Source organism: Apodemus sylvaticus, chromosome 19 (genome assembly GCF_947179515.1).
Source record: "Apodemus sylvaticus chromosome 19, mApoSyl1.1, whole genome shotgun sequence".
In the NCBI taxonomy this organism is placed as follows: Eukaryota; Metazoa; Chordata; class Mammalia; order Rodentia; family Muridae; genus Apodemus; species Apodemus sylvaticus.
In genome coordinates this window covers 36,614,050-36,758,228 of record NC_067490.1, presented here as the reverse complement: position 1 = coordinate 36,758,228, position 144,179 = coordinate 36,614,050, and the positions used below count along the sequence as shown (strand labels likewise).

The window sequence follows — 144,179 nt, the reverse complement described above, 5'->3', positions numbered from 1 at the left end:
GGTGGGGTTGCAAATTGGTACAACCACTCTGGAAATCAGTCTGGCAGTTCCCCAGAAAAGTGGGCACTTCACTTCCAGAAGATCCTGCTATACCACTCCTGGGCATATACCCAGAGGATTCCCCACCATGTAATAAGGATACATGCTCTACTATGTTCATAGCAGCCCTTTTCATAATTGCCAGATGCTGGAAAGAACCCAGGTATCCCTCAGCAGAAGAGTGGATGCAAAAAAATGTGGTATATCTACACAATGGAGTACTATTCAGCCATTAGAAACAATGAATTCATGAAATTTTTAGGCAAATGGATGAAGCTAGAGAACATCATACTAAATGAGGTAACTCAGACTCAAAAGGTGAATCATCATGGTATGCACTCACTAATAAATGGATATTAACCTAGAAAACTGAAATACCAAAAACATAATCCACACATCAAATGAGGTACAAGAACAAAGGAGGAGTGGCCCCTTGTTCTGGAAAGACTCAGTGAAGCAGTATTCGGCAAAACCAGCATGGGGAAGTGGGAAGGGGTGGGTGGGAGGACAGGGGGAGAGAAGGGGGCTTACGGGACTTTCGGGGAGTGGGGGGCTAGAAAAGGGGAATCATTTGAAATGTAGATTAAAAAGATATATCGAATAAAAAAATATTAAAAAAAAAAACCAAAAACCTGCCTCCGTGACAGCTTCTAAGAAAGCTGACTCCAATTGGTCCAGTGTTTCAGAATGTTCCAATCGGGATTTCATTTAAACCGGAAAGTTTCTGAAAATGCAGAGACTGCACAGCAAATTCTATGGCAAGCTGTCTTAAGACTGACAATATCTCACTTTTTAAGTGCCCCCCCCCCTAAATGATATCCCAAATTATCTGGAAGCTATTCAGAAAGCCATGTCTCCTATCTCAAAGTTTGGGATGGATGTTTTGGATCATTCAGTGGATGTGGTGGTTTGTATATGTTCGTTCCAGGGAGTTGCACTATTATAAGGTGTGGCCTTGTTGGAGGAAGTGTGTCACTGTGGGGATGGGCTCGGAGATCTTCCTCCTAGATGCCTGAGCATGCCCAGTCTGTTCCTGGCTTCCTTCAGATGAAGATGTAGAACTCTCAGCTCCTCCTGCACCATGCCTGTCTGGATGCTGCCATGCTTCTGCCTTGATGACAATGGACTGAACTTCTGAACCTATAACCCAGTCCCAATTAAGTGTTGTCACTTATAAGACTTGCCTTGGTCATGTTGTCTGTTCACAGCAGTAAAACTATAACTAAGACAGAAGTTGGTACCCAGGGACTGGGGCATTGCTGTGATAGGCCTGACCATGATTTTGTTTGGAAGAATGTGGATTTGGGGACTTTGGATTTGGAAAGGCATGCAATGCTTTAAGTGGGGCTTCATGGGTCAGCCTAGTAGGAATATGGAAGACAGTGGTGCTGAGGGTCATTTGAACTGTTTAGGCTTGCAGGCCCAAGAGGTTTCAGTGGAAAAGAACTTTAATATGTGGCTGAGAGACTGTTTTTGTGATGTTTTGGTGAAGAACACGGCTGCTTTTGCCATTGTCTGAAGAGACTGCCTAAGGCTAAGGTAAAGAAATGTCCATGAATTGCATCCACAAAGGAAGTCTCAAAAAATCCCAACAGAGACTCTGTTAAGTCTCCGGTTAAGTTTGATGAAGAGCATTTTGTACAAACATAGAAAGCTGAGAAAGGAAAAGTACAAAATAAATAGAGTATTAAAGAGCAGCCAGGATGTGAAATGGAGCTGAATTCAAGGATATTAAATTGAATTACAGGAGGGCTAAACTTGGAGCAAAATTCCACCCTAATTTGGTTCTAGGTACAATCCTTTCAAAGATAAGCAGATCTCTGAGTTCAAGGACAGCCTAAAACAGAACAAATTAGGTGAAGAAAAACCTAAATCCAGGCTTGGTAGATCACAACTTTAACCCAGTGGTTAGGAGACAGGCATGCAGATCTCTGAGTTCAAAATCAGTCTATGAGCAAGATCCCAAACAGCCAAGCTTAGGCAGTGAAGGAGTTGGAAAAAAGGAAGCTAGTGATAATGTAATAGAACAAGGGGGTCAGTGTTCCAACACCTGCAAGCAGCAGAACTCAGCAGCTTTGGCCATGTGTCTGGCTTTATATTCAAGATGAGAAGATTACGGGGACAATTGATGCTGGTTAGCTGGAGCTAAGAAATTAGTGGTGATTAAGAAGAGACCAGCATCACTTAGGAGAAATCTTCTGGAAGTATTTTCTGAGAGCACAAAGAAGCCGTATTCCAGAGATAGCCAAGGTTGTATCTCATGCTTGCATATTACTTGGTAATATGTAAGAATCATTCAGGTGGTACTGGTTTGGAAGGCATGAAGACATCATGAAGAACAACTGAGGCTTGGGGACTGTGAGAGACCATGGAGGGCCATTGGTAAAAGTGTAGTCTCAGTTGTATTTTACAGCCCAGGACAGAAGGGGGTCATGCAAAGGAGTTGAGACTTGGTACCATGAAGAGAATCTATGAGAGGCTTTGGTGAAACCTAGTTGCAATGGAAGATCCCAGCATATTGGAGATGCCAGTACCATGGGATGACCACCAAGAACAAGAGTGGCAGTAGAGTGGATCAACCTGAACTTAGAGTGTTACAGCGGGCAGAGCTAGAGAAGTGACACCAGCTCTTTGGAGATGCACAGAAGATCATGTATGGATCTCAGACACTGGAAAAAGAAGCTGAGAAACTGAAGTTGCCCGAAGACCCCAAGATATTAAAGATGCCAGAGACACAGGGTGCCTGCCAAGAAAAGCTGCAAACAGGGAGTGGAACAAATCCAGGAGAAAGAACTTTGATGCAGTCAACAAAGATTAAAAAGAGTTTGAAGATCTGAAATCTGCTTTGTCATCAGACATGAAGATGCAGAGTTTGGAGATAGCACAGCTGGTTTCCTGTCCTGCTTTGGGGATTACAGTTAAGTGACTAGATGAACCTCTAAGAGACCTTGAACTTTAGACTTTTAACACTGTTGAGACTGCTATAGACTTCGGGAACTTTTGAAGTTGGACTAAATGTATTTTGTATTATGCTATGTTTAGGTTTGGCCCCTATAGACTCATGTTTGAACAAGCCTTTGGGGGCCAAATTGTGGAATGTGATGGCTTGTATATGATCATCTCAGGGAGTGGCACTATTAGAAGGCGTGGCCTTGTTGGAGGAAGTGAGTCATTGTGGGGATGGGCTCGGAGATCTTCCTCCTAGATGCCTGAGCATGCCCAGTCTGTTCCTGCCTTCCTTCAGATGAAGATGTAGAACTCTCCGCTCCTCTTGCACCATGCCTGCCTGGACTCTGTCATGTTTCTGTCTTGATGACAATGGACTGAACCTCTGAGGCTGTAAGTCATCCTCGATTAAATGTTATCATTTATAGGACTTGCCTTGGTCATGGTGTCTGTTCATAGAATCAAAACCCTAACAAAGTCAGCGGATGAGGGATATTTGTTATCATTTCAGGAGTGGTAGTTACAAGTTTGGGAAGGGAAGAAACAAAATAAGGGGCTTTGTTGTATTCCATAGCTGCTTGCAGCTACTATGAACTGGGTTGCTGGAACAGAAGCTGAGGGATAGATAGGGAAAAGGAAAAAGAACGAGGCCAGGATGATAGTTTACCAATCAAGGCACCAACCTTAATTGAGGTCAGACCTTTTAACAGTTTGGGAAAATCCCTCCCTCCCCCAGACTCCGGGCTGAGTTTCAAGAAAGTCTTCTGGTGGTCCTTGGCTCTACAGCTCAGGCAGCTGGGTGTGTCACCTGTTTAATTCAGGAATTCATAGACCTGGGGGAACAATGAACTTAACCTTTACTCTGAGCTTCTTCACCCTAGGTGGATCAGGATCAATCCATGCTTAACCTAGGCTGGGAGAAATTCACCTTGACCAATGTCAACTACACTCTTAGCACTCCACTCTAACATAAAAATTCCTGCTGTAACCTACTTCCCTATTATGCCCTAATGTCAGATTCCTGCCCAAAGCCAGGAATTGTACTTGGCCAATGTCAAGTTCCTACCATGTGGCATGACACCTCAACATGGCTCTCTACAGGGCTTGGATTCAGAGATTTCTTTTTCTCTTTCTTTTCCTCTATCATTCTTTCTCTTCTATCTAGGGGTGGTTTTGCTTTTCTGGATATCTGCTCTGGTTGTCATGTTTGTTTGGTTTTAGTTGTCTGTTTTACTTACTTTCATTATTTTAGTTTTCATCATAGCTTTCTTTCTTCCTTTTATTTCCCTTTTCTTGTTCCTCTTAGGTATCCTTTATACTTTGTTTCTCCAGTTTCTCCAAATGAAGTCTGGGAGCGAAGAGGAATCAGAAAATCTCAGATCTGATTCCAGCTTCTCTGACACAGAGAGTTTGTACTCTCAATACTTAGTTTTAAACACCATCAGCCATGGAGGCTGTGTCACAGTCAAGCTGGCCAAGCACCGCCTCACAGGCATTCCTGTGTCTGTTAAAATGATTGACAAGTGAAAACACAGGCACCTTCCTGTCACATCGGAGGTTAACATTATGACCATGCTCATTCACCCAAACATCATCTCCCTCCAACAAGTCATTGAGACTGAGAAATCTATATACCTCATTCTGGAGTTGACCAAGGGACAATTACTTTACCAATACATCCATCATGCTGGTCCCTTGCAGGAAGATGAAGCACAGGCAATATTCAAACAAATATTAAGTGACATGAGCTAATGTCATGACCATGAGATACTGTCATGTATCATTCATCGGGACCTGAAACCAGGCAATATCATGATAGACAGGAAAGTCGCAATGAAACTTATTGACATTGGGCTCAGCACCCTAGTGAATCTGGGGCAAAAGCTGAACTTTCACTGTGGAACTTTTCCATATGCTGCTCCTGAGATCCTCCTTGGGAGACTCTATGATGGCCCCAAGGTTGATCTGGAAGGGTATAGTTTCTCCTTCTTTGTTTTAAAAAGACAATTTTTAAGAGTGGGATGTGTATGCTTAACAATTCCTTGGCCCATTGGGTTATAAGGAATTCCAGTTTTATCTTTAATGCCAAATTCTTTACAAAATGAGATAAAGTTATTGCCAGTGTAGGCTGGACCATTGTCTGTCTTTATGACTTTGGGTAATTCCATTGTATTAAAAGCTTGTCAACAATGATCGATTACATTTTTAGAGGCTTCTCCTGAATGTAGAGAAGTGAAAAGAATTCCTGAATAAGTATCAATGTAAACATGTATGTATTTTAATCTTCCAAATTCTGCATAGTGAGTTACATCCATTTGCCAAATATGATTAGGTATAAGGTCTCGTGCATTAACCCCTAAATGAAGAACTGGCCATAATAAGGCAATTAGGGCATTGTTTTACAATCATTCTTGCTTGCTCCTTTGTGATTTTTATGACGGAGTCTTAATATATGGCTCAAAAGGTGGAACTTATTATGATCACGTCTAGCCATTTCAACAGTTTCTAAAACTAAAGCCTCTCTTATTAGAGCTCTGTCAATTCAATGATTGCCTTCAGCTAAAGCTCCAGGAAGACCAGAGTGAGCTCGTATATGACCAATATAAAAGGGATGTTTTTCTAGCAAGAATAATATTTTGCAATTGTGAAAACAAAGATCCTGCTGGCGTATTAAAATTAAATGTGCTACAGGTCTCTAATCGTGGTACAGAATCAACAATGTAAGCACTGTCTGTAAAGAGATTAAAGATACTATTTACAGATTGGAGGACACATAACTGATAACTGATAACTGATAACTAAGCAGAAAACCCAGAGGTCTCTATAACCACCTGTTGATTATTAATAAGATATCCAGCTCTTCCTTTGGAAGAACCATCTGTGAAAATTAAAAGAGCATTATGCAGTGGCTGTAAAGATGTCATATTAGGAAATACAACCTCATGCATATTTAAAACTTTATCAATTTATCTTGAGGATAATGGTTATCTATAGTTCCTTCAAATCCCATTTGAGCAAGCAACCAATCTGTGCTATGTTGTTTTACCCAAGCATCTTGATCTACGTTAGAAGGCTGAATAATATTATCTGGTTCTTTGCCAAAATAAGTTAGCACTTGCTTTCTTCCAAGCACAATTACCTGGGATACTGCCTCATAATATGTCAAGATATTATGCTATGGAGACACCCTCAAATGAATCCACATAAGAGGAGCCTTTTGCCATAATAAACCTGTAGGTGAATGAATCGTATTAAAAATTAGCAGATGTAAAGGTAAAGAATAATCTATATAGGTAACAAATTGGTTTTCAATAGCTTTCTCCACTTGCTGTAAGGCCAAAAGTCCTTCTGGAGTTAATAATCTAGGGAATGTAGGGTCAGCATCTCCCTTTAGAATATCAAATAAAGGTCATAATTCTCCTGTAGTAAGCTTTAAATATGGACAAAGCTAATTAATATCGCCCAACAAACTTTGAAAATCATTTAAAGTTTTTAGACTGTCCCTGCGAATAATTATCTTCTGGGAAAAAACAGCTTGATCTGTAAGTTTGAAACCCAGATAATTATATGGATCCTGGGTTTGTACTTTCTCTGGAGCTATTTGTAATCCTTTAGCATCTAAAACCTCTTGCAAATCTTTAAAACACAAATGCAAATTCTGAGGATTTTTCCCCCACAATCAAAATATCATCTGTGTAATGGACAAGGTAAATATATGGCCACTGCTGTCTTACAGGCTGAATGTCCTGTACCACAAACTTCTGACATAAAGCAGGATTGTTTGCTAGGCCCTGAGGAAGAACTATCCATTGGTATCTTTTCATGGGTTCCAAGAAGTTAATAGAAGGAACACTGAAAGCAAATCTTTTGCAATTCTCAGGATGCAATGGAATAGTAAAGAAACAATCTTTTAAATCTATAACTATTTTATAATATCCACGAGGAATAGCCACGGGAGATGGAAGAACAGTTTGTAAAGCTCCCATGGGTACCATGGTCTCAGTAACCTTTCTTAGGTCTTGTAGCAATCTCCATTTACCAGATTATTTTTCTTGATAACAAATATTGGGGTATTCCATGGAGATTGATATTCTCTTAAATGTCCTGCCTCTAGCTGCTCCTGTACTAGAGAAGAGGCAGCTTCTGTTTTTTCTTTAGATAAAGACCACTGATCAACTCACACAGGATTATCATTAAGCCATTGAGTTTTATTGGCATGGGATGCAGGCAAGATAGTGGTCATTACTGAAAATGCCCCAAACCTCTAGTGTTAGGATTAGGCTTGGGACATTCAAACCTTTTAATGCCTTGTCCTTCTTTCCCAAGCCCCTGACCAGGCAAAAACCCTTGCTCTAGCATTTGCCTCATTACAATCTCGTTAGGACTGCACATAATCACACCCATTTGGACAAAAGGTCTCTCCCCCAAAGGGTAGTAGGCAAATTTTGCATAACGTAAGGCTGTATTTGTCCTGAATTTCCCTCTTCAACATTCCAAGTTAGAAGTTTAGTGCTCTGCTTAGGGTTATTAGCTTACCTTGGAGATGGGTAAGTGTTTCTGTCAAAAGGTCAGCTGGACGGCCAGTCTTGTCCTTTAATAATTGTTACATCAGCTCCTGTATCTATTAATCCTTCAAAACTTTTTCCTTTAATTGTTAACTTAGGGTTAGAACTTTTATTAGTAATAGATTGAACCCAATAAACCCCAGAGGAGCTGAAGCCCTCCTGTCCTCTCTTATCCTTAACAAATTTGGAAGGCAGTGGATATAAGGGAACCAAGGCAAGTTGAGCAATTCTTTGGTTAGCAGGTACAGTTATAACACCATGAGGGGAAGCAGCCATAATTTTTATATCTCCCTCATAGTCATTGTCTATGACACCTGGATAAATCTGCAGCTCCTTTACAGTAGTACTACGTTGTCCTAGAGGCAATCCCCAAGTTCCTGCAGGCAAAGGTCCAAAGACTCCTGTAGGCAGAATCTGGACACCTCGTTTTGGAGTTAATACAACATGGGCGATACGTCACACATCCAGTCCTGCACTTCCTGGTGTTGCTCTGACAAGTTCAAAGATGGATATCCCTGGCCTGGCAGCAGTTGCATGGCCCCATAAACTGCTTGCTGTATGGTTGTCTCAGGGCTTGAGGCTGGCCCCTCTGCCCGTTTCCCGACACAGGTCAGCCCTGAATATCAGTCTTAGATTTGCAATCTCTAGCCCAGTGATTACCCTTCTTACATCTAGGACAGATTCCTAGGGTGCAATTTTATTGCCCACTTATAGCACCCCTGTTGCTAGGGCAATCACTTCTAAAATGACCTAGACTACCACATTTAAAACATTTTTGTTCCCTTTCTCTGGGAAAGTATTCCCTGTATGGTGGTTCCTTGCAAAGCTGTGGCCATGGCTAGACCCGATTATACGAGGGCCAATTTCAGAACAGAGGCAAATATAACCAGCTAAGTCTGTCTTCCCCCTGTGAGGTCTGATGGCCTCATGACAGGCTGCATTAGCATTCTCATAAGCCAACTGAATGACCAACAGATTTTCTGCCTGAGAATTTCCAAATATTCTGTTAGCTGTTTTCAATAATCTACCCACAAAATCCTGAAAAAGCTCATCAGGAGCCTGTCTAACGCATGTTAAGCTTTCACTAAGATCCCCCATCGATGGTAATAGATTGCATGCACGACAGGAAGTCATTGCCACCTTCTCATACTCTCCAATAGGAAACCCAATCTTATTAGTATTCCCCTCATATATACCTTCTCCCAGTAACATTTCAGTATTCCAATCTGGATGGACTGCCTGAGCATTTATAGTGGCAGTTCTTTTACTAACTTCATGCCACTCAGAAATCCAAAGCAGGAAATCTCCTGACAAAGTAGCCTTACATAGAGTTCTCCAATCCTGTAGAATTAAATTTGATTCCATCACAGTATCCAATAAAGCTTGCATAAAAGGAGCTGTAGGGCCATACTGCGCCACAGCTACCTTTAATTCTTTTATCACTTTGAATTCCAATGTCTGGTATTGTATAATCCTATTCTACTGGTCTCTGATCTCAAGGGCAGGGAAGGCTAATAGGTCTGACTTATCCTGTCCTTCCCAACAATCCTGACTTACAGCTCTTTCTAGCGGTGTTTGGTGTGTTTCAAGATCATTGTTCTCTCTAATATTTGATACCCTTTTTAGTTCCTGTAACTCATTAGTCAACTTCTTCAACTTAATCTCAAACTCCAATTTTTGTAATTGCATATCCCTCTGGATATCATCTCCTACTACCAAGGTCATAGGCAAAGCAGAAGGTGTGGTAGGAGGCCATTCTTCTCCATGAAATTCAGCCACTCACTTTTTTGGTTGAGCTTCCTTTTCTCTAATTAGCTCATCAGCACTATCTTTACATTTTTGTAATTTAGGGTTGAGAGGACCCTTTTTTGAGGAAGTCCTCTTTGGCAGGCCTTTTTCTTGAGATTCTTCAAGTTCTTCCTGCATGATATCTGATTCCTTCAGGGTTCCTTCTTCAATAACATCCTTTATAAGTTTCCAGAGGCAGAGGGTAATACTATCTGCATTGGTGGCCTTTAGCGAATTATCAATTCTTTCCCAGGTTCTCTCATTTAAAGTTCTTTTTTCTCGGAACCATGGGCAGCAAGAATCTATCCGATCTAAGAAATCTTCTAACCTTCGTTCTTCAAACCTGATCCCTTTCGCCTGAAGCAGCTCCTGGAGGCTGTGGACAAAGTCTTGCCTAGAATGTTCCTGTCCCATCTTCCACTATCTAACCTAAGTAGATACCGTACCGGGCCAATACTGTTCCACTTAGCTGTATTCTTTTGCACCCACAACAACTGTTTCAAAAACATGAAATTTTATACTAGTGCAAGTATTTAACGCTTATAGTTGTTTACCGTGCAGGATAACATCCTCTTTTCTGTTTTTCTGTGAAGCTTTGCCAAGATATCGTCACCTCAGGAAATCCTCCTGCATCAGGTCCGTCTGTGTCCGGGCACCAGTCTGTTGCTGCCTGCAACAACAAGTGAACCAGAGGCCTGAAAGAGAATCCTGGGGATAGATATATGGGGGGCCATGAACAAGAACTGAGTCAGGACGACCTTTGCTGATCATGACCAAACTTTAATAAATGTTAGTCAATATATAGCTTAAGAAGAACCCTTCCTCCCAGGCGTCTGGGTGAAGTTGGAGAGCTGGCTGGCTCCAATCTCAGCAGGTCACTTGCTAAGATCTGGAGTACTTCCATGCAGCTTCCAGGTGCTAGTGGCCTGTATTGTTCTCTAGAGAACAAAGGCTGTAGTAAGCCACCTTTTGTTCATCTCTGTTACAAGATGGCGCTGGCCACATGCAGCTCCCTGGTAGTAAATTACTTTAGTACATGCGCAGTGTGCTGTATGCCTTATCACACTTACATGCTAATGAAGAACTCACTTAGTTCACCAATGAGGAAATGGCTGGCTATCTCCCTTGGCAGACGGGGCTGAGTAGGCTATATAAGGTCAGGCTGGGAGAGAGCCCGGGGCTGCCAAAAGAAGAAATAAGCTTTATTCAAGGTTTCCTGAATAAACCATAAGGAGGAAGAAACTCCCTGGTGTTGTGTCCTCTTTGCAGGCGAGGGTGGACATGACAAAAGGTCATGAATATCACAGGCTGAGAGCAGGGGCTTGAAGCCAGGAATTTCAGAGGCTGAAAAGCCCAGATCAATGCTGGAGGGGGAAGGGACATATTTTCCTGCCTTAACTTCTATAAAATATCTCAATACATTCCAAGCTGTTCTCTTCTACATCTTTTGCCCTGCTTACTATTAGCTGGCATATCGTAAACTGTTCTACTATACTCTGGCCTAGAACCTGAGGTCTATTATGTATACTTTAGGTCCCTTGACTGCTTGGACAAGCTTTTTATGCCCTAAATGGGTCCATCTGTGCATTTGGCCTAGTAAATCTTTTGCTTACTTTCTGGGGAGCATAGATCTTCCTTCTAGTGTGAACCATTGTCCTTCCTTCTTTTCATAATAGTTGGTAGGGTAGCTAGCAATCTGGGTCCTTTTCTCTTCAGTATATTCTAAGTGAGGCCATCTCTTAGTCCAGTCCCATTTCCCAGTGGGTGTCTCTTGCAGGCCCATAACCAGGACAGGCTCCTGCATAGCCACTTCTGAAGTCACTTGATCTTCCTGGTTATTTCCCAGAGTCTCTTCCCTTCTGACATCCAGGGTAGTGAATAATATTCATAGTTGCCAGCTTTATTAGGGCATCTAAGAGGTCTAAGATTTCCTGTTTGTTTCCTCTAATGTGAACAGTCCTCTTGGCATATATCCCTGTGGGTGTTATGCTATGGCAAAGACATACGTGCTATCTGTGTGGATGTTAATTTACTTGCTGGTTCCAAGTTCCAAAGTCTTGGTGAGGGCAATTAGCTCCACTTCTGTGTTGACGTGCCAGGGGGTAGAGGTGCTGCCCAGATGACATTTGTGCCATCCACCATAGCAGCACTGATCATCTCTGACTTTCATGGAGAAAACTACTCTCATTTATAAACCAGGTAGCTTGGGCTTTTGGTAGGGGTCCGTTGGTGAGGTCTCCCCTTTTGGGACAGTTGTCTGTGGCCCTTTGGGCAAGAAGTGTATCTGGGCCCCCATTGTGGAGAGTATGTCTCACTCTAACAGGGTAGGGACAGTCTGGGATGACCCTAAATGAATGAGCTACCCATCCCATTCTTAGTTCCACTGTTTGTTGGGTAGTCCATGAACAAATTTTGGCACCAGTTGCTTCTTGGATGCAAGATCTTTTCTTGGACCATCAACTGGGAGGACTGAGTGTTGAGCACCTGTGCCCACCAAGAGTTGCGTGGGTTTCCCCTCCACTCTCAGAGTTACCCTGTGTTCAGGGAGGGGGTTCAAACCCCATCTCCCCTAATCACTGTCTTCACCCAGGGCTAACACCTTTGCCATTTGGAGCCACTTTTTCAAAGGTTGGGACTTCCTGCTCCTGGCTTCTGTTTGTTAGGGCACTCTCAGGCCCAGTGGCTCCTCTCCTTGCGGTATGTGCACTGGTCCTTTTCAAGGGGTTTTTGGTCTCTCTCTGGTTGGAGTCTCTCTTCTCTGCTTTTCCTAACTATTGTAGCCAGGACTCTCTGTAGATTCCTTCCCTGTCACCTTTTTTTCTTCCTTTTTCTCTGTTCCCTCTTCTTTATCTCCCTGTAATGGTAGACTTCTCAGCAACCTGCACTAAATTCCTCAGTGGCTTATTCCTCCTCTTTCTCTGTTCCTTCTCCTCCTCTGTCTCCCTGTCTCAGCAAACTGCACTAAATTCCTCAATGGCTTATCCTGTCTTTCTAGCCTCTGAAGCTTTTTCCTGATATCTCTATTAGCCTGTTCTATAAAAGTTGTCACAGATGCTTTATGCTATAATCATAGGGTGTATATTGGTGGAATGCCTCCATAAGCCACTCTAGAAAGGCTGCAGGCAACTCATCTGGTTCCTGCTTAATCTCATGTATCTTGGTCAAATTTGTGGGTCATCATGTGGCCTCCTTGAGACCTGCTAATAAAGTCTGGTGGTGGACCTTCAAGTTCCCTTTACCTTTTGCCGTATTCCAGTCCCAATCAGGTCTAGTCAGGGAAAGCTCACTGTCCATGACAGCCTGGTCAATCAGTGGTGCCCCTGTGTCTGAGGGGGCATTCTTTCTAGGTACTTACATTATAAATAAAGCAGTCTCAAAGAGATCAATTGTCCCCTTGGAAATTATGACCTTTGTTAGAGAGCCACAGTGGTATCAGAGGGAAGTGGGTCTCAGGTCTCTTCCTGATTCTCCCTGGTCCTATATGGGCTGAGGATCCTGGAACCATTATCAGCGCTGGCAGGGCCATGAGGTCAAGGGTAGGGAGATATAGATGGGGAGGGTCTTGGAGCAACAGGTGTGCTGTTGAATGGCCTTGGATTGACTTCTTCTCAGGTCTGGAACTCTCTTCTCATGCTTCCTTGTTGCTGCCAGCAGCCACATGTAAACCGGGTTACCCGTTGAGAGAATTTTGGGGTTATAGGGAAGAGGGGCGAAAAGAAAGTGCGGCTAAGTCAATGTTCACTGATCAAAGCCGTAAACTTTAATGGCACCAGACCTTTTAACAGTTTGGGCAAACCCTTCCCCCCCCCCCCCCCAGACTCCAGGCTGAGTTCCGGTGGAAGTTGTCTAGCTTCTCTTGGAGGTCCTCGTCTTGACTGCTCCGGCAGCTGGGTGGGTCACCTGCTTAATTCAGGAATTCCTAGACCTGGAGGAACAATGAACTTAACCTTTACTACGAGCGCTCCACCCTAGGTGGAGCAGGATCCTGGCTTTCTGGGAGAAGTTAACCTTGACCAAAGTCAAACTCTGACCAAGTGCAAGACTGCCCCAATATGGCTCTGTACATGTCCTCCCTTTTTTTATTAATTTGAACACGAGGAGGTAGAAAACAAGTGGATAAATATCCTTCATAAGAAGGCGGGCCTTAACCAGGAGGGGAAGCATTGACCGTAATTCCTCTTAAATATTGTATAACGTCTTTTTCAGAGGAGGGGTAATAGGCTCCCTTATTATTTTAAGGACAGCCTCTCGACGTTAACCCCTATGCAATTAGGTGTACTTCCTGGGGACTCAGAAGCAGAAATTCACCTCCCCATGCAGTGCTTTGCCTCGCACGTCTCGCTGGTACCCATGTTTGTTCATAAACAAACACACATAGATCTGAGTTCTATGTGGCTCCCTCTTTGGAGATCCACTTGTGTAAGTTTTGAAGCCAGGGGGGTCTGCAAGTGTCTTTAACAGACATGTAATCTCTCCATCCAGGTGAGCCTGGGTGGAGACAGCCAGTCTGCTTAACAGACAAGGTCAAGAGTTAAAGGTGGAATAGGATTAACTTGTCCCAGAAGTATCCAATTCAGTTGTAAATTAACAACTTTAAGGACCCAAAGCTTGGCCTCTGAGGTGGGAGAGGTAGCCTTGTGAATCAAGAAATAAGCTGTTACTTCTCAGGAAAAGTGGAGACTATATGTTAAATTAACACAGCTGGCTGAAGATTGTTAGCCATCTTCAAAATTGGAATCTTCAATATTGGAATTATTTCTAGACCAGTCTATGGTTAAGTCAGCTGAACACAATAAGGAGAAGAGTCATTTTAACTCTTCTTTAGATTAATTTTTCCTAAGCTAGCATAACAGTCTCCATGTTCTGTCCCACAAAGTCTAAAAGCTTGAAGCTAGGCAATTTATCTAACCTGGGACATTTAACAATTGAGGTAAGTCAAGAACATATACCCAATGTAGCTCTTATGTTACCATGGTCTGGGCATTCAGCAAGCACAGTCAGCATATCTTCTGCAGCATTCTGTGGAAAAAACATAGGGGACATGCCTTCTCCAATATTAAATCAGGATCATGGCATATGTTAATAAGTGAATTCCTTCATTTCACCTAGACATCAATATGTCTAATTACAAGATGTCATATACATTTAGCAATGAGTTTCTAAGCATCCAAATTTTAAAATTTTCTTAAAAACATGTAAGCATAATTTAAATTATATGCACAGGGACACAATTTCCCCTCTCTTCTTTCTTCCAAGAAGATATTGTTTTATTAATTTAAGTTGGAACACAAAGTATAAACCATAACATAGGCAATAACTATGTAATTATATAAAATAAACATAGCATTTTTAGTTGCTTTTTCTGTTAGAGCAGTTGCAACTAGACAGCCTAAAAATGAATCATTAGTCACATGCACATATTTTTTAATCTTCTAATTTAGAAATATGAATATCATTTATCTGTAATAACTAAGTACTCTAGGATTAACACCATTACGTGGTAGAGGTAGAAATTGAGGACATCAAGAACAAATCTTTACAATTTGATGTGCACAAAATATAAAATTATTTCAAATACCTAAAGGACAGTCATTTAGAGAACATATCCTTTGTTCTTAGAAATTTGAATCACATTTGTATAAACTGTAGAAATTAAGAATTAGCAGTATTAAAAATGGACCAATTTTAAGCAATTATAAACCATGAGCTATGTATATCTACTATTATTAAAAGCTTGACCTTTAACATCTTAAAAATAGCTGCTATAGCACCCAATTCAGGTATCTGTGTTGAAGCAGGGAGAAACTTAAAGGAATAAACATGTGATCTGATAGTACAAATTATCTTTTGGATAACAATTATTAATTTTGCCTAAAAATGCTTGCCATGTAATAGACCAACCATTAATAATAAATTTGATTGTTGCTTGAAGCAAGGAACAAACGTTTCCTACCTTGAAAACAGAGGTTTAAGACCTCCTGTGGCAAGCTTAAAATGAGGTAAATATAAGATAAAGCCAATTAATATATCCTAACAACCTTTGAAAGCCATTTACCTAAAAATTCTAAAAGTCCATAGGAGCAAGGGCCTGTAACAAACATTCTATGAACATTATACACTGAAAATTTTAAGATCTTAACTTCTAGTATTGAAACAGAGACAAAACACATTTTTTTTTTATCTGCCCTAGGATCCACCTTTAGTCCTTGGCAAGGACTAGATCTGAGCCTTTTAACTAAGACCAGACCCAAACCTACTAGGACGTTTTCAGGATTAAACAAAAGAAACCTGTAATTTCATGGTCAAAGGAACCTACTTGATATCAAATACATTTCTACAGAGATCTCCTTTTTAATCTTGGAGGGTTAAATTTTGCTCCTACCATTGTAGCCTATAAACTTGTGGAAAAGTGGCAATGGGCCTCTAAAACCCATAGCTGTATCACTCTCAAAATTATCTTAATTACAAAATGTTAAGAATTATGAGCCTGCAAACTGAAAACTGCAGCCAATGACACACTGATTTTTATTGTAACTCAATGTTTTCTTGCAATATTAGAGCACAATTGTAATTTTGGAAGCAAATCTCAATTTTAAACAATCTATTTTCTTTAAAATCAATGGCAAACACATATTTACAGCACAAGGTTTGTCTGCCAGTTCTTATGTTCAAGTGTATAACAGTGTAACTTATTAAAGAGACAATATTTTAAATCTTAATCTTCATTAAGTCCAATCTCCAGGCCAAGATTCACATGAAACACCATGCCAATTTAGGAGCGTCCCAAAGGCCTGTATTTCCTGGATTGCGTCATGCCACGTGTTGTTCAAAATGGCGACTACCCTAAACTACCAGTTTTAACCATCATGTCACGTGTTGTTTAAAAATGGCGACTACACTAAACTACCAGCTTTAACCTAACTTTTGTTAATAACATTATACCTTTTAAATCATGTCCAGTGACTTAAGCCAATACTCTATAGTCAAGACATGCAAAATATACCTTTAAATCCAATTATAAACAAGAACAAAGCATGAGTGGCGTTAGGCCACGTGTAGTTAAGATGGCTCTAACACTGAATCACCAGTTTTAAACTAACCTTTTCTTAATAACACTATACCTATTACATAATACCCAATTAATTTATAACTCTTAAGTCAAGAAATGTAAAGCCTTATACCATTAAAACCAATTAGAAACAAGTATAAAGCGACTACATGAATTTCACAAGCCAAACCAAAGTCTTCCCAAATCTTGAGGTTTCTGGGCTTTTAAGAGCGGCTTTTTCCCCAGCCATGCTTGCCTCTTGGGTGAGTGAGCTACGCTGCTGCGGCGCGCCTTTAAATCAATCTCCACACAAACTGTGGCTGGCTCAAGAGGTTGCCAGCAGATGAAATCCTTACCAATTTTTCTTTTTAACATGAAACAGTCATTCACACAAAGACACAGAGAGGACATAAACATACACATAGACAGTCGGTGCACCGGGACAAACACGGAAAGCTACACAGAAAGTTAAGTGCGCTTGTTAAGCAATTGTATCCATTTTCCTCTTTAAACAGCTCTTAGAAGCTGTGGACATATGCCTATTTTTAAAAACCCCTTTCTTTTCGCCGAAATCAGCTCTTACGAGCTTTGGGCAAATGCCTACCAAATTCCTTCCCCATATTTCCCTATCTTATCAACCCAAGCAGTCCCTGTGCCGGGTCCGCACAGTATGCTTGAAAAACCGTATCCTTCCTACACTCACAACAATAGACACGAATTCACTAGCGCTAGTTTTGACCTCTATGTTGCTTACCGTGCGGATACTACTTCTTACCACCTTTTCTGCGAAGCTTCGCTGGATAGGGCTACCTCAGGAAATTCTCTCGTACCAGGTCGCCCCACGTTCAGGCGCCAATTATGTTGCTGCCAGCAGCCACATGTAAACCGGGTTACCTGTTGAGAGAATTTTGGGGTTATAGGGAAGAGGGACGAAAAGAAAGTGCGGCTAAGTCAATGTTCACTGATCAAAGCCGTAAACTTTAATGGCGCCAGACCTTTTAACAGTTTGGGCAAACCCTTCCCCCCCAGACTCCAGGCTGAGTTCCGGTGGAAGTTGTCTAGCTTCTCTTGGAGGTCCTCGTCTTGACTGCTCCGGCAGCTGGGTGGGTCACCTGCTTAATTCAGGAATTCCTAGACCTGGAGGAACAATGAACTTAACCTTTACTACGAGCGCTCCACCCTAGGTGGAGCAGGATCCTGGCTTTCTGGGAGAAGTTAACCTTGACCAAAGTCAAACTCTGACCAAGTGCAAGACTGCCCCAATATGGCTCTGTACACTTCCTTCTTTCTGAAGGCCAAAACCTGTGAGGTGGGTCTTGGGAAAGAAAGGCTTTATCTATGAGGGGGGAGGTGGGTCCTCCACTAGATTCTTCTAGGTAACTATAGACTTTCTCTTCAACTGCTTTGATCATCTGCAAGTAAAAGGTCCTTATTTGTAGGTCATTTGGAGAAGCAGAGAGTAACTAACTTGCTTTTCACTTGGTCAAATGTCTAAACAATGTCATCAGTCTAAGTCCAAGAACACAGAACAGGATGAATAGCAACAAGCACAGAGAAAAACAATCACTCCATAGACAGCCTGACCCTGTTATGGACCAGCATCCAGGTCCAAGAACACAGAGAAAGACAATCAACATCCAGTTCACCCCTTGATGGGTCAAGTTACTGACACAAGGTGCCCCTGCCCATGCAGCAGCAACCAGATAACAGAATTGCTCAGCCAGCTCCAGCCATGCTGAAACAAACTAGGTGCTCCTGCCCATATGGCAGTACCCAAATAAACCAGGTTATTGCAAGACTTGGCTTCCACCGTTACTGTCTTGCCATTTTCAGAAGGAGCAGAGCCTTCCCAGCTCTCTCCCAGGGGCCTGAAGCATTCTTCTCTCATCTGCAGTCTTGACATTAAGCTACATCTACCTGCCTAACTCAACCACACCTGATACTGTAAGCTCTCCAAGCCTCCCAGATGCTTGCAAGCAAACCAAAAGTTCAGACAGTCTTACAGACTCAGACTTTGACAATCAGCGAGGTGGTGTTACCTGCTCAAGACCTCTGATTTACTACTCCAGCATGTCCCAACAAGAAGTCAGATTCTTGGCCATTGCACCAAATGTAAGATTCTACAGGACCTTAACTTACTGGAGACCTCTGAGTGAACAACATGGAGACAGGAATTGATGGAAAAAGCAAGAGGAATTTTATTTAATCTAGCATGCTGGGGTCACCCTACACATGGAGAGAGAATGACCAGTTCACTTTTTATAATACATAATCAAAAGCCATTTCACTATTTTTCTCCAATCCATTATTTTTTTCTGAAAAATCCTATGTAACTTTCACCATAAAGTACAATGCACACATAAAGTCACAGTTCAGTGACTGCAAAAAGCAATTTATACGTTAACTTTTAACTCTCAGAAAAACTTCCAAATCATAGGTCATCTGGGCATAAACTTGTGGTTATAACATTAACATGAAAACAGAAAGTTGCTAAACACGTCAAGGTAATGTTACTACTTTTTAACTTGCTTAACTTTGCAGAATCTCTTTATCAGCTTTTTTTGTTGTTGTTTTGTTTTGTTTTTTCAAGACAGGGTTTCTCTGTGTAACCCTGGCTGTCCTGGAACTCACTCTGTAGACCAGGTTGGCCTTGAACTCAGAAATCTGCCTGCCTCTGGCTTCCAAGTGCTGGGATTAAAGGTGTGCACCACCACTGCCCGGGCCTCAAACTCATTTCTACATGCAATATTAAGTCCTCTTGCAGATTCCCCCAGGGCTCCTTCATAATCCCAAATTCTATTTCTTAGAACTTTTACCCTAGTTTCCTTAGGCAGCCGATGCCAGAGCTTCAAATCAGTATGTTCCAATCTTTTCAGGAAGGCCAGATCATTAATCCAACATACCCCTCAGGGGTCTGAACTCATCTACCCATCCTTTTATGTTTTTATATTATACATATATCTCCAGTTTTCCCCAATAATGTTTCTAAATCAAACTTTGTGTTATTAGATATCCCACCCTGTGGGGGCTCTCAGCATTGCCCACTAATCCAGTAGACTCAGCTATTTCTTGCTGTCTTGTTCCTTGTTCTTTCAATGCACCCCCTCTCCTTAGTGATCCAGGCCCAGTGTTCCTTTTCCTTTGTTTCTTCAATTCTCTTATCTTTTAAAACTTCAGGTTTCTTAAGAACATTTCTTGCTTCAAATGTTTCTTGGTGCAACTTAATCATCATGATTTGGCTAAAATTTCTCAGAGAACAATTAAGATGGTCAGCTTCCTTATCCAGAAACCTGTGTCACAGTATGCCTGTGTTGACTGTTTTAATGGCTAGGGCCAAAGCACTTTGTTCCTAATATATATCAGAATTATTTCCTTCTCTAGTAATGCCCTCAATCCCTTTCCCAGATAATTTTACTAGTGTTGTATTTGAGGACATATAAGGTATATAAAAAGGTAAAACAGACAAACATACCAGGAAGATCAATGCCAACTCTATACTAGAAAGCCAGATACACATTATTCAAGTTGCTGGTCTCCCAAAGCCAAAACTGTGTCTTGCATGTGTGTTCAAAAACATGTCACACCTGACCCCCTCTCAGTAGAGACTTAATATGTCTGAGAAATAAATAAATTATGATGGCATGGTCTTGATGGTTCACTCTAATTCTAGAACATCAAGCAGTCTTTTACACCTTGTTTGGATATGTCTCTTTGGAACTTAATTGACTCCTCAAAGTTTGGGAAAATGATGTCTCTCCTTGTGCCTGTGTGCTTGACTAGAGAAATGTGCAACCATTTTTTTGTTTTGTTTTTTTGAGACAGGGGTTCTTTGTGTAGCCCTGGCTGCCCTGGAACTCACTCTATAGACCAGGTTGGCCTCGAACTCAGAAATTCACCTGACTCTGCTTTCCAAGTGCTGGGATTAAAGGTGTGCATCACAACTGCATGGCAATGTGCAACCTTCTCTTAAGGATGCATTTTAGCAACATATACCTAAGGGCAGTTTTTACAAAAAATTTTTATGGTGGGGTCACCACTATAGGAGGAACTGTATTAAGGAGTGACAGTATTAGGATGGTTGAATATGAGGAGGAGGGAGCTTTCTGTTTCCTGTCTCCAGCTAGGGACCATCCTCTGCCACAGAGCACCATATCCAGGTGGTGCAGGGAGATAGCTGATCTCCCAGGAGTGTGGAGAGGCCTGGGAACACAGGTACGACCACCCCTGCTGCTCAGAGGAACCTGTCCAGAACCCTCAGGCAGGAGCCCTACAGTTTCTGTCTGTGACTGGGGACCATCCTCTGCCACAGAATGTGATATCCAGGTGGTGTAGGGAGATATCTGACCTCCCAGTAGTGCTGAGAGGCCTGAGAGCATAGGTAGGACCACCCCTGCTGCTCAGAGGAACCACTCTGAAATCCTGAGGACACAAGAGCCCAGGATCAGCGTGGGGCAGGAGTCTTTGGCACCCAGAGCTGATCCTGGGTCACAGAGATACATACACAAATACCACCACAAGAGAGCTGGTCTTCTAGGAGTGCCTACATACCTGTATGCACAGGTAAGACCAGCACCTCTCTTCAAATTCTTGGCCCAAGAGGGACCTGCCCAGAGCCATCAGGACACAGAAACCAAGAATCAACTGGGGACAGGATCCTTCTGGTTTCTGTCTGTACACCTAAGCTGACCCTGTATCACAGCTCTTCACACCTACATTGCTCCAGAGAGAATGGGTCTTTCAGGAGTACAGATACACCAGCTTGCAGGACAGATAATTCACAGTCAGAGACAGAAAGACCAGCTAACACCAGAGATAACCAGATGGGAAAAGGCAAATGCAAGAATATTAACAACAGAAACCAAGGCAGCATGGCACCATCCAAATCCTGTTCTCCCACAACAGCAAGTCCTGGATGCCCCAACACACCGGAAAAGCAAGAACTGGATCTTGAGGAGGATCATCATCACATCTCATGATGCTGATAGAGGTCTTCAAGAAGGACAAAAATAACTCCCTTAAAGAAATACAGAAGAACATGGGTCAACATGTAGAAGCCGTTAAATAGGAAACACAAAAATCCTTTAAAGAGTTACAGGAAAACACAAACAAGTGAAGAAACTGCACAACACCATGCAGGATCTAAACATGGAAGTAGATACAATAAATAAATCACAAAGGGAGACAACTCTGGAGATAGAAGACCTTTGATAGAAATCAGGAGTCATAGATGCAAGCATCAACCCCAGAATACAAGAGATAGAAGTAAGAATGTCAGGTGCTGAAGATACCTTAGAAAACATTAACTCAATAGTCAAAGAAAATGCCAAAGGCAAAAATCTTGTAACCCCAAAAATTCAGGAAATCCAAAACATGCCACACCAACCCCAGTAGATTCTGTGTGACAAAAGTTCCAAAGGCTGAGGCATTTTAACTCCAAGGGGAGTAAGTCTCCTGGGAACTGCTATAGAACTCTCTAGCTAGAGGATAATTCTGAGCTGTAGTTCTCAAAGCGGTTTGTTTTACTCTCAATTTCCTCTTTTCCTCTTTTCACAAGATGATCCTAATAGCCCTGGCCAGATAATCCTTTCTTTGAAGTAGAATCACTGGCTGCAAACTCTTTTCTAGGGACTGCAACACTTTGCCTCATAGTCATTTACATAATTACAACCCGCCAACAACATGCAAATTTATATGGCTATGCGTATGTAGATGAGGGTGGCTCTGACACTGTGGTATGGAAAGCATTGATTAAGTCAAAAAGTTTTTACAAGTTAAAAGCTAAATGTTAGATAAGGATTACTCACAGAAACTCATTAAGACCCAGGGAGAATAAGCACCTTTAAATTATTTTTGAAGGTTTACTGTTAACTACAAGTGACTGTGTATTTCTGACCAAACAGAAAGATTGGTGTTATCTGTAAATTGATCCTCTAAATCTGTTACATGGAAAACATTATACCTGATTGATTTTGCATTTCCTTGTGCCAAATGGTTATAATAATTGTGCCTGCTTCACTGGATACATCTTTGAAATGGTAATACTAACTTTTCATGTATAAAAACCTTACTTGAGAGCCCCTAAATACATTCAGATTCAAGCTGCCTCTGTGGTTGTTTCTGTTTGTTACTCTCTGAACCTGTGCCTTTCCTGAAAACCAAAGCCCTTCCCTCGTCTGAATCAATGCCCCCTCCTCTGCTTGGGACAGTCCAAATGCCAGCCCAGACTACTATACAAAGCAAAACTCTCAATCAACATAGATGGAGAAACCAAGGTATTCCATGATAAAAAACAAATTTACACAATATCTTTCCACAAATCCATCCCTACAAAGGATAATAAATGGAAAACACCATCAAAAGGAGGGAAGCTACACCCTAGAAAAAGCAAGAAAGTAATCTTCTTTTAACAAACCCCAAAGAAGATAACCACACAAACAGAAAAATAACATCAAAAATAACAGGAAGCAAAATCACTATTCTTTAATATCTCTTGACCTCAATGGACTCAATTCCCCAATAAAAAGACATAGACTAACAGACTGGATATGTAAACAGGACACAGCATTTTGCTGCATACAGGAAACATACCTTAGTGTCAAAGACAAACACTACCTCAGAGTAAAAAGCTGGAAAACAATTTTCCAAAGAAATGGTCTGAGGAAACAAGCTGGAGTAGCCATTCTAATATCAGATAAAATCAATATTTTCAACCAAAAGTCATCAGAAAAGACATGGAAGGATACTTCATACACATCAAAAAACAAATCTACCAAGAAGAACTCTTGATTCTGAACATCTATCCTCCAAATGCAAGGGCACCCACAATCATAAAAGAAACTTTACTAAAGCTCAAAACACACATTGCACCTCACACAATAATTGTGGGTGACTTCAACACCACACTCTCATTAATGATCATGGAAACAGAAACTAAACAGAGATACAGTGAAAATAATAGAAGTTATGGACCAAATGGATTTAACAGATATTTATTGAACATTTCATCCTAAGACAAAAAAAATATACCTTCTTCTCAGCACCTCATGGTAATTTCTCTAATACTGACCACAATATTGGTCATAAGACAGACCTCAACAGATATAAGAAGATTGAAATAATCCCATGCCTCCTATCAGATTACTACAGATTAAGGGTGGTCTTCAATAGCAACAAAAACAACAGAAAGCCCACATACACATGAAAGTTGAACAATGGCCTACTCAATGACACCTTGGTTAAGAAAGAAATAAGGAAAGAAATCCAAGACGTTTTAGAATTTAATGAAAATGAAGGCACAACATATCCAAATTTATGGGACACAGTGTAAGCAGTGCTAAGAGGAAAACTCATAGCTCTGAGTGCCTCCAAAAAAAAAAGAAACTGGCAAAAGCATACACTAGTAGCTTATCAGCACACCTGAAAGCTCTAGAACAAAAAGAAGTTAATACACCCATGATGGCAGGCAATAATCAAATTAAGGGCTGACATCAACAAAGTAGAAACAAAGAATCAACAAAATACAAAGAATCAACAAAAGCAGGAGCTGGTTCTTTGAGAAAATCAACAAGATAGATAAACCGTTAGCCAGACTAACCAGGAGGCACAGAGACAGTATCTAAATTAACAAACTCAGAAATGAAAAGGGAGATATAATAACAGAAACTGAGGAAATTAAAAAAATCATCAGATCCTACTATAAAAGCACATACTCAATACAACTGGAAAATATGGATGAAATGGACAATTTTCTAGACAGTTACCAAATACCAAGGTTAAATCAGGATGACATAGACCATCTAAACTATTCCATAACCCCTAATAGAAGCAGTCATTGAAAGTCTCCCAACCAAAAAAAGCACAGGGCAATATGTTTTTAGCGCAGAATTCTATCAGACCTTCAAAGAAGATCGAACACCAATATTCTTCAAACTATTCCACAAAATAGAAACAGAAGGAACACTACACAACTTATCCCATGAAGCCACAATTATGCTGATATCAAAACCACACAAAGATCCAACAAAGAATGAGAACTTCACACTAATTTCCCTATGAATAGTGATGCAAAATTACTCAAGGAAATTCTTGCAACAAAATCCAAGAACATATCAAAATGATCATTCACCATGATCAAGTAGCATTCATTCCAGGGATGCAGGGATAGTTCAATATACAGAAATCCATCAATGTAATCCATTACATAAACAAACTCAAAGAAAAAAAATCACATGGTCATTTCATTAGATGCTGAGAAAAAAATTGACAAAATTCAGTATCCTTTCATGTTAACAGTCTTTGAAAGATCAGGAATTCAAGGCCCATGCTGAAACATAGTAAAAGCAATATATATCAAACCAGTAGCCAACATCCAACTAAATGGAGAGAAACTTGAATCAGTCCTGCTAAAATCAGGGACTAGACAAGGCTGCCCTCTCTGCCCATATCTTTTCAATAATAGTACTTGAAGTTATAGCTAGAGCAATTAGACAACATAAGGAGATCAAAGGGATACAAATTGGAAAGGAAGATGTCAAACTACCACTATTTGCAGATCACATGATAGTATACTTAAGCGACCCTAGAAACTCCACCAGAGAACTCCTACAGCTGTTAAACAACTTCAGCAAAGTATCTTGATAAAAAATTAACTCAAACAAATCAGTAGCCTTACTATACTCAAAGGATAAACAGGCTGAGAAAGAAATTAGGGCAATGACACCCTTCACAATAGTCACAAAATATATAAAGTATCTTGGTGTTATTTTAACCACACAAGTGAAAGATCTGTATGACAAGAAGTTCAAGCCTCTGAAGAAAGAAATCGAAGAAGACCTCAGAAGATGAAAAGATTTCCCGTTTCTCGTGGGTTGGAAGGATTAATATAGTAAAAATGGACATCTTGTCTAAAGCAGTCTACAGATTCAATGCAATCCTCATTAAAATTGCAACTCGATTCTTCATAGAGTTATAAAGTGCAATTCTCAAATTCATCTGGAATAACAAAAAACCCAGGACAGCTAAAACTATTCTCAACAATAAATGATCTTCTGGAGGAATCAGTATTCCGGACCTCAAGCAATACTACAGAGCAATAGTGATAAAAAATGCATGGTGTTGGTACAATGATCAACGGAATGGAATTTAAGACTGAGAAATGAACCCACACACCTATGGTCACTTGATCTGTGACAAAGGAACTAATACCACTCAGTGGAAAAAAGATAGCCTTTTCAAAAAATGGTGCTGGATCAACTGGAGGTTAGTGTGCAGAAGAATGCAAATTGGTTCAGTCTTACCTCCTTGTACAAAACTCATGTCCAAGAGGATCAAGGACCTCCACATTAAACCAGACACACTGACACTAGTAGTAGAAAAGAAAGTGGGGAAGAGCCTCAAGCAATGGGCACAGGGGAAATTTTCCAGAATAGAACACCAATAGCTTATGCTCTAAGATCAAGAATTGATAAATGGGACCTCATAAAAAGACAAAGCTTCTGTAAGGCAGAGGACACTGTCAACAGGACAAAACAGTAACCAACATATTAGGAAAAGATCTTTACCAACCCTACATCCGACAGAGGGCTAATATCCAATATACAAAGAACTTAAGAAGTTAGACTCCAGAGAACCAAATAACCCTATTATGAAATACAGAGCTGGGCAGTGGTGGCACATGCCTTTAATCCCAGCACTTGGGAGGCAGAGGCAGGTGGATTTCTGAGTTTGAGACCAGCCTGGTCTACAGTGTGAGTTCCAGGAAAGCCAGGGCTATACAGAGAAACCCTGTCTCACAAAAACAAAATAAAACAAAACAAAAAAGGGGTACAGAACTAAACAAAGAATTTTCAACTAAGGAGTATCAAATGCCTGAGAAGCACCTAAAGAAATGTTCAACATCCTTAGTCATCAGGGAAATGCAAATCAAAACAATCCTGAGATTTTACCTCATGCCAATCAGAAATGGCTCAGATCAAAAACTCAGGAGACAGCAAGTGGTGGTGAGGATGTGGAGAAAGAGGAATACTCCTCCACTGCTGATAGGATTGCAAGCTGGTATAACCACTCTGGAAATCAGTTTGGTGGTTCCTCAGAAAATTGGGCATAATACTACCAGAGGACCCTGCTATACAACTCCTGGGCAATGGAGTATATATGCCCAGAGCATTCTCCAGAATGTAATAAGGATACATGCTCCACTGTGTTCATAGCAGCCTTCTTTATAATAGCCAGAAGCTGGAAAGAACCCAGATGTCTCTCAACAAAGGAATGGATACAGAAAATGTGGTACATTCACAGAATAGAATACTACTCAGCTATTAAAATTCTTAGGCAAATGGATGGAACTAGAAAATATCATCCTGAGTGATGTAACCCAATCACAAAGAACACACATCATATGCACTCACTGGTAAGTGGATATTAGCTCAGAAGCTTGGAAAATCCAAGATAGAATTCACAGACCAAATGAAGCTCAAGAAGGAAGAACAAAGTATGGGTAATCTGGTCCTTCTTGGAACGGGGAACAACATAACCACAGGAGAAGATACAGAGACAAAGTATGGGAGCAGAGTCCAAGGAAAAGTCCATCTAGAGACTGCCCCATCTAGGGATCCATCTCATATACAGTTACAAAACCCAGACACTACTGTGGATGCCAAAAAGTGCTTGCTGATAGGAGCCTGATAGCTGTTACTTGGGAGGTTCTGCCAGTGCATGGCAAATATTTAGGCCAAATATAAAGGGTGACATTCTCAGCCAACCATTGAACTGAGCACAGGGTCCCCAATGGTGGAGCTAGAGAAAGGTCCCAATGAGCTGAACGAGTTTGCAGAGCCATAGGAAGGACCAGAACATGAACTACCCAGTATCCCCCAGAGCTCCCAGGGACTAAGCCACCAACCAAGAGTACACAAGGAGGGACACATGACTCCAGATGCATATGCAACACAGGATGGCCTTGTTGAACATCAAAGGGAGGAGAGGTCCTTGGCCCTATGAGAGCTAGATTCCCCAGTATAGGGGAATGCCAGGTCAGGGAAGCGGGTGTGTGTGGATTGGTAAGCAGAGGTAGGGGGGCATGGTTTAGGGAGCTTTTGGCAGGGGGAACCAGAAAGGGACACAACATTTGAAATGTAAATAAAACTAAATCTCAAAAATATAGAAATAAAAAATAAAAAAGGAAGGTTGAATGCCAATGAAATAGAGGGTTTTGAAAGCTGGATGAGGAAAAGCACAATTCATAGAAGGAAAAACCCATTGTAACTCATTTCTTTATGGCAATGAAAGCCATAAGAATCCAGAGAAATCTGCTTCAAATTCTCAACCTCCACAGATGCCAACACAGCTACTATTGTGTAACTTGGCAAAACTATAGTTGAACTATATAGTATGTATATATACTATATATAGTATATATAGTTGAACTATATAGTAGAACTATAGTTCTACCATACTTGAAGGAGAAATAAACACCATGGTATAAAGAGACTAAAAGTATTAACATTCATCAGACTAGTTTTACAGAGAATTAGATTTTACAGGGAAGCAATACTTTATATTGAGGAGAGGAATAATGATATTCAAGAGACTGTAGAACAAAAACTAATGTAGCTGTAACTACTGAATATCAAAGTAGGACTAAAAACACTAACAGTAACAACACTCGACACATACATTTCAGTAATAATTTTAAATATTAATGGCCTCAACTCTCTAATCTAAAGACATAGGTTAATTGAATGGATTCAGAAATGTCAGTAATATGTTTACTTCAATACTCTTGTTTTGTTTGTCTTTTTGTTTGTTATATATTGTCTCTAGATTTACATTTCTTTTTAAAGTCTCATTTGATTCTTGTTTCTGAAATTGACATTTCACAACTAACTTCATACATTTAATTGCTTTTAGTATTCAAAGGCACTACTTTTACATGTTACCTGATAAGTTTTAGACTAAGTCCTATGAGAAGAGTGAGAGTTGTCTAGTGTTTAGGTGGAATGTTCTTGAGATATCTGTTAAGTTCAATTGATCCCTGATGTCATTTATCTCTAATGCTTCTCTGTTCACATTCTGCCTGTATAATTTATTTGTGAGACTATCGGGACTTTCGGGGAGTGGGGGTCTAGAAAAGGGGAAATCATTTGAAACGTAAATAAAAATTATATCGAATAATAAGAAAAAAGAAAAAAAAGAAAAAAATACATCTGAAGACAGCTATAATTGTCTTACATTTATCTTATAAGTGTCTTATAATGGTTTACATAAAATAAATAAATAAATCTTTTAAAAATGTAAAAAAAAAAGAAATCATCTACTATTTCTGTGTTTGCATTAGCGGTAACTTTAAATCAGTAGCATTTTTCTCATGAGACTATGTGCACCTATGTTTGCCCATTCTATATTTATAATTGTAATGTCCTTTTGCTGGATTACTCCCTTAAGTAGTCACCTCTTTTTTATCTCTTTTGGCTTGATGTCTATTTTTGTCAGATAACAAAACATTCACTCCTACATGTTTCCCAGTTCCATTTGCTTGAAATATATTTTTACACTAAAGTGGTGCCTATCTTTAGTGGTGAATGTTTCTTGGATACATCAAAAAGTAGGGATCCTGTCTTCTGACCCATGGAGATAGTTTGTGTCTTTTTACTGGGGAGTTCAGTCTATTGATATTCAGAGTTGCTAGAGAAAGGTCTACATTTTGTTGTTTTTTAGTGTTTGATATTTTGCAGTTCTCATTTGCTTACTAAGTAGTATCTTCTACTTTTCTCTGTAGCTACTTGAATGTGTTTATCATTTAATTCAATTTGAAGTATTTCTATCAATGGAGTGTGAATCCATCCAGCATAGGCATAAAAAACACCCAATAAACAGGCACAGAAAATAAATGTCCAATATCATACAATGCTAAATATTCAGAAGAAGAAAGTATATTCAAAGCAGCAAGAAAGACCAACATGCATACAAAGGCAGGTTTACACAACCCTTTTGTTTTTGTTTTCTTTTCTTTTGTTTTTGTTTTTGTTTTTGTTTCCTCTTTATAGCCCTGTCTGTCCTGGAACTCACTCTAGACCAGGCTGACCTTGAACTCAGAAATCTGCCTGCCTCTGTCTCCCAAGTGCTGGGATTACAGGCATGCACCACCCCTGCCTGGCTGAACAGATGCCTTTTTTTAATGGAAACTTTAAAAGCCAGAGAAACATTGGATGAACAACATATTTCAAGCTTTGGAAGATCATAACTGCCTACTCAGTCACAAGGCATTTTCATGCAACTTCTGACCTCACAAGCTGAACTTCCTTTGTCATTGAAGAAGTGTGCAGCTGGCCAGAGGATCCTGGACCTCTCTTGCAATGTGTATAGAGAGAGCTTCATGAGTGTGTTAGATGTGGGCTGCTCTGCAACCTCTCATTTCCTCAGTGAGCACTGATGTGGGGAGGTTGCTCTTCTTTAATTAATTAGAAGAAGTCACATAGTGTTGAAGAATTGTGCTATGAGAGCAGAAGTTCACAAATATTTCTAATCTGACAAAGCTGGGTGTGGAACAGCAAAAAAGTGCATGGCGGGGGTGGATTCCTGATATCTCCATGCTATCCACCTGGGGTGAACACATATATCAGCTGCGGTGTGTTCTGGAGGTAGAAGTTATGAGGCTTCTAAGCTACTCAATTTGATTGAAGACAGAGCTGCATGAGTGTACAACAGGAACAGGGGGCCTCGAGATCCTTATGCTGTCTGGCCAATGTGGACACACACAATGATTGAAGGGTATATTGAAAACAGAAGTTCCCAAGACCTATAATCTGTCTGGTTTGGTAGGGAGCCATGGAATGGCATTGCATGGGAGAGGCAGAAGAGATCAACACTTCTCACTTGTCTGGCCAGGATCAGCAACATACACACACACACACCACACACACACACACACACACACACACACACACACACACACACACACACACACACTGTACACAGCAGTGGAATTGTATCCTAGTTAGTTTTAATTCTCAACTTGATAGCCTAGAGTCACCTGAGAAGGGACTATCAGTGGAGAGAGACTCCAGATCAGATTGGTCTGGAGGCATGCCTGAGGGAGATTGTCAGGATTCTTTTTATTGACATAGGAGGGCTCAGCCAAATTTGGATGCCACCATTCTGTGCACAGGTTGCCTGGGTTGTGTAAGTTGCAGGCAATACACCTATGCATATAAGATAAATAACAATGTAATAAAAATTATCCCAGTCATTTGTAACACTTGGAACTGTTGAAGATTTAGTTTTTTTCCATTTTGTATAAAGACTTTCTTTAACTTATTCAGAAAAATATCTAAATAGAATAAAGGACAGGTGTGAATAAAGAGGCAAAAGAAACTTGAATTTGGTCTTAAAATACTCTAATTGGCCACACCCATGGATATGCAATATTTAAGTATTCCACCGTAATTAGTTATTAGAGGCGAATGGCGCCTTAGCAGCTTAGATCACTTACTGCTTTTCCAGAGGACCTTGTGCGTATACCCAGAGGCTTGCAGTTCTCTATAGTTCTAGTTCTAGGGACCTGGATAATCTGCTCTTCTGACCCTGTGGTACCTAAACATATCTGGGATCAAATTTTTTATTTTGTGGGAACCTGAGAATCATTACCTAACAGCAATGCATATGAGAAAGAGAAGACTGAAAAATGGTCTAAGACATGAGTTCAGATGGTGGAACAGGTTTCAAACAAAAGCCTATTATTGTAGAAAACCAAAGGCAGGAAATGTCTAAATTTATGAAGAACAGGGTTGGAAGGGAATCACTAAGGACACTCCAAAGGTACTGAAAAATAAATGAACATATGGAATTATTTTATAAAACTATTAGAACTCTCATTGGTATGATCCATTTTTATCGTCTGTTTTATAATCTGTTTTCATAATGGTAGAAACAGATTAGGTGCAAACAAGAACATGGTGTCTTAGGGCTACTGTTGTTGTTGATGAAACACCATGACCACAGCAACTTGAGAAAGACAGGGTTTATTGGCTTACACTTCCTGTTCATCATCACTCACTGTTCATCACTGAAGGAAGTCAGGACAGAAACTCAAACAGGGCAGGAACCTGGAGGCAGGGGCTGATGCAGAGTCCATGGAGGAGTGGTTTTTTGTGGCTTGCTTCTTATGGCTTGATCAGCCTGCTTTCTTTCTTGTTTTTTTTTTTTTTTATTTCTTTTCTTTTCTTTTTTTTAAATTTATTGATATATTTATTTACATTTCAAATGATTTCCCCTTTTTTGGACCCCCACTCCACGAAAGTCCCATCAGTCCCCTTCCCTCCCCCTGTTTTCCCACCCAACCCTTCCCACTTCCCTGTTCTGATTTTGCTCTATACTGCTTCACTGAGTCTTTCCAGAACATTCCTCCATCCTTCTTGTACCTCATTTGATGTGTGGATTATGTTTTGGGTATTCCAGTTTTCTAGGTTAATATCCACTTATTAGTGAGTACATACCATGATTCACCTTTTGAGTCTGGGTTACCTCACTTAGTATGATGTTCTCTAGCTCCATCCATTTGCCTAAGAATTTCATGAATTCATTGTTTCTAATGGCTGAATAGTACTCTATTGTGTAGATATACCACATTTTTTGCATCCACTCTTCTGTTGAGGGATACCTGGGTTCTTTCCAGCATCTGGCAATTATAAATAGGGCTGCTATGAACATAGTGGAGCATGTATCCTTATTACATGGTGGGGAATCCTCTGGGTATATGCCCAGGAGTGGTATAGCAGGATCTTCTGGAAGTGAGGTGCCCAGTTTTTGGAGGAACCGCCAGACTGATTTCCAGAGTGCTTGTACCAATTTGCAACCCCACCAGCAGTGGAGGAGTGTTCCTCTTTCTCCACATCCTTGCCAACACCTGCTGTCTCCTGAATTTTTAATCTTAGCCATTCTGACTGGTGTAAGGTGAAATCTCAGGGTTGTTTTGATTTGCATTTCCCTAATGACTAATGAAGTTGAGCATTTTTAAGGTGTTTCTCTGCCATCTGAAGTTCTTCAGGTGAGAATTCTTTGTTTAACTCTGTACCCCATTTTTTAATAGGGTTGTTTAAACCGCACAAAGATCCAACAAAGAAAGAAAACTTCAGACCAATCTCCCTTATGAACATCGATGCAAAAATACTCAATGAAATTCTTGCCAACCGAATCCAAGAACACATCAAAACGATCATCCACTACGATCAAGTAGGCTTTATCCCAGGGATTCAGGGTTGGTTCAATATATGGAAATTCATCAACGCAATCCACTACATAAACAAACTCAAAGAAAAAAACCACATGGTCATTTCATTGGATGTTGAAAAAGCATTTGACAAAATTCAGCATCCTTTCATGCTTAAAGTCTTGGAAAGAAGAGGAATTCAAGGCCCATACCTAAACATCGTTAAAGCAATATACAGCAAACCAGTAGGCAGCATCAAACTAAATGGAGAGAAACTTGAAGCAATCCCACTAAAATCAGGGAGTAGACAGGGCTGCCCCCTTTCTCCTTATCTTTTCAATATTGTACTTGAGGTACTAGCTCGGGCAATTCAACAACATAAGGAGGTCAAAGAGATACAAATTGGAAAGGAAGAAGTCAAACTATCATTATTTGCAGATGACATGATAGTCTACCTAAGTGACCCAAAAAACTCCACTAGAGAACTCCTACAGCTGATAAACAACTTCAGCAAAGTAGCAGGTTATAAAATCAACTCAAGCAAATCAGTGGCCTTCCTATATTCAAAGGATAAGCAGGCTGAGAAAGAAATTAGGGAAATGAAACCCTTCACAATAGCCACAAACAGTATAAAGTACCTTGGGGTGACTCTTACCAAACATGTGAAAGATCTGTATGACAAGAACTTCAAGACTCTGAAGATGGAAATGGAAGAAGACCTCAAAAAATGGGAAAACCTCCCATGCTCATGGATCGGCAGGATCAATATAGTTAAAATGGCCATTTTTCCAAAAGCAATATACAGATTCAATGCAATACCCATCAAAATTCCAACTCAATTCTTCACAGAGTTAGAAAGAGCAATTCTCAAATTCATCTGGAACAACAAAAAACCCAGGATAGCTAAAACTATTCTCAGCAACAAAAGAAAGTCTGGGGGAATCAGTATCCCTGACCTCAAGCAATACTACAGAGCAATAGTGTTAAAAACTGCGTGGTATTGGTACAGTGACAGGCAGGCAGATCAATGGAACAGGATTGAAGATCCAGAAATGAACCCACACACCTATGGCCACTTGATCCTCGACAAAGGGGCTGAAAACATCCAATGGAAAAAAGCCTTTTCAACAAATGGTGCTGGTTCAACTGGAGGTCAGCATGCAGAAGAATTCGAATTGATCCATCCTTGTCTCCTTGTACTAAGTTCAAATCCAAATGGATCAAGGACCTCCACATAAAGCCAGACACTCTGAAGCTAATAGAAAAGAAACTGGGGAAGACCCTTGAGGACATCGGTATAGGGAGAAAGTTTCTGAACAGAACACCAATAGCGTATGCTCTAAGAGCAAGAATTGACAAATGGGACCTCATAAGGTTACAGAGTTTCTGTAAGGCAAAGGACACCATCAAGAGGTCAAATCGACAACCAACAAATTGGGAAAAGATCTTCACCAATCCTACATCAGATAGAGGGCTAATATTTAATATATATAAAGATCAGCCTGCTTTCTTATAGGACCCAGGACTACCAGCTCAGGAGTGGAATCACTCACAATGGACTGGTTCCTCCTCCACCAGTCACTAATTAAGGCAGTTTCTTACAGCCAGATCTTATGGGGGCATTTTCTCAATTGAGATTGCCTCCTTTCAAGTAACTCTAGTTTTGTCAAATTGACATAAAACTAGGCCGCACAACATATAAAAAATCATTGTTAGCCATAACCTTTCCTTTCCTGTTCTTTATCAAAGATCATACATTAGTATTAACATTACAATAGAAACATTCCAAGATTTAAAATTCCTTCCGTTCTAAAATAATTCAAGTGCTTAAAAATTCAGTTTCTTTAAAATCTTATAAAAGTAAACATCTCTGCCTAGGATCATAGGATCAGAGCCAGTCCCACAACACCCAGAGCAAGCTCCACTCCTAGGTGCTCTAACACACCCAGGACCATAGGATCAGAGACCTTGGGTATAAACTCAGCAGCCAGTTCCACAACACATAGAGCAAACTCCACTCCCAGGATCCAGCACTGATATGCCCAGGATCATAGGATCAGAAGTGAGGAGGATACAACATCTGCTCCAGTTCCCCTACACAGCTGCATTGAGCCTTTCCAGGACCAGGGGCTTCACCTCCATTTGATGTCCAACAAGGTTATTCTCTGCTGCCTTTGCATGTTGAGCCATGGGTAACACCAAGTGTACTCTCTGTATTTGTCATGCACTAGTGGAACTTCCCAGGTGACAACTATATCCAGCTCCAGTCAGCAAGTACTTGTGAACATCAATAATAGTGTCTGGGTTTTGTAACTGTATATCGGATGGATCGATGTTTAACTTCTTTTATGCTCCTAAAAACATCTGATAAGATTTTTCTTTACCAAGAAATTCTTACCCAACATATCATGTAGCTGTCTAGGGGCTTACATTCGAGCAGGGATCACCTGAAAGGAGAGCTGTAAATGAAAAGGGTTGGGAGTGGGGTGGGATGAGAGAAGCATGGTGCCAAGGCATTGTTCTGACCAAGGCTCAAAGTTCAAAGTTTAGTAATCATCACAGTACTTATTAATGGGTTAAATCAACAAAACCCAAGCCCAGAGCTGGGTGTAATGCAGGGTAGCCACAGCATGGCAGCCAATCCAATGGTTCCATTTCTCGGTAGCAGCTTGCTATTTCCAGTAAGTCAAAACTTGCAGCTGAGCCAGACAAATGTACCTGTCCAGGACAATAAGGCCTATCGTGGCAAATGTTCAAGGTCTGCTTAGTCTGTTAAGGCTGAGGAGGTCAGCTGAGTTCAGCTTATTTAGACCATTTGCTATTGGCCAAGGAAAACATTGCAGGGACTATTTATACCTCAGCCTCCCATCAATTCCTGCTTCACATTTCATCAGAACTGGTTTTGCTTCATCAGTTCATCTGCAAACTGTGAGTAGAAGAGAATAGATTCAGAAAATACCAAGTCTCTCGCTTTCTGCATAATATATGCACAGTCTGTGTTTGGTGGTGCATGATTCTAATCCCAACACACTGGAGGAAGAAGAAGGTAGATCTCAGTGAGTTCAAGATAAGCCTGGTTTCTATAGTGAGTCCCAGGCCAGCCACGGCTACATGAGGAGACTTTGTCTCAATATTTTTCTCATAATGTTGTTTTCCTCGTTTTCTTGAGCTTCAGTGAAAAAAATAAGGGGATATACATTTGCCTTCTCTTTATATAACCATTTTTCTTCCACCAAAAATTTTTCTGATATCCATTTGAAAAATGAACTTTCTTCACTTCTTTCCACTCATTTTAGAGAATGAAATCCTCCCTCCCTGTCTCTGTCTCTGTCTGTCTCTGTCTCTGTCTGTCTCTGTCTGTCTCTGTCACCCTACCTCCTTCTCCAACCTCCTCTCCCTCTCAACTCTCTCCTCTCTTCCTTTCTTTTCTCCTACTTCTGTCTCCCTCTCCTCTCCTTCTTTCTTATGAAACACAGCCTATTGTGACTGAACACAAAAAAATAACAAGTGAAAATTTCCTTTAGAAGCATTCACACACTCCTAGCCAGGAAGATCAAGATATAATACATAATGCGTTTTTAGAGAGTGTGTGGAAGGCATTATGGGTAATAGGTGAGAATTGACAGTTACTCACTTCTATTTCCTCTTCACTTCAGCAATATTCTCTATAAAAGGACTCTCCATTGAGCAGTTATGTCCTGTCTATATTTTTCAGCATACTTCAAGAGATAACTTTAAGTTTTCTTCTTCAATATCAATGTTATCTACCTCCACTAAAATAATTGTGTGTGTGTGTGTGTGTGTGTGTGTGTGTGTTCCTTCAGTCTAGTCTTTCTATCTCCAACTCTCTGTAGTCAGGTTGTTAAGATTTGAGTTGTCAGGGAGGCAGAAGAGCCTCAATTAGATACATTTAGTGTGTTCTGCACTCACAGAACACATTTACCCAGGTGATTCTAATGGAAGTGATTATCTATATGATAGAGGTCTGTAGAGAAATTATTCTGGTATGTTACACATGACTCTAATCCCAGTATAGGCAAGAGCATCCATGCACGTTGAGGCTAGCCTGGTCTACATATTGAGCTCTGGGCCAGCCTACACTACATGGAGAGTGCTTGTCTCACTCAGATCATCCAAACACCAAATTATGTTGTTTATTAACATGTAATTAAGTGAATTGCATATTTTCAGATTTTATAAAATTGAATTTCTTAGAAACAGAATTTTTAAAAATAAACAGATCCAGGGACTTTCCTGAGTGCTAATGTAATATAAGAACTGTTAGCATTCCCTCATTACTTTAACCTTCAAGTAGAGAGTTCTCTGGCATACAAAGACCAAACTCTGAGAAGAACAGGTGTGTCTCATGGTTGTTTGCTTTGTACTTTTAGTTCATTTATTATTTAAACTTCAGTTGCCTTTCTGATGTCAGATTCATTGGGGGGAAAGTGAAATTATGAAGTTTAATAGGAGATCTTACAACAATAAGTGAGTAACCTGTCAAAAGCACACATTATTATTATTGATGGTAATTGCAAGTAGTCACTCAGTATCTAAGTCACAGAAGCCCCATTCAGAGAGAGAGAGCGAGAGAGCAGGTTATTCAAACTCTACATTAAAGACAAAAGGTACAGCTTAAATAAATAATTTCTTATTTTTTAAGAATAAAAATAAAAAATATTCTAGATTAAATGTATGGATACTGTGCCCAAATTTTGTTAAGAAATTCTCTGCGGGGAGCTAGCTCTGTGACCTTGAATAATTTGGTTGACATCTGTGTAGCCCCATTTCCCCATCTGTATTTTTAGAACTATAATAATCCTTCCAACATGGAATTATAGGAATATATATTTAACTTATTACTTGTTGTTTCCTCATGTATAATCAGATGATTTATAGCTGCAATAAAGTATTATGAGATTTAGATAACACTATTGATGTTACTTGTTTCTCTAGAGTAAATAATTGTACACATAGGATAATTAAATGGCGATTGGCATGTATCGACCTCTCAGTAATTAGTATTCAGGATTGCAAAATACTTAATTCACGAAATGAATTTTGTGGTTTTACTTCTAGTTGAATAATTATGGACAATACGAATAAACATTTGTTGAACTTTAAAGGATATAATTTTCTGAAAAGTTTAGTGAACATTGAGGAATTAGAAAAGATGGAAGATTTTGAAATTAGAGATGACGATGTCTTCATCATCACATACCCAAAATCTGGTAAGTGCTATCAATGTCTTCTTTGGTTTAGTACTATTTGTGCCAAACTGTTCCTGTCCACTCACCAAGAGCACCAGAACTGCATTTACATAAGAATTTATGATCAGATAAAATGTAAATGAAACTCCAATCTGTAGGACAGAAGGCCACTTTCAGGGCATGTACTGTACACTCTGATGACAAGTAGCAAAGTTATGGGAAGGAAATGTGCAACATAGAGCCTAGAGCAGACACGTGTTCAACAGTGACCTGTTCTGGAAGACAGGAATCATACAGTCTGAAATCTTTTCTTCTGAATGCAAATGCATCATCATTTAGTATGAATGTTATACTGAGTACCATTTACATTAAAATTATTTACAGAAACTGAGATCTACTTAAAACAGTTTAAGAAGCATGTATAAAATTGAGTTTTTCCTCCCAGCCACATGCCCCTGGAATAATGACTCAGAGACTCAAAAATATACCTACAACCACCTTGGCCATAAGCTTTGGTTAGTTCTTTGATTAGATCATAACCTAATATACCATTTATTTGAATCTAAGTTCTACTACATGATTGGTTACCTCTGTTCAGCTTCCATGCTTTGGGTCTTCTCCATGTTTCTGGGCCCCTTCCCTCACTCCCATGTCTCCCTTTATCTCCATACCAGATTTACAAGCTTCTATTTCTTTGGATGATCTACATTCATGAGCCATATGACAGTTCCTTTTACATCTTCATTTCATGGGAAACTTCTTCCCTGAATCATTATTATTATAAAAGAATACATCCTCAATATCTGTTTGTTTACAGTCCTTTAGGGAAATGATTTGATTGTTCATACAGCCACAATGGAATTTTTGTACTGTAATCCAACCACAATTCAATTGTGAGCGTTAAGCTCTATGTCCTCAGTAGTTTTAATCCATTCATAAAGTGGTGTGTTATTTGGCCCTTAAAGGTCTAGTAGTCTTTTTTGCATTTAGCATTAGCATTTCCAGAAGCTAAAGATTCAATTAAATGTTCTGTAGCAGTTGGATTTCATATTACTCTATTTAGAGCTGTACTTAGTCTTTGTAAAAAGATTTATTCAAACCTTGGGTTATCTTTGTATATAATTCAGTTTGTCAGTGTTGTTCAACCTTATCCCAACCACTATTGCATGATACTGTTCTAGGACATTGTTGTAGGATATCATCATCAAGGGTAACCTATACTCTTAATTCAGAATATGGACCTTTAGTTAGTAATTGATTCTTATAATTGACAATATCAATGTCTCTATTCCTATTTTCGTGCTCCATGACTGAAGCCTCATCTTTCCATAATGTCAGCCATTTTAATTCAAGGCCAGGCTATAGGATGGCTATTATTACCTCTCACCAATCTTTTGGAGTTATACGATTGTGTATATCCCAGTTATTAAATATCTGTTTGATCTATGTTGAGTGTAAGCCGTAATTTATTATTGCTCCCTTAAATCTTTTAAAATCTTGTGCTTCTATATGTTGCCATTTGAATTTTCAATAAGGTTATGGGTTTCTCTCATCTGATAATTCCTTTATCAAAGCTGGGACAATCACTTTAAGTTTCTCAACACATATAGACTGACCTGAAGTCTTGTTACAAGATGGTATAGTATGTTCTGATCTTCCTTCCTCTGTCTCTATCTTAGTATGTTTCAATTTTATTTAGATTTATTTATAAATTTCAGCCTTTCCTTTATCATTATTATCTTTGTATTTTTTTTTTTTTTTTTTTTGTGGATGGGCCTGGTTCTGTTTTTGTGAACCAATCCCCTAATGAACAAAGGAGCCAATCAATGGGTGAGTAGGCAGGACTTCGTGTAGGATGGAGAAAGAGAGGAAGTAGGAAAGAGTTACTTCCATTTGGAACTGGGATAGCAGAGGGGTAAGATGTAGCTGCTAGAGTTCCCTAGTATCATGGTGGTTCCTTGTAGATCTACCACCATCAGATTTTAATAAGACTTACAAGATTAGGTTTTAGGTGTTGGACACAGAGATTGAGTTACCATTGTTTCTGAACTAAGTTTGTGTTGCGTTTTCCTTCACATAGTGGCTAGTCTGGATTCAAGAGAGAAAGGTACAGAAGCCAAGTGTGGGTTTGCCTGAGGTTCTCCACAAAGGCTGTGGGGATTTCAAGCACAGGGATGGCATGGTAGCAACTCACCAGTTGGAACCTAATAAACTGGGTGGAGAGATTGTGGAGTTTAGAATTAGAATCTTCCTGAGATAAAAACAGGTCAGCCTGGGAACATGAGCTGGTTCAACTTTTTTGATTGTTTGCTTTTTTGTTTTTTTGCTTTTTTCGAGACGGGGTTTCTCTGTCTAGCCCTGGCTGTTCTGGAACGTACTCTGTAGATCAGGCTGGCCTCAAACTCAGAAATCCGCCTGCCTCTGTCTCCCAAGTGCTGGGATTAAAGGCGTGCACCACCACCACCACCACCCATGGTTCAACTTTTTTAATATTTACCCTAACATCTTCTTCATTCTTTTGTTCATTCATTCATTGATAAATTCATTCACTTAACATTGCAATATCCCCCCTAATCTCCCAGGACCCCCTTTGCACAGCTCCTCCTTCCACTTCCCTGTCTCTTTCTTCTCTGAGAAGGGGAACTCCCCCCACCCAGCATATCACCCTACACTGACACATCATGTTACTGCGAGACTAAGTGCATCCTATGCCACTGAAGCCAGACAACACATCCCAGTTAGGAAAACAGGATGCACAGGCAGGCAATATGTTGAGAGACAACTAGTACTCCTGCTGTTGTGGGACCTACATGAAGTAGCAAATCTGCTACATATGTGTGGGAAGCCCATAGTTCTAGCCCATGCCCACTCTTTGGTTGGTGGTTCAGTATCTGGGAGATCCCAACCAAAGGTCCAGGTCAACTGATTCTGTTCCTGTGGAGTCTTTATCATATTTGGGTTCATCAGTCCTACTCTCAACTATTCCATAAGACTCCCTGAGCTCCATATGGGTTTCTCCATCTGTTTCCATTGGCTGCTGGTAGAGACCCTCCAGAGGACAGTTATGCTAAGTTCCTGTCTATAAGAATAACAGAGTATCATTAATAGTGTCAGGGATTGGTTCTTGCCCACGGGGCAGGTTTCAATTTGGGCAAGTCTTTCAATTGTCCATTCATTCCCTCCATCTCTACTCTATCATTGTCTTTATACATCTTCTATGGTCAATGGTTTTGTGGGTAGGTTGCTGTCCATAACACTCCACTGAGAGTATTGCTTGTCTACAGGAAGAATCCATTTCAGTCTCCATATCCCTGCATTGCTAGGAATCTCAGGTAGAGTTACTCTCATAGACTCCCTGGGGCCTCCCCCTGTCCCAGGTTTTAGTCCATTATAGAGATGGTCCCACTGCCCAGTGCTGACTCCTCTCTCCTACTCTCCCTTACCTGATCCCACTGTCCCCATTTCCTTCTCTATCTTTTCTCCCTCCCGGATTCCTCCATCCATCTACCTCTAATATTTATTTTATTTCTCCTTCTGAGGGAGATTCAGGCATCCTCACTTGGGCCTTCCTTGTTATTTGGCTTCATTTGGTTTGTAGATTATAGCATGGTTATCCAATATTTTATGACTTATATCCACTTATTACATACTATGTCTATCCTTTGTGGGTCTGGATCACCTCATTCAGGAAGATAATTTCTAGTTCTATCCATTTGCCTGCAAAATTCTCAATGCCCTTATTTTTAATGGCCCTTAGAGATTCCTCTGTTGATAATTCTCTGTTTAACTCCATTTTTATTTTAATTGAGTTATTTGGGTTGTTGGTATTTATCTTCTTGAGTTCTGTATATATTTTATATATTAGTCCTCTGTCAGATATATAGTTGGTGAAAATGTTTCTCTAATCTGTAGGCTAGCATTCTGTCCTTTTAGCAGCGTTCTTTGCCTTATGGAAGCTTTTCACTTTCATAAGGTTGCATTTATTGTTGAACTTTGTGCCTGAGCTATGGGTATTCTGTTCAGAAAGTTGTCTCCTACACCAGTGAGTTCAAGGCTATTCCCTATTTTTTGTTGTATTAGGTTTAGTGTATCCAGTTTTACTTTGAGGTTTTTGATCTACTTGGACTTGAATTTTGTGCAGAATTATAAATATGGATTTATTTGCATTCTTCTACATGAAGATATCCAGTTAGATTGGCACCATTTCTTGAACATGTTATCCCATTTCCATTATATGGTTTTGCCTTCTTTGTCAAAAATCAAGTGTCTCTAGCTATGTAGGTTTATTTCTAGGACTTCCATTCAATTCCATTGATCAACCTGTCTATTTCTATACCAATACCATGGAGATTTCATAACTATTTCTCTGTAGTATAGCTTGAAGTCAGGGATGGTGATATGTAATATTTCCAGAAGTTGTTTTTGTTTGTTTGTTTGTTTTTCATTCAGGATTGTTTTAGTTATTATGGGCTTTCTAGTCATTCCATATAAAGATGATAATTTCATTCATATAAAGATGATAATTGTTCTTTTTAAGAATTGTATTGAAATTTTGATGGGAATTCCATTGAATTTGTAGATTGCTTTTAGTAAGATGTCTGTTTTCAGTATGTTAATCTTACCAATCCATGAACCATTAGTGCTCTTTCAAAGTTCTGATACCTTCAATTTCTTTCTTCAGAAATTTGATGTTCTTGTCATACAGGCCTTTCACTTGCTTTGTTAGAGTTCCCCCAAGATATTTCATATTATTTGTGGCTATTATGAAGGGGGTTTTCTCCTTAGCTTCTTTCTCAGCCAATTTATCATTTGAATAAAGGAGGGTTATTGATTTCTTTGAGATAATTTTGTGTCCAGTCATTTTGCTGAAGTTGTTTATCAGCTGTAGGAGTATTCTGGCAGAAATTTTTGGGATCTCTTATGCATACTCTCATATCATCTGTGACCTCCAATACTTGGACTTCTTCCTTCATAATTTGTGTTCCCTTGATCTCTTTTGTCTTATTGCTGTAACTAGTACTTAAATTACTATATTGATGAACTTCAAGGAAGTCTCTGAAAGAATTACCACTACCTATGATGCACAATATAAGAGGAGCCAATAGACAAAATGAATATATTCCTGAAGATCAAGAAGAAATGTCACAAGTTTTCAGACAACAGCACCACCAACCAAAATCTAGTAATATATAAATGGTATTAATCTTGATGTACATTTAGAACAATATATACATGTGGGATCTAGTAAGACTGTATCTATTAACATATACAAATAGTATCTATCCAAGATAAGTTTAGAGTACTACAAAAAGGCTTTCTAGGGAACACAGAATACAGAGAAATTATAGGAATAATTTGAATAATCACTATCATGAAATAAGGACAAAGAATTGCTATACAATTAAAAAGTGAAATCGAGGCTTTTTTTTTTTAAATCTTAATCATTTAATTTTACCAATGAAGACTCAGGAGCCAGATGATAGGTTGAAAGCCTGCTAGCTTAGAGAGGCAGAGAAAGCACCCAGCTGACTTTCATCCTCAACTGACATCACAGAAAGAAAGTCTACATGATTTCTCTACACTCTTAAAAACCCTTCAGATCGAGTGTCCCTCTTTTCTACTTCCTGTGTGTCTCTCTATTTGACCTCATGTCTTCGTGCACTCTCTATGTTTTTCTCTATGTTCATTCCCTGTCAACTGGCTGCTTGCTTGGCTTGTTAATCTATTGTTGAGTTTATTTGATCTTGTTTAGAATTATCACAAAGCTCTTGGATTAAAGGTAGGTGCTAGGATAGTGCCATGGCACAATCAGAGAGAAATTTTTCTAGTACACAATTTCACTATGTGATCAAATATCCTGCAACACAGGACCTTTGTTTATATCTTTTCTAATCTTAGATAAATATACAAAAAAAACCAAAGCAAAATATCCACTTGCTCATTAGTGTACATGAAGTATTTAAAAAAGCACCAAGGACTTTGTGACGGATGGCATTACCACGGATATTTATTATTTAAACCCACCTCAGGACTGTTATCTATTTTTGCAGGTACCATCTGGACTCAGCAGATCCTCAGCTTGATTTATTTTGAGGGGCACCGGAACAACACTGACAATATACCAACTATGGATAGAGCACCATTCTTGGAGTACAATATTCATAATTTAGACTATGCCAACATGCCATCCCCTCGCATCTTCACTTCCCACCTTCCATATTACTTCGTACCAAAAGGTCTCAAGGAAGAAAAGGCTAAAGTATGTCAGATGGCGTACTTACTTTTTGCATAGATAAAATAATTTAATTATTGAATAATATCATTACTTCAGAATTTGTTCCTGAGTATGTCTCATGGCTATTCTTCTGCCAGCTTCCCTAGAATTGGTGTCAAGAATTGACCTGCAGAGCCACATGTAACAGAGTACTCAACTAAAGGATGTGATGTTGTATTTTGAAGAAAATGAATGATCATGTATTGCTGAAATCAGCAAAGGATGAATTAGTAACTTGACATATCAGACTTAAATTTTTGTCAGTTTGGGAGTTATTGGATGGTGACTCATACTTTTTTAATTTGAATATCTGTGCTCAATAGTGAGATAAGATCTTTTTGATTTTCTATTGACCATGATCATTTATGATTCTGTGAAAAGGCTCTACTATGTATATAGTTTTCTCATTATTATAACTTTAGTATAATTTTCCTACTGAACTTAATTCTGTCACTTTTGGATACTAATAGAGTTATATTTGTGACCTTTCTTATGTTTTATAAATCTTTCTAATTTTGTGCTTTAATTTGATTAGTAAGATTTTTATTTGTAGTATCATCAATCAAATCGACTTTCAAAATATAAATTAATTATTTAAATATTTTCTTTTTTATTATACTTTTATTATTTAAAGCGTTTTAAATTAAATATATTTTGGCCATATTCTACCTCTTTGCCAGGTCCTTCAAGATCCTTTCCCCATTCAAGCACCAATTTGCAAGCACCAATACCAGACACTATTAATTATACTCTTTTATGCTTGCAGAGAGGAGGTTTCTGCAAATTTCTCTCTGATGGTCCATTCAAGATCCTACCCAACTCCAAACAAAACTGTAATATTATATCAAGACCCTATTTAAGAAATCGTTCCTTGTTTCAAGACTAGAACTATATCTGTTATTGATCTAATACTCATAACATCCTTGTCAATGATTATTCATTTCCCATGTCCTTCCAGATCCTCTCCCTACAACTATCCTCCCTACTTTAAGTTCTTTATCATAAGAAAAACCCAAATAAAAACCCACTAAAACAAGATATCACTTAAGAAATCTTTCCTCGTTTCAAGATTAGAAATATGTTTACTTTTGGTCTAATGCTATTAATAGACTTATTAGTTATTGTGCATAATAGTATGAGAGATTTTTTAAAGTTTATTATTAATTAATTAGTTAATCTGACAAATAATGTCCCCCTTTCAGTTCCCCCATTACAGAGTACCTCCCATTCCCCTTCCCCTTCTCCTCTGTGAGGGTGGCCTCCTTGGGTAACCCACAACCCGGGTGTATCAAGATCCTCTAGGATTAGGCACATCTTGTCCTACTGAAGGCAGAAAAGACCACACAATATACCAGGGGTTAGGTTCAGGATGTGTATTCTCTTTGGTTGGTGGCTCAGTCTCTGAGAACTCCCAAGGGTCTAGGTTAGTTGATTATGTTAGTCTTTCTGTCTAATATCTATATCCTTCAGGACCTTCAATCCTTTTCACGACTCTTCTGTAAGAATCCCTGACATCCTTCCAATTGTTGGCTGTGGGTATTCCGCATCTTCTTCAGTTAGCTGTTGGGCAGAGTCTCTCAGAGGACAATTATACTAACCTCCTCTCTGCAAGCATAAAAGAGTATAATTAATAGTGTCTGGTATTGGTATTTGCAAATTGGTGCTTGTTTACCTTAAGTTGAGCCAGTTATTCTTTGGCTATTCCTTTAGTCTCTGCTCCATCTTTGTCTCTGCATTGCTTTCAAATAGGACAAATTTTCGGTGGTAAGTGTTGTGGGTAGTTGGTGTCCTTATCTCTCCATTTGTGTGTCCTGCCAGGCTACAGGAGGAAGCCTCTTCTGGTTTCATGTCCCCATTATCCCACCCAGTTCCTCCTCTTTCTGCCTTCTATGACTATGTTATTCACCCTACTAACAGATTCAAGCATCCTTGATTGGACCTTCCTTCTTTAACTTCTCTGAGTTCTACCACAGGTATCTTGTACTTCCTGGCTAATATCCAGTTATCAGTGAGTACATACCACGCATGGACTTTTGGATCTGGGTTGTCTCACTCAGGACGGTATTTTCTAGTACCAACCACTTACCTGTAAAATTCATGATGTCCTTGTTTTTAATAGATGAATAGTACTCCATTGTGTAAGTGAACCACATTTTCTGGGTTGTTTCTAGTTTCTGGTTATTGCATATAAAATTACTATAAATAAAATGGAACATGAGTCCTTGTGGTATGGTGGGGGTATCTTTTGGGTATATGGCTAGGAGCTATATAGCAGGGTTTTTCAGTTAAAACTATTTCCAGTTTTCTGAGAAACTGCCAGATTGGTTTCCAGAGTGGTTGTGCAAGTTTGAAATCCTACCAGTAATGGAGGCATGCTCCCCTTTCTCCTCATCCTTATCAGGATGTGCTGTTGCCTGAGTTTTTGATCTTGGCCATTCTGATTGTTGTAAGATGGAATCTCAAGGTCATTCTGATTTGTGTTTCCCTGATGGCTAAAGATGTTAAATATTTATTTAAGTGCTTCTCAGCCATTTGAGATTCCTCTGTTGAGAATTCTCTGTTTAGCACTGTACCCCATTTTAAATTTGATTATTTGGTTGGCTGGAGTCTAACTTCTTGAGTTCTTTGTATATTTTGGATATTAGCCCTATGCCAATTTTAGAGCCAGTGAAGATCTTTTCCCAACTGGTAGGTTGCCATTTTGTCCTGTTGACATTGTTCTTTGCCTTACAGAATCTTTTCATTTTCATGAAGTCCCATTTATCAATTCTTGATCTTAGAGCCTGAACCATTGATATTCTGTTCAGGAATTTGCCTTCTGTACAAATGCATTCAAGGCTATGTCCTGCTTTGTCTTCAATGAGATTTAGTGTATCCAGCCTTTTTTTTTTTTAATTAGGTAAAAAATATAGACAATTTGCAATTAAAAAACCAAAGGCACATAAAAGTTCATTTCAACTTTAAAAATAACTTAGTTACAGTAATACCTTGCTTGTTTTTAACCACCATGTAGCTGACAGTTAAACGTTTGCAACATGGAAATAATATACAGGGATATATAAGAACCACAAGGAAAAATCCCAAATCCTGTAAGGTTGTTCGAATGTGTAAGGTACTCTTGAAAAGAGAGTAAAAATCTTAACACTGGAGAATTCGTTATGGTGAACCCAAAAGATACAATATACAAAAGAGTCTAGAAAAAAAGCGTAGGTGCCAAGTAAGGTTTGATTTCCTTCTCAGGACACGCCATAAATCATCTTGGAGAGACCCATGGACCCAGCTTTCCTAGACAGTGGAATTCTGCACATCTACAGACAAACAAACAAACAGAGCATGTTTGAGCATCAGCAATGCCTGTTGAAAATGAGCTCTGACTCACTTTCTCCTTTTTCTTTTTCTTTTTCTTTCCTTTTTTTTTTTTTTTTTTACCAGAACAGGTTTTTGTTTTGTTTTGTTTTTAAAATTATTGTTTCCAAAATGTTTGCGAACAGGACATAATGGCTAAAAAAATATTTTGTAGGAACAGGAGTGTTATTTTAGAAAATGCATCACATGGGTGCAAATAAAAACTGTCAGAGCAGCTCTTTCTATCATCTGTGGTTAGTTGGTTTCTTGTTTTCAGCTGCTGGAACGCCATGAGGTGTCTCCCTGGTGGACTGTCCCATTCTCTAGCAGGCTACTTTGCTCCTGTACTTTCTCTTCCATGACAGGCTCACAGCTGAGCGTTAACAATTTAGGAAGCCCAAAGGACTCCTGCTTGGAAATTAAATGTCACTGGTTGACAATGAGGGCAGCATGAGTGCCTGTGAGCCTCCAGTGGTCGGGAGGGAGATGGCATTTTTGAGCACAGGGGAGGGTGTTTCTGTGAACACTGTGTCTGAGGAGCTGTTGGCACGCAACAAGTCACTATGCCCCTGAAACTGGCTGGAGTGTGCTTTCTCTTGGTTTCCAGGCAAAAGCTCATAGTTCCCTTGAAGCAAGGAAATATCTGCAAAGACGTCATGCTGGCCCTCTGTGCTGATGTGAATAGTGTGACGAAAGTCCCCTCAGGGGAGGACTGATCATATCAGGGGACAGAATGTCTCTGAGTTTAAATTTCTTTCCCTTCTTGTTGTTAGCCGCTTTCAGGTAAATTGGGGTCTTGGCTGGTATTTTGGAATCTGAGAATGACTATTTCACAAACTGTGGAAAAGGTGACCCTTTTTCCCACACTTCACGGGAATCCCACACTTCCAAGATGTCCCTTTAGATAAGAATGGTCACATCATTTCTTCTCAAGTGGATCTGATCTAAAATTAGACAGGGTCTGAGAGATCATGTTCTCAACACAGGGCCACGTGGGTCTTTCTGGAGACCCAGTTACATTATCCAGTCCCTTCTACAGCAAGGGACCCAAAGCTCCTTGCTTCTGCCCGGGGGCCGGGCATAGGCTTGGGTCGCATCCCTAGGGTGCACACAGTCCTCGTTGGTGCACACAGAACCAGGAGCAGGCTGGGGGGTGGGGCAACTGTTCGCCACAGAATCTGTTTCCGGACTGTGCATGGCCTCTCCTGGGAGCCGACAGCTGTGGCACTGGGTGACTGTGCTCCCAGCATAAGTTGGAAGTGGGCAACACTGTGCATGCGGCTGCCAGATGCCTGGCCTCCTAGTGTATCCAGTTTCTTTTCTTTGTTTTTTTATTCGATATATTTTTTATTTACATTTCAAATGATTTCCCCTTTTCTGGACCCCCACTTCCCGAAAGTCATGTTAAGGTCCTTGATACATTTGGACTAGAATTTTACACTGGGTGATAAATATGGATATCTGTATTTTTCTACATGCAGTAAGATCAGCACCATTTCTTGGAGATGCTTTCTTTATTCCAGTGTATGATTTTTGGCTTATTTGTCAAAGATCAACTGTCCAAAGATATGTGGGTTTATTTTTGGGTCTTCCATTCAATTTTATTGATCAGCTTGTTTGTTTCTATGCAGATACGCTGCAGGTTTTATAACTATTGCTTTAGAGGACAGCTTGAGATCAGTGGTAATGTGGAAAGAACTGGAGTGGAAAGCTACAGAAGTTTTCTTATTGTTCAGGATTAGCTTAGATATCCTGGGTTTTTTGTTTTTCCATATGAAGTTGAGAATTCCTCTTTCAATGTCTTTAAGGAATTGTGCTGGAATTTTGATGGGGATTCCATTGAATCTGTAGATTTTGCTTTTGATAAGATGGCCATTTTCACTGTGTTAATCCTCCTGACCCATAATCATAGGAGCTCTTTCCATCTTCTGATAGCTTCTTCAATTTCTATCTTCAGTTCTTTTCATGCAGAACTTTCACTTGCTTGGTTGGAGTTATACCAGGTATTTTATATTATATGTGGCTATTATGAAGGGTATTGTTTCCCTGATTTCTTTCTCAGTCCATTTATCATTTGTGTAAAGGAGGGCTACTAATTTATCTGGGTTAATTTATAACCAGCCACTTTGCTGAAGTTGTTTTTCATCTGTACATATTTTTTGATAGAATTTTGGGGGTTGCTTATGTATACTATCATATCATCCATAAATAGTGATACCTTGACTTCTTCCTTTCCAATTTGTAACCCCTTGATCTCCTTTTGTTGTTTTATAGCTCTAGCTAGAATTTCAAGCACTATATTGAATAAATAGGGAGAGAGTGGGCAGCCTTGTCTTGTCATGATTTAGTGGGATAGATTTATGTTTTTTTTCCATTTAATTTCACGTTTGGTATTGGCTTGCTGTATTTTGCTTTTATTATGTTTAGGTATGTGTCTTGTATCCCTGTTCTGTTTAAGGAGTTTAGCATGAAGGGAAGTTGGATTTTGTTGAGGGTTTTCAGCATCTAGTGAGATGATTATCTGATTTTTTTTCCTTTTCAGTTTGTTTATATAGTGGGTTATGTTGATGGATTTTCATATATTGGACCATCCTTGTATCCCTGGCATGAGGTCTGCTTGATCATGGTTAATGATATTTTTTGATGTGTTCTTGGATTTATTTGGCATGCAAGAATTTTATCGAGTATTTTGGCATTAATGTTCATGAGCAAAATTGGTCTGAATTTTCTTTGTCTGTTGAGTATTTGTGTGGTTTAAGTATCAGGGTGACTGTGGCCTCATAGAATTAGTTAGGTAGTGTTCCTTCTGTTTCTATTTAGTGGAATAGTTTGAGGAGTATTGGTATTAGCTCTTCTTTGAAAGTCAGTAGGATTCTGCATTAAAACTATCTGGCTTTGGGCTTGTTTTGACTGGGAGATTTTTTTAAACAGCTGCTTTTATTTTCTCAGGGATTATAAGACTGCATAGATAGTTTACCTGATCTTGATTTAATTTTGGTAAGTTGCATCTGTCTAGAAAATCATCCATTTTATTTAGATTTTCCATTTTTTGTCTAGTACCTCAGACTTTTGAAGGTCTTATTAGACTTGATTTTTTGAATTTTCTCAGTTTCTGTTATAATGTTTCCCTGTTCATTTCTCATTTTGTTAACTTGGACATACCTCTGTGCCTTTTATGTATTTTTTGACTAAAAGTTAGCCTATCTTGCTCATTTTTTCAAAGATCCAATTCTTGCTTTTGTTCATTCTTTTTATTGTTCTCTTTGTTTCTAATTGAACTTTCCCTGAGTTTAACTATTTCCTGCCATCTACTCTTCTTGAGTGTGTTTGCTTCTTTTTGTTCTAGAGTTTTCAAGTATGCTGTTAAATTGCTAATAGGAGACTTATCCAATTTCTTTATGAAGGCACTTAGTGCTATCCATTTTCCTTTTAGCATTGCTTTTATCATGTTCCATAAACTTGGGAGTGTTTTGTCTTCATTTTCCTTGATTTCTAGAAAGTCTTTAATTTCCTTATTTCTTCTCTGACCAAGTTATCATTGAATAGATATTCTGTTTCCATGAATGTGTGGGTTTTCTGTTGTTTCTCTTGTTAAAGTCCAGCCTTATTCTATGGTAATTTGATAAGATGTAAAGGGTTATTTTAATCTTCTTGTGTCTTTTGAGGCTTATGTTGTGCCCAAATATATGGTCAGTTTTGGAGGAGATTCCATGGGGTGCTGGGAAGAGGTATATTCTTTTGTTTTGGGGTGAAAGTTTCTGTAGATATCTGTCACATCCATTTGAATCATAACCTCTATTAATGTAATTATTTCTCTGTTTAGTTTGCTTCAATGACTTGTCCATTATTGAGAGTAAAGTGTTAAAGTCCCCCATTATCATTTTATAGGGCTCAATGTGTTATTTGAGGCTTAGTAATGTTTTTAATGAATGTGAGTGCTATTAAACATTTGGGTCATAGATGTTCAGAGCTGAAATGTCATTTTGTTGAATTTTTCCTTTGATGAGCATGAAGTGTCCTTCCCCATATCTTTTGATTACTTTTGGCTTGTCATTTTTTTAAAGATATTAAAATGGCTACTCCAGTTTGTTTCTTTGATCCATTTGCTTTGAAAACCTTTTTCCAGCCCATTATTCTGAGGTATCTGCTTTGTTGCTGAGGTATATTTTTTTGTATACAGCAGAGTGATGAACATTGTTTAAGTATCCAGTTTGTTAGCCTGTGTCTCTTTATTGGTGAATTGAATCTATCGATGTTGAGAGATACTGATGACTAATGATTTGTTAATTCCTGTCATTTTTAAAAAAATATTTATTTGTGTATTATATATAAGTACACTGTAGCTGCTTTCAGACACACCAGAAGAGGGCATCCAATCTCATTACAGATGGTTGTGAGCCACCATGTGGTTTCTGGGATTTGAACTTAGGACCTCTGGAAGAGCAGTCAGTGTTCTTAATGACTGAGCCATCTTTCCAGCCCCTCCTGTCATTTTCTGTCATTTTGGTGGTGGTGGTGATACTGTGTGTGTGTGTGTGTGTGTGTGTGTGTGTGTTTCTCTTATTTTGGTTTTGGTGTGAGATGATTATTTCCTTCTATTTTCTTGGGTGTGGTTACCTTCATTGTGTTGGAATTTTTTTCTAATATACTCTACAGGGCTGGATTAATAGAAAGATATTTTATAAAGTTTGTTTTGTCATGACATGTCTTGGTTTCTCCATCTATGGTGATTGAAAACTTCACTGGGTATAGTAGTATATGTTGGCATCTGTGGTCTCAGTATTTGCAAGACATATGTCTAGGATTTTCTGACTTTTAGAGTCTCTGTTGAGAAGTCAAGTAAAGTTCTGATAGGTATGCCTTTATATGTTACTTAGGCCCTTTCCTTTGTGAATTTTAATATACCTTCTTTGTTCTGTGTATTTAGTGTTTTCAGTTTATTATGTGGCAGGAATATTTTCTTGTCTGGTCCAATTTATTTGGTCTGTAAGCCTCTTGTATGTTTATAGCCATCTACTTCTTTAGGTTAGGGAATTTCTTTGTCTATGATTTTGTTGAAGATATTTTCTGGCCCTTTAGACTGGGAATCGTCTACTTTTAGGTTTGGTCTTTACTTAGTGTCCCAACTTTCCTGGATGTTTTGTGTTAGAAAATTTTTACTCTTTCATCTTCATGAGATAAGATTTAAGGTCACAGTTTTGCTCTCCAGGTGTATGAGGTCATCCAGGGCTTGCTATAGTAGAAGAGCTGACTTCTGATGGTCTCATACTGCACTGGTGTCTGTTGATTGTATTCTTGTTATATTTTGGCATTTCCTTTGAACAATGTATTGTTTTCTTTTATAGTATCTTCTACACCTGACATCTTATCTTCCATCTATTATATTCTGTTGGTGATGCTTGAGTCTGTAATTCCTGTTTGATTTCCTAGGAGTTACCTCTCAACCTAGGGTTGCCTTCATTAGTGTTTTCTTTATTGGTACTATTTCCATTTTTTAGGTCTTGGACTGTTTTATTAATTTCTTTCACCTGATTATATTTCTCTGTGTTTCTTCAAGGGATTTATTTGTTTCTATCTCTTTGATTATGCTTTCCTTTGTTTCTTTAAGATATCTATTTATATTCTCTTTAAAGGCCTCTATTATCTTCATGAGATGTGATTTAAGGTAAAAAAAAAAAAAAAAACAACCTTGCTTTTCAGGTGTGTTTTGGCATCCAGGGCTTGCTGGGTTCTGATGATGCCTATTGCACTGGCTTCTGTTGATTATCTTCTTGAACTGGCCTTTCAACATCTGGTTGTTCCTGATGTTGGCTGGTTTGGTAGTCTCTTGGAGTAATAAGCCTCTGGGACTGCTTGTCTCAGATAGCTGCAGGTTTCCCTGAACGTAGGCAGCACGGTGGGATGGTGTGTGGGTTGCTGATACATGATTGCAGGTGGAGGTCTGAGCAGGAAGCAATATGGAGCTCCCAAGAACTTATTTCTATATGTGGGTACAGTTGATGCTTATACCAAGATAAACTTCATTTAAAAAAATTGTCTACTTATTTCCAGTGTTGACCTCTATATAGCAAATACCTCAGATAACTCAATCAATGTCATTTGGTGTAGCCATAAGAAAACTGTGCTTACTATGTTTAGCAACTTTACAAATAATATAATTTCTAGAAAGATGACTTGTTTTCTTGTATATTTTTGAAATACTATGTAAATGAAAATATTCATTCATGTTTGATAGTATGAAACCAGTTCATAATAACAAAACTTTCATAACTATTACCTGGATGAATATAAAGATTTCTTTAGAAAATGAATTATATCATTGTTCAGAACTTATTAGGATGACTAAGAATTATTAAAGCAACTTTGTGTTTTCTTTCCTGCAGATTCTTTATATTTACAGAAATCCCAAAGATGTTTTAATCTCATTTTTCCATTTTTCAAATTGGGTGGTTACCTCAAAAGTTACTGATACCATAGACCATTGTCTGGAAAAATTTCTAAATGGAAAAGGTAACAACATTTACCCCTCGCACTAGTTTAAAAAGGAGAGATGACATTTAAACTATCTCAATGTAGGGGGCATTTATCAAAACGATGTAAGGGGCAGTGGGGTGCACATACAGAGTACTAATAATGTTGATCAACCCAACCTGATGCAGAACAGTTCGTCAGCCATTGTTAGGACCATGTGACAGTTGTTAAGCTTTACAACACTGTTATTTAGAAGGTATTTTGTGGTCAGGCAGTGGTGGTGCACGCCTTTAGTCCTAACACTTTGGAGGCAGAGGCAGGCGGATTTCTGAGTCCGAGGCCGGCCTGGTCTACAGAGTGAGTTCCAGGACAGCCAGGGCTATACAGAGAAACCCTGTATCGAAAAAACAAAAAAAAAGTATTTTGCAAGACCATAAGTTGTTTACAAATACTTTATTAATTTTCCCCCTAGCTTATGGCATAGGAAAAGTCATACAGCTAAAGTTGAGAGTAGATGTGTGCTCTGCATGGCATATACTTGGAGTGATACTCAATTTTTAATTTTTCCTTTAACTAGAAATCAACATTGAATTCATCTGACAGCTGTATTTCTTATTTCCCCAATAGCCTCACAGAGAGTCTAAGATGTACTAAAATTGCCTTGAGACAAATACCGAGCAAGTATTACTCCATTCTAAACTTCCAAGTTAGTTAGGTTTCCTCCCACACTATACTCCCATCTTACTTGAAATTTATCATTCCCTTTTGATACTATTCTCTTCTCTACATGTTTTCTCCATTTCCTTCTTCCTTGTTCCTCCTCTCCTCTTTCTAGTTCTAACCTTCTTAGAATCAGAAGTCCTGTCTATTCTGTTTCTAAAGCTCTGTATTGGCTGGTTTTTATTGGCAATGTAGAGAAAAAAAGAAGTTTATACAAATTTGAGGTAGGAGTTTCTAAGAATTAGCACAACAAAGCCATATTTAACCAACACAAGGGTAAACTTTACACAGTATATGAAAACATTGTGCCTACACAAATAATTCCTTTAAGCAGTCATATAGACATTCAATCATAGGGAGTTTCATTTTATTTCTTGACAGTCAAAACTAGCAAAAAAATCAAGTTTGGGTTCAGTACACATAATGCCTTCACTTTGATACTGAGTAACTTGCCTTTCAGTTGTAGGAAGCTGTTGGTTTGATCACATTAGAGGCTGGTATGAACACAGACATGACTTCAATATAATGTTCCTGAGCTATGAAGATTTGAACAAGGTAAGTTGAGAAAGGTGTGTCAAAATTATTTCTCATCATTGAGTTTAAACCACACATCCCAGGTATCCTCATACCTTGCTGCTTCTTGCTGTCTTCTTTGGGTTCCTGACACCCTGCTCCTCTTTTATTGAGTGGTGTGTCTCTGGGCTCTCTTCCCTCTGTAGTCATCCCTTGTGATGCTACTAGTGTAGCTACCTGTGCAAATAAAGGCAATCTTACGTGTTTAGGGTAGACTTGCCTTTTCAAGAAATTTTCAACCTTCATTTGTATTAGTAAATTTGTTGTGGTATTTCCACCTGCGAACATAGCATGCATTGGCATCATTAAATCACTCTCTTATATTCTTACCCTTTCTTTGCACAGGACATTTCATAATTCCTAGTAATTATATTTCAACATTAAAATGACAAGTATTTGTTAGTTATTTGCCTTTTGCTTTTCTACATGGAAGAGAGATGTGATATGTATCTTTGCGTTGGCTGGTTTCACTTAATCTGGTGTTTTATGGTTCATCTATTTTCATCAATGGCTTTATACCTTTCTTTGTATGTTTCTAAATAATACTCACATATATTTATATATGTATATATATTGCATTTTATTCTTTTCTATATCAAACCTTGACTATATATCATGCCTTGACTATAGAGAAAGTGAGACAACATTGGATGCTAATTAGAGTTTGGAATGGTGTCTTATTTTTGTTGTCTATATAACTAGTAACTTGGTCACTAATCATATGATGGGTTATTTTTAATTATGAAGGTATACACTGTTTTCCATGGTGGATACCCTCAATATCTCATCTTGTATATATCACCTTGAATATCTAGTTATTTGTTTGTTTGTTTGTTTGTTTCTATGCTGGTGATTGAAACCAGAGTCTCATAAATCTATATAAATGCTCTACTAACATACATTCCCAGCCAGAATCAAGGGTTTTGGAAAATTTTTAATTTCATACTTTATCTTTTTCAATGTAATATTCAGAGTTATGTTGAAATTTTCATTATTTTAAACACGTATTTCTATTTCTATCACCAATTTTCCATCCCCTCTGACCATGTTGACTTACTTTTTATGTCCCTTCATCTTTATTGTACAGCAAAGTTATTTGTAGAAATAAGTTAATGACTATGACATAGATATTACATGGGCTACATAACTTTCTTTCACATGATCACATACAAACAAAAACACATAAGACAGCAGCAAGTTTAGAAAGCCCTTCCTTGTTCCCAACAGTGATCATCTTTGTGTTATTGGGCGACTATTGTTGATCAATCTCTCTAAAGCTGCTTCTCACATCGAAAGCATTTCAAGCTCCTCTGAGCTGGGTGCTTGATGTATACTCAGAAAAGAAATCCACAGATTTAAAGACATCTCTTTTCATCATGAAAAATTTAACCTCTCTGAGAACAAATTAGAAGATCTTCTCTTTTTCTTGCCACTTGTCCATTGTATTGCAACTCCTCATTCCCTCATCTCAGTGCCTTCAAACTTCTGTTTCCCTTTATTGATTTCCCATCATGCTTCTTTTCAAAGAAAACCAGATTTTTCCTTTTTGCCTTCTTTTCTTTTATTAAATTTACGTTCTACTAATTTCTTAGATAGGCATACCCAAACACTTTTATTTACACCATCATATTTTCTCATTTCTTATCTTTCTCTTCCCCAATTCCTTAATTCATCATTTCCATTGACTTCCCCAGTCAGTCCAGCCACCCCTGCTTGCTTTCCTGCTACATGTGTTCAACAACAACCTTTATTTCTCACTTTCATGATCCCTTCTCATGAACTCCTGTCTATTTTGTGATTAAACACACATAGAAATACATACTCATGTATATAATTTTATATATGGTTACCACACTAAAAAAGAAACTTGGAGTGGTTTTCTTTCTGAATCTGTCTTATTTCAGCTAACACATTGATATACAGTTCTATTCATTTTCATATAAGTGTCCTGTTGTAATTTTTCTTATGGCTGTACAAAACTCCATTGTGTACCACATCTTTCTCTATTGAGTCAACTGTTGATGGACTTCTTGTCTTTTTTTGCTACCATGACATTACCATGGGGTTAATGAGTGGGCTCAGATCGTTAAGGTACTTGTCTGACAACTTGTGTTTGATCTTTGGGACCCACAATGTGGAAGAAACTCACTATGAGACACAGCCCTCTGACCTATATAATCACGCATATGTGTGCCCACACAGAGATGTAGCATGCATATACAAATACTTGTAAAAAATTTAAACATAAAAATGGATGTCTAAGTGTACAAATGTTGTGCTGACTTAGAATCCTTCTGCTATAAGTAACTTGTGACAAGCTATTGCATGAATAGACAATTTTAATTACCATACATTGTACACATACCTCTTTCATTGTCTCCACATTCTGCTCAACTACTAATTGCTATTATAATGGTGGGCATTCTATGGGGTGTAAAATGATACTATACTGTAGCTTTAATGTCAAATTTCCTGGTGATAAAGAAATACTATAATCCCAGTTGTCATTCATATGTAATCTTTAGTGAACTAATTTCTTCCTATTTTTAAATTAATTATCTTATTAATTTGTAAGGTTTTTGTATATTCTGAATATGTATCTTCCTGAGATAAATAGTTTGTAAATATTTTCTCTTATGTTGTGGCCTATTTATTTTCTTAATGGTATCTTTTCCAGGGCAAACATTGTCCATTTTCACAAAATTTAATCTATTTGTTTTCTTTTGTTGCTAGTGGTACTTTGACATTCAAACTAAGAAACCATTCTTTTATCCAATATCATAAAAGTTCTATTTTTTGTTTTATATGCTTCATAATTCGATATCATACTTAGGTTTGTGTACCATTTGGAGTTAATAGGACATTTGTTTGAGAAACAGTGAAACTAACAAATGTTATAAACTAAATGGATTTAACAGATATCTATAGAACATTTCATCCTAAAACAAAAGAATATATCTTTTTATCAGCACTTTATGGTACCTTCTCCAAAATTGATCATATAATGAGTCATAAAGACAAGCCTCAACAGACAGAAGAAGATTAAATTAATGCCATGAATTCTATCAGATCACCACAGACTAAGGTCGGTCTTCAATAACAATAAAACCAACAGAAAGTCCACATATTCATGGAAGCTGATAACTTGGTGAAGGTAGAAATAAAGAAAAAAATTAAAGATGTTCTAGAATTTAACAAAAATGAAGGCACAGCATACCCAAACTTATGAACACGATGAAAGCAATGCTAAGAGGAAAGTTCATAGCACTGAGTGCCTTCATTAAGAAATTGGAGAAGTCCTACACTACAAGTTTAACAGCACATCTGAAAGCTCTACAACAAAAATTAACAAATATATGCAAGAGGAGTAGATGGCAGGAAATAATCAAACTCAGGGCTGACACCAACTAAGTAGAAACAAAGAGAACTATAGGAGGAATCAACAAATCGAGGAGTCCGTTCTTTGAGAAAATCAACAAGATAGACAAACCCTTAGTCAAACTAATTAGAGGGAACAGAGACAGTATCCAAAATAAGTCAGAAAAGAGAAGGGAGACCTAACAGTGAAAATTGAGGAAATTAAAAAAAAATCATCAGATCCTACTACCAAAGTCTATACTCAACAAAACTGGAAAAATCCAAATGAAATGGATGATATTCTAGACAGATACTAGGTACCAAAGTTAAATCAGAATCAGATAAGCCATCTAAACAGTCCCCAAACCCCTAAGGAAATAGAGGCAGTCATTAAAAGTTTCCCAACACCAAAAGCCTAAAGCCAAATGGTTTTAGTCCAGAATTCTATCAGACCTTCAAAGAAGGCCTAATACTAATACTTCTCAAACTATTCCACAAAATAGAAATGGAAGGAACACTACCTAATTCATTCTATGAAGCCACAGTCATGCTGATACCTAAACTGCACAGAGACACAACCAGAAAGAGAACTTTAGACCAATTTCTTTTATGAATATCTATGCAAAAATACCCAATCAAATTCTTGCAAATCAAATTCTTGCAAACCAAATCCTAGAACACATCAAAAACATATTCATCATGATCAAGTAGTCTTCATCTCAGGGATGCAGAGATGGTTCAATATACAAAAATCCATCAACACAATCCACTATATAAACAAACTCAAAGAAAAAAATCACATAATTATTTCATTAGATGCTGAAAAATTCTTTGAAACTTTTTTCTTTGAAAAAAAAAAAAAACAACACCCCTTCATGGTAAAAGTCTTAGAAAAATCACGAACTCAAGGCATATACCTAAATATAATAAAAGGAATACACAGCAAACTAATAGCCAGCAAAAAATTAAATGGAGTGAAATTTGAAACAATCCCACTAAAATCAGGGGCAAGACAAGGCTGCCCACTCTCTTTCTTTTTATTCAATATAGTTAAAGTTTAGCTAGAGCAAATTGATAACAAAACGAGGTCAAGGGGATATAAGTTGGAAAGGAAGATGTCAAGATATCACCATTTGCAGATGATATGATAGTATATATAATCGACCCCCAAAATTCTATCAGAAAACTCCTACAGCTGAGAAACCACTTCAGCAAAATGGCCGGATATAAAATTAAACTAACCAGTAGCTTCCTATCCAAACACAATAAAAGCGTGAGAAAGAAATTAGGGAAAAAACACAATAGTCACAAATAATATAAAATATCTTGTTTTAACACTAACCAAGTGAGTGAAAGATCTATATGACAAGAACTTCAAGTTTTTAAGAAAGAAATTGAAGAAGATCTCAGAAGGTGTAAAGATCTCCCATGCTCATGGATTCACAAGATTAACATAGTAAAAATGACCATCTTACCAAATGCAATCTACAGGTTCAATGCAATCCTCATCAAAATTCCAACTCATTTTTTTACAGAGATATAGAGAAATTATCAGCTTCTTCTGGAATATCAATAATCCAGGATAGTGAAAACAATTATCAATAATAAAAGAACTTCTTGGGGAATCACTTCCTTGACATCAAGCTCTATTACAGAGCAATAGTGATAAAAACTGGTATTGGTACAGAGACAGACAGTTAGATCAATAGTACAGAATTGAAGACCCAGAAATAAACCCATATACCTATGTTCACTTGATCTTTAAGAAAGAAGCCAAAACCATCCATTGGAAAAAAGTCAGCCTTTTCAACAAATGATGCTGGTTCAATTGGCATCTGCATGTAGAAGAATGCAAATTGACCAATTTTTATCTCATTTTACAAAGCTCAGCTTCTTTGTCCAAGTGGATCAAGGACCTCAACATAAAACTGGTAGAAGAAAAGCTGGGAAAGGGATTGGAACATGTTGGTACAGTGGAAAATTTCTTGACGAGAATACCAATGCCTTAAGTTCTAACATCAACAACTGACAAATGAGAACTCATAAGATTAAAAAACCTTCTGTAAACCAAAGGACAATGTCAATAAGACAAATAGCAACCTACAGATTGGGAAAAGATCTTTACTACCCCTGCATCAGATGCAGCTATCATAGAAAATATACAAATAACTCATTTAAACTCCAGAGAAATAAATAACCCCATTGAAAATAGAGTACAGAGGTAAACAAAGAATTCTCAACTGAGGAATATCAAATTGCAAAGAAGCACCTAAAGAAATGTTCAGTGTCATTAATCATCAGAGAAATGCAAATCAAACTGACCCTGAGATTCCACTGCACCCCAGTGAGAATTGCTAAGATGAAAAACTCAGTCAACAGCAGATGTTGGTGTGGATGTGGAGAAAGAGGAATATTCCTCCATTGCTGGTGGTATTGCAAGGTGGTACAAACACTTTTTGAAATTAATCTGGCCCTTCCTCAGAAAATTGGAATAGTTGTACCTGAAGATCCAGCTATATACCAAACGATGCTCCAACATATAACAAGGACACATGCTCCACTATGTTCATAGCAGCCTTGTTTGTAGTAGCCAGGAGCTAGAAACAACCTAGATGTCCCTCAATTGAAGACGGGATACAGAAAATATGGTACATTTGCACAATGGAGTACTACTCAGCTATTAAAAACATCGATTTCCTGAAATTTGCAGGCAAATGGATGGAACTAGAGAATATCATCCTGAGTAAGGTAACATGGAGCCAAAAGAACATACATGGTATGTACTCGCTGAGAAGTGGATATAAGCCCCAAATCTCAGAATGCCCATGATACAACTCACAGATATAAAGTTTAACAAGAAGAAAGACCAAAGTGTGGATGCTTTAATCCTACATAGAAGGGGGAACAAAATAATCATGGGTGGTAGATGAAGGGAGGAAAAGGGAGGTAGGGAAGTGGAGGGATATAGGGAGATGGAGGGAGGGAGAAGGAAGGAGAGAGCTGGGAGGAAGAAAGGAGGGGCAGGGAAAAAGGAGTGGCAAGATCAGGTGGGAAGAGAAAGGAGAGAAGTCTAGAGAGTCAGAAGAATTAATAGGAATATATAGCAGTTGGGGGTGGGGAAGTAGAGTAGGGGGAACCACTAGAAAGTCCCAGATGCCAGGAAAGCGAGAAGTTCCCAGGAGCCAGTGGGGACAATAGCCAAAATACCCAACAGAGGGGAGCTAGAACTCAAAGAGACCACCTCCAGGAGATAAGCATGGCTCCCAGTTGGGAAATGGGGTCACCTACTCATCTCAAAATTTTTTAACCCAGAATTATTCCTGTCTACCAGAAATGCAGGAACAAAAATTGGAGCAGAGATTGAAGGAAAGGGCATCCAGAGATGGCACCACTTTGGGATCTATCCCATCTGCAGATAGACACTATTGCTGATGTCAAGAAGTGCTGACAGACCGTAGCCTAGTATGACTCTCCTCTGAGAGGCTCTGCTAGCATCTAAGACAGATGCAGATATAACCAAACATCTGACTGAGCCTGGGGACCCCAATGAAAGAGTTAGGGGGAAGACTGAGGAGCTGAAGGAGATTGTAATCCCAGGACAATAGTAAATAGTATCAACTAACCAGACCCTCCACAAAGCTCCCCCAAAATGAAGCACCAACCAAACAGTACATATGGAATAATCCATGAGTCCAAGTACTTATGTGGCACAGGATTGCCTTATCTGGCACCAATGGGAGGTGAAGCCCTTTGTCCTGTGGAGGCTCTTTGCCTTAGCATAGGGGGATGCTAGAGGGCTGAGGCAGGAGTGGGTGGATGGGTGGGGGATCACCCTCTTAAACACAAAGATGAGGGGGAATGCGATGTGGGGGGTTGTAGTGGAGACCTGGAAGGGGACAGCATTTGAAATGTAAATAAATAAAATGACCAAGTAGTAAAAAGAACAAAAGAAAAAAGAAGAAAAAGAAAAAGAAAGGAAAAAGAAAAAGAAAAAGAAAGAAAAGAACATTTGTTTTCTTGATGATGGCCATTCTCAATTGGATGAGATCTAGTCTTAAAACAGTTCTAATTTGCATATCCCTGATAGGGATTTTGAATATTTTTTCCTCAACTACTCATTGGCCACTTGTATTTCTTCTTTTGAGAACTGTCTATCTCACTAGCTCCTTTACTGACTAGATGGTTTGATTTTGGGTGTATTTTTTTTCTTTTACATTTTAATATTTCCTAATGTTTTTCTGTTTGTTTGTTTGTTTTTTTATTCTAAAGATTGTCTCTTAAATCAACAGATTATTTCCTTTGCTGCACAAAACCCTTAATTTGATGTGATCACTTTACCACTGTTCCCATTACTTCCTAAGCTATTGGAGTCCTTTTCAGAGAATGCTTGTCTATTCTTATATATTTTTGTCATTTTATTATTTCTGTTAAAATTTCCCCCAATGTTATTTTAATCACATTGACCTCTTGTCACACTCCGCTAAGTAACACCTCCCTTTCCTACCTACTCAAGTTTATAACTTACAGTTTTCTTTTTCTCTGAAGTACAATTTGTGCTGCTCAAAACATATCTTAGACACTTTTGTTTTGCCTCTTGAGAACTCAGTTTAGTTCCATGTACCAATTTTCCACTGTGCTGTTTTTCCTAATAATGCTTAATATTTTATTTTATTTTTGTTTTTCGTTTTAGTTCTTTGTATATTCTAGACAGTAATCCTCTGTCAAATGTATTTCTGGTGAAGTTTCCATATTCTTTAGACTACCTCTTTACTCAAATGATAGTGTCCTTTGCTGTACAGAAAGGTATTCATGAGGTTCCAATTTTTCCTTGTGCTATCTGGATCCTGTGCCTATAAGATCAATCACAGTCCCATCTTTCTCCTCTATCACATCCAAGGTATCAGATCTTATGCTGATGTCATCAATCAATTTGGAGTTAAGTTTTATGCTATGGGAGAAATAAGAAGCTACTTTTGTTCTACTTGAAGCAATGTAGTTTGACAAGCACCATAAGTTGAAGATGCTGTCTTTTCTTTTTTATACTTGGTTGTGAACCTAGCCTTTAAGGGATGAGCCATCTCTCCATCTCCTATTTTTTCTCAAATGTGTGTTGTTTTCCCTGTTGGTCAGAAATCAGATGGCTATAAGAGTGTGTGCTTATATGTAGGGCTTCAGTTCTATTTATTGATCGCTGTGGAGTAGTGGAATAGAAAAAATAATCAGCACCATGTTATTTATTTATTTATTTATTTATTTATTTATTTATTTATTTATTTATTTATTTATTGCCTTACTTAATATTACTATAGCTATACAGTATAACTTCATGCGTTCTGGGTAGGTTCTTTTTCTATTTATTTTCTTTATTAAATTATTTTTTATTGACATTTCAAAGTTGCTCCCCTTCCTGGTCTTCCCTCCCCGAGTTCTAAGTTCTTTACCTGCTCCAACCTCCTCCTGACCTCCGAGAAGGTGCTCCACCTCCCATCATCCACTTCACCCTCACCTCACCACCAGCACCCCATCAAATTTGGCATCAAATTTCCACACAATTAAGCTCATCCTCTCCCTCTAAGGCCATACAAGGCAGTCCTCTGTTATACATGTGTCAGGGGCCATGACCCAGCCTGTGTATGTTCCTTGATTTTTGCTTAGTCTCTGGGAGCACTAAGGGGTCTGAGTTAGTTGACAGTGCTGTTCTTCCTATGGTGGTTGCAATCCTCTTCATCTCCTTCATTGCTTCCTCTAACTCTTCCATGTTGATCCTCTACCTCAATCTGATGGTTGGCTGTAAATATTCACATTTGTCTCAGTCAGTTATTGGTAGAGCCTCTCAGAGGACAGCCATGCCAGGCTCCTGTCTGCATGCACAATATGGTTTCAGCAATAGTGTCAGTTTTTGATGTGCACTCATGGGATGGATCCCACATTGAGCTGGTCACTGGCTGTCCTTTATTTGTGTAGTGTCTGCTACATTTTTGTCCCTGCATTTCCTTTAGAAAGGAACATTTCTAGATTATAAGTTTTTAAGATGGGTGGGTGGTTCTTCTGCCTCAATGGGGGCGCATATCTGTCTACTGGAGGTGGTCTCTTCAGGTTCCATCTCCTCACCTTTGGGCTTTCATCTGATGTCATCTCCCTTGAGTCCAGGTAGCTTCTCACATCCTAGGTCTCTAGGACTTTCTAGAGGCTTCCCCTACCTCCTAACCCCCACTCTAGTACATTTTGATTCATTCCTCTGGCCCTCTGCGAGTCACTTCTGTCTCTCCCCATACTGATCCTACCCCTCTTTTTCTCCTTTCCCTTCCTTTTTTCACCCAGTTTTTTCCCTCTCTCTGCCTCCCATGATTAATTTGTTCCACATCTAAGTGGGTTTCAGGTATCCACACTTGGGCTTTCCTTATTGTTAAGCTTCTTACAGTCTGTGAGTTATAAGCCTTTTTTCTAATATCCACTTATCAGTGAGTATATACCATGCATGTCCTTTTGGGTTTGAGTTACCTCACTCAGGATGATATTTTCTAGTTTCGTCCATTTGTCTGCAAAATTCATGTCTTTGTTTTTAATAACTGAACAATAAGTATTCCATTGTATAAACAAACCACATTTTCTGTATCCATTCTTTGGTTGAAGATCAACTGGGTTGTTTTCAGCCTCTGGCTATTACTAACAAGGCTGTTATAAATATAGTGGAGCACATGTCCTTGTGGCATGGTGGAACATATGGGTTTATTCCCAAGAGTGGTATTGCTGGGTCTTTAAGCAGTACTATTTTGAATTGTGTGAGGAACTACCAGATTGATTTATGGAGTGATTGTACCAGTTTGTGATTCCACCAGCAATGGAGGAGTGTTCCCCTTTCACCACATCCTGATCAACATCTGCTATATATCCTGAGTTTTTGATCTTAGCCATTCTGATTGTTGTAAGGTGGAATCTCAGGGTCGTTTCAATTTGCATTTCCCTGGTGACTAAGGATGGTGAACAGTTCTTTAGATGCTTCTCAGCCATTTAAAATTCCTCAATTGAGAATTCTTTGTTTGGCTCTATACCCCACTTTAAAATTGCGTTATTTGCTTTTTTAGAGTCCTAACTTCTTGAGTTCTTTGTATATTTTAGAAGTTAGCTCTCTATCAGATATAGGTTTAATGAAGATCGTTCCCCAATATGTAGGTTGCTGTTTTGTCCTATTGACAGTGTCTTTTGCTTTACAGATGCTTTTCAGTTTCATGAGGTCCCATTTGTCAGTTGTTAGTTTTAGAACCTAAGCCATTGGTGTTCTTTCAGCATGAGAGAAACTGTTATCTTTGAAGACAAATGTCAGTTGAGAAAATGCCTTTATCCCATTGGGTGTAGATAAGTCTGTGAGACATTTTCTCAAATAATGATTGATGTGGCATGATCATGCCCACTTTGGGTGGTTCTATCTAAGGGCAGGACGTCCTGAGTTGTATTAGAAAGCAGAGTGTGCAAGCCATGAGCTGCACATCAGTATCCAGCGGTCTTCCTTAGCTCTGCTTAGGTTTCTGCCTTCAGTTCCTCCCTTCCCTTATGATGCTCTAGAACTTGAATGGAGAAATAAACATTTTTCTTGCCTCATTGTTTTTTGGTCACTGCTTTATCACAATAGATAATGAGACAAATGCATATAGAATATTCTGTAGATAGTTGTCATAACTTTTAACCTGTGATGTAATTTAATGGCAAGTTTTCTACATTGATTTTTAATTTGGATAGTATATCTTGTATCAAATATGAGGTATTGAAATCAGCCCCTAATATTCTCTCAGGGTCTGTGAATTTTTATGGTCACTGATATTTGTTTCATTAAACTGGAAGTCATAATTTTACACTTAAAATTTTACTACAGGTCTTTTTAAATCAAGTTTTTTTTTTGTTACAAATAGCAATAATTATATGTTGGCTCATTTACACACAGCATGACAATTCATTAAAATGATACATAAAATTCCAGAATAGAAATTTGCCTATGTCCCATTTATATAAGTACTATATCATATTGAGTACAATAAGGTTTTTCCTTCCTTTTGATTTCTGCAAGTTTGAATACAACAAACTCACATTTTAAGGTTATTTACCTATTCAGTATCTTTTCAAATGAATTTCACAGTGTTTTTTTCCTATTTTATTTTAAATAGGATTTTAAGAAGTGCTGTACTGAGAGCAGAATGTTTTATATATTACCTTAAAATTATTGTTTTGCAACTCTTAACATTAAACATTTGTCTGCTTTACTTGTTTTCATTGAGCAATGTTTGGTTAATTTCAAACTGTCTTTGTTAATTTTAATTCTAAGAATATTGATCTTATTTACACAGTATTGATGCAGTACCATTATTAACTTATCATGGTACTGGTGTGGTTTTGATTTTGTACTCTACATTACTGTAAAATGTCATTGTTAATTTGTTAGCATTTTCTACATTGAAATACACCAGACATCCTGAGCAGGGTTCCAGTTTAGATTCTGCATTTCCTGTTATTGACCAACTATTCTGTTCTTTTTCTATTTCCAGGATTGTATTAATAGAGGTAGGAAAGTTTGAGTTCTTCACAGTGTTAATGTGTATGTTTTTCTATTGTGTATGATTTCATGTATATATATTTTACATGTAGCCTTTTGTTTGAAGAATATTTTTTTCTACTGCTGTTTGCTGTGTTTTACTGAAAGTTTTTATTTCTGTATCAATCAGAATAGTCATATTAGGTTTTTGTTCTGGAGCTGATATAATCCCCATTCACTAATTTGCTTGTGTTGAGCCATTTTTGCATTCCTGGAAGGAATCTTACACGATCAGGTCTCATGTTTGTCTGTAACTCATATGTCCATTATAAGGTCAGTAATTTCTCAAGTCATGACTATTTCAGAACCTCAGAAGCTCAGTGCTTAAAATCTGCAGTTTTCTGGAGAAAGAACTGAGTGAAGAAGATGTAGATGCTGTTGTAAGGCAAGCTACCTTTCAGAGCATGAAATCTGACCCACGAGCAAATTACGAATATATTATAAATAATGAAATTGGGGTGAGAAACAATGATGGCTCTTTCCTACGCAAAGGTAAGACTCAATGGTTTGAAGTAATGAAAGTACAGAAACTCCCCCAGAGTCTGTTTCCTCATAGCAAAAGCACAGGGTTTCCAATTTGTTTTTCTAGGTGATAAAGACACTGGGAACCCTGAGAACATAAAAACATTTTAATGAATAGAGAACAAGGAGTTTCTCAGAAATTCAATTATAGTTTTAAGAAAAAAAGATAATTTTAGTTATTTAGTAAGTGTGGCTCTCCTTCCTTATAGCTCATATGACTCCAAGGCATGTCAGTAATATTGACTTAGCCAATGAGCATTTTAGAAGAGGCAATTATAAATTGGGTTCTTTTATTTTGAAGGAAAATCAAACTACTTAGTCCATGCTGGCGTCACAGTATGACAGTGTATGACATAGTAGCTCAGTGTAGCCTAGAACTTGATTCCTCCCTGCTTCTAGCTTGTGTAAGGGCCCATGATTCACTGAAGAATGATACCCCAGACTGAAATAGTATGCAAAAACAAAGAGCAGTTTATTCTGCAGGAGTCTAGCATGCTGGGGTCTCCCATTACCAAAATGAAAACACCCCAGTGAACTCACAGGCCAAATTTAAAGCACATTAAGAGAATGCCAGGGAAGGGTAGGTGGCCTCTATCTTAATTGTTGGCTCTATCTCTATGGGCATTCCAGAACCATTGCTGGAGTGTGGGAGACTGGAAACTGATGCTGACCCACTGTCTTTGCCTCAGACCAGGTAGTGGGGGCAGATTCTGAGGCGTGGACTTGCCTGGGCTTACATAGTTCTTAGAAACAGAGATTTAGGTCTAGTCTCCTGAACTGCCAATTTGAAAACTGTCATGGAGTCAGCCTAGCCTGCCTCACTTGCAAGTTTTGTGTAGTGCATGTGGAACCTTGTTACCAGACAGGCATAAGAATGGTAAGCTTGAAGGAGCTCAGGTCTCAGGAATCTCAGAATTGAGAACAGCAGGAGCAGAGTCATTCCTTACCTACCTCTACCTGCTCTGGAACAAGTAACCAGGATACCTCACTGGGTTAAGTAGCATTAACTCCTGGATTTCCCCATGTTAATGAAGTATATTGATAGCCTCTGAGTGGTCAATCAATGAGCTTTCTTTCCCTGGCATTCCTTCCAGCAAAAAAACATTTAATACATGGTTTACCCTGAATAAAGTGTATGCATTCACATTCACCATCAAATAAATCAGTATGATTAAGCAAGTCTTGTATACTCAATAAAGATCACCTTGGAGGTGGGTTAGACCAGTTAAACCATTACCATTTATTGAAGATGCTTTCATATCATCTGCAAATAGTGATACCTTGATTTCTTCTTTCCCAATATGTATACCCTGGATCTCCTTTTGTTTTCTTATTGTTCTGGATAAAACTTCAACCACTATATTGAATAGATATGGGGAGAGTGAGCATCCTTGTCTTGTCCCTGATTTTAGTGGAATGACTTCAAATATCTGTCCATTTAATTTGATATTGGCTATTGGTTTACTGTATGTCGCTCTTATTATGTTTAGATATGGGCCTTGAATTCCTGATCTCTCCAATACTTTTAATATGAAGGGGTACTGTATTTTGTTGAATGCCTTTTCTGCATCTAATGAGATGATCATGTGATTTTTTTTTCTTTGACTGCTTATATAGTGGATTACATGAATGGATTTTTTTGTGGTTTTTCGAGATAGGGTTTCTCTGTGCAGCCCTAACGGTCCTAGAACTCCCTCTGTAGACCAGGCTGGCCTTGAACTCAGAAATCTGCCTGCCTCTGCCTTCCAAGTGCTGGGATTAAAGGCATGCGCCACCATTGCCTGGGGATGGATTTTCATATACCGAGCCACCTTTGCATCCCTGGAATAAAGCCTACTTGATCATGGTGAATGATCATTTTGATGTGTTCTTGGATATGCTTTGTGAGAATTTTATTGAGTATTTCTGCATTGATATTTGTAAATGAAATTGGTCTGAAGTTCTCTTTTTTTGTTTGGGTCCTTGTTTGGTTTATCTATTGATTTATCTATTTGGTTTATCTAATTGTGGTATCATGAATGAATTAGGTAGTGTCCCTTCTGTTTCTATTTTATGAAATAATTTGAGGTGTGTTGGCATTAGACTTCTTTGAAGGTCTGATAGAATTCTGCACTAAAACCATCTATCTAGCTCTAGGCTGTTTTGGTTGGAGGTTTTTAATGACTTCCTCTATTTTCTTGGGGGATATGGGCCTGTTTAGATAGTTTACCTGCTTTTGATTTAACTTTGGTACATGCTTTGGTTGTGCCTTCATTTTCATTAAATTCTAAAAAGTCTCCAATTCCTTTATTTTTTTCCCTGACCAAAGTATGATTGAGTAGATTATTGTTCAGTTTCCATGAGTATGTGGGGATTTTTGTTGTTTTTGTTGTTATTGAAGTCTAGGCTTAACCCATGGTGATCTGATAGGACTCATGGGATTATTTAATCTTTATGTATCTGTTGATACTTGCTTTGTGGCAAATACATGGTCAGTGTTGGAGAAGGTACCATGAGGTGCTGAGAAGCAGAAATATTTTTTCATTTTAGGGTGAAATGTTCTGTATGTTAACTCTATTTGGTTCATAACCTCTATTGGTTTCACTGTGTCTCTGTTTAGTTTCTATTTCAAGGACCTGTCCATTGGGGAGAGTGTGGTGTTGAAGTCTACCACTATTATTGTGTGGAATTCAATGTGGTTTGTTGAACTTTAGTAAAGTTTTTTTTTTATTTTTTTAGGAATGTGTGTGCATTTGGGTCCTAGATGTTCATAACTGAGACTTTTTCTTATTGGAATTTTTTTCTTTAATGATTACGAATTGTCCTCCCCCATCATGCTGTATAACTTTCTGTTAAAAATCTATTTTACTGGACATTAGGATTTCAACTCTGGCTTGTTTATTAGGACCATTTGCTTGGAAGATATTTTTCAGCCTTTAACTCTGAGGTAGTGTCTGTCTTTGTCATTGAGATGCATTTCTTGTATGCAGCAAAATGCTGGATCCTGCTTGCATATCCAGACTGTTAGCTTATGACTTTTTATTGGGAATTTAGTTCATTGATATTGAGAGATATTAAAGACAGATGATTTTCAGTTCCCATTAAATTTATTGTTGTAGATAGCATTGTATGTATGCAACTCTCTCTTGCTTTTGATGTTAGATGATTAATATCTTGTTTTTTTCCCCTTTGGTATTGGTATCTTCTTTATATTGCAGGTCTCTTTCGAGAAATCTCTGTATGGCTGGATTGGTAGATAGATATTGTCTAAATTTTTTTTGTTTCTCCATCTATGATGATTTAGAATTTTGCTGAGTATAGTAGCTTGGGTTGGCATTTGTGTTCTCTTAGGGTCTGCATGACCTCTGTCCAGGCTCGTCTGGCTTTCAGTGTCTCTGTTGAGAACTCTGATTTAATTATGAGAGGTCTGCCTTTATATGTTACATGACATTTTCCCCTTACAGCTTTTAATATCATTTCTTTGTTGTATACATTTGGTGTTTTGATTATTATGTGATGAGAAGATTTTCTTTTCTGGTCCAATCTATTTGGTGTTCTATATTCTTCTTATACATTTATGGACATCTCTTCTTTTGGCTTGGGGATGTTGTCTTCTATGATTTTGTTGAAGATGTTTTCGGGTCCTTTGAGCTAGAAATTTTCACTCTCTTCTATTTCTATTAATTTTAGATTTGGTCTTTTCATTGTATCCTGGATTTTCTGGCTTTTTGGGTTAGCTTTTTTTTCTGTTTTGAATTTTCTTTGACCATTGTATCAATATCTTCTAAGGTATCTTCTACACCTGAGATTCTCTCTTCTATCTTTTGTATTCTGTTGTTGATGCTTGCATCTTTAGGTCTTGACCTTTTCTCTAGGTTTTCTATTTCCAGGGTTACCTCCATTTGTGTTTTCTTTATTGTTTCTACTTCTACTTTTAGGTCTTGAACTGCTTTGTTTAATTCCTTCACCTGTTTGGTTGTGTTTTCCTGTATTTCTTTAAGGGATTTATTTGTTTCCTCTTTAAATGCTTTTACCTGTTTACCTGTGTTTTCCTGTATTTCTTTCAGTGTCTTATTTATATTCTCCTTAAAGGACTCTATTATCTTCATGAGATAGGATTTTTAGGTCTGTGTCCTGGTTTTCAGGTGTGTTAGTGTATCCATGACTTTCTGTAGTGGCTTCTGATGGTGTCAAAATATATTCATTTCTGTTGTTTATGGTGTCTCACTTGTCTCTTGCCATCTGGTTATCTCTGTTGTTAGCTGCTCTGGTTTTCTCTTTCTGGAGCCTGCCTCCTGTGTCCCTGGGTTGTTGCAGGCCTCTTGGCGTGCCTGTGGCCCTGGCTGTAGCAGGCCTTCTGGGGGGCCTTCAGACTGTGGGGTCTTCAGAACAGCAGACAAGCTGTTTGTCTTTCCAGGTGGAAGGGACTGTCTGGAAAGGAAAGTGGGTGGGGTTTGTGTAGGGAATGGTTGTTAGAGTGAAGGTGGGTCCTGAGTCCACTGGGCTTCTTGGGGTTCCCAGCTGCTGCAGTTATTTGTGAGGATTCCTTATCTGTGGCTCTCACTGTAATATACCTCTTTGGAGCGGGGGGGGGGGGCGGGGGGGTCTTCAGAGGAGCAGACTAGCTGATAGTCTGCCCAGGTAGTGGGATTGTAACCTGTCCGGTAGGTCCAGTTATTCCAGGGTTCCGAAGGGGCACTACCTGCGGGTCAAAAGGGGGGGGAGTTAAGAACGGAGACCAGGCAGAGGGGGTTCAATTGTCGAGGTCTCGTTTAATGTTCTGGGGTACACAGGTTTTAAGGCTTTCAGGAGGGACATGCCTCAAGGCAAGGACAAAGGAAGGAAGGGCAATCTTAGCAGTTTCAGCAGGAAGAGATAAGGGTCCTCCGGTGGAGATATCTGGTGTTTGCACAGGCTGAAGCCTACTGCAGTTATCTCAGGACTTCCTTCCACCGCAATTACTGGAGAGGCTCTCCTTTGTTTTACTCGGGACCTTTGCCCTGTCAGCCAAAGTGAGGGTCTCTAATGGCTTCCCACATGGGATAACTACTTTGTATTCCTTAACCATCTAGGGGGTTCATTATTAGGAGAGGTGAATTCTTCTTTTCACAGCAGTTATTAGTTGCCTATACTCACTTTTCAAAAAACATTTTTATTGATTATTTGTGAATTTCACCTCATGCATCCAAATCCAATTCACATTTCCATCCATTCACATCAGCTGTCTGCCCTAGCTGCTCCCCATCCTAAAAGAAAACAAACAAAAGTTAAAAGAAGAGAAGAAAGCTTTCCGTGGAAGCTGTGGTGTGTTACGGTGTTTGTAGTATGCCCTTTTGCCCAAGCAGCTTTACTTGCAAATTGCCAGATGCTGGAAAGAACCCAGGTATCCCTCAACAGAAGAGTGGATGCAAAAAATGTGGTATATCTACACAATGGAGTACTATTCAGCCATTAGAAACAATGAATTCATGAAATTCTTAGGCAAATGGATGAAGCTAGAAAACATCATACTAAGCGAGGTAACCCAGACTCAAAAGGTGACTCATGGTATGCACTCACTAATAAGTGGATATTAACCTAGAAAACTGGAATACCCCAAACATAATCCATACATCAAATGAGGTACAGGAAGAAAGGAGGAGTGGCCCCTTGTTCTGGAAAGACTCAGTGAAGAAGTATAGGGCAAAACCAGAATAGGGAAGTGGGAAGGGGTGGGTGGGAGGACAGGGGGAGAGAAGGGGGCTTATGGGACTTTCGGGGAGTGGGGGGCTAGAAAAGGGGAAATAATTTGAAATTTAAATAAAAAATATATCGAATAAAAAAAAAAAGAAAGATATTTGAAAATAAAAAGGCTGTTCATGGTCATGGATTGGTAGAATTAATATAGAGAAATGATCTTCTTACTAAAGGCAATGTATAGATCTGATGCAATTTCAATCAAAAGCCCCAAGGCATTATTCCTAGAAATGTAAAAAAGGGCATCTTAAAATTAATGTTACTTCTGTGCTATCCATGTGTTTATCCCATTAGGTACCATTGGAGACTGGAAACACCATTTGACTGTGGAGCAGAATGAAAGATTTGACATGATATTCAAGAGGAGTATGAAAAAAATTCCCTTGAAATTTATCTGGGATATAAATGAAGAATAAAAGTCTAATGTCAGCATAAAACAAACATAAAATCTATTTATAAGTAGTCATGCTTTAATATTAATATTAATCTTTCCACATTTCAGTCATAAAAATATGTTAGCAATTGTACCATATACTAATGGCATAAATTATGGTGCTTTGTGGTGTAGAAAAATGTCTACAAGGAGTAGTTTGAAATGTACAGATTTTTCTTATCATATACAGTCAAATTTTGAGTGAAGCAACATTAAACAACTTTGTATTATTACAATAAAACTTTAACTTTTTCTCTGTCAAGAATGTGTGAAAAAAATGTTAGAATTTTTAATTTGGAAAACTATACCTACACATTGAAGGGAGGCAGAATAGCCATTTAGGTTAAGAATTAGAAAAAAGGGAAGATGCACTCATTTCCTTAATAAGTTATAAACTTTTTGTTGATGAATTGTGTTCTTTGATGAGTTTTGTATTCATATACAATGGATGTTATTACTAATTTTACAAACTTTGTGAGTAATTCCCTTAAGATTTAATTTTGCTTTTACATATAATGTTATTATGTCTGGTAAGTAAATTTTAAGCTCTCTGTATTTATTTGTGTGTGTGTGTGTGTGTGTGTGTGTGTGTTTGTGTGCATGTGTGTGTGTGACTACATTGAGTCAGTTTTAATATAGTTTTAATATAATAACATCAATAGAATCACACTTGAGGGCTGAGAAAGCAGTGGTTATAATGTCCTTGTGACTGAGCAGCCAAGGTAGCCCCACAACACCTGTCTTGGCAGACAATGGGGTGTGGTGACAATCTTTGTTGGGCAGACCACAAGGCTGAATGCCCAAACAGTCTCAATCTGGCAGTAGAAGCATGGAAGCTTCCAGGAGAGCTACTGGCTCTCTCTATAATGAAAGCCTGGAAACAATGGATCTGATATCAGGGAATGGATCAACAGCAGGAAGATGGCATATTACCTGAGTGCCAAGAGGAAAGGCCAAGGGAAGAAATGAAGGAATGATTTTCCTTCTTCCACACCATTTAATCTGCATTACTTAGGATGTTGACATACTTGGGGTGGGTATTTCATTCAACCATGGCAGGACATTTAGTTTGCGGATGCTCTCTACTCAGTTATTTTCATATATTTATGGTAAGTGGGTATTAAAACCAACCATAATAGTAGCCATTCTCGATTCCAGGTAGTATGTTTTGGCCTCAGTCTTTCAATGATAGGGATACTTATTTCATGCACAACTATGATGAAGGCAGGGGACCTTAAGGTCAAAGGACTGAGATGTGAGAGAAGTTTGGGGCAGAGCTGAAAGAGAGATGAATATGGCAGGGTTTGAATGGAGGACATATGTAAATCTTAAATACTGCCTGGGAGCACCACTGAATGAAGGAGTTCTTAGATTCAATACCAGTATGTATATATGTGTATGTATATATATGTGAAGGAATGGAGGAAGGAAGGAAGAAAGGAAGGAAGAGAAAAGGAGTTTAAGAAGTATAGGACATCACCAGAAATTAGAGGCAGAAGTCATAGGAGTAGAAATAATAGAAATATATTAGAAGACTGCTAAGTGAGATTTTAGGTTTCCAGTGGCCTTCAAAGTTTCTAGCAGAATCTTGCTATTAAGAAGCAGAGCTGTTGGTGCATGTGATAAATGGGGGCTGAGCAATGGGTTTTCAGGTGCAATGAAGTTACATCACATGGGCTCCCACTTATCCCACTCTGTCACAGCAGGTACTGGGCTTCAGGGAAGTGCTGAGCACTGCTGTAGGGGTGGAAAAGTGCACTCTGAGGTGTGAGAAATCCAAAGCGGGTGTTCCCACATGTCCAGGCATCTAGTTGCTGCCTAAAAAACCACAAAGAGAAGTCCAGAACGAAGTGTCTGGAGTGGACTATGACCAGGTGTTCCCAAAATCCTAGACATGCAGGTGCCTCTGAATCATGAATTGAGAACAGAGTCTGTGTCACAGGCTGGGGATGTTCTCTAGCCTGGGGCTAGATGGAATGGTAGCTCTGGCTTTGCTCATTGGTGAAGGTCCTTAGCTTGGCAACAGTTATGTCTGGAAGTGCAGATGAGCCTTCCATGGGAGATTTAGGCAGTGGCTTTTTAGGAACAGTCCTGCTCCATCCTCTCCATTGTGGTTCTCAATCAAAAAGACAGTCTTTGATTCTAAACTGTTTATTGATTGTTTGTCATGGAAAATGTATGCTTATCATACCAACTTCTCAGGGTGGACCTGAGATTAAATACCTATTGCAGGGAGGAGTGTCTGGAAAAGGAAACTTAAACCTTCAGGGCCTCTATGTTCCTCATTAGGATGGAAAACTCTGTTCTGGGCCTGCATGACCACAGTTCCCATTTTCTTTGGTGGGAAGTATGGCATGTATTCCAGGCCAGGTATTTGGCAAGAGCAGGGAGGTACCTACTATCATGGGTATGAGTTCTGGGGTCTAAGATCACTCTACCCACCTAGCTTCCTATCATGATATACCATCCCATATCCTTAGAAAAATAAACACTCAGTAGCAACAATATATAGACATGAAAGGAATGCAGTATTTCTGGCCAAGAAAGGATGAGAAGGGAAAGTGCATTTAGAGACAAGAGAACAGGAATGATCCTTTGAGAAAGTAGTAAAAGTTCCAGGCCATGGCATAGTGTTCAAATGTATACAGATCTTTTAGTCACTTTCAAATAGTATACCCTTAGACTCCAACAATCCAAATATGTACTTACCACCTTTAATGAACAGTTGTGGTGCTGGTTTACAAATTGTCCTCATCAGTTGCTTCCTTTAGTCAGAAGGTTTGGATTGTTCAGGGAGCAGTGACTGTGCTCAAGCAGATAAGAGGCCTCTAAGTAACATTTAATTTTTTAAACACTTTTAACCACACTTTTGCCTCAAGAAATGAACAAACTTGTGATCACCTAGCAAATATAAGGGTGATATCTTTGCTATTTTTGCCAATTGAAGGACAAGGAATTAAATCAAATCTGTTTTTTTGAAGCTCATGATACTGGAATGGTGTGTGTTGAGAGATCCATAAAGACTTTAGTGGCAGGGATAAGTACGACCAAACATAACATATACTTCTAAGAGGTTCTTCAGTCATTGAGAAAACTGTAAGGTTTACAATGTACTCACTGATAAGTGGATATTAGTCCAGAAACTCATAATACCCAAGGTACAATTCACTGACCATATGAAGCTCAAGAAGAAGGAAGACCAAAGTGTGGATGCTTCGGTCCTTCTTAGAAGGGGGATCAAAATACCCAGGGGAGGATATCTAGAGACAAAGTATGGAACAGAGACTAAAAGAAAGGCCACGCAGAGACTACCTCACCTGGGAATCCATCCCATATACAGTTACCAAACCCAGACACTATTGTGAATGCCAGCAAGTGCTTGCTGAAAGGAGCCTGATATAGCTGTCTCCTGAGAGGCTCTGCCAGTGCCTGATAAATACAGAAATGAATGCTCACAGTTATCTATTGGACTGTACACAGGGTCCCTATGGAGGAGATAGAGAAAGGATCCAAGGAACTGAAGGGGTTTACATCCCCATAGGAAGAACAACAACATGAACCAACTAGTACCCCCAGAGCTCCTAGGGACTAAACCACCAACCAAAGAGTACACATGGAGAGCTCCAGCTACATATTTATCAGAGGATGGATTTGTTGGTCATCAGTGAGAGGAAAGGCCCTTGGTTCTGTGAAGACTCAATGCCCCAGTATAGGGGAATGACAGGACAGGGAAGCAGGAGTTGTTAGAATAGTGAGCAGGGGAGGGGGGATGGGATATGGGATTTTTGAGAGAAAATGAGGAAAGGAGAGAACATTTGTAGTGTAAATAAAGAAAATATATAATAAAAGAAGAAAAAAAAAAGAAAATGAGCAGCAGCAATGACATCCAAATATAGCTAGCAATAAAAGTTTCTACTTGTTTCTTGTTAAAAAAAAAAACTGATTGGCCAATGAGCTGAGCAGAATTAGAAGGTGAGACAACTGGACAACAGAGTAAGGATTCTGAGATTAAGTTAGATAGGGGGTTCAGTGGGACACAGAGGTAGATGGTGACATGAAAATGAGAACCACATAGGCACATGACAGGATTTAGAATAGGACAAATGGGATAAATATAAGCTTGGCACCAAAGAATCCCAAGCCTATGACCTAAACATTTATTCATAAATACAACGAAATTTCACAGTTGTTCTTTCAGGGAACAAAAAAAAAAAAAAAAAAAAAAAAGGTGGAAAAGCCCTCTGTTACAATTGGTGCCTACCCTAGGTGTCCCTTCCCCCACAGCAGTGAGCTGGGCTCTTCGGCCCATTCCATCAGCCTGCAAAATTCTTGGCAGCCAGCCCCCAGCCGTCCGCTTGTGTTATCCCTGGCCTTTGTTCTTCTGAGAACAATACAGTTACTTTCACCTGGAAATCAAGGCTGCCTCAGGGCAGTCTCACCTGGGAACATCCTGGGACCTGTGAGACTTGAAGTCCTTTAATCCCAGCAGGTGACCCACTGAGAAGAGGAGCCAATAAGTTCTCAGATATCTCCTTGGAGTCTGGGAGCAGGGATTTACTTTAAAGACTATATATATTGGCTAAATATTAGTAAAGTTCGGTCTTGATCGGCTAATGTCCTGACTCATTTCTCTTTTGTCGCCTCCCCATTTATCCCCAGAATTCTCTTCCAGGTCTCCAGTTCACCTGTGGTTGTGGGCAACTACACCTAGGGTATAGAATCCAAACTTAGAAAGAATCAGGCTTAGAGCCTGAAGAATTTCATGTAGAAGGCACTAACAAGCACTGCTCTGAATCAGAGTGGGTTCCTAGAGAAGTAAAGGAATTTAAAGGCATGGCTCCTTTTAGAAAAACCACTACTTTCCAGTGAAGCCAGCAGAGGGTGCAAGTGGAAAACATGAGTGGTGAATAAAAAGCATGACCCAAAGCCACAGGCACCCTCTACTGGCAAATAACATTCAAGAGCTGGGGAAGATAGGCTTGGCTCCCAAACTCTATCAAATAGTGTAAGACCAGGTTTTCATAGGAGGATGATGGCTTCAGCTCAGAACCAGCAAGGGCTGACCACTGGACAAACAATATGCTATCGGTGCAGCAGAGAGGTGCCAATTATAGATAGTTGGAAGACAGTTAAAGACATATGAGCATAGCAGGGAATGCTAAAAAGTCAACAGACTTGGTAAAATACTTGGGAACTCTTTAAGGAAGGAGTTAGAGAAAATATTTCTTATGTTCAAAAATGGAGGAAAACACAATGACAGAGGGCACATAGACTGTGTATCAACATGCAAATAATTATATGTTCAGTAATGATTGCAATTGTATACATCATTTTTAAGAAAGATGAGAATAAAGCATACTTAGAGAAGGAGGAGATAGAATGATGGAGAATTAGGTTATGGGCAATAGAACACAGGTTAGAGCATTCTTTAAATCAGAGTAAAGAATTGTCCAAAGATTCCAAGCTGGAATTTATAGTAACAGCAGAAAAGTAGTTCATATGATAAAAATACAGAAAGACAGCTGGTCCTATGCCACAGTGCTCCATACTCAAATACTGCTGGGAGAGAGCTAGACTCCCGGGGTGTGGACACATCTGTGAGCACAGGAAAGACCACCACTTCTGCTCAGAGGGACCTGCCTGGAACCCTCAGGACACAGGAACCAAAGAGCCACCTGGGACAGGATCCTTCTGATTTCTATCTGCTCTTGGAGTTGATCCTGAACCTCAGCTGTCCATACCCAAATTCCTCCCAGAAAGAACTGGTCTCCCAGGAGTTCTGACACACAGGCTTACGGGAGTGACAAGCGAAAGTCAGAGACAGCAAGACCAGCTAAACACCAGAGATAACCAAATGGTGAGAGGCAAGGGCAAAAACATAGGTAACAGAAACCAAGGCTACTTGTCATCATCAGAATCCAGTTCTTCCACCACTGAAAGCCCTGGTTACCCTAGCACACCAGAAAAACATGACTCTGAGTTAAAATCACATCTAATGATGATATTAGAGGACTTTAAGAAGGACAAAAATAACTCCCTTAAAGAAATACAGGAGAACACAGGCAAACAAGTAGAAGCCCTTAAAGAGGAAGCACAAAAATCTCTTAAAGAATTTCAGGAAAACACAACCAAACAGGTGAAGAAATTGAACAAAACCATCCAGAATCTAAAACTGGAAATATAAACAGTAAAGAAATCACAAAGGCAGACAACCCTGGAAAGAGATCAGAAGTTATAGATGCAAGCATCACCAACAGAATATAAGAGAGAGTTGTAAGAATTTCATGTGCAGAAGATATCATAGAAAAACTTGACACAACAGTCAAAGAAAATGAAAAATGCAAAAATTTCCCAACCGAAACCATTCAGAAAATCCAGGACACAATGAGACCAAACCTAAGTATAAAAGGTATAGAAGAGAGCGAAGACTTCTACCTTAAATGGCCAGTAAATATCTTCAATAAAATTATAGAAGAAAAGTTTCCTAACCTAAAGAAAGAGATGCCCATAAACATACAAGAGCCTACAGAAATCCAAATAGATTGGAAAAGAAAAGAATTCTGCCCCTCACATAATAATTAAAACACCAAATGCACAAAAGAAAGAATGTTAAAAGCAGTAAGAGAAGCCAGGCGTTGGTGGTGCACGCCTTTAATCCCAGCACTTGTGATGCAGAGGAAGGCGGATTTCTGAGTTCAAGGGCAGCCTGGTTTACAGAGTGAGTTCCAGGAGAGCCAACGGTTACATAGAGAAGCCCTGTCTCGAAAAAACAAACAAACAAACAAACAAACAAACAAACAAACAAACAAAAGCAGTAAGCGAGAAAGGAGAAAGGTGAAGTAACATATAAAGGCAGACATATCGAATTACACCAGACTTCTTGTAATAAGCTATAAAAGCCAGAAGATCCTGGGCAGATGTCATACAGACCCTAAGAGAACACAAATGCCAGCCCAGGCTACTATACCCTGCAAAACTCTCAATTACCCTAGATGAGGAAACCAAGATACTCCTTGGCAAAACCAAATTTACACAATAACTTTCCTCAAATTCATAATTGCAAAGGATAATAGATGGAAAACACCAGCAAAAGGAAGACAACTACACCATAGAAAAAGCAAGAAATAATTTTCTTTCAACAAACCCAAAAAAAGATAGCCACACAAACATAAAATAATATCAAAAATAATAGGAGGCAATTTTTTAATATCACATAGACTAGCAGACTGGATATATAAACAGGACCCAATGTTTTGCTGCATATAGGCAACACATCTCTGTGTCAAAGAAAGACCCTACCTCAGAGTAAAGTATTGGAAAACATTTTTCTAAGCAAATGGTCCCAAGAAACAAGCTGGTGTAGCCATTCTAATATCGAATAAAAGCAACTTTAAACAAAAAGTTATCAAAAAGGCTAAGGAAGGACACTTTCATACTGATTAAAGGAAAAAATCCACCAAGAACTTTTGATTCTGAACATCTATGCTCCAAATGCAAGGGCATCCACATTCATAAAAGAAACTCTACTAAAGCACAAAGCACCCATTGCACCTCACACAGTAATAGTGGGAGACTTTACCCTACTTTCATCAATGGACAGATCATGAAAACAAACTAAACAGAGACACAGTGAAATTAACAGAAGTTATGCACCACGTGGATTTAACAAATATCTATAGAACATTTCATCCTAAAACAAAAGAATATACCTTCTCAGCACCTCATGGTGCCTTCTCCAAAATTGAGCATCTAATCTGTCACAAAGCAGGCCTCAACAGATAGAAGAAGATTGAAATAATGGCATGCATCCTATCAGATCATCATGGACTAAGACTCGTTTTCAATAGCAACAAAAACAACAGAAAGCCCACATATACATGGAAGCTGAACAACACCCTACTCAATGATAACTTGGTCAGGAAGAAATTGCCATGGACTGACCCAGCCGGGGAGTCATGACTGAGGGAAAGTCAGGGCTTTGGTATTCAGGAAGGCACAGGTACGGCGAGATGACAGACAGACACACCAGAGAGTGGTTTGAATCTGCTGCAACTTTACTTTTTAGTCAGGCAAATTTATAATACATTGAGGAACAGATCGAGGTTGGCACACTTCCAGAAACATTCAAACAATTGCTAAACAAGGTACATTTTCATTTTAATTAGAACAGCAAGTAGACATGAGATGATGTCCCTTACGCTATGAACCATGATCAAAAGCAAACTATGATCATGAACCTCAGACATATAGTGTTCAATTCTAACTTGTGGTTACTTATTAAAGTTGTGTTAATAATCAACAGGAGAACTTGGGCCTTCAGACCAATTTGTATGCTTAAAGCCTTCTTCTGTCATCAAAAGTCAAAATGCTTTAAAAATGAACACATATACATTACAAGAGCCTTCTCTACTGCCTGGGACAGCCAACACCACGGTGGTTTGGCTCAAGCTAATCTATGGCCATAATCTCAAGAAAATTATAGGACCTTCTAATCTTCAATTTTTTTTATCCATCTATTACCTTCTTATCATAAGTACCTGTATAAAGCAATAGCTCATCAGTAGTCCTATACTTTTTCATATTGTTTTTCTTCTTGCTACAAACTATCATCATTACCTTTATTAAGGCTAGTAATAAAGACGGACCCTGTTAAAAAGCATTACAAGACTTTCTTTGACTAGGGTTCACCATGAGTTCACTGAGTTTAGGACTGGAAGCAGTAGGTGTAATCGCCAGATCCTCTTTTTCCTTCCACCAGAATACCAACTTCTCCTTTATCAGTTAACCAGCTTGTAGGCTGGGATCATGCTGTATAAAGAATTAAGAATAGGAAGAAGAAAGACACAGTGCAAAACCCATAACCCAGGAAGCACGATATCCTTAAAGAACATCAAGGCCCTTTCTTAGGCCAGAGGTGGGCACACTGCCAGGGACCTCCAGGGAGCCTAGCCCCGAGGGGCATTTTTCTCCTGTCTGCCTTAATGACATACTGTCATGTCACACAGATGACAATGGAGTTGGTGGGGCAAGAAATAAAGAAAGAAATCAAAAACGTTTTAGAATTTAATGAAAATGAAGCCACAATATATCCAAACATATGGGACACAATGAAAGCAGTGCTAAGAGAAAAACTCAGCTCTGAGAGCCTCCAAAAAGAAACTGGAGAGAGCATACACTGCTAGCTTAATAGCACACCTGAAAGCTTTAGAACAAAGAGAAGCAAATACACCCAAGAGGAGTAGACAGCAGGAAATAATCACACTCAGTGCTGAAAGGAAGTAAGTAGAAACAAAAAGAACTATACAAAGAATCAACAAGAAGCTGGTTCTTTGAGAAAATCAACATGATAGATGAACTTTTAGCTAGACTAAACAGAGGGCACAGAGACAGTATCCAAATTAAATTAACAAAATCAGAAATGAAAAGAGAGATATATAGCAACAGAAACTGAGGAAATTTAAAAAAGATCATTAGATTTTACCACAAAAATCTATATTCAACAAAACTGGAACATCTGGATTAAATGGACAATTTTCTAGACAGATACCAAATACCAAAGTTAAATCAAGATCAGATAAATGATCTAAACAGTTCCATAACACATAATGAAATAGAAGCAGTTATTAAAAGACTCTCAACCACAAAAAGCCCAGGACCAGATGGTTTTAGTGCAAAATTATACCAGACCTTCAAAGAAGACCTAATACCACTATTCTTCAAACTATTCCATAAAATAGAAACAGAAGGAACACTACCCAATTCATTCTATGAATCCACAGTTACACTGAATATTCTCCCTTGGAGATAGAATGGTTTCTGTCTAATCAGGAACTCGTAACAATTTCCTTTCATAGAGGACTTCATGAGATATTTTTTTCTATTTCTATCATGTTTAATGCTCCCAATAGATTAAAAAAAAAAAACCTGGTTGAGTGTGTATTCCTTTTAGCTTCAGAAGAGATCATGTATATTTAAGAGGCATTTAACTATTATAAGTTATTTTGATGACTTAAAAAATGTCAATACTGAGTGTTATATTTTAAAATAAATTTTATTAGTTTAATAAATATAAATATAAAAAAGAAAAAGAAAAAACTTTCAAATTCAACATTAAAAAAATAAAAAATACACAAAGGCTCGAGACATTATAATGGGAATCCATAGATATAATATATTGAACTAAGAGTAAAAACTATATTTGATTCTATCTTAGACCAATGCCCTACAATAGATTATATGTTTCTATATAATCTACACGAAAATCTGGGGAGACAGCAGATATCAATATTATAGAGAGATTACAAACTTTAAAATAAGTACTTGATTTGATAGATTATACTACTGATATATATTCAGAATTTCAGTTGGCTTTTGTGTTATGTTTTGCAAAGGCTGATTCTGACGCTGCACATTCATTAGAGATAATGGCTATCTTTGAAATGTTTTTGCAGATTGAAGCTTATGATATTTCAACATATGTACTCACTAGGCATGATGACATAAAACCTCTGACAGATATAACTTAAAATCCTGTAGGTTGCTTCTCGCTAAGCACCGCCAACATGGTGTTCAGGTGTTATGTGGAGGTTGGCCAGGTAGCATATATTTGGGTTCCATACTAGAGAGCTGGTCACAATTGTAGATGTTATTGATTGGAACAGGGCTTTAGTGGATGGACCCTGTACTCAGGTGAGGAGATAGGCCATGCCTTTCAAATGGATGCAGCTCACAGCCTTCATCCTCAAGTTCCCACACAGTGCCCACCAGAAGTACATATGAAAATCTGGGGAGATGGCAGATATCAATACGAAATGGGCAGCCATAAGATGGACCAAGAAAATTGATGCCAGGGAAAGGAAAGCCAAGATGACAAACTTTGGTCATTTCAAAGTCATGAAGGAAAGAAAAGGAGGAACAGAATAATCAAGACTGAAGTAAAGAAACTTAAAAGAGCTGCTATCCTGAAAGCTTCTCTTTAAAAAGCAGCTATTGCTAAAGCTGCCATTGCAGTGGAGGCAGCAGTGGTGGCAGCAGTAGTGGCTGCTGCTGCTGCTAAAGCTAAAGTCCCAGCCAAGAAGGCAACAGGACCAGGAAAGAAGGCTGCAGTCCAGAAGGCTCTTGCTCAGAAGGCTGCAGGCCAGAAGGCAGTACCTCCTGTGGAAGGTCAGAAGGGTCAGAAGACCCCAGTCCAGAAAGCACCTGCGCCAAAGGCAACTGGTAAGAAAGAATGAGGCTACACAAAGGTTCTTTTTGACAGATGATGAAAAAAATCCTATATGTCAAGAAACTGTGAACCAATCTAACAGGACACTAAAGGAAATACTCTCAGAACAGAGGAGGGATGTGGAATCTCCCAAAGACAGGTTAAATAATGCTTTACTGACTTTACATTTTTAAAACATGAATGAGACCGATAACTTTTTTAAAAATTTTTTTATTGATATATTTTTATTTATATTTCAAATGATTTCCCCTTTTCTGGGTCCCCACTCCTCGCAAGTCCCATAAGCCCTCTTCCGTCCCCCTGTTCTTCCATCCACCCCTTCCCATTTCCCTGTTCTGGAATTCCCCTATACTCTTGCACTGAGAGACTGATAACTTAAGTGCTAAAATCCATTGGATTATGGGAAAAATGTTGAAGTAAATCATCCTGTTTAACTTAAGGATTTTCTAACCTCAGAATAAAATGAACAAAATATGTTATTTGGGGGAGAGACTTTGTATTAGTTCCCACGGGAAAAATAAAAGCTGTGGATTCTTCCCAAACTGGTAGCAATCATGATTTTCCATGAAGATCTTGCCTTCAAACAAAAATAAATAAATAATGAAGACCAACAAAATATGTAACATAAGTCACAGATCCCCTTAAATGGGTACAGCTCTGACACTGGCTGAGATATGAAAATATCTCTAGCCAAAACTTCAGCTATACATAACTATTATATCTTGTTGTGTATAATATCCTCAAGACTTATCAGGCTATCCTTTCAAATTGTATAGATAGAAATTTGTTTTATGCATTGGTTATACAATCTAAACTAACATAATAAAAGATGGCTTATCTGGTTGAGGAGAGAGCACAGAGTCATTCTTGGGTGACTATGCTCACTGCACATTCCATAATATGTTAATGTAGAACTTAATGTTAATGTTAAACTACTTGTATATATTTACAGAGCAAAAGGAACAGAAACCAATGAAGACAAGACAAGTAGCCCAGGTGATCCAACCTCAGATGACCTTAATAGATGTTTCATTAAAACCTGCTTCAGTGACAGCTTGCTTCCAAGAAAGCTGCTGACTCCAAATGGTCCTGCATTTCAGACTGTTCCAATCAGGATTTCATTTAAACCTAAAGTTTCTAAAAATGCAGAGACTGCACAGCAAATTCTATGGCTAGTTGTCTTAAGACTGAACAATATCCCACTTTTTTAAAGTGCCTCCCCCCCTAAAAAAATGAAATTCCAAATTATCAGGAAGCTATTCAGAAAGCCATGTCTCCAATCTCAAAGTTTGGGATGGATGTTTTGGATCATTCAGTGGATGTGGTGGTTTGTATATGTTCATTCCAGGGAGTTGCACTATTATAAGGTGTGGCCTTGTTGGAGGAAGTTTGTCACTGTGGGGATGGGCTCAGAGATCTTCCTCCTAGATGCCTGAGCATGCCCAGTCTGTTCCTGGCTTCCTTCAGATGAAGATGTAGAACTCTCAGCTCCTTCTGCACCATGCCTGTCTGGATGGTGCCATGCTTCCACCTTGATGACAATGGACTGAACTTCTGAACCTATAAGCTGGCCCCAATTAAACGTTGTCATTTATAAGACTTGCCTTGGTCATGGTGTCTGTTCACAGCAGTAAAACTATAACTAAGACAGAAGTTGGTACCCCAGGACTGGGATATTGCTGTGATAGACCTGACCATGATTTTGTTTGGAAGAATGTGGATTTGGGGACTTTGGATTTGGAAAGTCATGGAATGCTTTAAGTGGGGCTTCATGGGCCAGCCTAGTAGGGATATGGAAGACAGTGGTGCTGAGGGTAATTTGAACTGTTTAGGCTTGCAGGCAAGAGGTTTCAGTGGAGAAGAACTTTAATATGTGGCTGAGAGACTGTTTTTTGTGATGTTTTGGTGAAGAACATGGCTGCTTTCGCCATTGTCTGCTTTTACCATTGCCTAAGGCTAAGGTAAAGAGATGTATATGAATTGCATCCACAAAGGAAGTCTCAAAAAAATCCCAACAGAGACTTTGTTAAATCTCTGGTTAAGTCTGACGAAGAGCATTTTGAATGAACATAGCAAACTGAGAAAGGAAAAGTACAAATTAAATAATTTGAGTATTAAAGGGGCTCCAGGAAGTGAAATGGAGCTGAATTCAAGGATATTAAATTGAATTACTGGAGGGGTAACCTTGGGGTAATATTCCACCCAGCTAAATTTGGCTCCAGGTGAGGTAGTACAAGCCTTTAATCCCAGGAAGCAAAGACAAGCAGATCTCTGAGTTCAAGGACAGCCTAGAACAGAGCAAATTAGGTAAAGAAAAACCTAAATCCAGGCTTGGTGGATCACAACTTTAATCCCAGTGGTTAGGAGACAGGCATGTAGATCTCTGAGTTCAAAGTCAGTCTATGAGCAAGATCCAAAAGAGCCAAGCTTAGGCAGTGAAGGAGTTGGAGAAAAGGAAGCTAGTGATAATGTAATAGAACAAGGGGGCCAGTGTTCCAGCTCCTGCAAGCAACAGAACTCAGCAACTTTGGACATGTATCTCTGGCTTTATATTCAAGAGGAGAAGGAGACTACTGGGACAACTGATGCTGGTTAGCTGGAGCTAAGACATTAGTGGTGATTATGAAGAGACCAATATCACTTATGAGAAATCTTCTGGAAGTATTTTCTGAGAGCACAAAGAAGCTGTATTCCAGAGATAACCAAAGTTGTATCTCATGCTTGCATATTACCTGGTAATATGTGAGAATCATCCAGGTGGTACTGGTTTTGAAGGCATGAAGACATCATGAAGAACAGCTGAGGCTTGGGGACTGTGAGAGACCATGGAGGGCCATTGGTAAAAGTGTAGTCTCAGTTGTATTTTACAGCCCAGGACAGAAGGGGTTATGCAAAGGAGTTGAGGCTTGGTACCATGAAGAGAAACAATGAGAGGCTTTGGTGAAACCTAGTTGCAATGGAAGACCTCAGCATATTGGAGATGCCAGTACCATGGGATGACCACCAAGAACAACAGTGGCAGTGGAGTGGATCAACCTGAACTTAGAGTGTTACAGAGGGCAGACCTGGAGAAGTGACACTAGCTCTTTGGAGATGCACAGAAGATCATGTGTGGATCTCAGACATTGGAAAAAGAAGCTGAGAAACTGAAGTTGCGTTGAAGACCCCAAGATATTAAAGATGCCAGAGCCACAGGATGCCTGTCAAGGAAAGCTGCTAACAGGGAGTAGAACAAGTCCAGGAGAAAGAACCTTGTTGCAGTCAACAAAAATGAAAAAGAACTTGAAGATCTGAAGTCGGTTTTGCCATCAGACATGATGATGCAGTTTGGAGATTGCCCAGCTGGTTTCCTGTCTTGCTTCGGGGATTATAGTTAAGTGACTGGATGAATCTCAGAAGAGACCTTGAACTTTAGACTTTTAACACTGCTGAGACTGCAATAGACTACGGGGACTTTTGAAGTTTGAATACATGTATTTTGTATTATGCTATGTTTAGGTTTGGCCCCCATAGACTTATGTTTGAACAAGCCTATGGGGGACAAGTTGTGGAATGTGATGGTTTGTATATGCTCATCCCAGGGAGTGGCACTATTAGAAGGTGTGGCCTTGTTAGAGGAAGTGTGTCATTGTGGGGATGGGCTCTGAGATCTTTATCCTAAATACCTGAGCACGCCCAGTCTGTTCCTGGCTTCCTTCAGATGAAGATCTAGAACTATAAGCTCCTCCTGCACCATGCCTGCCTGGATGCTGCCATGCTTCTGCCTTGATAACAATGGACTGAACCTCTGAGCCTGTGAGCCAGCCTCAATTAAATGTTGTCATTTATAAGACTTGACTTGGTCATGGTGCCTATTCATAGCAGGAAAACCCTAACTAAGACAGTGAATGATGGATATTTGTTATCATTTAAGGAGGGGTAGTTACAAGTTTGGGAAGGGAGGAAACAAAATAAGGGGTGTGGATTTAGGAATTTATTTTTCTCTTTCTTTTCCTCTTTCATTCTTTCTCTTCTATCTAGGGTTAAGGGGAAAACTGGGGAGAAGGGTTTGAAATAAAATGTGAGGATTATAGGAATGATAAGAATAAAGTGTAGATTGTGGATTCTTTTCTAAAACTATAGAGCTACTACTAGTCAAAAATGTGCATTGGTATAGTTCTTTGTATATTGATGCCAAAGTAAAGTTATATTTGGTGACATTGGTATATATCTTTGTATATTACTATAAAATTAAGGCTATGTTGGCCACAGCGTACTATGTATTGTGGGGCAAGTGGACTATGCCACCAGATAGAAGAAGGTTAAAGCGACCCCCAGAAAATCTCAAAATTGAGAAGTCAGGCATTGGAACCAGTTCTCTAAGATCTACTTGTCCTGGAACATATGACCATGACACATCACTGAGAGGACCATGACAACCAGACACATAGCATAAAAACCTAGAGTTCTCCATGCTAATGAGTTATCTAGATAGGCCCCAAGTGTTTAGTGGGTGAACTTCCCTTCCTAGGCATCATTCCTGCCAAAGGCCTTTAATCCTTGGTTCACCCCAAGTAACACATATGCATTCACACCCACCATAAAAATAAAGCAGTTTAGCTAAGCATGACCATCTCCTTTACCATTAAGGGGGGAGGCCTTCTTCATAAAGAGACACAAATTTATTCTCCAGACATAAATTTCCTGGAGAAGGCCTTCTCTCTTCCAGCCCCTCAGTGTTCTTGGAACAACACTCTGAACCAAACTGGATTCCAGGCTCAGCCATTCCCTTTCTGTCTGGCACAGAGGTGAAGAGCAGAGCCACCACTCACAACTCCTTGTGGTCCTCAGCATCATTGGCTACAAAAGAAATCAATAACCACAGTATCTGTCATCTGTCTCTTATCTCTTTGTTTCTTTCACAGAAGAACACTGACTGGGACCCCATCTTGGACTGCATTTTGTGTTTTCTGTGGCATGCTAGTGTCACTCTGGCATCCTGAGGTGAGGCAGACATGCCACCTACCAGTGTATAAACTCTTTTCAGGCATTCTACTTATGTAATTCTTGAAAATACAAGGATAAGTTATTTTTCTTATGAAAGCTGCTATTACATACTATTTAGGATGATTGAACAATGCAAGTTAATAGTGCATCAAACTCATGGTCATGTTAATTACTAGTCTAATTAATTAAAATAATGTTTGAAAATGTTTTCAAAGTTGAACAGAGAGTAGTAGCTAGAAATAAGCAAGCTTGCCAATTCAGATATACTATAGATAGACAGTTTTCAAAATCTCGGAGATCCATAGAATATGACATTTGAAGATTATTTTCGTTACAATGTTTTATGACAGTGAGACAGGTCTGCTCCTAGCAATACCCCATTCTACTTTGGTGAGCATCAAAAAAGAAGCATTTGGTGTTTGCTTCAAATGTGTCAAGCTAGCAACTGAGCAAAAAAAAAAATTACCCTTACTTCAACTGCTGAAATGATACTGTCTAAAATGGACAAACAAGATGCAGGGGAGTCAAGTGCCAAGGCAGGCTAAACAGTACTTCATAATTCCTGCTTCACAGAAAAATTTGTCAGATATTCTGGGCCTCATGGCTGAAGATGAATGCTCCTATGACAGAAATCTTTGGAGACTCCAGACATCCAGCTCTTCTGCCATTTCTCTAGTTTTGAAGCTACTTGCTTGCACTCACTGCATTCTCAAATAGTATTTATTGCTTCTTGAGTCTCTGATGGGATTGAAGACCAGATATAATTTCACAATTAAACTTAAGTTGTTTAAAATTAAAAAAATTTTCTTAAATCTAAGGGAATGTTTTAGGTTGATAATGAAAATCATGATAGAAATTGATTTAGGTACAGAACTCTGAACTCACCAAAATAGGATAGATAGTATAAGACTTTCTCCAAGGTTGCCAAATACATATATGTACTGAACACTGTGAATATAAATCTTACATGATAGTTTTCATAATTGTTACTATTGTATTCCTTCTTTTATTGGACTAAAAGGAGGAACTGTAGAGAGAATCCCTGTGCATTGTGTAAAAGCATTCACCTGTCAATAAATAGCTGATCAGCTAATGAGCTGAGGCAGGATTAGAAGGTGGGACATCTGGCAGAGATAGAGGATTCTGGGATTAAGTCAGTCATTGGAGGTTTGCCCAGACATAGAGGAAGGCAGTCACTTGAAACTGTAGACTAGGTAACCAGCCACATGGTGGTACTTAGAATAGAGCAAATGGGATAATTAAGTTATGAAGTAGCCCTAGAGCAGGCGCACGCTTATGGCCTAAATGTTATTCAATATAATTAAGTCTCAGAGTAGTTATTTCATGAACCTCAGCATGGGTGGAAAGGCACAAGTTAATATCAAGGTGTGGTAGTGCAACCTTTAATTGGCTGAGGCAGAGACAGGGGTGGGAGTTGGGGTGGGTGCTGGGGCAAGGACAGGGGCAAGTGTAGGTGGCAGGGCAGGGGCAGAGTTACATATAAAGATACTTTCCAAAAAGCTTCTGAGGTGAAGTTTGCAAAGTTTACTATTACCTCTCATTCTTACTTGTCTTTGTTTTTTGTGTATTTGTGTGTGTATTATGTGCTCACATGTGAGCTCATAAAACTAGAGGATCTCTGGTCTATTGAGCTAGAATTCAGTATAAAGTTATAATTTTAAATTATCATCAAACTGCCCCCCCTGGGGATCCATCCCATATACAGTCACCAAACCCAGACTCTATTGCAGATGCCAACAAGCACTTGCTGACAGGAGTCTGATATTGTTGTCTCCTGAGAGGCTCTGCCAGTACCTGACAAATACAGAGGTGGATGCTCTTAGCCAACCATTGGACTAAGCACAAAGTCCCCAATGGAGGAGCTAGAGAAACGATCAAAGGAACTGAAGGAGCTTGCAGCCCCATAGGAGGAACAACAATATGAACCCAGTACCCCCAGTAGCTCCCAGGGACTAAACCACCATCCAAAAATACACATGGAGGGACCTGTGGTTCCTGCTGTGTATGTAGCAGGGGATGATCTTGTTGGACATCAAATGGAGGAGAGGCCCTTGGTCTTGAGAAGGCTTGATGCCCCAGTATAGAGGAATGCGAGACCAGTGAAGCAGGTTGGTGAGCACGGGGAGCGGGGATGGGATAAGGTGTTTTTGGAGAAGAAAAAAGAAAAGAGGATAGATAACATTTGAAATGTAAATAAAGAAAATATCTAATAAAAAATAAAAAAATAAATTATGGTCATAGTTATAAACTATGGCCATAATTTCATTGATCATTTCCAAAGTGGCAAAATTCCTTAATTCCTACATTATTATTATACAGCTTCAGCCAATGTCTGGAAGTTTTATTCAGTCCTAGGATTCACTTTTCTCCTGTCTGTCACAGGGCTTCACTCAATATGGAGGAGTAGCTCTGGCAGCCTCAGCAGGCTTTGCATGTGATGAGCAGGAAGTGACTACACCAGGATGCTCACCATCGGTACAGTAACTGCCTGATTGGTTCCTCATATGACTGATGACAGCCAGCAAGTGGTACCAATTGAAATCTCAAAAGTGATACAGATACAGGCCTTTTAAGGAGTGTGTTTGCATTTCACATTTGCTATGAGTTAAATTCTCTTATTATTTATGATCATTACCATTTATTTATTTATTTATTTATTTATTTTTACCATCTTAAATTTTTCTTTTCTTTTTTTCATTGTATTATTTTATTTACACTCCAAAAATTGACCCTCTTCCTGCTCGCCCCCCCCCCCCACAGTTCTTCACTCCATTCCCCCCTTCTCTGAAAGGGTGCTTTCCTACCTGCCCACCCAAACCAACCTTACCCCCACCAGCATCCCTCTTCCATGAGGCATCAAATTTACATGGGAATAAGCACATCCTTTCCCACTGAGGCCACACAAACAGCCCTCTGTTACATATGTTCCCTGGGCCTCAAACTTGACCATGTATGCTCTTTAGTTTTTGGCTTCATCTTTGGGAGATTTGAGGGGTCCAGGTTAGTTGGACTGCTGTTCTTCCTATGGGTTTGCAATCTCCTTAGTTACTTCACGCCTTCTTTTAACTCTTCAATATTGGTCCCTGACCTCAATTCACTGTTGTCTGAAAGTACTTGCATTTATCTTAGTCAGGTACTGGTATAACTTCTGAGAGGACAGCCACTCCAAGCTTCTGTCTGCACACACAATATGGCTTAAGTAATAGTGTCAGTATTTGGCATGTGCTCATGGGATGGATCCAAAGTTGGGCTGGTCCCTGGGTGTCCTTTCTTTCATTCTCTTCTCCATTTTTGTACTTGCATTTCCTTTAGATAGGAACAATTCTGGGCTAGAAATTTTGAAGGTGGGTGGATGGCCCACTGTCTTGACTGGGGGCTATGTCTATCTATTTGAGGTGTTCTCTTTCTGTTCCATCTCCCCATTGTTGGGCATTTTGCCTAATGTCATCCCCATTGTGTCCTGGTTGTCTCTCACAACCTAGGTCTCTGGGACTTTCTAGAGGTTGCCTCTGCCCCATACTCCCCACTGTTCCATAATTGGATTCATTCTCCTGGCCCTCTGGGCTTCCTTCCTGTCTCTCCCCATACTCCTCTGAAATCTTTCCTTCTCTTGGACCATTGTCTTTCATATGCTTTTCATCTCTCCTTAGAAAACAAACTGACATATACCAAATAATAATAAAATGCAATAGAATAAGAGCAAACAAAAGCAAACATTTCATAATAGGACATACCAAACAAATTGAAGGAAAAGAGCAAAAGAAAAAATGCAAGAATCTTCTATAAATGCAGAAATACACATGCTGCTGCACATATAGTTATCACATAAACACAAGACTGGAAATTGTAATACATAAATGAAGAACAACCAGATAGTACATTATGCCACAAACAATCTCTAAAGATGCTATCGATTTCATTTTGTTTTTGCGATCTACTGATGGGAGAGTCCATGATTCACTAACAATGATACTCCAGACTCAAATATTATGCAACGGCAAATAGCATTTATTCTACAGAGATCAGTGTGCAGGGTTCTACCATCCACAATGGAAGTGTTGTGAGCTTTGCAACACAATTTAAAGCCCATTAGTATAGGGATGGTTTATGTTTTATCTTTTCCTTGATTGGTTGGCTCTGTCTCTGGGTGTATGAATACCTTTGTGGTTAATTAAGGCTCTGAAGAATTTGATGGGCTTTTTAGAGCCATTTCTTGACTCAGGCTTGTGTCAGGCCAGGTGGCATGGTAGTTCCTTATTGGCTCCCTGTGAGGCGTGGTTTTTCTTGGAATTGACTTCTTTTGGACTTTCCTAGTTCTAGGAAACAGAATTGTAGGCCTAGTCTCCCAAACTGCCATTTTTCAGCCTGTCATGAGATCATTCTACCTCTAGGTAGCTCAGCCCTCTTATTCCTAGGCATATCATCTGCCCTTAAGAGTTGTTCTTATCACTAGTGACAATCCATTGGAGAAAACTAATTTTTTTACTTGTGAATGATTACAGACTGGAGAAAGTGTGTGAATGAGATATCAGGGCTTGCATCCCCTCTGCTCTCAGTGAAGACCCATGCAGGCCCTGTGCATGCTGCAGTTTCTGAGAATCCCTATGTGTGCCAGTCCTCCAGTACTTAGAAGGCCTTCTTTTCTTATTGTCCTTTATCCTCTAAGACATTTACCCTCTTTCCTTCTCCTTATGCCTAGAGTTTTCTGATGCCTGAGAGGAAGGATTTCAAGGTGAAATCCCATTTAAGACTGAGTGGTTTAAGTCTCTCACTCCTTGTATTGTCTGATTGTGGATCTCTGTATTTGTACCCTTCAACTACAGAGGGAAATTTCTCAGATGATGGCTCATCAAGGCACTGATTTATTACTATAACAGGATGCCATTAGTAGTCATTTTTTTTCTAAAATCCTTGACAGTGGTTCTCAAACTTCCTAATGATGTGACACTTTAATACATTTCTTCATGTTGTGGTGACCTCTGTAGTGGCTATTCCTGGTTGCCAACTTGACAATATCTGGAATGAACTACAGTCTAGAATTGGAAGGCTCACCTATGATCCTAATCTGGAGGCTCAGAGATATAAGTTTCTGACCTGGATCTTGGCATGGAGATCATGAAGCAGAGTGGCTATGAATTCCAGAAGATTAAGACAAGGAGATCTCTGAGTTCATGATCATCTGGGATTAAAGGAGTGGAGGTACATGCCTTTAATCTGGGCCACACCCTCTGCTGGAGACCTACAGACTTTAATTTGGGCTACCCCCTCTGCTGGAGGTCTATATAAGGACATTTGAAGAAGGAAGACTTAATAGTCTTCCTTGCCTGCTTGCCTTGTGGGACTGAGCAAGTGCTAGATCCTTGGACTTCCATCCACAGCTGGTGCTGACCATTGTTGGGGAGTTGGACTACAGACTGTAAATCATCGACAAATTCCCTAACTATATAGAGACTGCCCATATGTTCTGTGACTCTAGAGAACCCAGACTAATACAACCTCCATCAATAAATTTATTCTGTTTCTACTTTATAATTGTAATTTTGCCACTGTTGAACTGTAATATAAATATCAGATATGTAGGCTATCTGACATGTAATCCTGAAAGGTGTTACAACTGTCAGAGGAGAACTACTTTTTTAGGATAATAGTAGTATTTGGTTTTACCCCAAGTTCATAGGCTATCAGGTTCTTGGCCACCCCAGCAGTGTTGAGAATGGGTTCTGTCTTAAGAGATGGGCTTTAAGCCCAATCAGATGTTGGTCAGTTACTTATACAAACTTTGTGCCTCTATTGTACTTCCAAATTTTGCAGGACGGTCATCATTGTAAATCAAAAGGTTTGTAGCTAGGTTGGTGATTACCATTCTCTTCTGGTAGTGTACAGTGCCTGCTAGTGCCAGGAACACTAGTCAGGAGTAAAGATTCTTGTTTGGCACAAGCTTGGTTTCTCCATGCTTAATGAGTTGTATAGGTGTTGTTTTCAGCAGTATGGCCCTACCCTCCAACTTTAGGGAGAAACCAATAGACTTGGCAATTGCCTGGGTTGTTTCATGTTCAAATGTGGTCCCATTGATCAACAAGCTGTTTAGATGTAACCGCATTGCCAGTGCTGGAAGATTCATTTGGTAACAAGAGATATCTAGTTTGGGCTTTTAAAAAAAATCTCCTCCTATTTTTTATGGATTTCATTTAAACTGACATATTTATATGCCATGTGTGTCTGTCTATCTATCCACATCTATCTCTAGCTATCTCTATTAATGTCTCATCATCTATGTATTCTACTGTGTTTGCTTCCCATATGACCTCTCCAATGGCCCTTAGATTTAGCTGTTCCTCTTCACATTCCTTCCCTTGCTTCCCATTTTATTCTCCTTTCCTATTTGAAGAATTTAATAGCTAAAATCCAAAAAACATTTCTCTTTCTGGATCTTGTTTACCTAAAGTCCAAATTTTCTTTCTAGCCCTTTCTAGTGGATTTCATGATTTTACTTTTAATGGCTGAATAATATTCCATTATATAAATATTTATGATGGTAAAATGAGTGAACTTTTAAAGTCTTTACCTCTGCTTTAAAAATATTTCTTCAGTTGAGAATTATACATAAACATACCTGTTTCAACTTTCTTAAGTTGTTGATTATATCTAACAACTTCATGTAGCATAGGTTTAATGAGTGATATGTTACATATAGATTTAGTTTTTCCTCCCAGTACTTAGTGATTGAACCCATGCATATTTTATTTATCTGTTGACTTTGTCTTTAAACCAAACTGTTGCAGTACTAAAATGACTCATATATTCATATATAACTGCTCCATATACGTTTTTCATGCCTTTTGATTATTTAACTGGCAGAAAAAATGAGCTCAATGGGACCTCAGAAAATTACAAAGTTTCTGTAAAGCAAAGGACACTATCTAAAGGACAAATCGGCAACCAACAAATTGGGAAAAGATCTTCACCAACCTTATATCAGGTAGAGGGTTAATATCCAATATATACAAAGAACTCAAGAAGTTAGACCCCAGAAAACCAAATAACCCTATTAAAAATGGGGTACAGAGTTAAACAAAGAATTCTCACATGAAGAACTTTGGATGGCAGAGAAACATCCTAAAAAATGCTCAACTTCATTAGTGATCAGGGAAATGCAATCAAAACAACCCTGAGATTTCATCTTATACCAGTCAGTATGGCTAAGATTAAAAACTCAGGATACAGCAGGTGTTGGCAAGGATGTGAAAAAAGAGGAACACTCCTCGACTGCTGGTGGGGTTGCAAATTGGTACAACCACTCTGTAAATCAGTCTGGCAGTTCCTCAGAAAACTGGGCACGTCACTTCCAAAAGATCCTGCTATACCATTCCTGGGCATATACCTAGAGGATTTCCCAGCATGTAATAAGGATATATGCTCCACTATGTTCATAGCAGCCCTATTTATAATAGCCAGAAGCTGGAAAGAACCCAGGTATCCCTCAACAGAAGAATGGATGCAAAAAATGTGGTATATATACACAATGGAGTACTAATCAGCCATTAGAAACAATGAATTCATGAAATTCTTAGGCAAATAGATGGAGCTGGAGAACATCATACTAAGCGAGGTAACCCAGTCTCAAAAGATTAATCATGGTATGCACTCACTAATAAGTGGGAATTAGCCTGGAAAACTGGAATACCCAAAACATAATCCACACATCAAATGATGTCCAAGAAGAATGGAGGAGTGGTCCCTGGTTCTGGAACGACTCAGTGTAGCAGTATAAAGCAAAATCAGAGCAGGGAAGTAGGAAGGGGTGGGTGGGAGAACAGGGGGAGGGAAGGTGGCTTATGTGACTTTGGGGAGTGGGGGGCAGAAAAGGGGAAATCATTTGAAATGTAAATTAAAAATATATGGAATAAAAAAAAACATGCTTGAAGAAATTTAGCAGAAGATAAAAAAAAAAAAGACCACAATATTGAAACTTGGGTACAATCAAGGGTTTCCTGAAGTTAATGTTGCACAGGAAATGATGGCAAATATTGCTAAAGGGATTATATGAAATTAAAATGTCCTTACAGCAGAGAAAACAATCTTCAGAATGAGAAGATAGTCATGAAGAGTATGAAACATGATTGGCAAGTACAGACAAGAATGGAGGTTAATATCAAGTTTAAAGAATTGAAACATATCAAACTAACATGTTTACTCAATGATTGGGCTAGTGAAATGAATAGACAGTTCTCAAGATATACGAATTTGAAAAAGTATTCCACAATTTGGCGAAATCTAATTTAAGAGTGCTTTGAGAATCAGTTTCACTGCAGTTAAAATTTCTATTATCAAGAAAGCAGATGATGGATTTGAGGTCTTGAGGGGTTCTTTGGATCTCTTTGTCCTTCTTCCCAATATAGACACATTGAATAAACCCCACTTTCTGCTTTCCATTTTTTATTTTGCACTTTTAAATTTACTTATTGAGGATAGGTGCATGATCTCACTTGGGACACAAGTTGTGACCCAATTCCCAATATTAAAATGATGACACTGAAGGGACATATATTTTTGGGGTACCTACCTTTCATAATGGGGTCATCCCAGGTAGAAGGAAACAAGAAAATAGATAACACGTATTTGAGTAATTAACAACTGAGAAAAATTTTGTTCTTTGCATTTCAGCAACAGCAAATATTTTTGGCTCTCTTTTGGTGAAATGGAAAAACAAATTTGAACTCTGTAATGGATCTGACACCTGGGCCATCTCTTTCTGGCCAGGACACACTGGACTGTCCCATTTGGCTTGCATTTGGACTCTTTTCAGCTACGAACATATTTGGGGTGGTTGCTATTAGGTGACTTGCTTTGTCTTTCAGAGTTCCTCTTTTGAAGTGTATTGTGGTATTACTGTAAAATAGAGACACATAGATGAGCAGAGGCTGTCAGTGGAGTAGAGACTCTCAAGGCATCACTAATGTCCCTGACCCTAAATCAGAGTCAGGGGCTTCAGAAACAGGAAGACACAGCTCTGTCATCCCTGCATTTGGAGGCACCAGGTAGACATGGGTAGACATGGGCTGACATCCTTCATGTTGAATGCACTTTCTCCCTTCTGTGACCAGCATATAAGGAGCCGGCTAGCTGGAGGTATCATGGCCTGACCGCCAAGAGTGAAGGGTATGGTAAAGAGATAGGGCCATAATCTCACAATAATGTACTTGGAGGACACTTCCTGTTAGTTTTGAAGCTCTCTGAACAGAATCCAAGTTATGTAACTCTACTGTGGTACTTGCCATGAAATAGGAACAATTTGGGGCCTTTTTGAGCTCTTGGTGTTGTAGCAAGCAACAAAAATAGAGAACCAACAGTGTTGAGATATGCTCTGATTTATGTAATCATGAAAATATTAAATCTTAACAAGTTTGCTTCTCTTAGGTTGAAGTACAGTTGACTCTCCCTTTATAAATTATGGTGATTTCTAAAACAATAATGGGGTAAAAAACAAAACAACAAAACAAAGCAATCATTGTTCCTTGAGTTCCTGAAGAGGAACCTCTGGCTACTTCAGTTTTGTGTTTCATTTTGGACTCATAGCTTGCTAATAATCATCATTGCCTTTTAAATGTGGTGAGTGATGCATATAAATTATTCATAGTCATTGTGAACTATACAATAAATTTTAAACTACATATCTATTGGTAGAAGTTATGTTGGTATAAAGAAAAGAAGGCAGGTATCTCTCAGAATGTAAACATGTTTTTTAGTCCAAACAACATAAGGGATGAAGTCTCTCCACAGAAGTGATATTGTGCACAGGTGTATTGTAGTTTTGGGGTTTTATAGGATAGAAAAGGGATGACTTTGGGTTTGGGAGATTCGATCTGCAGGTTAGTTCTTTTCTAGGGGAAATTTAAGAAAGTTTGGGGATGTTAGGGTCAGTGTGTGCCCTAAAGCTAAATGTGCCATCTTTTGACACAGGGTAGTGGCTGCTACAGCCCATACTCATGGTAACCATGCAGCTATGACCAGGTCAAGTCTACTGGAAAGATATTACAGGCATGTTTACCTGGGTGTATGAGTTTGCATAAGAACTCCTGGGCAACACTTCTGGTTTCATCCTGAAACAAATAGAATGGCTTAATAATGCCTAGGTCCTCCTGGGTCATGGCCAGAGCAGACACCATGGTGTTTTTGAAGTCTTAGTGTTAGCATTCTAAGCTTCACCCCACAATTACCTGGCAATAGCCAGGTATGCTCCTCCCATAGTTTTCTAGCAACAACCAGGTAGACCTGGCCCAGTATAAAAGGAGCTGTTTGTCCTTCCTCTCTCTCTCTCTCATTGTTCTTGGCACTCTCACCTCTCTGCCCTTCTTTGGCTCTCCTCCCCTCCCCCTCTTTCCACATGGTCATGGCTGGCCTCTACTCCTCCACTTCTCTACTCTCTCTCTCTCTCTCTCTCTCTCTCTCTCTCTTTCTCTCTCTCTCTCTCTGCCTCCATTACCCCATGGGATAATTGATACTCCATTATTCCATCCTCTGCCCTGAATAAACTGTATTCTATACCATGTCTGTGTGCGTCTGGTTCCTCAGGGAGAATGGATGCCTTAGCATGGACCCGCTGGGGCACCCCCTTCCCCCACACTGCTGTGCCACATTCCTTGAACCCCTTTCTCTCTTTTATAAACCCATCATTTGGTGCCAAAACCTGAGAACAACATTACTGAGTCAGGCAGGAGAAGTCAAAAACCGGGGAATCAAAACTGCCTTGCTCACTAGCTCCAGACCAGTAAGCCCCCTGTGTTCTTGAGGATTGGAGATGTTCAGGTTTTTTTCACTAACCCTTGTGCCCTCTCATCTGTGACCTGCTATTCCTGGGGCAGTGATGCCCTAGACTCTGTGTTCATTATCCCTCATAGTTCTCCCATTCTGGTCTCATCCCCACTGGGCCACGGCCTCGCATTGGTTCTGTCCCTGCTGGACTGTGGCCAGAGGCGGTGCCCTGCTCTGGTGCTAGGATACAAAACAAGCTACTTGGGTACTTTCTTTTCCTTCCCCCTTGGGCGTCGCCAGCTCATTGACTGCTGCATCGTTGCTAGGATATGAAACAAGCTACTTTGGTACTTCCTTTTCCTGCCCACTGTGGGCTAAAACTTCCGACTTCAGCCGCTGGCAGAAAGTTTCGCCCTGCACCTGCACAGACATAAAATCATTCCCACTGCAGGCTACAACTTTTGCCTGCTAACAAACAGTTCCGCCTCACAACCATTATTGCTCGGGTGTCCCAGTTCAGGCCGACACATGAGCATTCCCGCCACCACACGCCATAGAGCAGGTTTCTCCTGTTGTGCCCACCACAGCCTGGCTGTGGCCCATGCCCAGCTCAGCTCTGCTGCTAGGCTCGGCCTGGGCTAGGTGGGAAAAGGAGGAAGAAGGGAGGGAGCCACAGGCAATAGGAGGGGGAGAAAAAGATCCAGCCCAGTCAGTACATACTGGCCGGGAGCTAGAAGTAGAACACAGAGTGGTACCTGGGCAGGTCATCTCTACAGGTCTCACATGATTCTGTCACTGCTGCTGCTTCTGCTGCTGCTGCTCCTGCATGTGGGTCATGGGGACTTGCGTGCTGGTTCCTGCGCGGGTGCACAGACCTCCCACATGTGTGTGGCCATGCCATTGCTTACTTTTCTCAAACTTCCAGTTTTCCGTGTCTGGGAGAACAGTTGTGTCAGCTCCCACAATGTGTGCACCGCCTGTCAGGTTCTCATTTCTCCTACCAGATTACAAATTCCTACAAACACACACTAACCATAGTAATGGGTAACCCTTAGCCTTCAAATGAAGCCTGAGCAGCCTCTTTTGAACTAAGAATCAGCTTCCAATGCCCAGTCCATAGGGCTGCCTTCCAGCTAACATTCCTGATAGGACATTTAAACCCTTTGGTGTCCCCTCACTCAGAAGTGACCCAGAGCCCCTCTTAGCTTTTACAGTTGCTGAAAATCCTGGTCCAGGTTGGGTGCTTCTTCCAATGTTCTGGGAACGTCTTAGCCCCTAGAGGCCCTCACGATGGCCTGGGTCTTTAGTCTGCCTGTACTGTGTTGCTAATAACTTTTTTCAGGATGCTGAAATTATATTTAGCAGCTTCACCACCCACCCAATGGGCAATAACTTGTCTTTGACCATATATTCTAAAAAAGTTAACAGTCTGGTAAATGATAAAGGACCTAAGCCTCACCTATCTGTGTTCCCACACCCTTAGCTTGTTCGTTCCCTTAACCTGTGTGCTCAGTTGCTGTTAACAGGCCTAAATCTGCCTAGACAAACTCATTTTCTGTCACTACAGTTTAATCCATAGCTGCCAGCTTTCTTATTCTGATCCTAGCCTCTTTACTAATAAAGCAATATACTTTACTCTACCTATACAACCTGTCAAAGCTATGTGAGATTCTCATTCCTATCCTCTCTTGACTATTGCTCTATCTTGCACTCAATCTTGTCAGAAGTTTGTTATTAAATTTAAGCAGACAGAATTTCCAAAGGCCTGATAGCTTCTCTCAGGAGGTCTCAGAAGAAAGATGTGGACACCGCTACAGGATGCTGCCTAAAAAAGAGCTCAGTGAATAAGACCAGTTATCTTGAGTCAAATGACTTAGCTTAACAAAGGTAAGCCATTTCTCATGTCATGGGTATCCATCCCGCAGAGAAAAGCTGTTTTCTTCTGTGCTTGAAATCCAGATTGACAGCCAAAGCCAACATGGAGACCAGAGACAGAGAACTGCTAGGTACTGGAATCTGTCACTTTCTAATAATATAACTGCTGAGTTTTGTTTATTCCTCAGACTTCTGACTACATTGACAGCTAGACAGTTATCTCCTTACCTAAACTCTGTTTCCATTAAATACTTCATATTTCCTCTTCTTGCTCTGTCACTGTCCTAACATGAGTTCCTATAGTTTTGCCTAACTCTAATAATAAATATTCCACCATACAATCCAACTTTCAATCTTGTTCCTTCTGCTCCACAAAAGGCTCGTCTTAAAGACAGTTCATGTGGTTAACTCATGTTGTTATCTCTTTAATAAACTTGACAGCTACAGGAAACTTACCCAGATCTACTGCTCATAGACCAAATAGGATCCATCCAGATAAGTACATCTGCCCAAGTTCCCACTTACTACCTATTCCAAAGGATGGGATTCCTCCAGGTTTCATTTACTTAATCTTATTCCCTACCTATAATAATGTGCTTCAACATCTTGTCAAGTCCAGGCCCTTACCACATCCAGGACAGCTCCAGAGAAGCGACCTTCAGATGCTCCAGTCTCCTCTCAACTTCTCTAGACACAGACAGCTTCTACTGGACCTGTTCTCCTGACCTATCCTTAAATGAGTCCACAGACCCTTTACATCAAGGAAGCAGCCAGTTCTCCTGAGACTGGACAAACATCCCCCCATACTCCTTTCTCTAGGTTCCCCAGAGACACATTGCCCGAATGTCAGCATAAAGCAGCCAGATATCACAATGACGACCCTAGTTCTGCTTCGCTGTCACATCTTTTTAATTTTTTTCTTTTTTAATTAAGCAAATACTGAGGGATGTTAGTATTCTGTCTAAGCTCCACACCATAATTACCTGGCAACAGCCAGGTATGCCCCTCCCATAGTTGCCTGGCAACAGCCAGGTAGACCTAGCCCCTCCTCTCTCTCTCTCACATCACTCTTGCCTCTTGGCACTCTCTCCTTTCTGACCCTCTTGGGCTCTCCTCCCCTTGCCCCTCTCTCCATGTGGTCATGTCTGGCCTCTACTCCTCCACTTCTCTCTCTCTCTCTCTCTCTCTCTCTCTCTCTCTCTCTCTCTCTCTCTCTCTCTCTCTCTCTCTGCCTCTCTCTGCCCCCACATCCCATTAACACCCATCCTCTGCCCTGAATAAACTCTATTCTACACCATGTCTGTGTGCATCTGGTCCCTCAGGGGGAAAGGGTGCCTGGGCATGGGCCTGCTTGGGTACGCCTTCCCACACACCGCTGTGCCACATTCCCTAAATCCCCCTTCTCTCTTTTATAAACCCATCATTTGGTGCCGAAACCTGGGAACAACACTTAGTCCACCTCAAATGCTATGTACAACAGGTGCTGGCATACAGTGCCTCATATATAACAGTAAATCTCACTATCCATAACTAACAGTATACATCTGCCCTCAGTTCATTATGGCAGCTGGAATTTGCAGGGTGGCTGGCTGAAATGCAGTCAGGGGTAGTTTTTTTTTTTTTTTTTTTAATCATTCCTCTAGGTTGTAACTGAGGTTTATGGCCTGAGCTGAAACTTCACAGCTACCCCACAGCTTAGAGGGCCTTTTGTTAGATGTCCACATTCTCCTCAGGGTTTGGAGCTATGTGGAAGACATCTACATACTGGAGTAATGTGTTTTGTAATATTTTCATTTAAATTCCAACTCATCTGCACTCAGGGCCACATTAAAGGATGCTGATGAGTCCTGAATTTTTTATCCTGGTTTCTTTCCCCCATTTCCTCTTTCTTCTGTTTCCTCCTAGGTGGAGATCACTGCAAAGGACAGTGTCTTTCCTTTATTTTCTTCATCTGAATCTTTTAATTTTCCAGAGAAATATTCTAAAGGTAAAATCTATTCATCCCTTCAATTCCCTCTAATTTTTGGACCTTTCTCCTTATATCCAAAGCCTGGGTAGATTGGGCTCTACACACACACACACACACACACACACACACACACACACTCACTAGGTACCTACCCAGGGCACTTCTGCACAGACATTTTATCAGTGAGAGGAGACAGTGAGAGAATCCCACCCCATCACCTGCACACTACCTTCATCTGGGTCTGTCCCCCTCTTTTTTGTACAATTACAATTCAAGGTGCTATACTGACAGACACAGAGGGCTTATTAGTGTCTTTCTGACACTGAGGAAAACATTGAAGTGCTCACTTCAATTGACCATGGTTGATTCTCTAGTATTTTGCATACTGTTATCAGTTTCTTATTCCTATTATAAGAATGTCATGTCAGACTCTGTTGCTGCTCAGGCCCCAATATCTGCAGCTGCCATGTCTCCCCTTTGCAGATAGTGACTAACATCCTACTGAGTCACTCACTGTCTCTGAGCCCCTGGCTAACAAAAGAGTTCCCAGTACCAGGATCTTTCACCTGAGGAGTCAGCTTACATCACAGGGGTAAGGGTAGAGGTGGGGGAGGTAGGGGGTGGGGTAGAGGGCAAAAATGCAGATGGGTGGGGGGATGGGAAAAGTCAGCTTACACCACAGGGTGAGGAGTCCTCTTACATCACAGGGGTTGTTAGAAGCCAAACATCCTATTCCCACCAACATCTCTGCCCTCTGCCTAGGAATTAGAAAGTCTGACTGCAGGCTTATACTGTGAGACAACCCCTATCTTCAGAAAGCTTAAGAAGATACCCACACTTTTGCTGCAAAGCCCTAATTTTCTCTCTTCAAAGTTCCCACTGCACAGTCTGTCTCTGGTGCTAGGTCCTGAAAGCTATGGAGCCACAGCCATGTCTTTACCTCTGTCTGTCCACAGTTTGAATAACTTCCATGAAAAATTCTTCACTCCCCAGTGATCCATTTCAGTGTCCCTCCAAATGCCCCCCCCCCCATTCAGAACATTTCATCTGCTACTTCAAAATCTCCACAAATTTAGTGGTTTAAAACAACATAAATTTATACTTTAATGTTCTGCATATCTGAATTCTGAAATCAAGGGCTGTATTCCTAGAAAAATCAATCAATCAATCAATCAATCAATCAATCAATCAATCAATTTCTTTCTCCCCCTCCCCTTCCACTCCCCTTTCCCTTCCCCCCTTTTCTATCCCTCTCCAGGCGGCCTTCTTTTTTTGAAAAGCATCATCTTATTGAAAAAAGGAGTAAAAGCATTTTATGATAAAATTGAAGATTTACATGGAAAATATTTCTGATAAAATAGAAAAGTTATATAGAAAAACACGTTAAATTTGACAACTTTTCATGGAAAATTAAAGAGTAAAAGTGGTAGACATCAAAAACATTGCTAAATTGTCCCAACCCGCAGGACAGTCAACAGGGTTCCTTAAGCCACCTAGAAGAAAGGCGATGGGGTGACAAGACAATAGAGAGAGGCCAGACTGCAAGTCTAATCCAGATCAAGCTGTCAAACTTTCATTTTTATGCAAGTCAATATAAAGGGAAGCATACAAGGTTTGGGAGGGGTAAAGGGGGAACAATCTCAGGGGGCTGACATCATTTCTAAGAAAACAGTTTCTCATAATTTCTGGTAAAACTAGTTATTGCTGTTGGAATTCTGGCACGATAAAAGGAGGGTCATAAGGTGGTGAAGTTGAAATGGGTTGCTATAGTAACCTATCTACAGATGAACTTCAAAAGGAGGGGGCTTTGAGATTTACATAGGAATAGTTCCTGGCATGGAGATCTAAGTGAGAATGACTCCTGGTATCGAGTTCTCCTGGCATTGAGAGCCAGATGGCATTGAGTTCTAAGTGAGGATGGCTCCAGAGATATCTCACGTTGTGATTTCTTTATTTTTTTTTTTCTACTTACACTTTTAGATCCTGGATGGTTTTGTTCAGTTCCTTCACTTGGTTGTTTGTGTTTTCCTGTAATTGTTTAAGGGAGTTTTTTGTTTCCTCTTTAAGGAATTCTGCCTGGTGACCCATGTTCTCCTGTATTTCTTTAACGGATTTTTGTGCTTCCTCTTTAAGGGCTTTTACCTGTTGACCCATGTTCTCCTGTACTTCTTTAAGGACTTATTAGGTCCTTCTTGAAGCCCTCTATCAGCATCATGAGATACTATTTTAAACCCAACTCTTGCTTTTCCAGTAGGTTGGGGTATCTAGGACTTGCTGGGGTGGGAGAACTGGGTTCTGATGTTACCAAGTAGCCTTTGTTTCTGTTGGTAGGGTTCTTGTGCTTGCCTTTTGCCATCTGGTTATCTCCAGTGCTTGCTGGAAGAGCCCTCTGGATGCCATGTTAGCAACATATGGCCTTTGAAATAAATGTGCATTTCTCAGTCTCAGACTGTGTTTCTTGCTTCCATGCTGGGGTCCAAGAATCAGGAGGAGTGGGGTACAGAGAGAGTTGAGCACCTATCTGTGTTGAAGACATAATGGTGAGACAGGATGCTTTTCTGCTCTTCCAGCTCCTTTCAGTCTCCTGTGAGTGGACTGTGCCAGCACAGCAGAGTGAGGACATTCTTAACCCCACAAGAAACTGCACACTTGGAGACTGACTACTTAGGCATTGTTCTGGCAATCACACCACCTTCCTGGCCATTGGTACATTAAGCCATCAAGTGCTTGCAGAATACTTTGGGCAATACAAATGTCTCTTTTCTAACTGGAAGCAATGCACAAAATTCAGGCCTAATACAAGTCAGTAATGTCTCTGATTGTCCTCTGGTAGTGGGGGAATTGATGACCAGAGGAGAGCATACAGAGGAGTCTCATTATTTCCATCCAACCTTCCACATGCAGATTCCCTGTGACGAAGTGCTCAGATGAACTCAGGGCTGCTGCTCTTGGAACCAGCTAGCATGGTTGCCTGGGACATGCCAGAAAGTAGCCACTACTTGTGAGCAGTATTATAACTCAGTGGATGAGGAGAGAACTGACTCAAAGACAAAGTCCCTGCAAGAGCACTCCTGGGACATAGCCAATAGCAGATTGTTCCTATTAAGTGATACCACATAGCCCTGGCTGGTTCTGTTGGGCTCCCTTCTCTCTGGGCTCAATTGTAAGGTAAACACAGTTGCCTCTTTATCTACAGCAGGATCTGCTCATCTTTTCTCTGGGTTTCCTCTGTATCTGAGTTTGTGACCATGAGGCAACAACTTCAAGCCCTGTGATGGCTCCCTCCTCCAGGGTGTAGCTGCAAGAACAGCATGCTCAGAAAATTCCCCAACAGGTTCCTGAGGCATGTTGGTGACTGAAGAAACCCTATAGCCTTGTGATTAGTAGAAGTAACAATGATTCAGTATGGCCTTTCTACCTCTAGAGTCTCTAGCAACCATCATGCTTAGGAGAACTAGCTCTAGAGTGTCTATCAGACTCTCAGGATGCAGCAGAACAGAATTCAGACTCCCATATACTCATCTGCATATGTGTTCACAGGTGAAGGCAGAAGTAGCAGAGTCCAATCTATCTAAGCAGCTGTCTCCAGCTCTCCAGACAGCCTTTCCAATAGGTGAATCCTCGTGGTTGCTGTGTAAACATGTGCCTACAGGTTGGGCCTCTTCCATATCCAAATTTTTATCACTATTGTTGTGAATTCTTGATTTAAAAAAAGAAAAACTTCTATTCTTTCTAAGTGTGCAACCACTCTCTAGCTAAGATCTGAAACAGAGATCACCCCCAGGAGAGTCTCCTTGTCCCAGATCCTGGATCAGCTCTTCTCTCCTGTGAGCTGCAATACCATTAGAGCCTCAGGACTCAGTCCTGTCCCTGAGCTTGCTGGAAAAGGCTGAGACTTTATGTGCATCAAGTGTGGCTGACAGGGTGAAGCAATGGCAGCCTTGGCTCTTCATTCACAAGGGAAGTAGACTAGTATTTTTTATGTTGCAGTTGCCTGTAAATAAACATGCATTCGTTTCCTGCAGGTTTCCTCCAAGATGGTCCTGAGAGTTCAAAGCATTTCTTGCTAGCCTCCTGACCATTCCAAAGGTAGATGAGGGATGCCCAAAGTTGCACAACCTGCCACATTGGAGCTGAGCCCAATCCATGCCCTTAAACTCCTTTGGGAATAGGATTGGAAATACTGGGTTCCCAATGGACCAGGATATAAAGTCTAAAGTTTTGACTATCCGTACCTCCTCCTGTAACAGTCACTTCAAGAATTACAGGAAAATGTAAAATGAAATGATTCCACTAGCACCGTGCTAGGCTGCTGTGCTGCCCTTCCCTGATTGCCAGGATGGGAAGCAGCAAGACAGTAGTAACTGGGGTGGGAACAGTGATAGGCTGCAGAGAGCCAGGTAGCAAGTACAGAAGAGAAGCTGCTGGAAGAATGGCAAGAGGTTTTCTCAGTCTCTGTATCCCAGCCTGTGAAGTAGAGTTGGTGGCGTCTGCTCTGTCTACTGCAAAGAGAATTTATGAAGTCATGGGCAGTCAGTACTCAAGCCCTGGTTCTTCTGACCATGTGTGTGTGTGTGTAGATCAGGATGCAGACTCACTCTGGTCCTGAATAGGGTGCTGTGATGCTAGATGGGTACATGTGTTTATATCCTTTCTTTATTACATAGTCATGGCAAGGTCAAGGCAGAGGTAAACAATGGTACCTAGGGGTTTCCAGAGCTCAGCAGCTGCCCAACTTTCCTGGCTGCTGATTGGCTCACTGAGTGATGCTTTGATGTGTCATGACTTTTTGGTGACTCCATCCAGCCAAAATGCTAACCAGAGCTTGCTGGGACTCCTCCCCTCTACACATCCACAATGTATTTCCCATGAACTCGAGTAGTAGTGTTTCAGAATTGTACCCTGCCCAGCACAGCTCCCTGGGTGGCAGCTGTCCTCAGCACTCCTCCCTTAGGTTTGAGGAGGAGAGCTGTGTTTGCAGGTGTGTGGAGTCAGGGGAACAGGCTTTGCTCCCACTGGGAAGTCAATCTGGTACTCTGAAGAGGCTTAAACTGGCTTCCAGAAGAGGGAGGAGGAAGGAGAAGAGTCCAGCTGATTTGAGGACCCTGAGTATCCCCCTCTAACTTCCTCCTGCATGCTCTGATTTTTTTTATTCGATATAATTTATTTACATTTCAAATGATTTCCCCTTTTCTAGCCCCCCCACTCCCCGAAAGTCCTGCAAACCCCCTTCTCTTCCCCTGTCCTCCCACCCACCCCTTCCCACTTCCCCGTTCTGGTTTTGCTGAATACTGTTTCACTGAGTCTTTCCAGAACCAGGGGTCACTCCTCCTTTCTTCTTGTACCTCATTTGATGTGTGGATTATGTTTTGGGTATTCCAGTTTTCTAGGTTAATATCCACTTATTAGTGAGTGCATACCATGATTCACCTTTTGAGTCTGGGTTATCTCACTTAGTATGATATTCTCTAGCTCCATCCATTTGCCTAAGAATTTCATAAATTCATGCATGCTCTGATTTTTATCCTCACCTCTTTCAGCCCTGACAAGTTAGTCCCTTTTCCCTATAGAACCCAGGTTGGTAATACAGAACTCAAGGAATGATAAGAATACCCACAGGAGATATATAAATGGATTGCTTAATAAAATGTTTGCCTTGCAAGCAGGAGCTGAGTTCCACTCCAGAACCCCCTAAAAACAAATGAAAAAATAAATGAATTTTAAGAAGCTGGGTGTGGGTGGTAGGTAGGTGAAGTACCAACTTTGGGACAACAGAGACACCAGGGCTTTGAGTGAAGTCGATTATCTTAGCCCATGGGGCTCCTCACAGAATGATAAATGTCACCTGCAAATAAGAGGAAGGGGATTGTGCCTCAAAGCCTTTAACCTCCAGCCTCATTGGCTGCTCTTGAGTCTGTGCTGCTTTCTGTGGCCTCACAGCAGTTCTCCCCTGCAAGGTCTGCTCACAGGGACTTGGCAGGACTCCCATCCCCTTTTACCTGAGTGCTAAGGCATAGCAGTAGAAAACTAGGCACTGCCAGCACTTGCACATTCCCATCCTGCCCCTCACTCCCCCATGGCTCCTCTCTTAGTCAGGATCAGCCTCTCAGAGGAAGGAGTCCATGTAACCTGGGGGCTTGGCATGGTAGAGGCTGTTGCAAGCATGACTTCTTCTCAGGGAGCTGCATTCCCCATGGTTGTTCAAGACACCAGCTCCCATGGCATTGTACATACCTTTGAGAAGCTCCAAGGTCAGTGTTTATGTGTGTGCATAAGGCGGGGCAGAGAAAGGAAATGGACAACACAGGAAGAGAAAGGAGCCCCTCACCTAGAAATCTGGCTAAACCTCCCACCAAACTTACATTCCAATTAACACCTGCTTAAGACCTTGCTCCCTTCCCAACTACAAACATGTAATTTTTAACACTATCATTATAAATTCCATTTATTTTTCAAGAATAAAAATCTATTTAATTTTTTTATTGAATATAACATTCATTTACATTGCAAATAGTAAAACCTTCCCCCATTTCCCCCTTTTCAAAAACCCCCAACCCCTCCTCCCACACCCTGCCTTCAAGTATACGCCTATCCACCAGATCCTCTCCCACCTCCCCCCCCCCCCAATATCCCTTTGTTGGGGCATCTATTGAGTCTTCACCTGACCAAGGACCACTCCTCCCAGTGATGCCCAGCATGGCATTCCTCTGCCACAGTTTTGGCTGGAATCATGTGTACCCCTTGGTTGAAGGTTTAGTCCCTGGGAGTCCAGGGGCATCTATGTGGCCTACATCGATGTTCTTCCCATGGGGCTGTAAACTTCTTCAGCCCCACTGGACTACCATCCAACTCCTTCATTGGGGAATCTACACCAACACCAATGTTTGACTGCTAACATCTGCCTCTGTATGTGTAAGACTCTGGCAGGGCCCCTCCAGAGACAACCCTGGCATGCTCCTTTTTGTATGTACTTCTTGCTGTCCATAATAGTGTCAGGGTTTGGTGACTATTTATAGGATGAATCCCCAGGTAGCACAGTCTCTGGGTAGTCTTTCCTTCAGTCTCTGCTCCATACTTTGTCTCCTTTATTGCTCCTGTATTTTGTTCCCTTTCTCAGAGGAACCAAAGCATCCTTACTTAAGTTCTCCTTCTTCTTGAGCTTCCTGTGCTCTTGTAACTTGTTTACTTTGAGCTTTTAGGCTAACATCCACTTATCAGTGAGTGCATACTATGTGTGTTCTTTCGTGATTGGGTTACCTTGCTCAGGATGACACTTTCTACTTCCATCCATTTGCTGAGTAGTACTCCACTGTGTACATATACCACAGTTTCTATATCTATTACTCTGTTGAAGGACATCTGGGTTCTTTCCAGCTTCTGGCTATTATAAATAAGGCAGCTGTGAACATAGTGGAGCATGTGTCCTTCTTTTACGTTGGAGCATCTTCTTGGTATATGCCCAGGAGTGGTATAGCTGAGTCCTCAGGTAGTACTATGTCTAATTTTCTGAGGAATCACCAACTGATTTCCAGAGTGGTTTTACCAGCTTGGAATCCCACCAACAATGGAGAAGTATTCTTTTCCCCCCACATCCTCTCCAGCATCTGCTATCTCCCAAGTTTTGCATCTTAGCCATTCAGATTGGTGTGAGGTGGAATCTCAGTGTTGTTTTGATTTGCATTTCCCTGATGACTAAGGATTCTGAACATTTCTTTAGGTGCTTCAGAGCCATTCAAGTTTCCTCAGTTGAGAATTCCCTCTTTAGCTCTGTACCCCATTTTTACTAGGGTTATTTGACTCTCTAGATTCTAACTTCTTGAGTTCTTTGTATATATTGGATATTAGCCCTCTATTGAATGTAGAACTGGTAAAGATCTTTTCCCAATTTGTTGGTTGCTGTTTTGTCTTATTTAGGAACTTTTCTCCTGTGCCCATGTGTTCAAGATTCTTTCCCCATTTTCTCCTCTATAAGCTTCAGTTTGTCTGGTTTTATGTGTAGGTCTTTGATCCACTTGGACCTGAGCTTAGTGCAAGGACATAAGAATGGGTTGATTTGCATTTTCTGCATGCTTACCTCTAGTTGATCCAGCACCATTTGTTAAAAATGCTGTCATTTTTCCACTGGATATTTTTAGCTCCTTTGTCAAATATCAAGTGACCATAGGTGTGTGGGTTCTTTTCTGGGTCCTCAATTCTATTCCATTGATCTTCCTGCCTGTCTCCATACCAATACCAAACAGTTTTTACCACTATTGCTCTGTAGTAGAGCTTGAGGTCAAGGATGGTGATTCCTCCAGGAGAACTTTTTTTGTGGAGAATGGTTTTTGCTATCCTGGGATTTTTTAAAAATTTTTATTATTTGTTGTTCCAGATGAATTTGAGACTTCCTCTTTCTAGATCTATGAAAAATTGATTTAGTATTTTGATGGGTAATGCTTTGAATATGTAGATTGCTTTTGGCAAGATGGCCATTTTTCCTATATTAATCCTGCCAATCCATGAGCATGGGAGATCTTTCCATCTTCTGAGATCTTCCTCAATTTCTTTCTTCAGAGACTTGAAGTCCTTGTCAAACAGATCTTTCACTTGCTTCGTTAGGGTCACAGCAAGGTATGAAATATTGTTTGGGACTATTGTGAAGGGTGTCATTTCCCTAATTTCTTTCTTAGCTTGTTTATCCTTTGAGAAGAGGAAGGCTATTCATTTGTTTGAGTTAATTTTATATCCATCCACTTTGCTGAAGTTGTTTATCAGCTTTAGAGTTCTCTGGTGGAAGATGTGGGGTTACTTAACTATACGATCATATCAACTGCAAATAATGATATTTTGACTTCTTCCTTTCCAATTTATATACCTTTGATCTCCTTTTGTTGTCTGATTTCTCTGGTTAGACTTCAATTACTATATTGAATAGATAGGGAGAGAGTGGGCAGCCTTGTCTGGTGCCCAATTTTAGTGGGATTGCTTAAAGTTTCTCTCCATTTAGTTTGATGCTGACTACTGGTTTGAAGTATATTGCTTTTACTATGTTTAGCTATCTCCTTTGTTTCTTTTATGGATTTTTGTGATTTCTCTTTAAGGGCTTCTATCTGTTGACCCATGTTTTCCCATGTTTCTTTAAGGGATTTTTGTGTTTCCTCTTAAAGGGCTTCTACCTGTTGACACATGTTCTCCTGTATTTATTTAAGGGAGTTACTTATGTCCTTATTGAAGTGCTCTATCAGCATCATGAGATGTGATTTTAAATCCAGCTCTTGCATTTCCAATGTGATGAGCCTTGGATTCCCGATCTCTCCAAGGGTTTTATCATGAAGGGATGATGGATTTTGTCAAAAGCCCTTTCAGTATCTAATGAAATGACCATATGGTTTTTTTCCTTGAGTTTTTTCTATGTAGTGAATTACATCATTGGATTTCTGTATATTAAACAATCCCTGCATCCCTGGTGTGAAGCCTACCTGATAGTGGTGAATTATAATTTTGATGCATTCTTGGATTCGGTTGGCCAGATTTTGTTGAGTATTTTTGCATCGATGTTCATGAGGGAGATTGGTCTGAAGTTCTCTTTCCTCATTTGGTCTTTGTTTGGTTTAAGCATAATCATTATTGTGGTTTCATATGAGTTGGGTAGTGTTCCTTGAGTTTTGATTTCATGGAAGAGTATCAGTATTAGCTCTCCTTTGAAGATCTGATAGAATTCCCCAGTAAAGCCATCTGGTCTTGGGCTTTATCTGATCCTGTTGTAATGTTGGCTCCTGGTATGTATCTAGAAAGTTGTCCATTTTGTCCAGATTTTCAAACTTTCTTGAGCATAAGTTCTTGTAGTAGGATCTGATAATTTTTTTTTGAATTTCCACAGTTTCTTTTGTTATGTCTCCCTTTTCATTTCTTTTTTTTTTAATTTTTTTTATTCGATATAATTTATTTACATTTCAAATGATTTCCCCTTTTCTAGCCCCCCCACTCCCCGAAAGTCCCGCAAGCCCCCTTCTTTTCCCCTGTCCTCCCACCCACCCCTTCCCACTTCCCCGTTCTGGTTTTGCTGAATACTGTTTCACTGAGTCTTTCCAGAACCAGGGGCCACTCCTCCTTTCTTCTTGTACCTCATTTGATGTGTGGATTATGTTTTGGATATTCCAGTTTTCTAGGTTAATATCCACTTATTAGTGAGTGCATACCATGATTCACCTTTTGAGTCTGGGTTACCTCACTGAGTATGATATTCTCTAGCTCCATCCATTTGCCTAAGAATTTCATGAATTCGTTGTTTCTAATGGCTGAATAGTACTCCATTGTGTAGATATACCACATTTTTTGCATCTACTCTTCTGTTGAGGGATACCTGGGTTCTTTCCAACATCTGGCAATTATAAATAGGGCTGCTATGAAGATAGTAGAACATGTATCCTTATTACATGGTGGGGAGTCTTCTGGGTATATGCCCAGGAGTGGTATAGCAGGATCTTCTGGAAGTGAGGTGCCCAGTTTTCGGAGGAACCGCCAGACTGATTTCCAGAGTGGTTGTACCAATTTGCAACCCCACCAGCAGTGGAGGAGTGTTCCTCTTTCTCCACACCCTCTCCAACACCTGCTGTCTCCTGAATTTTTAATCTTAGCCATTCTGACTGGTGTAAGATGAAATCTTAGTGTTGTTTTGATTTGCATTTCCCTAATGACTAATGAAGTTGAGCATTTTTTAAGATGCTTCTACGCCATCCGAAGTTCTTCAGGTGAGAATTCTTTGTTTAACTCTGTACCCCATTTTTTAATAGGGTTGTTTGGTTTTCTGGAGTCTAACTTCTTGAGTTCTTTTTTTTTTTTTTTTTTTGGAATTTTTTTTTATTCGATATAATTTATTTACATTTCAAATGATTTCCCCTTTTCTAGCCCCCCCCACTCCCCGAAAGTCCCGCAAACCCCCTTCTCTTCCCCTGTCCTCCCACCCACCCCTTCCCACTTCCCCGTTCTGGTTTTGCTGAATACTGTTTCACTGAGTCTTTCCAGAACCAGGGGCCACTCCTCCTTTCTTCTTGTACCTCATTTGATGTGTGGATTATGTTTTGGGTATTCCAGTTTTCTAGGTTAATATCCACTTATTAGTGAGTGCATACCATGATTCACCTTTTGAGTCTGGGTTATCTCACTTAGTATGATATTCTCTAGCTCCATCCATTTGCCTAAGAATTTCATAAATTCATTGTTTCTAATGGCTGAATAGTACTCCACTGTGTAGATATACCACATTTTTTGCATCCACTCTTCTGTTGAGGGATACCTGGGTTCTTTCCAGCATCTGGCAATTACAAATAGGGCTGCTATGAACATAGTAGAACATGTATCCTTATTACATGGTGGGGAGTCTTCTGGGTATATGCCCAGGAGTGGTATAGCAGGATCTTCTGGAAGTAAGGTACCCAGTTTTCGGAGGAACCGCCAGACTGCTTTCCAGAGTGGTTGTACCAATTTGCAACCCCACCAGCAGTGGAGGAGTGTTCCTCTTTCTCCACACCCTCTCCAACACCTGCTGTCTCCTGAATTTTTAATCTTAGCCATTCTGACTGGTGTAAGATGAAATCTTAGGGTTGTTTTGATTTGCATTTCCCTAATGACTAATGAAGTTGAGCATTTTTTAAGATGCTTCTCCGCCATCCGAAGTTCTTCAGGTGAGAATTCTTTGTTTAACTCTGTACCCCATTTTTTAATAGGGTTGTTTGGTTTTCTGGAGTCTAACTTCTTGAGTTCTTTATATATATTGGATATTAGCCCTCTATCTGATGTAGGATTGGTGAAGATCTTTTCCCAATTTGTTGGTTGCCGATTTGTCGTCTTGATGGTGTCCTTTGCCTTACAGAAACTTTGTAATTTTATGAGGTCCCATTTGTCAATTCTTGCTCTTAGAGCATACGCTATTGGTGTTCTGTTCAGAAACTTTCTCTCTGTACCGATGTCCTCAAGGGTCTTCCCCAATTTCTTTTCTATTAGCTTCAGAGTGTCTGGCTTTATGTGGAGGTCCTTGATCCATTTGGATTTGAGCTTAGTACAAGGAGACAAGGATGGATCAATTCGCATTCTTCTGCATGCTGACCTCCAGTTGAACCAGCACCATTTGTTGAAAAGGCTATCTTTTTTCCATTGGATGTTTTCAGCCTCTTTGTCGAGGATCAAGTGGCCATAGGTGTGTGGGTTCATTTCTGGATCTTCAATCCTGTTCCATTGATCCTCCTGTCTGTCACTGTACCAATACCATGCAGTTTTTAACACTATTGCTCTGTAGTATTGCTTGAGGTCAGGGATACTGATTCCCCCAGATTTTCTTTTGTTGCTGAGAATAGTTTTAGCTATCCTGGGTTTTTTGTTGTTCCAGATGAATTTGATAATTGCTCTTTCTAACTCTGTGAAGAATTGAGTTGGGATTTTGATGGGTATTGCATTGAATCTGTATAGTGCTTTAGGGAAAATGGCCATTTTAACTATATTGATTCTACCGATCCATAAGCATGGGAGGTTTTACCATTTTTTGAGGTCTTCTTCCATTTCCTTCTTCAGAGTCTTGAAGTTCTTGTCATACAGATCTTTCACATGTTTGGTAAGAGTCACCCCAAGATACTTTATACTGTTTGAGGCTATTGTGAAGGGGGTCATTTCCCTAATTTCTTTCTCAGCCTGCTTATCCTTTGAGTATAGGAAGGCCACTGATTTGCTTGAGTTGATTTTATAACCTGCCACTTTGCTGAAGTTGTTTATCAGCTGTAGGAGCTCTCTAGTAGAGTTCTTTGGGTCACTTAGGTAGACGATCATGTCGTCTGCAAATAATGATAGTTTGACTTCTTCCTTTCCAATTTGTATCCCTTTGACCTCCTTATGTTGTCGAATTGCCCGAGCTAGTACCTCAAGTACAATATTGAAAAGATAAGGAGAAAGGGGGCAGCCTTGTCTGGTCCCTGATTTCAGTGGGATTGCTTCAAGTTTCTCTCCATTTAGTTTGATGCTGGCTACTGGTTTGCTGTATATTGCTTTTACTATGTTTAGGTATGGGCCTTGAATTCCTGTTCTCTCCAAGACTTTAAGCATGAAGGGATGCTGAATTTTGTCAAATGCTTTTTCAGCATCCAATGAAATGACCATGTGGTTTTGTTCTTTGAGTTTGTTTATGTAGTGGATTGTATTGATGGATTTCCGTATATTGAACCAACCCTGCATTCCCGGGATAAAGCCTACTTGATCATGGTGGATGATCGTTTTGATGTGTTCTTGGATTCGGTTGGCAAGAATTTTATTGAGTATTTTTGCATCGATGTTCATAAGGGAAATTGGTCTGAAGTTCTCTTTCTTTGTTGGATCTTTGTGTGGCTTTGGTATCAGCGTAATTGTGGCTTCATAGAAGGAATTGGGTAGTGTTCCTTCTGTTTCTATTTTGTGGAATAGTTTGAAGAGTATTGGTGTTAACTCTTCTTTGAAGGTCTGGTAGAATTCTGCACTGAAGCCATCTGGTCCTGTGCTTTTTTTGGTTGGAAGACTTTCTATGACTCCTTCTATTTCTTTAGGCATTATGGGACTGTTTAGATGGTCTAGTTGGTCCTGATTTAATTTTGGTATCTGGTATCTGTCAAGGAAATTGTCCATTTCCTCCAGATTCTCCAGTTGTGTTGAGTACAGGCTCTTGTAGTAGGATCTGATGATTTTTTGGATTTCCTCAGTTTCCGTTGTTATATCTCCCTTTTCATTTCTAAGTTTGTTAATTTGGATACTTTCTCTGTGCCCTTTGGTCAGTCTGGCTAAGGGTTTATCTATCTTGTTGATTTTCTCAAAGAACCAGCTCCTGGTTTTGTTGATTTTTTGTATGGTTCTCTTTGTTTCTACTTGATTGATTTCGGCCCTGAGTTTGATGATTTCCTGCCTTCTACTGCTCCTGGGCGAAGTAGCTTCTTTTTGTTCCAGGGCTTTCAGGTGTGTCATTAAGCTGGTAATGTATGCTCTCTCCATTTTCTTTTTGGAGGCACTCAGGGCTATGAGTTTTCCTCTTAGCACTGCTTTCATTGTGTCCCATAGATTTGGGTATGTTGTGTTTTCATTTTCATTGTGTTCTAAAAAGTCTTTAATTTCTTTCTTTATTTCTTCCTTGACCAAGGTATCATTGAGTAGAGTATTGTTCAGTTTCCACGTGTATGTGGGCTTTCTGTTGTTTCTGTTGCTATTGAAGACCACTTTTACTCCATAGTGATCAGATAGGAGGCATGGGATTAGTTCGATCTTCTTATATTTGTTGAGGTCTGTCTTGTGACCAATTATATGGTCGGTTTTGGAGAAGGTACCATGAGGTGCTGAGAAAAAGGTATATTCTTTTGTTTTAGGATAGAATGTTCTATATATATCTGTTAAATCTAATTGGTCCAAAGCTTCAATTAGTTTCATTGTGTCCCTGCTTAGTTTCTGTTTTCCTGATCGGTCCATTGAGGAAAGTGCAGTGTTGAAGTCACCCACAATTATTGTGTTAGGTGCAATGTGTGCTTTTAGTTTTAATAAAGTTTCTTTTACGAAAGAGGGTGCCCTTGCATTTGGGGCATAGATGTTCAGGATTGACAGTTCTTCTTTTTGTATTTTTCCTTTGACCAGCAAGAAGTGTCCCTCAGGGTCTCTTTTGATGACTTTGGGTTGAAAGTCAATTTTATCTGATATTAAAATGGCTACTCCAGCTTGTTTCCTGAGACCATTTGCTTGTAAAATTGTCTTCCAGCCTTTTACTCTAAGGTAGTGTTTGTCTTTGACCCTGAGGTGTGTTTCCTGTAAGCAGCAAAATGTAGGGTCCTGTTTACGTATCCATTCAGTTAGTCTGTGTCTTTTTATTGGGGCATTAAGTCCATTAATGTTAAGAGATATTAAGGAATAGTGATTGTTACTTCCTATCATTTTTGACGTTATTTTTTAAATTTGAATGCTTAACTTCTTTTGGGTTTGATGAAAGGTTACTATCTTGCTTTTTCCAGGGTGAAGTTTCCCTCCTTGTATTGGTGTTGTCCTCCTATTATCCTTTTTAGGGCCGGGTTTGTGGATAGATATTGGGTAAACTTGGTTTTGTCATGAAATATCTTAGTTTCTCCATCTATGGTGATTGAGAGTTTTGCTGGATATAGTAGTTTTGGTTGGCATTTGTGTTCTCTTAGAGTCTGCATGAGATCTGCCCAGGACCTTCTAGCCTTCATAGTCTCAGGTGAAAAGTCTGCTGTGATTCTGATAGGTCTTCCTTTATATGTTACTTGGCCTTTTTCTCTTACTGCCTTTAGTATTCTTTCTTTGTTTAGAACATTTGGTGTTTTGATTATTATGTGACGGGAAGTATTTCTGTTCTGGTCCAGTCTGTTTGGAGTTCTGTAGGCTTCTTGTATATTCATGGGCATCTCTCTCTTTAGGTTTGGGAAGTTTTCTTCCATAATTTTATTGAAGATATTTGCTGGCCCTTTAAGTTGTAAATCTTCACTCTCATCTATGCCTATAATCCTTAGGTTTGGTCTTCTCATTGTGTCCTGGATTTCCTGGATATTTTGGGTTACACGCTTTTTGCATTTTGCATTTTCTTTAACTGTTGAGTCCGTGGTTTCTATGGAATCTTCACCATCTGAGATTCTTTCTTCTACCTCTTGTATTCTGTTGTTGATATTTGTATCTCTGTCCCCTGATTTCTTCCTAAGGCTTTCTATCTCCAAAGTTGTCTCCCTTTGAGTTTTCTTAGTTGTTTCTACTTCTGATTTTAGATCCTGGATGGTTTTGCTTAGCTCCTTCACTTGCATGTTTGTGTTTTCCTGTAATTCTTTAAGAGATTTTTGTGTTTCCTCTTTCATGAGCTCAGCCTGTTGACCAAAGTTCTCCTGTATTTCTTTAAGAGATTTTTGTGTTTCGTCTTTCATGACCTCAGCCTGTTGATCAAAGTTCTCCTGTATTTCTTTAAGTGTTTTTTGCATTTCCTCCTTGTTGGCTTTTGTATTCTCCTGGATTTCTTTCAATGATTTTTGTGTTTCCCTTGCAAGGGCTTCTAACTTTTGATCCATTTTCTCCTGAATTTCTTTAAGTGTGTCCTTCATGTGTTCCTGTATCAGCATCATGACCAGTGATTTTAAATCCAAATCTTGTTTTACTGGTGTGATGGGGTATCCAGGACATGTTGGTAGAGGAGAATTGGGTTCAGATGTTGCCATATTGCCTTGATTTCTGTTAGAGACGTTCCTGCGTTTGCCTTTTGCCATCTAGCTCTCACTGGTGTTAGTTTTTCTTGTCAGTGCTGGACTCACCAGTGCAAGCTGTCCCTTCCCAGTTGGCCTCTGGTGCACAGCTTACCTCCTGCGCTGCTTGTAGACAGGGTGCTGCTGCCCAGGCTGTTCAGATCCCAAAGCAGGCACCCGAAGGCTCCAGCTGGGGCCCGCTGGATTCACTGGAGCACACTGACTTCTCCCAGCTGACCGCCCGGAAACCCAGCTAGCCACTTGCAGGACTTGGATATGTGGTGCTGCCGCCCAGGCTGATCTGGGCAGCAGAACTCCCAACCGGGTTGGTGCACACAAGGCTAGCCTAGCTGCTCAGGCCCTGAGTCTAGGCAAAAGCCTGGCAGGCCAATGTTGGTGCAAAGCTCCCCTCAGCTGTGGGTGTTAATTGGGTGTGTCAGGTGGCTAGGATGGTGGCATGCGCGAGTTCCCTGAGAGTGCTGGGAGAGTCTGCTGGGCTAACAACCTCCTGGCTGGGTCAGCACACAGATGGCCCAACGAGCAGCCCAGGGCCTGGGGGCAGTCCAGGGCCTGACCGTCTGAGACCCCTGCTATGTCCTCCTTGGGCTATGCCTGTTAGCTGGTTTGGTTTTGCCTGCTAGGTCTCTCTGGCTTCCCGTAGTCAAAATGGCGGTGGTGCGCAAACTGGCCCCGATAAACAACCTCCTGGCCGGGTTGGCACACAGATGGCCCACCGAGCAGCCCAGGGCCTGGGGGCAGTCCAGGGCCTGACCGTCTGAGACCCCTGCTATGTCCGCCTTGGGCTATGCCTGTTAGGCGGTTTGGTTTTGTCTGCTAGTCTCTCTGGCTTCCCGTAGGCAAAATGGCGGCGGTGCGCGCTGGCCCGGGCAAACAAGCTCCTGGCTAGGTCGGCACACAGATGGCCCACCGAGCAGCCCAGGACCTGGGGGCAGTCCAGGGCCTGACCGTCTGAGACCCCTGCTATGTCCGCCTCGGGCTATGCCTGTTAGCTGGTTTGGTTTTGCCTGCTAGGTCTCTCTGGCTTCCCGTAGGCAAAATGGCAGCGGTGCGCGCTGGCCCGGGCAAACAAGCTCCTGGCTGGGTTGGCACACAGATGGCCCGCCGAGCAGCCCAGGACCTGGGGGCAGTCCGGGGCCTGACCGTCTGAGACCCCTGCTATGTCCGCCTCGAGCTATGCCTGTTAGCCGGTTTGGTTTTGCCTGCTAGGTCTCCCTGGCTTCCCTTAGGCAAAATGGTGGTGGTGCGCGCGCCGGCCCGGGAGGAAAAAAACCTTCTGGCCGGGTTTGCACCCCGGTGGACCTCCGATCAGCCCAGGGCCTGGGTGCAGGCCAACGCCCGTCGGGCTTAGACCCCCGCGATGTTGGTCTCGGGTTATATTTGCGTACCTCAGTCTGATTTCTCTGGCGACCGAGAACCAATATGGAGCCCTGGTAACTGACTGGCGGGAGGCAGAGTTCTGATGTGGCTTCTGTGTGGTGAAAGGCACCGTAAATCCGCCGCTGCTTGCAGCCTGGCTGGCCAGCGATGGCCAGTGGTCGTGGGCGCCGGGTCTGCCTGGACCCTGTCCGCTTGGTTCTACTGCTGATGGCCCTTCCTCTGGACCAGCCGCTGCTGCTGCTGCTGCTGCTGCTGCTGCTGCTTCCCTTTTCATTTCTGATTCTATTAATTTGGGCAGTGCCTCTGTGCCCTCTGTAATTTGGCTAAGGGTTTATCTATCTTTTTGATTTTCTCAAAGAACCAGCTCCTAGTTTTTCTGATTCTTTGTATATTTCTTTTTGTTTCTATTTGTTTGATTTTGGCCCCGAGTTTGATTATTTCCCGCCATCTACTCCTCTTGGGTATATTTGCTTCTTTTTGTTATAGAGCTTTCAAGTGCAGTGTCAAGCTGTTTGTGTAAAATCTCTCCATTTTCTTTTTGGAGGACTCAGAGCTATGACTTTTCCTCTTAGCACTGCTTACATTGTGTCTCATAGGTTTTGGTATGACGTGTCTTCATACCAAATTATTCATTTTCATTAAATTCTAAAAAGTCTTTAATTTCTTTCTTTATTTATTCCTTGACCAAGCTATCATTGAGAAGAGCATTGTTAAAAGTCCATGTACCTGTGTGTTTTCCATTGTTTTGGTTTGAGCTTAAGACCAGCCTTAGGCCGTGGTGATCTGATAATGCGCATGGAAAAATTTCAATATTTCTGTACCTGTTGAGACCCATTTTTTGTCTGAGTATATGGTCAATTTTGGAGAAGGTACCATGAGGTACAGGGAAGAAGGTATATTCTCTTGGTCTAGGGTAGAATGTTCTATAAATATCTGTTAAATCCTTTTGGCCCATAACTTCAGTTAGTTTCATGTGTCTCTATTTAGTTTCCATTTCCTTGATTTGTCCATTGTTGAGAGTGGAGTGTTGAAGTCTCCCACTATTATTGTATGGGGTGCAATGTATGCTTTGAGGTTTATTAAAGTTTCTTTTATGAATGTGGGTGCCCTTGGGTTCAGAGCATAGATGTTCAGAATTGAGAGGGTATGTTGGTAGACTTTTCCTTTGAGCCGTATGAAGTGTTCCTCCTTATCTTTTTTGATATAAGAATGGCCACTCCAGCTTGTTTCTTGTGACCATTTGCTTGGAAAATAGTTTTCCAACCTTTGACTCTGAAGTAGTGACTGCCTTTGTCACTGAGGTAGGTTTCTTGTATGCAGCCAAATCTTGGGTCCTGTTTACATGTACAGCCTGTTAGTCTATGCCATTTTATAGGGGAATTGAGACCATTGATGTTAAGAGATATTAAGGAAAAGTGATTATTGCTTACTGTTATTTTATTTGTTAAATGTGAAATTCTGTTTATATAGCTATCTTCTATTAGGTTTGTTGATTTTCCTACCGTGTGGTTTCCTGCCTTGTGTTGATATTTTCCACCCATTATCCTTTGTAGAGATGGATTTGTGGAGAGATATTGTGTATATTTGCTTTTGTCATGGAATGTCTTGTTTTCTCTGTCTATGGTATTTGAAAGATTTGCTGGGTATAGTATTCTGGGCTGACATTTATGTTCTCTTAGGGTCTGTATGACATCTACTCAGGATCTTCTAGCTTTCATAGTTTCTGGTGAGACATCTGGTGTAATTCTGATAGGTCCGCCTTTATATGTTACTTGACCGTTTTTCCTTACTGCTTTTAACATTGTTTCTTTGTTTAGTGCATTTGGTGATTTGCTTATTATGTGCCGGGAGGACTTTCTGGTCTGGTCCAGTCTGTTTGGAGTTCTGAAGGCTCCTTGTGTGTTCATGGGCATCTCTTTCTTTATGTTAGGGGAGTTTTCTTCTATAATTTTGTTGATGACATTTACTGGTCATTTAAGTTGTAAATCTTTGCTCTCTTCTATACCTATAATCCTTAAGTTTTGTCTTCTCATTGTGTCCTGGATTTTCTGGATGTTTTGGGTTACAAGCTTTTTGCATTTTGCATTTTCTCTGACTGTTGAGTTAGTGTTTTCTATGGCATCATCAGTGCCTGAGGTTATTTCTTCTATCTCTTGTATTCTGTTGTTGATGCTTGCATCTATGACTCCCGAATTCTTTCCAAGATTTCCCATCTCCAGAGATGTCTCACTTTGTGCATTCTTTATATTTTCTACTTCCACTTTTAGATCTTGGATGGTTTTGTTCAGATCCTTCACTTATTTGTTTATGTTTTCCTGCAATTCTTTAAGGGATTTTTGTGATTTCTTTTTAAGGGTTTCTACCTGTTGACCCTTGTTCTCCTTTGTTTCTTTTATGGATTTTTGTGATTTCTCTTTAAGGGCTTCTACCTGTTGACCCATGTTCTCCTTTGTTTTTTTTATGGATTTTTGTGTTTCCTTTAAGGGCTTCTACCTGTTGACCCATGTTCTCCTGTATTTATTTAAGGGAGTTATTTATGTCCTTCTTGAAGTCCTCTATCAGCATTATGAGATGTGATTTTAAATCCAGCTCTTGCTTTTCCAATGTGATGGAATGTCCAGGATTTGCTGTTGTGGGAAAACTGGGTTCTGATGGTACCATGTTGCCTTGGTTTCTGTTGGTGATGATCTTGCATTTACCTTTGGCCATCTAGCTATATCTGTTCTTGCTGTCTCTGACCATGACTTCTCTCTCCTGCAGACCTGTGTATCTGTACTCCTGAGATTCCCTTTCTCTCAAATGCCCTGCATACAGCTGGCTCTCCAGGAAGTATCAGGAGATGGAGTCTTCCCTATGGCAGACTTTGCAAGGATCAAGTGCCCTGCATGTCACTGGTTCTTTAGAAAATATCAGGAAATGGGGTCTTTCATGTGGCAGAAGATGCACAGGTCTACCACATCAGAAGGGACAGGGCAGGAGGTGGCAGAGGAGGGGGGAGGGATAGAAGGGCATAAATTCTATGTATATATAAAGAGCATGTGTGCACTAAACCCTTTGAGAAACTCTAGAAGCTGCTGGTTTCACTTTGATGGATTATAATGCCATCTACATCACCTCCATAGCTAACCCAAAATGACACCTATTAAATGAGAGAAAGGGGGCATGTCTTACATAATTTGAGAGGCACCAAAGTGGTCCATGGGCAACAGGTAGACACTTAGATACAGTGTTCCAGGGACAAGCCCTGGGACATTTATTCCTAGCAGGACTAGGCTCATTCTCTCCCACTGAGGCCACTAAAGGCAGCCCAGCTAGGGGAAATAGATCCAAAGGCAGGCAACAGAGTAAGAGACAGCCTCTGACCCAGTTCTTACAGGACCCACCTGAAGATGAGCTGCATATCTACTTCAAATGCATAGGGTTCTCAGTCCAGGCCCTGCATGCTCTTTGGTTGTTCCTTCAGCCTATGTGAGCTTCCATTGGACTAGGTTAGTTGACTCTGTAGGTCTTCTTGTGGTGTCTTGGACCACTCTGGCTTGATTAATTATATCTCCTCTCTTCCACAAGACTCACCAAGCTTTGCCTATTGTTTGACTCTGGATCTCTTCATTTGCTTCTATCAGCTGCTGGATGAAGCCTCCCAGAAGCTTATGTTAGATCCTGTCTGCAAGACATAGGGCATCATTAACAGTGTTCTCTCCTGTGGGGTGTTTCTAAACTTGGGCCTGTCATTGGTTGGCCCTTTCCTCAGTCTGTGCTACATTTTTTTCTTTCTTTCTTTTTTTTTTATTCGATATAATTTATTTATATTTCAAATGATTTCCCCTTTTCTAGCCCCCCGCTCCCCGAAAGCCCCGTAAGTCCCCTTCTCTTCCCCTGTCCTCCCACCCACCCCTTCCCACTTCCCCGTTCTGGTTTTGCCAAATACTGTTTCACTGAGTCTATCCAGAACCAGGGGCCACTCCTCCTTTCTTCTTGTACCTCATTTGATGTGTAGATTATGTTTTGGGTATATCAGTTTTCTAGGTTAATATCCACGTATTAGTGAGTGCATACCATGATTCACCTTTTGAGTCTGGGTTACCTCACTTAGTATGATGTTCTCTAGCTCCATCCATTTGCCTATGAATTTCATGAATCCATTGTTTCTAATGGCTGAATAGTACTCCATTGTGTAGATATACCACATTTTTTGCATCCACTCTTCTGTTGAGGGATACCTGGGTTCTTTCCAGCATCTGGCAATTATAAATAGGGCTGCTATGAACATAGGAGAGCATGTATCCTTATTACATGGTGGGGCATCCTCTGGGTATATGCCCAGGAGTGGTATAGCAGGATCTTCTGGAAGTGAGGTGCCCAGTTTTCAGAGGAACTGCCAGACTGATTTCCAGAGTGGTTGTACCAATTTGCAACCCCACCAACAGTGGAGGAGTGTTCCTCTTTCTCCACACCCTCTCCAACACCTGCTGTCTCCTGAATTTTTAATCTTAGCCATTCTGACTGGTGTAAGATGAAATCTTAGGGTTGTTTTGATTTGCATTTCCCTAATGATTAATGAAGTTGAGCATTTTTTAAGATGCTTCTCCGCCATCCGAATTTCTTCAGGTGAGAATTCCTTGTTTAACTCTGTACCCCATTTTTTAATAGGGTTGTTCGGTTTTCTGGAGTCTAACTTTTTGAGTTCTTTATATATATTGGATATTAGCCCTCTATCTGATGTAGGATTTGTGAGGATCTTTTCCCAATTTGTTGGTTGCCGATTTGTCCTCTTGATGGTGTCTTTTGCCTTACAGAAACTTTGTAATTTTATGAGGTCCCATTTGTCAATTTTTGCTCTTAGAGCATACGCTATTGGTGTTCTGTTCAGAAACTTTCTCCCTGTACCGATGTCCTCATGGGTCTTCCCCAATTTCTTTTCTATTAGCTTCAGAGTGTCTGGTTTTATGTGGAGGTCCTTGATCCATTTGGATTTGAGCTTAGTACAAGGAGACAAGGATGGATCAATTCGCATTCTTCTGCATGCTGACCTCCAGTTGAACCAGCACCATTTGTTGAAAAGGCTATCTTTTTTCCATTGGATGTTTTCAGCCTCTTTGTCGAGGATCAAGTGGCCATAGGTGTGTGGGTTCATTTCTGGATCTTCAATCCTGTTCCATTGATCCTCCTGCCTGTCATTGTACCAATACCATGCAGTTTTTAACACTATTGCTCTGTAGTATTGCTTGAGGTCAGGGATACTGATTCCCCCAGATTTTCTTTTGTTGCTGAGAATAGTTTTAGCTATCCTGGGTTTTTTGTTGTTCCAGATGAATTTGATAATTGCTCTTTCTAACTCTGTGAAGAATTGAGTTGGGATTTTGATGGGTATTGCATTGAATCTGTAGATTGCTTTTGGCAAAATGGCCATTTTAACTATATTGATTCTACCAATCCATGAGCATGGGAGGTTTTCCCATTTTTTGAGGTCTTCTTCCATTTCCTTCTTCAGAGTCTTGAAGTTCTTGTCATAAAGATCTTTCACATGTTTGGTAAGAGTCACCCCAAGATACTTTATACTGTTTGTGGCTATTGTGAAGGGGGTCATTTCCCTAATTTCTTTCTCAGCCTGCTTATCCTTTGAGTATAGGAAGGCCACTGATTTGCTTGAGTTGATTTTATAACCTGCCACTTTGCTGAAGTTGTTTATCAGCTGTAGGAGCTCTCTAGTGGAGTTTTTTGGGTCACTTAGGTAGACTATCATGTCGTCTGGAAATAATGATAGTTTGACTTCTTCCTTTCCAATTTGTATCCCTTTGACCTCCTTATGTTGTCGAATTGCTCGAGCTAGTACCTCAAGTACAATATTGAAAAGATAAGGAGAAAGGGGGCAGCCTTGTCTGGTCCCTGATTTCAGTGGGATTGCTTCAAGTTTCTCTCCATTTACTTTGATGCTGGCTACCGGTTTGCTGTATATTGCTTTTACTATGTTTAGGTATGGGCCTTGAATTCCTGTTCTCTCCAAGACTTTAAGCATGAAAGGATGCTGAATTTTGTCAAATGCTTTTTCAGCATCCAATGAAATGACCATGTGGTTTTTTTCTTTGAGTTTGTTTATGTAGTGGATTGTATTGATGGATTTCCGTATATTGAACCAACCCTGCATTCCCGGGATAAAGCCTACTTGATCATGGTGGATGATCGTTTTGATGTGTTCTTGGATTTGGTTGGCAAGAATTTTATTGAGTATTTTTGCATCGATGTTCATGAGGGAAATTGGTCTGAAGTTCTCTTTCTTTCTTGGATCTTTGTGTGGCTTTGGTATCAGCGTAATTGTGGCTTCGTAGAAGGAATTGGGTAGTGTTCCTTCTGTTTCTATTTTGTGGAATAGTTTGAAGAGTATTGGTGTTAACTCTTCTTTGAAGGTCTGATAGAATTCTGCACTGAAACCATCTGGTCCTGTGCTTTTTTTGGTTGGAAGACTTTCTATGACTCCTTCTATTTCTTTAGGCATTATGGGACTGTTTAGATGGTCTAGTTGGTCCTGATTTAATTTTGGTATTTGGTATCTGTCAAGGAAATTGTCCATTTCCTCCAGATTCTCCAGTTGTGTTGAGTACAGGCTCTTGTAGTAGGATCTGATGATTTTTTTGTATTTCCTCAGTTTCCGTTGTTATATCTCCCTTTTCATTTCTAAGTTTGTTAATTTGGATACTTTCTCTGTGCCCTTTGGTCAGTCTGGCTAAGGGTTTATCTATCTTGTTGATTTTCTCAAAGAACCAGCTCCTGGTTTTGTTGATTTTTGTATGATTCTCTTTGTTTCTACTTGATTGATTTCGGCCCTGAGTTTGATGATTTCCTGCCTTCTACTCCTCCTGGGTGAAATAGCTTCTTTTTGTTCCAGGGCTTTCAGGTGTGTCATTAAGCTGGTAATGTAAGCTCTCTCCATTTTCTTTTTGGAGGCACTCAGGGCTATGTGTTTTCCTCTTAGCACTGCTTTCATTGTGTCCCATAGATTTGGGTATGTTGTGTTTTCATTTTCATTGTGTTCTAAAAAGTCTTTAATTTCTTTCTTTATTTCTTCCTTGACCAAGGTATCATTGAGTAGAGTATTGTTCAGTTTCCACGTGTATGTGGGTTTTCTGTTGTTTCTGTTGCTATTGAAGACCACTTTTACTCCGTAACTATCAGATAGGATGCATGGGATTAGTTCGATCTTCTTATATTTGTTGAGGTCTGTCGTGTGACCAATTATATGGTCGATTTTGTAGAAGGTACCATGAGGTGCTGAGAAAAAGGTATATTCTTTTGTTTTATGATAGAATGTTCTATATATATATCTGTTAAATCTAATTGGTCCAAAGCTTCAATTAGTTTCATTGTGTCCCTGTTTAGTTTCTGTTTTCCTGATCGGTCCATTGAGGAAAGTGCGGTGTTGAAGTCACCCACAATTATTGTGTTAGGTGCAATGTGTGCTATTAGTTTTAATAAAGTTTCTTTTACAAAAGAGGGTGCCCTTGCATTTGGAGCATAGATGTTCAGGATTGAGAGTTCTTCTTGTTGTAATTTTCCTTTGACCAGCAAGAAGTGTCCCTCAGAGTCTCTTTTGATGACTTTGGGTTGAAAGTCAATTTTATCTGATATTAAAATGGCTACTCCAGCTTGTTTCCTGAGACCATTTGCTTGTAAAATTGTCTTCCAGCCTTTTACTCTAAGGTAGTGTTTGTCTTTGACCCTGAGGTGTGTTTCCTGTAAGCAGCAAAATGTAGGGTCCTGTTTACGTATCCATTCAGTTAGTCTGTGTCTTTTTATTGGGGCATTAAGTCCATTGATGTTAAGAGATATTAAGGAATAGTGATTGTTACTTCCTATCATTTTTTACGTTATTTTTTACATTTGATTGCTTAACTTCTTTTGGGTTTGATGAAAGGTTACTATCTTGCTTTTTCCAGGGTGAAGTTTCCCTCCTTGTATTGGTGTTGTCCTCCTATTATCCTTTTTAGGGCTGGGTTTGTGGATAGATATTGGGTAAACTTGGTTTTGTCATGAAATATCTTAGTTTCTCCATCTATGGTGATTGAGAGTTTTGCTGGATATAGTAGTTTTGGTTGGCATTTGTGTTCTCTTAGAGTCTGCATGAGATCTGCCCAGGACCTTCTAGCCTTCATAGTCTCAGGTGAGAAGTCTGCTGTGATTCTGATAGGTCTTCCTTTATATGTTACTTGGCCTTTTTCCCTTACTGCCTTTAATATTCTTTCTTTGTTTAGAACATCTGGTGTTTTGATTATTATGTGACGGGAAGTATTTCTGTTCTGGTCCAGTCTGTTTGGAGTTCTGTAGGCTTCTTGTATATTCATGGGCATCTCTCTCTTTAGGTTAGGGAAGTTTTCTTCCATAATTTTATTGAAGATATTTGCTGGCCCTTTAAGTTGTAAATCTTCACTCTCATCTATGCCTATAATCCTTAGGTTTGGTCTTCTTATTGTGTCCTGGATTTCCTGGATATTTTGGGTTACAAGCTTTTTGCATTTTCTTTAACTGTTGAGTCCATGGTTTCTATGGAATCTTCAGCATCTGAGATTCTTTCTTCTATCTCTTGTATTCTGTTGTTGATATTTGCATCTCTCTCCCCTGATTTCTTCCCAAGGCTTTCTATCTCCAAAGTTGTCTCCCTTTGAGTTTTCTTAGTTGTTTCTACTTCTGATTTTAGATCCTGGATGGTTTTGCTTAGCTCCTTCTCTTGCTTGTTTGTGCTTTCCTGTAATTCTTTAAGAGATTTTTGTGTTTCCTCTTTCATGATCTCAGCCTGTTGACCAAAGTTCTCCTGTATTTCTTTAAGTTTTTTTTTTTTTTTTTTTTTTTTTTTTTTTGTGTTTCCTCATTGTTGGCTTTTGTATTCTCCTGGATTTCTTTCAATGATTTTTGTGTTTCTCTTGCAAGGGTTTCTAACTTTTGATCCATTTTCTCCTGAATTTCTTTAAGTATGTCCTTCATGTGATCCTGTACCAGCATCATGACCAGTGATTTTAAATCCAAATCTTGTTTTACTGTTGTGTTGGGGTATCCAGGACATGCTGGTAGAGGAGAATTTGGGTTCAGATGTTGCCATATTGCCTTGATTTCTGTTAGAGACGTTCCTGCGTTTGCCTTTTGCCATCTAGTTCTCACTGGTGTTACTTGTTCTTGTCAGTGCTGGACTCACCAGTGCAAGCTGCCCCTTCCCAGTTGGCCTCTGGTGCACAGCTTATCCCCTGCACTGCCTGTAGACAGGGTGCTGCTGCCCAGGCTGTTCAGAACCTGAAGCAGGCACCCGAAGGCTCCCGCTGGGGCCCGCTGGATTCACTGGAGCACACTGACTTCTCCCAGCTGGCCGCCAGGACCTGGTGATATGGTGCTGCCGCCCAGGCTGATCTGGATCCGGCAGCGGAGAGAGTTGAGCTGAGGGCTCCCGCCTGAGGCCTTGCCCCAGATTGTGTCTGTGGACCAGATGGAGCCCGTGTGCACCCCCAGGGAGCGCCGATGGTGTATGCTGCTGGGACCTCCCCTGTGTTCAGATCACTCTGCTGGGCAGCCGATCCCCCAACCGAGCTGGTGCACACAAGGTTAGCCTGGCTGCCCAGGCCCTAAGTCCAGGCAAAAGCCTGGGAGGCCAAGGTCCGAGCCAAGTTCCCCTAGGGCTATGACTGTTAATTGGGTCCGCCAGGTGACCAGGATGGCGGGTGTGTGCGCCCGTGCTCCCCGAAAGCGCCGGGAGAGTCTGCTGTGCTAACAACCTCCTGGGCGGGTTGACTCACAGATGGCCCAGTAAGCCGCCCAGATCTTGGGGTCAGTCCTGTGCCTTTTGGGGCCTAGACCCCCTGCTTTGTTAGCCTCAGGCTATGCCCGCTACGGCTCTGCCCGCCAGAGCTCTCTGTTGTCCTGCAGGCAAAATGGCGGCACAAGCGCAGGCCCGGGCAAAAAACCTCCTGGCTGGGTTGGCGCCCCGATGGCCCCCCCGAACAGCCAAGGGCCTGGGTGTAGGCCAACGCCCGTCGGGCTCAGACCCCCGCGGTGGTGTTGGCCTCAGATTATGTTTGTGTACCTCAGACTGTCCGATGTCACTGGATTTCGAAATCAAGATGGAGAGGCCGAGTTCTGAAGTGTCTTCTGTGCAGCGAAAGGAGCCGCAAAACCGCAGCTGTTTGCAGCCCGGCTGGTCAGTGAAGGTCAGTGGTCGTGGGCACAGGGCCTAACTGGACCCTGTGTCGCCTTGGTTCCATTGCTGATGGCCCTTCAGCTGGACCAGCCACTGCTGTACTGCTGCCCGCCGCCGCCGCCCTCCCTGTGCTACATTTTTATTCCTGAACATCTTGTAGATGGGACAAATTTTGGGTTGAAGGTTTTGTGGGTTGGTTAGTGTCCCCTTCCCCATACTGGAAATCCTGCCTGGCTACTGGAGATGGCTCCTTTAGTATCTACAACCCCAGCTTCTAGGAGTCTCAGATAGCATAACTCTTATAGAATTGCTAGAGTCTCTCCCAACCCCATCACAGCCAAGTCTGTATGCATCCCAGAGAAGCATCCCCCACACCCAGCCCTGTTCTGCCCTTCCTCCTGCTCTCCCCACACCAATCCCTCCCCCTCATACACTCCCCCACCCTGTCCCCCTCATACCCTCCCTCCATACTCTCCCCCTCAATTCCCTCCTTTTATCCAACTCTCTTTGATTTCACTTTTTGAATGAGATTCAAGCATCCTCTCTTGGGAAATCCTTGTTACTTAGCTTCTTTGGGTCTGGTGATTGCAGCATGGTTATCCTGAGCATTACAGGTAATATCCAATTAAGTGTATGTTAGCCCATACCATGTTTGTCTTTCTGAGTCTAGGCTACCTCACTCATGATGATATTTTCAAGTTCCATGCATTAGTCTGCAAATTTCATGCTGCCCTTTTTTCATAGCTGAGTGGTATTCCATTGTTTAAATTAACCAAATTTTCTTAATCCATTTTTCAATCAAGGGACATCTGGGTTGTTTTGAATTTCTGTCTGTTATGATTAAGGATGCAATGAATATAGTAAAGAAGTTCCTTGTGTTATGGTGGAACATCTCTTGAGTATATGCCTGGGAGTGGTATAGCTGGATCTTGAGGTAGAAGTATTCCTTAGTTTCTAAGAAACTGCCAAATTGATTTCTAGAGTAGTTGTACAAGTTTGAACACTCTCCAGCAATGCAGAAGTGTTACTCTTGCTTCATATTTTCAGCAGCATGTGATGTCACTTGAGTTGCATTTTCCATTTTTATTTTTTAATATTCTCTTACTTTTTATTAATTTTTTAGTTTTAATTTTGACTTTTTATTTTATTCAATGCAATATATTTTTCTACCAATCATAAAAACGATGGATATTTTATTAAATGAAGAAAAATGATAAAGTCTTTTTGTTTATTTGTTTGTTCATTTTGTTTTTAGTAGAGCTTAAAATCTTGGCTCTTACTGTGGTACAAACTCAAAGAACAATTTCTAGGCATTGGAATTCATTGTAATATGAATTGTATATGAATTGAATATGTAAAATGAATTATTACATTCATTTACGAAATGGTGTGTGTATTAAGATGGGTCTATCTATGAAGTCATTCATCAACTGTTTCGATGAAAAATGGTTCTGCTTGGAGGGTGGCACAGACATTAACTGGGGGAAAGATTCTGGTTCATTGGCTGTGGTAATTTTGAAAAGCATTCATCACAGAAAAAGAATACCTTATAAGGTCATCTTCATAATATATACAAAAATTATAAATACCAAGCAAATATTCCATCTCACTGTTTGTTGTTCTCTTACCAGCCACTTCCCAAAATAATTGTGTACATTTCTTTAAGCTGTATAAATAATTTTGAAATATGTAAGCTGTTCTGAAAATCATAGTATAGAGTAAAAATATCAATAAAAATTCTATTAATAGAGAGGCTTAGATGTGAGAAGCATGCTTTCAAGAACATTATGTGTTACACAGCAAGACACTGTCATGTATATGCATAAGCATATGTATATGCATAAGCAGAGAGTATATATGGATCATAAAGTATTGGACTTATTTATCCAATGACCAAATTAGAGAGACTACTTGGTGACAGCCAACAATTTCTAATTCCTCAAATTTTGAATTTCAATCAATTAGGATGTGTTGGTAATACTAATTTTCATATTAAGTGATATTAAGGAAAATTCATTGTTACTTCTTGTTATTTTTGTTGCTAGAGGTGGAGTAATGTTTGTATGTGTTTGTTTAAAGATTACTTTCTTGCTTTTTCTAGGGTATAGTTTCTCTCCTTGTGTTGGTGTTTTCTATCTATTATCCTTTGTAGAGCTGGATTTGTGGAAAGATATTGTGTAAATTTGGTTTTATCATAGAATAACTTGTTTTTTTCATCTATGGTAATTGAGAGATTTACTGAGTATATTAGCCTGGGTTGGAATTTGTGTTCTCTTAAGGTCTGTATGACATCTGCCCAGGATCTTCTATCTTTCATAGTCTCCAGTGAGAAGTCTGATGTAATTCAGATAGGGCTTCCTTTATATGTTATTTGAAGTTTTCCCCTTACTGCTTTTTAATATTTTTCTTTGTTTAGTGCATTTGGTGTTTTGATTATTAGGTGACAGGAGGACTTTCTTTTCTAGCCCAGTCCATTTAGAGTCCAGTAGACTTCTTGTATGCTCATGGGAATCTCTTTTTTTTTTAGGTTTGCAAACTTTTCTTCTTCAGTTCTTTTGAAGATATTTACTGGCTCTTTAAGTTGTGTATCTTCACTCTCTTCTATACCTATTTTCCTAAAGGTTGATCTTCTCATTGTGTAATGGATGTCCTGCATGTTTGGAGCTTTTAGCTTTTTGTGTTTTCTTTGATTGTTGTGTCAATATTTTCTATGGTATCTTCTGTACCTGAGATTCTCTCTTCTCTCTTTTGTATTCTGTTGGAGATGTCTGCATCTATGATTCCTGATCCCTTTCCTAACTTTTATAGCTCCAGGGTTGTCTCACTTTGTTAATCTCTTTATTTTTTATAGTTGCATTTTTAGATCCTGGATGATTTTGTTCATTTTCTTTGCCTGCTTGGTTTTTTCCTATAATTCTTTAAGGGATTTATTGTGTGTCCTCTTTAAGGGCTTCTAGCTGTTTACCTGTGTTCTCCTGTATTTCTTTAAGGGAGTTATTTATGTCCTTCTTAAAGTCCTCTATCATAGTGGGAAGTGATTTTAGATTTTAATCTTGCTTATTCAGTGTAAGGTTTTATCCAGGACCTGCTATGGTAGAAGAATTGGGTTCTGATGAAGCCAAGTGACCTTGGTTTTGTTGCTTATGTTCTTATGCTCCTTTCCAAATCTGGTAATCTGTAGTGCCACCTACCCTAGGTATATCTGACTGGAGCCTGTCCTTCCTGTGATCCTTGTGGTATTAGAAGTCCTCAGAGTCAAATTGTCACTTTGATCCTGTGATTCTGATATCCTGTGAACCTGAGATCCTGTGTGTGTCCAAGCTCTTTGGAGTCATTCTGCCTCCAGGACCCTGAGATCTGGGTGTGACCAAGCTCCTGGGACTCTGGGATCTTATGATCCTGTGATCCTGAGCCTCTTAGTGCACCTGGCAGCTGAGCTTCTTATGGGTGTTGTGGGACTGGTTATGGAGTTTGCCCCCAAGGTCTGCTCAGGGCCCCAGCCCAGACACAGTGGAAGTAACCCGTGTCATTCTCACTTGACTTTTAGATCTTAGCCATTCTGATGGTTGTCAGAAGGAATCTCAAAGTAATTTTGATTCATGTTTCCTTGAGTAAATATAATGAACATTTTTGTAAATGCTCCTCAACCATTCCCGATTCCTCTGTTTTCTTTTTCTTTTTTTGTTTTTTTTGTTTTTTTGTTTTTTGTTTTGAGACAGGGTTTCATTGTGTAGCCCTGGCTGTCCTGGAACTCATTCTGTAGACCAGGCTGGCCTCGAACTCAGAAATCTGCCTGCCTCTGCCTCAGTTTGCAGATAGTAATATGTAGAATAAAAACATGTCCTTCTTAGTGAGCCACGGTGTTTTGTTTTAGTGATATGTCACTGTGTTTGTCCAATTTTTATTGTTATAGCAAAAATTTTAAGTCTGGATAATAAGTGAACAATAGATGTTTATTTATCTGACTGTTTCAGAAATTTAGGGCCATGGCATCATTGTAGCATGGTTCCTATTGGCCTTTGATCTTATCATAATGGCAGAAGCACATACCAAACCAGTCACTTACCAGGAAGTTAGAGAGGTAGTGTTGATTGGCACTGTCCTTTTATAACAGGTCACAGATTCAGATAGCTTAATGCTCTGAAGGCTAGTCCCTTCTGTAGATAATTCTCCCATGAGCCCTCCAGATGGCCATAGTCCCAACGTTTGCATCATATCAAATCCACCACCATGGAGACCAGGCTACAGCCTGTGAGTCCCTTGGAGGCAACCTAACGATGTCTGTCACTCTGACAGAGGCATAAGAACAGATGTCGTCCACCCAGGTGAATATATGTGACTGAGCAATAAGTAGGTGATATTTCAGAGCATCATTTACAGCACAGGTCACAGATTACAGGGAAAAACAGATACAACTGACTTTGAAGTTGAACTGTGTCTTGGTACCATGTCAACATCTGTGTAACTTTCTAGAAAGGCACAAGCTCAAGGTCAGCTGTTTGGATTTTGACTGAAGTTCTATATTACTTAGTTCCAAATCATGTCTCCTGTCTGACACATCGGTGTTTTGTCTGTCTATAGCTTTCTGAATAGACACAGAGTCTTCCTGAAAGAGTTTTCTGTCTAGCATAAGGATTGGTGAAATTACTCAGTGGCTGTGAGGAAAAGATGGGGGAGCAATTGCAGCTGAAGCTGCAGTACACAGAACTTACCTGGGGGATCCCACAAGGCAATCTTACAGTAAACTTTTATGTTCAGAGAGTTACTGACTGCAGAGTTGAGGTCATTGAGCATTATCAGGTCACCCCCATCATGGGGTTCTCCTGTTCATTGTCTCCCTTCAAACTGCCAGTATCTGCTCCAAGGTCAGCTACTGGTCAGGAAGGTCCAGCAGTATGTTTAAGACTCCCCGTTCATTTTACAGGTGAAAAAGGTACCATCTATTAAAACACAATGTCTGTGTTTAACACCTCCCATTGAAATATATAAGAATAGATGTGAGCACTGGCTGCTTTTGCAGAGCAGTGTCAGGGTTTCATGTCCGACACCAACAGGGCAGCTCACAAGCTTCTGTAGCTTTAGTTCTGGGGAACCCTGTGCCCTCTTCTGGGCTTTGCAGGCACACATGTGGTGCACAAGCATGCACATAGGCAAATGCTCATAAAACAGCAATAACTCTAAAGGCACACAGAATGCTGGCTCTCACTATTATACTAGAGTTTAGGAGGCTGAGACTGGAGAATCACTCCGAGTTTGAGACAAACCTGAGATATAGAGTGAGAGTCTGTCTCAAAACAAAACAAAATGAAACAAAACTAAACAAAGAAAACACAACCTAAAACAAAATGAAAGACAAGTTGCTTTTTCCAGTCTGTTTTAAAGCCCTAAAAAGCTTCATATGGGACAGGTGTTCCCTTCCTCCTTTCTGTTTTCCCTCCCTCCCTCTTCCTTCCTTTCTTTACTTCTCTCATTCCTCGTTTCCTGTTATTTCCCTCCTTTTCTCCTTCCCTCTTTCCTTCCTTCGTTTCTACCTTCCATCCTTTCCCTTCTTGAATCTCTCCCTCCTTCTCCACATCCTTTACATCCCTTTTCCCTAATTCTCTCTCCTCCCCTTCTGCTTTCCCTCATCCCTCTCCCCTTCCTCTAACCCCCCTTGCCACTCCTTCTCCTTTCTCTCCTCTCTTTTCTCCCCCCTCCCCTCTCCTATCTTTCTACCATCCCCTCTCTAATATCCCAACCCTCTCCTGGCTATCCCCATCCTCTCCCCTCTGCCTTTCTTCCCTCTCCTCCTCCCTCTATTCACAGCAGTGCACTAAGAGCTCTTCCGAAGCAATGCCCCTGGCTCACAAGCTGGTTTTAAGGTGACTGCCATTCCCCTGCTGTCTTCTCTTTTCTTACTTCTCCTTCACTCCAGTGTCCTTCAAGTCCATACATAAGTTTCTTTGCCTTGTTATATTCTCTCTGTTTCTGCAAGCCCCTTTTAAAGTTTTCTGGAATGATAGGGAATAGTAGCACACAGAATGTAGAACATGCCAGGCAATGTTCTTCTGAAGTTTGCCAAACTTTCTGTTCTCTATCTACCTGTTGGGAAGGTGGGTGGTAGAGAACAGGAAATGACAGCTATTTCAGAGTGTTCAGGGGGACATAGGGGATGCTACTCAGCCACTAAACATGGAAACCATAGAGAAGCTGGGGTCAGGTAGCGAGACTATTTTGTGTGTGTCTAGGCTCCTTGTTTTAAAAAGTTGTCAGGTACCACCCTGTATCCTTCACACCTGTCATTTGCATCCTGGCTTTATCAGGACTGTTCTGGCCCTGGAGTTCAACCAAAGTACAGAGGTTTAACCTTCAGGACAGCAATTAAGCTCAGCCCAGCTGGGAAGATTGGAGACCTAGAATCCATCAGCGCTTTACAGTCTCCATGCAGAAATCTCAATTAACCTTCTAATCTGCAGGTCAGAAAGAGGGACTGTGGGTAATACACATTGCAATTTTCCTGTGAATCCTACCGAAATGTGGGATAGACTCCAGGTTACTGTGATTAGCTATAGCAACAGGAGGAAACAAAGGTTGTGGAATTTGTTTCTTAAAGAACAGTGATGGAGGAAAGTAGATGGAGGGATGGGGGGGAGTGGGAAGATGAGGGGTTGGGGGAGAGGGGGTGTGGGTGAGTGTGGGTGGGAGAGTGGGGGTAGTCGATTGGGGTAGGGGCATGTGGAGAAGGGAGGAGTCATCTTATACCACAGGGGGATGCATCCTCTTACATCACAGGGGGTGTTAGAAGCCAAGCATCCTATTCCCACCAACTTCTCTGCCTCCTGCCTAGGAATTAGAATGTCTGGCTCCAGGTTTTTACTGTGAGACATCCCCTATCTTCAGAAAACTTAAGAAGATACACCCACTTCTGCTGTGAGGCCCTAATTTCCTCTCTTCAAAGTCCACACTGCACAGGCTGTCTCTGATGCTGGGTCCTGAAAAAGCTCATGAGCTACAGCCATGCTTTTGCCTGTCTGTCCATAGCTTGAATTACTTCCATGAAAAATTCTTCACTCCCCTGTGATCCATTTCAGTGTCCCTCCCAACGCTCCCCCCATACAGAACCTTTCATCTGTTACTTTAAAATCTCCACAAATTTCATGTTTTAAAACAATATAACTTGTCTTAGTCAGGGTTTCTATTCCTGCACAAACATCATGACCAAGAAGCAATTTGGGGAGGAAAGGGTTTATTCAGCTTACAGTTCTGCATTGCTGTTCATTACAAAAGAAAGTCAGGACTGGAACTCAAGCAGGTCAGGAAGCAGTAGCTGATGCAGAAGCCATGGAGGGATGTTCCTTACTGGCTTGTTTCCCCTGGCTTGCTCAGCCTGCTCTCTTATAGAATCCGAGAACACCAGCCTAAAGGTGGTACCACTCACAAGGGGCCATCCCCACTTGATCACTAATTGAGAAAATGCCCCACAGCTGGATCTTATGGAGGCACTTCCCCAACTGAAGGTCCTTTCTCTGTGATAACTCCAGCCTGTGTCAAGTTGACACATAAAACCGGCCAGTACATAAATTTATACTTTACATTTCTGGAAGTCTGAAGTCTTAAATAAAGCCAGCAGGGCTGTATTCCTAGAAAATCAATCAATCAATCAATCAATCAATCAATCAATCAATCAATATCTCTCTGACACCTCCTCCTGTCACCTATCCCTCTCCCTCCCTTTCTTCTTCTCCCTCTCCTCCTTCCCCTCTCCCTGCCCCACCTTTCTTTTTCTCTAGAGCCTTTGTCTTTTTCTGCTTTGTTTCTCTTTCTCTATTGTCCATACTAAATGGGATGGTTAATTTTGATAGTCTGTTTGACAGGATGTAGAGTCTCTTAGCATGTACACTTCTTGCCAAGGTCTGTGGGTATTTACAGAGAGTTAACTGAGGAGGAAAGACCTCACCCTGCCCCCTGACATGAATTCAGCTGCATTCTATGGATCAGGGTCCCACACTGAAGGGGAAAGAAAGAGAGAGGGGAAAAGAAGAACCGAGTTTTCCACACCCACAGCTTTGTGACTGTCGTTACAATCTGCCCAACTACTTTATGCTCCACTACCACAGAGCCTTCTCGTTTGATGGACTGTGTTTCCTTAAACTGTGGTCAAGCCTTCCCTCCCTTTTCCTAGCTGATATGTATCAGATTTTGTCATGGAAGTGAGAAAATAACTATACCCTAAGCATTGATGTACCATTCAGCCACAGCACATCCACATCATGCACTTTCATCTGATCATTCTTGATCCTGTTATTAGGATGCTCATGAGTCTGTTCCTCTCACCCACCCACCCATCCACCCATCAGGAGATAGTTTCACATCCCCAGATGCTTAACCTTCACAACTGCAGAGCCCATTCCTGAGCATACCTGAGAGGCATCAAGAGATCAGTCCTCAAACACACCTGCAGAGCAGTTTGCCAGTGTCTTCCTTCTGTCCTTTCTGGCAAGAACCTCTCCACCCGGCTGCCTCTTCACTTTTATTCTCATGCAAGGAGAATAAGGCTAAGATAACAACTGGCTGAAGTCCAGGGAAGATGGTTCACATTTCCTTGAATTCTGAGGGGTAGTCCCCATGTTTGGCTCTGTTGTGCAATTTGAGCTGCAGTCATGTGCAGTTCTGGCAGAGGCCAAGCTGATTATGGGTAGTCAGAGATATGGAATGCCTGTGCTTTCTACTGGGGAATAGTGGATTTGGTTCCAGAGCAGGCAGTTGGGACTTAAAGATCTGATTTCCAGGAACTTGGTTGCTTTCCCATATAAGAATATTCATGTGATGAAAGGCCAGTGTATTTTCTGGTTTTCTTTTAGTTTTATCTTGCTTCCTCTGGAATGGGAATGTTTTTTAATTAAGGGCTTGAAGGTGTTTCTGGTCAGACCATGTAGTTTTGCATGTCTATCCCGGTGTGTCTGGATGCTTAGACTCTCCGGGGGAGGCCATGCTGTTTGTCTGCAGCAGGCCAGCTAGTGAAGGAACTAATGGACTCACCACATACACACACAAACTCACACTACACAAACATATGCATAAACTATATACATACCATATTCATACAGTGCTCATAAACCTTCATATCATATATGTCACGTCAGAAATACATTCACTTTAAGCATATCACAGGCATACACACACACATAGTAGAATTACACATACCATTTATACACATATGCACAAATACATATACACCTCTTTCTACATACATTTGTGCTATACACACATGTATTTAGGAACATCATCAAAAAGAATGAAGAGATTTTTTTTTAAGTAGGCTTGTGAAGTCAGGGCATTTGTAGGCTTGGGCATGACTACCCATTGTGTTATGGTCAACTGTGGTCTGGTCTTTAGGCCATTTATGTGGGACACCAAATTCTGGGAAATCAGACCCTCAACAGTTCTCACCTTGAGAGTTCATTGACCTTGCAGTTTACAGCTGAACCATTCCCTTCTTCACACAAGGCTGATCAACTGGTTCTCATCATGGCGAAACACCTGTGGTTGTCTAGGCAGAACCAGCATTCCAGAAACACTGCTGGATGCCAAAGTTAACATCCATTCCTGATGACCTTTCCTCCTTCTGTGCTTTTAGCATCCCCCTCAACCCCTCTCTACTTGCTCTTACGGAGTGTTCAAAACCAGGCGTTTTGCTTTTCATTAAAGAGGCTTTGACAAGATCCCCCTTTTGCTTGGTCTCGCTCCCTTTTCCTGCCCATTTCTCTCTTTCAGGCTTGGGTTTCCCTTGGCTCCCTGAATAACTAGGTCAATTGGCGCCCAACGTGGGGCTCGAGGTATGGACCTTTGCCGGACGTAAATCCCTTAGAAGAAGGCCACCTTGGCAAAGAAGTCATTTGGAGGAAGCACTCTCACCACTCATGAGAGAAAAAGCATTTCTTGGTAAGTTTACATTTCTGTCCCATAAGAAATGGGCCGTTGTCTAAAGAAATGGTCTTCATTAAAGACCTGAAAGCTTCTCTCAGGGAAAGGAGAGTTGAGCTAAAAAGAAGGATTTGATAATTTTTTTTTAATTTTTATAGATCAGACATGCCCCTGGTTCATCATAGACAGACCAGAGATTCACTATAAAAAGTGGCAAAGAGTGGGTCAAGAACTAAATGAAAAATTTACCAAGCAGGGCCCCGATGCTGTCCCACCTCTCTCCACGTGGTCATGGCCAATCTCTACTTATTGACACTCTCTTTCTGCCTTTCTCTGTCTCCACTAGCCCATTAACTTTTGTCCTCTGTTCTAAATAAACTTTATCCTATACCATGTCTGTGTGGGTCCACCTAGGCACCCCTTCCCCCTTATTAAATCTTAAACAAGAGAAAAGGCAGGTTTCAGAAAAGCAGTTTTTCTATGTGTAGGACGTGCTATCAAAAAATGGTTGAAAGCTATTTCAAAACTCTCCTGGGGAGAAGAGGAAAATGGGAGAGGTCCTGTTTCCTCTCTGAAACCTACTGGAGATCTCTTTAGTTCAGGTTAAGATATTTGGATCTCTTTGGGACATCAAGTTCCCTCTCTGTTGTTTGTCTTTGGTGCACTAAAACCTGTCCATATGTGTGTCAATTTATGTTGTCTATTGTTTTGATTGGCTGAATGATTGTTGTTTTTATGTTTTATGTTAAAAAGAAAAAATGGTAAAAAAAAAAAAAGCTTTATCTGCTGGCAGTCCTGCCATTCTGCAATTTACACAGAGGAAGCTACTTTAAGGTGCCTCTCATTCTTAAGTAGGAGTCAAACACAGCTGGAGAAAAGGCCGCTTTTAAAAAAAGCCACCAGCCTCAAGTTTTGGGAAACTTTGGTTTAACTTATGAAATTTGTGTAAATGCTTTATTCTTGTTTTTAATTGGCCTTATTGCTGTAAGGTTTTACATATCTTGACTATAGTTACAAATTAATTGGTTATGATTTAAAAGGTATAGTGTCATTAAGAAAAAGTTTGTTTAAAACTGGTGATTCAGTGTCAGAGACATCTTAACTAGCTACATGTGGCATGACGCAACCCAGGAAATACAGGCCTCGAAGATGTTTCTAAATTGGCATGGTGTTTTGTGTGAATCTTGGCCTGGACATTGGACTTATAAGAAATAAGATTTAAAATAATGTCTCTTTAATAAGTTACACTGTCATACACTTGAACATAAGAACTGACAGACAAACCTTGTGCTGTAAAAATACTGTGTTTGCCATTGATTTTAAAGAAAATCGATTTTTTAAAATTGGGATTTGCTTCCAAAGTTGTAGTTGTGCTCTGATATTGCAAGAAAAAAATTGAGTTACAATAAAAATTGCCAGTGTATCATTGGCTGCAGTTTTCAGTCTGCAGTCTGGTTAAAGGCTCACGATCCTTAATATATTTTGTAGTTAAGATAATTTTAAGAGTGAAACAGCTGTGACATTATAGGCCTATTGCCAATTTTCCACAAGTTTAATGGCTACAATGGTAGGAGCAAAATTTAACCCTCCAAGATTAAAAAGGAGATCTCAGTGGAAATTTATTTGACATCAAACAGGCTCCTTTGACTACTATGAAACTACGAGTAGAATTTTTCTGGGAATCCTGAAATTACAGGTTCTTTTTGTTATTCAATCCTCAAAATGTCCTTGCAGGACAGGTGGGCTTGGGTCTGGTCTTAGATGAAAGGCTCAGATTAGAAGGTGGTTGCATTTGAGGAACCACATGTAACATCCTTGCCAAGGACTCAAGGTGGGTTCTTGGGCAAAAAAAAAAAAATACATTTGAGT

The 144,179-nt window shown here is 40.1% G+C and overlaps 1 protein-coding gene and 2 pseudogenes across 1 annotated transcript; 2 read left to right on the top strand and 1 right to left on the bottom strand.

Moving 5' to 3' along the window:
- The first annotated feature begins 37,679 nt into the window (after positions 1-37,679).
- Positions 37,680-73,777, top strand: LOC127669980 (amine sulfotransferase-like). Its single transcript, XM_052164266.1, has 6 exons — positions 37,680-37,821; positions 43,851-44,059; positions 53,803-53,929; positions 55,071-55,165; positions 67,430-67,616; positions 73,656-73,777. The coding sequence occupies exons 1-6, from the start codon at positions 37,680-37,682 to the stop codon at positions 73,775-73,777; spliced, it is 882 nt and encodes a 293-aa protein (XP_052020226.1).
- On the bottom strand, positions 47,693-48,696 carry LOC127670045 (cdc42 effector protein 3-like; annotated as a pseudogene).
- Positions 73,778-84,356: 10,579 nt separating the features above from the next.
- Positions 84,357-85,025, top strand: LOC127669193 (60S ribosomal protein L14-like; annotated as a pseudogene).
- The last annotated feature ends 59,154 nt before the right edge of the window (positions 85,026-144,179 follow it).

Coding starts and splice junctions, on each gene's coding strand:
- LOC127669980 (XM_052164266.1), top strand. CDS start 37,680: ATGGACAATACGAATAAACATTTGTTGAACTTTAAAGGATATAATTTT. Junction 44,060..53,802: donor TCAAGGAAGAAAAGGCTAAA/GTATGTCAGATG, acceptor TCTTTCCTGCAG/ATTCTTTATATTTACAGAAA. Junction 53,930..55,070: donor AAAATTTCTAAATGGAAAAG/GTAACAACATTT, acceptor CTTGCCTTTCAG/TTGTAGGAAGCTGTTGGTTT.